We start from the raw sequence: 124,216 nt of genomic DNA, 5'->3' as shown, positions 1-124,216 counted from the left end.
CTGAACCATGACCCCAGCTGACCCCAGCACAGCTCCACAGCTCCCCCAGCACCTCAGCAGCACCCACTCCCTGCAGTGCTCCACTTCCAGGCCGGGATTGCCTCTGCAGCAGCTCCGCAGGCTCCTTGTGCGCTGTCCAGCATCCCGCAGTTCTCCACCACAGCCTCTTTGGCCGCTTCAGAAAGTTCCAAGATCCTCCCACCCCTCACCAAGGCGGGCACCAAGGTGAAGCCCAGGCACGGGGAGATGACTGAACCCCTCAAGCAGAAATATTGACTCCTGTACAGGAAAACCATGGACTTTAGCCCAAGCTGAGCTGTGTCCTGGAAGCCTGTAGATAGCAGCTTCCCTCGGCTGTGACTCACTGAGCGTTGCCCGTGCCCCAGTTTCTCCTCCAGCTCAGAGACCCGGGGACCAACCTCTGCCCGTGCTGCCAGCATCGGTCTGGAGGCAGAGAGCAGCATCACACCAAATGAACAGGTACAGCTGCTGCTGGAGTCCCCAGGTGGGAAGAGAGTTGAGTAAAGGGCTCTTACCAGCCAAAGCATCTCAAAACCTCCCTGATGGCCGAGTCCAGGTGTGAGGAGCAGGAGGTGGGATGCGGGTGCAATCTGCCAGCCCTGAGCAGCAGCGCAGACATGAAGGTGTGCTCCCAGTTTGCTCTACCTGCCCTCTGCTGCTGCAGCGCTGCCAGCACAGGAGATGGCTGGGCGGTCGGGCAATCAGCCCGGGGGCTGCCAGTGGTCCGCCAGGACAGCACTGGGAGATGCAGACCAGCTGGGAGGACAGGGCTCCCCCCAGGACCCCCAAGCCTGTGATGGTGACAGCCTGCAGGGGATGTCAAAAGGGACTCCCCATAGCTAGCCCAGAGGGATATCTCAGGCAGATGAGACAGTTTGCACTGTCTCCATAGGGTCAGAAAGGGAAGTTCCCTCCTGGAAGCAAATCATTGCCCTCTTCCTTTGGGCCCCACAACACACATGGCATCAAATGCAACTTCCATACCCACCCTAGCCTCATGTGCAGGGCTTTCTACATTGCTATAAATAGTTTCTAGCACTGCTGAGCAAGGATTAATGACTTTTCTAATTATACCACCATTAGTTGGTGACAGGGGAATGATACTGTGCAGATGTCTGAGCCCACTCACCCAGCACGGCTGGATTGCTCTGTGCAGAACATACCCGTATGTCACCTGATAATTTCAGAGAATATCAAGTCACAAGTGCAGGAAAAAATTTAAAAAAAAAATTAAAAAATCATAGTAATAATTAAAAAAAAAAAGGGGGTCTTTCTCAATATTAAATAAGAGATGTCTGGAAACCATAAGTGCTCCAAGTTCCTAAAAGGAATCCCATCAGCCTTGGGTGGCATCTCACAGAGCTGCAATTTCTATGTAAACATTACCTGTGATTTGTAGCCTCTCACAGCACCACTCTGGAGTGTACTGACCTGCCTCATATTGGCTTCCCGACTGACCCTTGATTTTAAATTGGATTGCCTTATTTACCAGGCAATTCACTTGCTTTGTCCTACGGAAAAGGGGCGTTTTTCACATGGCCTGCCCTGCCAGGATGCCTGCACCATCACGCTGTCACACGTCATTCAGCCACTTGTGGCAGTCCCGCAGACCCAAGCTGGAACCCAGCTGTCCTTTGTCCAAACAGCTCTTTTCCATACGACTTGCTAATAATGCACTCAAGAATTTCTGTAGAAGGGCTCTTACTTCAGAAAATGCTAATGACAGGAAAGCACCTCTTGCAACACCTTACGGAGGTTTCAGCCCACCTTCTGTGGTTTCAGTTTTACCATTTATGACAGCATGAACAAGGTGCAGTTTTGGAGGGGAGTACAGTATTTCAGTGCCAAAATAATTTCTTTTTCTGAACAGTGGATGGATATGGCAATAAACATTTTCTCCTGAGGCTATGGCAGGTGCATTGTTTGCCTGGGAAAATTACTGGCAAACTTAACAGCCAAGGAGCACTTAGCTCAGCAATGCAGCACTGCGGGTCCCATCTGCAGGACCCCGGCAATGAGGCAGCTCCTCTCTGTTGCCCAGGCTCCAAGATCTGGATTTTCCATCCACTCCAGTACAGAGGCTGAGCCCCTCTCAGCAGACTCTACTGGGCTTCTGACAGAGATGTTCTTTGCAAGAGCCGTCAGAAGGGAAGGGACCAAGCGGGTTCTTTTGCCCAGTCATTTGGAAACAATCAAAGTCGCTCCTTGCAGCAGACATCTGCCTGTGTGGGGTCCCATCCATGACAATAACAATTCTATTTGTTCCACAAGGCAATACCTGTGTTCTGCAGAGCAGGTGAAAGGAACTGTCGTGGGTCTCTGCCATGTCACAGGAAGCAGTCCCTGGGGTGCCTGTGCCCAGCTCCTGCAGGGATTGCCCCCGGCACCCTCAGGGTGACCCAGCAGCCCAGGGTGACACCGGGACAGCGTGACACCGGCGCTGCTCTGCCCTGGAACCAAGCAGGTGCAGGGAGCCATCCCTGCCTGCCTCCCCTGCCCCTCTCCCCGGGAAGCACAGCCCTGGCCCCCATCACCATATGGCAGCTCCTGTCCTCTGGCTCCGGAGCGTCGCTTCCTTTCTGTCCCAGCCTTGTCAGAGTGCTCCAGAAACCACTGCCGCTATTTTTAGAGGGTTAACAAATACCTCTAGGAAAAAATAATCCACTGGTACGTGACTCCCTTTCAGCCCAACATTCAGCAAACGGCCACAGCATCAGTACAGTAGCTGTAAAGATGAAACGAGACTGATGAACTCTGTCTACCCTCACCCACCTGCCCACAGTGAAGGAACATGAGAAAACAGCCAACCTTCTCTTTGGTTGCCAAGGTTTCTCATTTTTATGTATAGTTACATATATTTATAGTGCCCCTTGCTATCAAAAATGAGCAAAGGGAACAGCAGATAAGACAGCCTAGCAGGATTGTTTCTCAACAGAATGTTTTTCACTTTTCCATGAGGCGTCAGCAGCTCTTTAAAGTCTTTTTATTACATTCTGCATTAGATGCAAAACCATATTTCAAAGACATTTTAACTTTGAAAAAGAAAAATGCAGATTCTGTACTGTGCCACCTGCAAACATGGAGGCATGACCCAAATTAGAGGAACTTGGGAGGGAAGAAGGCAGAGAAGGAGAGAGGGAGGGAGCTCTGTGGATGAGACCAGGCCATTTAAAACACTTCAAAAATAAAAACTCATGGGGAAATCACTGCCTTTCTAATTATAGCTTTTAGGGGAGCTACTCACCCTCTCCCTAGTGAGGCTGGGGAGGTCTCAAGCACCCCACATTCTGCATTTAAATCCATGTAGCAAAAATTAACCAGCTTGGATTTTCTGTTAAATAAAATCAGCAAAGCTTCCATTATGTTTTGTTTTTTCTTAATTAGTTAGACCACAAATTACAAATCAGAAGTCTTCTCATCTCCACTCCATCCAGCACAGAGACTGTTATAATTTCCTGAATTTTCTGGGAATTGACTTTCACTTTTTTAAAGCATGAAATGCTTTAACAGCCACAAGCAATTAGTGAAAGGAATAAAGCAGCAGCTCCTATGTCCAGATTAGTTATGCCACAGAGAGGCACCGACCTCATTAGGCCAGACTGGGAACTCTGACAGCTGTGCTCAATCCCAGGAACCAGGACAGGCACAGAATTCAGCAGCGCTTTCTCACTGGCACGATTTGTATTACCTGTTATTAACAGGGCAGAGAAGAAGCAAAGCGCTGCTGCTGCTGCTCTTTAGGCTTATTCTTTAAAAAAAAACCCCAGCATTTAGGGCAAATGGATCTTGCCAAGATTCATTCCAGAGCGGCAATTAAAAATAATGAAATCTATTACATTATTATTTTATATATATATATATGTATGTATATGTATGTATGTATTATTATATACATATATATATTACATGATTACATTATATTTTAAGATACTGCGTATGTGTACAGGTAATACCTGAGCGCGTTATAAATAACAAACCAATAAAGTCTGGCAAGGGCAGGGAGCTGAGGTGAGCAGGTGGGGAGGCAGCCCCGCGCCGCCGTTCCCGGGACAAACGCGCCACCGCGCGGCTTTGGGGACAAATCCCGGGAGCCCGCGGGGGACAGAGACCCCGGCCGGGCCGCCCGCAGCCGAGCGTCCCGCAGCCCGGCAGCAGGAGGCACCACAGCCCAGGGAAGGTGGGAACCGGGAGAATCCCGCTCCTCCTCGGAGCCGCCGCCTCCGGAGGGGGGGACGGGGAGGCCTCGCTCACCCCCACCCTCCCCCCAGAAGCTGCTTCGGGAACATAAAAAGCCTCTGGCACCGGCGCTGGGGCTTCATGACTGCCCGGAACGGCGCGTCCTGCGGTCTCGCAAGACATGGAATCACAGAAACAGCATCGCAGAAGCATTTGGGCTGGAAAAGACCATTAAGACCAGCAAGTCCAAGCATTACCCCAGCACTGCTGAGCTCACCACTGAACCCTGTCCACGGGCACGACAAATGACACGACAAATGACACGACAAATGACATGCTCTGCGATCCATCTCCACAAAGCTCCCAGGGATTTGAGAGCCGGGATGCTGGGCAGGCTGGTGAGCACCAATGTCCCAGCCCTAAAGGGATCAAATTCAAAAGCTGAGGTGTAATCACAGGCAAACCACATCTGACAGCTCATACACTTCCCTGCTGTTAAGACAATTCCTCCTCCTCTACATGCCTTAAACAGGGAAACATGTATTTTGGAGGGTCAAGTGTAAACCAGCAGGCTTGGGGCATTCTGCCTTGGGGCAGTACCAGCTGCATGCTGCCCCTTCCCCTGGCAGCTCACCCGCAGCCCAGCATCTCCTCCTGGCCAGCCAGCCCTCCACCGGGCTGGGAGAGGGATCTCTGCACCCCGGGATTGCTCCTGTTCCCAGCGTGCAGCTCCAGCAGCATTCACAGCTGGCTTTTCCCAGCACAGGTACTGCAGGAGGAGCTCCTCTTATTCATAAAGTAACGTGATCTGCAGGGAATTAACTTTGGACCCCATCCCAAAGCTGAAAGAAAGAGCAGATCAAATTCTGTGCCACTGTGGAAAACACAACAGTGCTTTTCTGAGAGTGAAACGAAGAAATTTCAGTATCTGCAGGCAAACAATGAACGTCTTTCATATTGTACAGGATTATGTCTGTCTTCCTATTAATTCAGTGATCTAATTGCAGATAATCTGGTTTCTATGCTGTAATCTGATATTTGCACAAAAGTGATACAAGTATCTTGCCATTGAAGCCTTTTTACTCGGAGGAAACAGTTCAGGTATTGAGAGATGCTTATCAAAGAGCAGGAGCTCAATGTTCCCAGCTGGAGCTAAGGTGTCCTGCTTCAAGGAGAAGGACCTGGTTGGGGAAAAGCATGTGTGCCCACCTGGAGAAGCTGAGGATGCCCTTCTCCTTCCCAGAAGTATCAACCTGTACCACACAGATGTGGCAGGAGCCAAGTGACCAGTACAAGGGCACTTAGAAGGAGCCCCAGGGAAGACAGGATGACTAAAGACAACAGAAAAGGTGTAATCACAGAAAACAAGGAGCTTCAAGGATCAGATGTGGCTTGTGAAATGAAAAACAGGGTGGAAAAATGAAACTCTGTTTCAGTTCTCCCACTTTACAGACTTCTCCATATCAAAGATTTTCTAAGGCAGAAAGCCCTAGTTTCACAAGAACGGGGAAGTGTTTGGGACACAAAGGTCAGCAGAAACAATGCAAAACGTCAGAGCCATAAACAGAGCAAGAGAGTCCCTGGCTCCACTGTGCTGGGACTCTCTCAGCCACACTGCAAAGACAGAAACAATGGCTTGTGCCTCGCCAGCACAGCACAAATTCCAGACTGCCATCTGGGAATTCCAGACTGCCATTCCCTGTGCCGCCAGCTGCCGAGCAGGGAGCCAGGCTGATCCGCTGGGAGCACACAGCCCGTGCAGGAGAAGGAGCCCGAGCACAGCTCCTGGCTGCGGGGGCCAAGGAGCTCTGCCTCTGCTCCCGTCTGGGTCGTTATTTGGTCCTCTCCAGGCACGTGCTCCTGCAACTGCACCGGGACAAACTGGGAATTCCTCCTCAGCTAAAGCAAGGAGGGAGTGCTTTGCATTGGGATAGCACGTGGTGGACTGATCTCTGCCAGCCTTACCTCGGCAGACACCACATCCAAGCACACGTGGTTTCAAGGTCCTGGCTGAGCACAGAAATACCCTGAGACCTGCATGTTGTCTGGGCAAGCCACAGTGGATTAGGTGCTGGCTCTATGCTGGACGGGAAGGAAACACTCAGCAAGAATGGAGCTGGCACAGCTCCTGCTTGTGTCAGAGATACAGAGCAGAGCCACCACTGAAGGTTTAGAAGAGATGCTGTGCTCTCAGACACGGGGCAGACCTGTCCCAAAAATCTCTGTATTGGTGAACTTAACCAACTCAACTCACAGCATCTCTGCCCTGCTGGTGTGTGGGATGTGCCTGTCAGGGCCCAGCAAACTGCAGGAAGGCTGCAGGCATAAGACCCAGCCATTACTCCTGCCCAGAAAAGCACACTCCCTCCTCCACCAGTCCTTCCTGCTGCCTGACCTGAGTTTGCCACCACCTGGAAGTCAGTCTGTCGTCCAGGACTTGCAGGGTGGGGATTTCATGCCTCAGCCTAAGGATGATAAATAGGATTCCGTGCAGGACACGTTGGGTTTGGTTATTGGTGATGCACATTTCAGCTTTGGCAAGTCCCTGGAAGCCTGGTGTTCATATTTCAGTTGAGATTTATATGCAGGAGAACAATGCTGTGTTATAGGAGGGCTTTACTCTCCGAGCTATGCCAGTAATTCTCAGCAGCTTTTTCCTGAGCTCTTCTCTGGCTTCACACTTTGACTCATTGTCTGTTGTTGCACATCTGTCAGTACACAAAGCTGTGTACTCACCTCATCCATGCAAGAGAGTCTCTCTTGCACTGAAATGTCAGGGCTCTGCTCCTAACCCCCACAGTGCCATACACATGCATAGGAAAAGCTGGAACTCAAGTAGGGCAAGTAGACACCTCTCTTTGTTCTTTCCACAGTCCTTACTTAAAGGTAAAATCCCTTAAAAGGCATTAATGTGCTCACATGCCACAGCAGTACCTGAACCACACCAACGTGCTCCCGTAGTTCCCTCAAATCCGGGACAGAACCACTGTGTTCACTGCAGTGCCAGTGAGGAAGTCCTGGAGTCACTGCTCCAGCTCAGGAAGAGCCAATGGGATCTGTCTCATACTAAGTAGTTTTCAAGCAATGAGACACCATCATTGAGTGAAACCCCAGCAGAAGTTGCCAAGACCCACGACAAGAACCAAGCTGCTGCAAACCCCGCCAACACGGCTCTCCGAAGGGCACGGTCAGCGCCCCTTCTTCCAGCAGGAGCTTTGCCTTCAGACACTTCTAACAGGGAAGTTCAAAGAAATCAGCAGCAGTACTGCAGCAGCCAGGCCCTTCTGCCAGCCCTGTCCCAGCTGCTCCCCACACCCCTGCACTGGTGCCAGTCAAGAGCAGCCCTGGGGAGCGTGCAGGGCTGCTGCATGGTGTTCCTGCACCGTGTCCCTGCACGGTGTTCCTGCACGGTGTTCCTGCACCATGTTCCCTCACTGTGTCCCTGCACGGTGTTCCTGCACCATGTTCCCTCACTGTGTCCCTGCACAGTGTTCCTGCACCATGTTCCCTCACCGTGTCCCCAGCAGCGCTAAGCCCATGCTGCCTTTGTGAACAACGCACTGCCAGAGAGCATTTGGTTATTCCAGCACTGACTGTTTCACAGCAAGCAAAAGGGATCCAGGAAAATGTTTTTCTGTGAGTAAATGACTGCGAGAAGCTGTTGTAAACACTGCACTCAGAGTCCAAGAAACATAGAGCCAAATATTACCTGTCACAACACATTGCCAGCCTTAGCCCGCCCGTTTGCCAAGAGCTGGCTGGGGCAGCAGGCAGCTGGCTGCTGCTGTTTGGGCAACTCCACCACAGTAATGCTCCAAAGGAGGAGAGAGAGCACAGCCCTCTGCTATTTGGAAAAAAAACATCCAGACAAATCGCAGAGCTTTTCTTAATGCTGCCATGATACACAAATAAGAGGCTTAAATATAATTATAGGTTGTTTAATCAGTGAGAATAAAGAAATATGTAGTAATTGATGCCATATTTTATAAATATCCTAACTGTTTAAGAAACGGAAAATGTTTTCAAAAGAAATACTTTAGCATAATGATTATAAAGCTCTTTAATGTGAGAGAGCTGCTTTCTGAAGCCAGTTTTAGATTCAGGCTCATGAACATAAATAGAGTTAATTGCCCTTCTGTGTGAGCTGGATGTTAGCACATTCCAGCAGAGCATGCATTTTCCAAAGTGCCAATTCCAACACATTCCACCCTGTGCAATTTTTGCCTTTCTGTACAGCACAGAGAACAGGCACATCTGGGCAAGGGTAAAGTTAAGTGCTTGTAGCAGTGAGCCTTGGAGATGCATTGAGACATCAACTGCTGGCCCAGATGTTAGCTGGGTATTCAAGTGCAAATGTGTTTTTTTCTGAATTCACCCCATAAGGGAGAGCACATTGATGTGCAAATGGTGATGGGGGAGAAGGGACGCTGGTGGCTCCTTCCCTCTTCCTTCTCAAAAACTGCAGTTGCACCTTGTGGCAGTGCAAAGGGATGATGCTCCTGGTGAAAAGGGGAAATCCCTCTTCAGAGGCAGCTTCTCAGGCAGCCCACAGGTGCAGGATGCTGACACAGGAGACAACGCTCATGGAAAACTGCCGGTGTATGCTCTGCTCTTCCCTGGAGCGTCCCTCCTGCCCTGAGTGGGCAGCAGGACAGGTGCCATTGCATCAGCCACCCCTCAGTCTCCCCCTGCCTTCCCAGCTGTTCACTGAGCTCTCAGTCCCGCTGTGATCCCATTGAGGCCACAGGAACAGTGGAGAGGGATGTTCCTCCCCCAGGCCATGCACGCTCTCAAGCACAAAACTCTATATCAAGTTATATATGAGAAATGCAAATGAAAATACAACACAACTCTACCCAAAGATCTTCTAGAAACAAAACATCTGCATCTCCAAGAATAAACAGCACCTTGGATTTGGTCCTGTGGCATGAAAACAGGGACCACCTTGCACGTAATGCTAAAAATAACAAAACCATCCCCATTTGGACACGGCTTCGGGGCACGGAACCCTGCGCATTCCCAACTGCCAAATCACAGCGTGGAGCAGCCCGTGCCAATGACCCGTGTCAGGGCTGCCTCAGAGCGCCTCATTCCCTGGGGTTTTGGGTTTCTGCCTTTAATGAGCTGGTGATGAGTGACCCTTGCTCAGCCCTTTGTCACTCCTGGGCCTTCTGGGAGTCAGGAAGGACCATTTCAAATCAAATTTCATCCTAGGGATTTTCTGAGGCTGGGGGTAAAGCACTCTGTTGAGACAGCACAAGTCCTAGCTCCCTACTGCAGCCTTGCCACCTTATTCCAAGTGTCTGTCACCACATCAGATGGCCACGCACAAGCATGAGTGGCACATCTGCTGCCACTCCAAATTCCAGCCCCACCACCAGCCCAGGATCTAGCAGAGGTCATGTTTTCTCAGTGCACACAGGGCACTTTGTGACATCAGGCTGCTACCAAGAGCTCACCATCAATAACGCAGCCTTTTTGGGGAAGGGGGCCCGCTGAGGGTAGCAGCCTGCAGAGAGCCACGGTGCCGTGGCTGGGCAGCTAAAAGCTGCCTTTAAGGGCAAGGCCCAGGACTGCAGTGGAAATGCACATCCCAAGTCTGTGCTGTGCAACGACACCGCAGCAGAGCTGAAATGCTGGGATGCAGCACGAGCTCCAGCTAGGCCAACTCTGTTCAGAGCCAGGCTTTTCTGGACCCTTGCAAGGGTCTGTGTTCTTGGTCATCAGCAGACCTACACTTTGGGAAGGACAGCAGTGCATTTGGCTCCACGCCTGAGCTAAGCACGGCCCCATCCATCAGCAGTTTGGCTTCTCATTCATATGATGGGCTTGATCTTGAAACCATCTGTTTTCCCTCAGCTTGCATCCAGCTTTCACTTGGACAGCAGGGCCCTTTTCAGCTACAGCCCCGGGGCATGGGGGTGGGAAGGCTGCTTCACTGGCTGCTCTCCGTGGCCAGAAAAAAGCAACTTGGTTGGAGACACACACCGATGGCCCTTTTCTTGCAGGTAGAGGTAAGACTGGCAGGACTTGCTAGTGAGAACAGCCAGAGCAGTAGCCCTGGGGCAGAGCTCAGAGGCTCCCATTGGGGCTGCTCGTGCGAGATCTGTGCAGTGGGGTAGAGCCCATGCAGTTTGGAAATACTCAAGTGATCAGACCCTGCAGCACACTGAAAAAGTCCTTTTGCCAGTGTAGAACTCCAAGACAGAAAAGTGCTCTCAGCAGTGTAAAGAAACCCTCAGTAGTCTGAGAGTCTGTGATGAGTAGTTTCATTCTGGCAATACTTTTTTTAACCTCCAAAAGAAATGTGATCTGGAGTCTGTCACCAAGAGCCTCTGAGTGCACTGGTTGTGGCTTGGGGCTTTGTTTCTTTTCCAGGGAGTAGAACCTACCTGTTCACTGAATGGGTTCTTCCCTTTTCTCCCTCGGGATGCTTTTGCTTTATCTCAAAAGGCTGTTATTAACTGTCAGGTTGGTGTAAACATACATTTTGAGAAGTGCAAACAGACAGCAGTGCCTGTGTCCTGCACACGCAGCGCCTCCACAGCGATCGCAGCCGTGATTCCTCTCGCATCCCCACAGCAGCTCCAGCATCTGCCTGGGGGGAAAGCAGAGCTCTGGACTGCACCTCTCCTGTGGGCTCACCTGGGAAACAAGTGGCCCCTGGGCCTGCAAAAGGTGCCCGGCCAGTTCTGCCTCCTGCCCGCTGCCCTGCAGGGGCCAAGCTGGGACAGAGGGACGGAGCTGTGTGTGCCCTTCAGGCCTCCTCCCTGCTTCCTGCCCAGCTGACCAGCACAAACAGCTCCAAAATCCACAAGAGTGAACTGCAGAACCCCGTGCACTTCTAGTGCTGCAGAAGGGGAAAAAAAGCATTTTCTGCAAGTGTTTCTTGTTCCCCTGGGCCAAACCTAGACCTGGCACAAGTCAAAGCAATGCACAGAGGAGCTGATGAGAGCGAGCCTGCCATGCTGACACCCTGGGCAGTACCTCCTGTCCAACCCATTGGGGATACCATGGGATACTCTGTCACTCTCCCAGTAGCTGGTGGTGCCAAGTCTGCAGGAGCAGGTGAGGTACCACATAGTGAGGGTAATTAAAACCAACTGCCAAGGAAATGTCTGGAGACAGCAGCAAACTGTCAGGCTCAGGATAAGTACTGTCTCCTGCAGCATGCACACACGATAGCTGTATCTCTGGGAGGGCCCTGCAGAGGTCATTTCCAAGGAATGAATATGGAGGAGATTTTTGTATTAACCCTTTCCTTGTGTTGACATTGCAGTTAAAATCCTAACAGTTGCCGTTGCTGCACCATTTAGGAGATCAGCTGCTAAACAATGCTGTCAGCCAAGCTCTCCCCTCACTCAAAGATTCCCGGGGATTACATCCACAGACATCCCTCCATGTGCTGTAGGGCACATCTCCACCCTCGAGGGACAATTGTGGATGCCCCATCACTGGAAGTGTTCCAGGTAAGGCCACACGGGATTATGAGCAAGCTGACCCAGCGGCAGTGTCCCTGGCCACGCAGGCAGCTGGAACTGGATGGTCTTTGGGGCCCCTTTCAACGCAAACTGCTCTGGGATTCTGTGACCATTTGCTTCTCTTGAGAAGCCACGGAGAGCTCGGATCGGGAGAGGGAGCCGGAGGCGGCTGCAGAGCTGGAGCAGGGCAGCCCCTGGGGGCGAGGGGCAGCGCGGGGCTCCGCCGGAGCTCTCGGTGCGCCCGGGCTCCGTCCCCGCTCCCCTCCGCCACCGTGAGGTGGCACCCGCCGCCCGGGCATCGCCCCCCGCTGCCCCCACACCCAAACTGCTGCTCCACGGCTCGCCGGTGCTGTCGGAGCCGAACCTTCGCTGCCGGCCCCGACAGCCCGCAGGAGCTCCGAGCCTGACGCGCTGTCCCACGCGGAGCCCCCCCGGTGCCTTTGTTCATTGTTCCTCTGGTTACAGCCAGCGGGGAGCTGCGTGTTCTGGCTCCTGGATGTGCTCTTCAGGAGAGGAACCGCATAAAGCTCTGCCCAAAGCTCCTCTCGGCTCTGCTGGAGTCTCCGTCGACACCCCAGCCCTTAAACTGAATCTCTCTCTACATCTTTGTCATAACACAGAAATTCCACGCACGCACAGCCCAGGATCCCATCCTCCTGAAAGGAAGACCTGCCACCTGGCTGACTGTGCAGGGAGCATCCAGCATCTGCAGGGGTGCTGCAGGTGAAAGAGCCATCAGAGGACACCATGGGATGAGACTGGGCCTGGCAGCAACTATCCCTCATCATTCATTGCATCTAATAAGGACAAGCCTTGGTCAGCACAAATTCTTTCATGTTCAGTTACAACATCTATTTATAATATCAACAAAACCACAGGACGTAACAGCCTCAACAAGCTCAAAAGCTTCCAAGAGCTGGAGACAGAAGAGGGTTTCCATCAGCAGCAATTCCCCAGCAAAGGCAAGAGAGCTTTGTGGCTGAGACTGCAGGTGGAGGCACAGGAGACCTGGCTCAGCCCCACCACCATGGTGGCCCCAGCTGTGCTGGGCACAGGGCATGGCCCTGGCACAGGGACGTGGCTCTGCTGTCTGCAGTCAGTGGCCATGCTGGCCAGGAGGGAGGCAGGGTACTGCCCCGGTGAAACACAGCCCAATTCAGTCCTCACCAGGGCCTCCTTGGTCTGTTTCTACTGGATACTGCACCAACAGCTTTTCCCTGAATCCCTCCCCCACCACTTTTCTTCTTTACAAATCAAGTGGAAATAATTTTAAAATATCTCTTTCTCCCTGAAGTCAGAGTTCCCTGCCTGATGTCTGGGTTAGAAGCAGCTCCTGTAACTGCCAGACCCCGTGGAGCACCCAAATCTCTTCAAGAGTCCTACCAAAACCAAGACACATAAAAGCCAGTTTAGTCACAGAAATTAATGTTTCCTTGAGATCCCTGAGCCCAGACACAACCAAGTTCCTTGAGGGCTTTAGGCCTGGCAGGACTCCTTCCTGCAGTTCACATTTTTGAATAATCATATCCCATTGTTTTGATATATCCGCAGATTTTTGGTGTCTGCTGGAGCCATGAGTGTTCACTGCCATTTCTCCTACAGCTTTGAAGCACTCACTGACCTTCCAAGCCCAGCAGCCTGAATCCCCATCACAGCTGGGCTTTGTCTTGTCCAGCAGACGACAAAGCAAGCACAGCCCTCCTGGCTGAGGAGTGAGGGAGCATGACTCCAGGGCTGCCCGTGCTCTGGAGCTGCTGCAAGCCCAACCCTTCTCCTTGTGTCTGGTACACACAGCCCAGCTGCCCTTGACCCCGGGTACATCTCAGTCTGTACTGCAGGGCAGCAGAGCTGAGCTTGCCCAGAAACACACTTCTTAGCCCCCAAATGCATTTGGGATCATCCAGGGGCTGCTGCTGGCACAGAGCTGGGTGGTTTGGCAGACATAGCTCTAAAGAAAAAGAGGGGGGAAAAACTGGAGGAAAAATGTCCCCTCTAGCCCTCTTGTTGAATTAAACCACATGTATATTTTAAAAATACAGCGGAAAGGAACAACTCTCCAGCACATGTTCGAGAGCAGAGTCTTATTTCAGAGATTTCAAAAAATTAGTGGCTGAAAGCTGAAACAATATCGCCCTTAGATGGGGACATTTGGAAGTGATTAACAAGCCTGAACTCATGCGTTCAAAATAAAAAGTTAGTACCTCACGCTGGTAACAACTGTCAGCTACTAAAAAACTGGGGAGAGGGGAAGAAATCAAACTCAGTCCTGCATAGTCTAATGCTCCAAATCAGCAGGAGATGACTAGCAAGCCCACCAGCCTGCATCTTCCCTGGGTGCATCACCTGCAGACCTCAGATGGAGGCTGCCAGCCCAGGGTATAGGGAGTCCAGAGCACCCTGGGGCTCTGGAAGGTTCTCCTGTGCCTCTGTGACCAGCAGCATCCCCAGAACCACAACAAGATGCAAAGTCCAGAGCTCTTGGGACGTTTTCCCACTGTATGACCGAGATGGGAGAATTCCCACCAGAGCAGTGCTGCAGCTGACAGGACACACTTCTGCAGCCACAGGGGCCCCCCACCAGCTCAGGATGTGCCAGTGCACAGCAGCTCCTCTGCGGCCACTTGCCCCATCCAAGAGATTCCAATGCTTTGGGCACTGCACTGGAGACAATTTTCCTGTTTCAGATCATGCTGCAAAGCCAACACCAAATAATTTCCAAAATGATTTGTCTCTGTGGCATGGTGCAGAGGGCAGCCAAGGACCAGCAGCAGAGCCCACTCGCTCCCCAGAGTGGCCCTCGCTGGCTCAGAGGCTTTTGCATGGGAAACCCAGGACTCACTCTTCACGTGCAGAGAGCACATGGATTCTTCCCTTGATATCAATCTCATGTTTTAGCCTATGATTTTGTAAAATAAAAGGTGAAAATTTTAAATGAAACATATTCCTTTCTTTGACACCAGGAATTATGAATTGATAAAGATTTCCTATTACCTTATAAAATCTACCAGACCAATCCTTCAGCAAGGCCATGCCCATAATTGCAAGCAGATGTCTTTCTCTGCTGACACATTAAATGGAAGCAGAAAGACCCGCTGCTATCTCCCATCAACAATTTGCACTTAAGCAGAGAACAGATTTTCACAGAGCGGGGCTGCTGGAGGAGGAGGGGGATTAGGTTCCTGCAGCCCAGGCGTCTCAGCATTACAGCAAAACAAGGCAGCTCGGGAAAACAATGAACTCTAAACAGCCCCTAATTCCAGAGTAACCAAAAGCTTTTGTGCAGGAAAATGAATTTGTGAAACTAATACTGCCAGGGCCCGTGGAGAGCACAGGGGCTGAGGTAATGCAAGGGTGAGATGATCCAGCTGACAAGCACCCACCTCAGCTCCCACGGGCCCTGCCTGGGCTGCACTGGCTTTTGAGGTCTGTGTTAGCACAGAGCTGTCCTGTCCCACAGAGCACAGGGGCTGGAATTATCAATACAAGTGGAAGTGACAGGGTGTTTAGCAAACATTAAACCCAGGAAGCTTAAAAGGTCTTCCAAGATTATTAAATAAACATATAGGACGAATGAAAGACTGAAATGGAGAAGAAATTGCAAACACTCTGGAGCAGGCAGTTGGGGCTGCAGAGATTCAGCTGTGCAGGATAGTGTTTAATCATTTATGTAGTGCCACACATAGTCATGCCTCAACTCTGGGCAAGTGTTAATCCAGGAGCCGGACTTTGATAAAAGTTTAACCTGATACTAACATTTTATTAAAGACTACTTAACATACAAATCTGAACATGCCAGCCAGCACCATCAGTTTTGATGCCACTATCACTGTTCCACAAGCCCTGCAAGAAGACACATGTTAAATTACCTCAGAGCTTCCACAAATAGCTCAATCTTCTCCAAATCCATATTTTCTCTTGCTGTACTGGGGAGGCTGTCTGGGCTGGGTGTGCTCACCCCCACTTGAGGATGACCAATCTGAAGATGTCACATCTGTCTCAAGGGGCTGCAGTTTGATATTTTCAGGATTTAATGTACATCATGCAGGAGAGGCTGCACACATGCTCGTCAGCCTGCCCAAGGCAAATGCCCTGATCTCCTCATTTCTTTCCAAGTAACAGCAGAGATACTCACACTCCACCATCCTCCTGGGGCCATAATGTATTCATATACAATACCACACCTCCCAGCAAATTAGTCCCTCTGCCACATCAGTAACTCATGAGTTTGGAGAAAGATTGAGGCAGTGAAGTGCCAATAGCACAGGCTGCCAGTAGCACAATGGGCTCCAGCCTGAGCTAAAGAAAAAGAACAGTTTTGGTGGCAGCCCCATGGAGCTGTCCCTGCACCTCAGAACAAGAGCAGAGAGCTGGATCCCAAAGAATGCTGTACTGACTGCATCAGGTATGGATCCCTCCAGCCACATCCTGGCTTCCCTCCTCCTCTCCACAGAACGGCCTGGCAAATTTCTCCTGGTTGTCTCTAAAGGAAAAGCGTTTCAGACAGCAGTGAATTCCCCATCCTAGCACACTTCTTCAGAAAAGAAGGACTGTTTGCTGACTGCTTGTGGCTCTTGGGATCTTGGCAGGCTGTGAGAGGAGCCCGCTGTGCTGCAGCGTGCCCGTGCCCTCACACTGGCAAGTGGAGACAGATTCATCACTCTGATGTGCCGGGAAGAGACAGAGCCAGGGCTCCCCTGGCGCTGGCGGGCACTGGCAGACTCTCTGCCAATGGCAGGGGCGCAGCAAACCCTGCTCCCGCCATGCAGGCAACATTCTCGTGGCAGACTGCTGCCCAGAGGAGATTTCAGCCTCTGATGGGAAGTTCTTGAAACAAAGCCCTCATTTGTTTCAAGGCTGTGAGGCCACCCTGACAGGTTGACCCGCACTCCCTCCCTCAAGGCTCTCGAGGATGGGGCTTTGCTCTGGGAAGCCGTGTGCTGCAGAGCTCCTGACCCTGCATCTGGGTCTGTCTGCAGTGAGACCCTCCCAGGAGCAGAGGAGCCGCCAGCTTGCCCCACTCCCCTTCCAAGGAAGACATTCAAGCATGGCTTGGACACCTACAGACTGCCCAAAGGGAGAAGCTTATCCAACAGGCTGCATGCTCAGAGGCTCAGATGGGATTACTGGGGAAGAAACAGTAATAAAAAAATGTCTGTTCCTTTGGAAAACAGGGATTTTAAAAGCACTCACTAAAGACACTGGAAGATGCTTTTCCTCACCAGGTCTGAGGGAGCTCTTTCTCCTTGGCGGTGCCACTGCGGCATGCAGAGCCTGGCTGGGATGGAAAAAAGAGCCTCTGCACCAGGGAACAGTGGTTTCCAAACACAGCTCTGGCCTTGGGGTGGAGGGTGGCTTTAATTACGTGTGTATGTGTGTCCTTTTTAAGGGTCATCCAGCATGACACAGTGAGAAAGCAGGAGCAGCCTCTGAAACACAGTGGAGTATTTTCTCTGCAAGGTTTCTAGTGTTGGGGCAGGGAAAGGAGAGTTTCACTGTGGCTTTAGAGAACGTTTCAGCTGAGACCTTGCACGTTCACCCAGCAGCCCCTCACTGCTGGGCCCATCTATAGCCACAGGGAGCTCAGTCAGGGCTCTGTCCCCTGCTTCCCTGGCCCCGGGCAGAGCGGTGAGCGCAGTCAAGGCAGCTCCATCTGCCTGCAAAGGGAGGAGCTCGTTATTTCCACTCTTACTCAGTTATTTTTCAGTGTGCTATACTCACTGCACACCTGAGTTGCCTGTTTATGGAACAGCTGATTAAAGCAGGACCCAGCTCCAGATGGCAGATGTTTAGCTGATGACCCCAGACCTGCTGGCTGTGAGCCAGCTTCAGGCTGGCACAGCTCCGGTGCATCGCCCCCTCATCCTGCACAGCATTCAGAGAGTTCCACATCAGACACACCAGGCTGGTGTCCTCTCTTCTCCAGAACAAATCCCCCCCACCTGCTCAGCTGTTCTTCCCAACAGCAGTCAAAGCAGAAGACAGACTGCCAGCAATATAAAAAAATCAACTGAGGGATGGAAGATGAGTTTTTGTATAGCATGAAAGAAAGCTGTTATTTAGTTTGTAACTGAACTACAAACTGAAGGCCAGACAGGTGGAACTCAACAGAAGAAATGCTGGAGCAAAGAAGATAAACATTATTGGGAGGATAAAGTGAGTCACAAAAGGATCATATTTTATTTTAGGATTTAAGGTTCATACTTCAAACAAGCCCAGGCTGTAGCAAGCCTGAGTGTCCCAGAGGTGGCACATCACTGTCCCACAGACACCCCACAGCAGGCCAAAACCGAGGGTGTCTCCCAGCACAAAGTATGACTGAGCACTTATACACATGCTTGTAACTTAAACCAGAACTCATCATAACAATCAGCATCTGACATTCTAAAATGTAAAGTGTATCCGTGAACTGCACAAACACCCATCTCTCTGTTCTGGGAACACTACTCCAGACACATGGTGCCTGTTTTAAGGAGACTTTTGTGCTTCCTTGTTTCAGTAAACATCTGTTTGCTCCACATGACTCCACACAGGCACAATCCAGGATCTTGGGTACTTTCTCCATAGTTTACACTTAGCCCACTTCAGGTTTTAGTAAACTTTTCTTGTTGGAGAGCAGTATAGGAAATCTAAAGACAACAAAGGCACCCACATGCAGCAGTCTGACTGCAAGTCTCACTTTTTACATGACCAAAAAATACTTCAGGATTTGCCAGTTACAAGAAGCTAGTAAAGGAATCGATTCTATAAATTTTCAGCAAACACACTGCCTGGCTTCCTGCATCTCTTCAAACCGACCTGATGCTCTCACTTTGTTGAATGACCACAGATGAACCAGCAGTGAAATGCAGGGACACAAAGCAGAGCCAGATTCAGTCCAGGCCCTGAACTGCCCCAGGTCAGCTCTCAGACTGCCCCAGGCACCAGCTCTGAGCTGGGAAAAGCAGACCCCAAGCAGCAGCTCCACAGCACTGACCTTACCTGGTCTTGTGGTGACAACCGCTGCAGCCAATGTCTCAGGCATTGCAGAAAGAACTTGTTGCTTACCCCGAGCTCTTAAACCTTCCCCTGCACTAATGCCCAGCTGGGGCTGCAGCACATTCTCAGCAGCTCCTCACCCAACAGGTGGGTAAAAAATCACTTTGATTAAAACCACCTGTGAGCTGCAGACAGGGCTGGCTGAAGCAGCAGGAGCTTCCCAGGAAGGGCACCTGCTCTCCCTGCAACCTGCTACAGCTGCTGCATGCCAGTGGGCATGCAATCACAGAATCATGGAATCAAAAAGGTTGGAAAAGACCTCCAAGACCATTGAGTCCAACTGTTGGCTGAACACCACCATGTCGACTAAACCAATGTGCCACATCTAATCATTTCTTGAAGCATTCTAGGGCTGGTGACTCCAGCACTTCCCTGGACAGCCTGCTGCAATGCCCTGAGACCATCGACAGCCTCTAGGCCAGGCTCCCCGAGCACACCCACAGCCAGTCATGCTGCAGCAGCCCCAAAAGGGTTAGGAAACAGCCTCTCTTTATAAAAAGGGAGATTGGGGGAATCGTATTTGATGGATTCATTTGGCAATTTTAGCAGCAGCATTCTCTCTGCCACAGGCAACCCTCTGCTGTGCTGCGCTCAGGAAGGTGAGGCAGCGGGGACAGAGGGTCCCTGCCCCGTCCCAGTGGGGCTTTTAGGGGCACTGTGGGCACTCACAGAGAGCCACACTTTCAGCTCATCATGTCCTGACAACATTCCCCACAGGGCTGGATTTGCCAGCCCTCTCCATCATTTCACCTCATCAATCTGTGATGTTAAAGCCCATGGTTTATTTATTTCTTTATGTCGCTAATAAAGCACATTATCTACAATGATTAATTTTGCAATAAAGAAACAACACTACTACAAATGGTGGTCTAAGACAACCTAAGGAGACTCTACAAAGTTCACATCTTAAATCCATCTCTCTGTTAGCTGTGAAACATCATTCCTCAGAGTACTTGGCTTGTTAATAGAATTCTTCTACAATCAAGTCCATGGCTCTGTCCCCATGTGGGAAATAAGCACCACTCCCAAGCTAAGGAACAATTAATTTACCAGTTTTGAGGGGGTTTGGTTCAAACCTCAAAAATGAGGATTTGTTATTTCACTTAACTGTGATACAACAGGATTATCTCAGACATCAGATATTCATTCTCTTAGAGTATTGGTTATGGATGAGAATACTAAATGGAAGGAGGAAGGATAATGAATACAGAGTGGTATGGGTCTGTGAAAAAGAGAACCAGTCCAATTAACAGAATAATGAATTTCAGCTTGGTTGATAAATGTAGTCATTTGGGTAAGATAGTCTTTGTCTTTCATAAGCTATTTGAAATCATACAAACATGACATTTCAATTACGGCAAAAAAGACATAATGATAGAGAGCCAAGTTGTCATAGATCAAACAGAGAAAACCCCAGACTGATGGGTCCCACAGCAAAGAGGGGAAGACAGAGACGATACATTCCCTGCAGTGCTCTTCAGGGAAAAGTTCTTGGCCTTCTGCACTCTGGTACTTTGCCAGCAGCCTAAAGGAACTATAAAAACATCACTGGTAAAGTGAGGAAGTGACACAAGCTGGAGGAGCTGGCCATGAGTTCCCCCCAGCCAAAGCCCCAGGCAGGCCAGCAACCAAACCTTTGCTCGGGCTCAAAATGGAATGACAGGTCTGGGCACGCCAGCTGTGCACGGAAACTGCCACACGCAGGTGGGGGATCTCAGCTGAACGCTGCTGAGACAGGGGCTTGCACAAGGCCAAAGGCACAGGTGAGGCACAGAGCCCCCTCTGCCCCTGCCAGTGCACCAAGACACTGGGCACAGTGCAGACTCAAAGGCTACCTGGGTGCAGCACAGCACTGGGCAAAAGGGGCTCAGCTGGCAGAGCAGATGCCAAGGCAGGCACCCAGGGAGACACTACGAGAGATGCTGGTAAGGGAGGGCTCCAGCCCAACAAGGCACCACAAGGAGTCAGGGTTAAGGCTTAAACTAAGCAGGTTAAGACTATAATGGGATATTTTTTACAGTGAGGGCAATTAGCTATTAGGAATTCTTATCAGAGGTTGTAATGGGTTCTCCACTACTCATTTATTAATTTTGATCATGAAGATAGGATCTCTGTCTAATCAGCCAGCTCTGGTTCATACAGGAATTCAGGGCAATCCTGCAGCCTTGAAGACAGGAGTGACGTGGTCATGAGGGTCCTTTCTGCAAGCATGCAAGCTCTTAACATCACTCACACCCCTCTGCTTGCCCTCTTTACCTGACAGCTGCTATTTCAATGGTTGTACATATCTGTACAATAACAGGTCTTTAGACAATGCAGACGTAAATCGTGTGTGACCTCAGCGACTGCTCGGAGCACAGGCAGCGCGTGCCCAGGCGATCAGGCCAAGGATGTGGGAGGGCTGAGATCAGTGAGGGAGCTCTGAGGAGCAGGATGGAGGAGCAGGAGGGCTGGGCTCCAGCATCCCTGCTGCAGAGCAGCGAGACCAAGCCGCCGTGCCCGACTGCGCAGGTCCCGGTGGCTCTCCCGCCACCCAGCACATCACTTGAACACGGACGGAAACGTCGGGCAGTCGGGTGATTTCATCTTCTTCATAAACTTCTTGAACTCTTTGTTCTTCTTGTCCCACTTGTAGATGGCTGTCAACAGGTACTGGGTCTTCACCTGGCGGCCCATGATGAGGAAGTAGTGGCTGAGGTTGTCCAGCTGATGGCAGGGACAGTCTGCCCCATTTTTTAGGAACAGCACCAGCTTCTTCAGGTTCTTCTTCCGGATGGGCCCCAGCTTCAGTGCCTTCCTCTTCCGTGGAATGATCATCTTGTCCCCATTCTCCTTCTTCACTTCCTTTATGGTCATCTTAAGAGCTGTAAAACAAGATGGGAGAGGGGAAAACCAAAACTCCTAAGCAGCCTTCACCGGCACAAAGCCTCTGCTAAGTGAGGCTGAGGCAGCAGTGCCGTGGCCCCAGGACAGCAGCAATGTCTTGTCCCTCTGCAGACACACAGTGACCTGCTCCACTCCTGCATTCCCCTTCTCCCTAATCTGCTCCTGAATCCTCCTGCCCCATGGCATCACCCTGGCCCCGTATGACACTCGTACCCTTGCACCTGAGGTGGAGCTGCCCCATGCCCAGGAGAGCACCAAGGTAAAACACTGACATCTTTGTTCCCCTTCCTGCAGCAAAGCACCCAGCACTTTCCATTTGAGAGGGGACTTGTTCAGCTGCCAAGCACAAATGTTAACTGAGTAAATTAGGTGACTTCCCTGCTCTAGAGGCATGGAGAGACTCTTGAAAGGATCATTTAAAAGGTCAATTTGGCTTCTCAAGCATTTGTTTGCAGTCACACCGGCCCTCAGGTGCCTGTGAAACAAGTTTCCAAGCACTGGATGTCCCTGCATCAGAGCTATGGAGATCCTGGCATGCACTCATGTGCCTGCATCTTCCCTGGGAGAAGGGAAGTTGGTCTGATACAACTTCCATGAAAAACATTCCAAACCCTCTTTGGTTCAGCATTTTCCTGACTTAATCGCAATACCCCCCACCTTAAAAAAAGAAAAATAAGGTTTTTTGCCATGACCATGAAGAGGAATTTTGTATACATGGGAAAAATGATGAAAATGTGTTGTACATTAAAACATCATTTCAGTGCCATTTGGCTCTGCCTCATTTTTGGGGAAAAGCACATATGGACTAAAATTGCTAACATATTTTCATCATTTGGGAGATTACTTCAGAGCTGCAGATAACAAGTGCTCAGAGAGGTGATTGGTTGGCTGCTGTCCCTCCTCATTAGAGTCTCAGGGCACTTGCAGGCAGTCCACAAGAACCTCTGGCTCTGGCAGGGAGACAGGTCCTCACAGCATCATTCCTTGAAGCCCTGCTCTGCTGGAACATGCAGAGTGAACACGTGCTGCTTCCTGGACAGGAGCACTGCTCACCCTTCCAGACGCAGATGGCAGCAGGACAGCACGATGACAATCCCAAGCAGACAGCAGAGACTCAGTATCACCCTCGTGCTCCCAGCCACTACCCTGGCAACAGGAGCAACGGTGTTTGTCTGCCCCTGTGCCAAAAACATCCCCTAGGTTTGCCAAGAGCCCTGTCACGTTACACTGCTATTGTATAAGAAAGTAATCTAGGACTGGAAACCTAAGAGAAATTTTCATTCCATCTGTTTTCCAAATCCAGGAGCTAAAGAAACTCCAGCTTTAAGGAGCTAAAGATGCTGAACCAGATCAGTTTGCAACAGATCTGGAAAATGAAGTAAGTAGTTTTCAAGCAGCTCTAAGCTGCATGACATCAACTGGGCAGCAGTAGCAGCAACACCCCTCAATGTCAGCCTCACTTCCTTTATTCATGCTGACTGGAGCCCTTGCACTAAGCACAGAGGTGGCCAGGGCAGGAGGAATAGTAAAGCATCATTACAACATTACAATAGGAGACTTTTGCAAAATTGCTTGTTTTCAATGGCTTGTTTGCTTTGCTGAAATCACTGTAAAATTTGATCCTTTTTGCTGGAGGAAGAAAAGGATCTGCCAGCTAGTGGAGGCGCTGACCTACTCCAAGAATCACACACCATGGAAGACAAAGAAGGCCTGGTAATCCTGTGCTGTGGGAGCTCGCAGCTACTCCCTTCCCTGCACACAGCAGTTTGCGAGCCAACGATGCAGGTTCATGGGAGCTGCCCAGGGGAACCATAAATCCAGATGTAAACCAAAACCTCATCCAAACCTTGCTCATGCAGAGCAGCACACAGAGCCAAGATGGGATAACGGCAAGGGGGATGAAGGAGGAGGCTGACCAGGGCTGCAAATAGTTTGTGTCAGGCTCTGTTCTTCCCAGCAGCAATGTCCTCGTAAGCAGCAAGAACCTGCAGTGCTGCCCAGGTAAACACGGCCTGGCTCATGGACCACCAAGCTTCATCTGCCTTTGGTGCTGCAGGCTGAGCAGTCACACAAGCACGATGATCTCTGCTCAGCCCTCATTCCTCTGCAGTGACCTGGCTCTCCAAATTCCCCTTGTTCACTTAATTGGTCCACATTCCCTAAGTTCCAACCCACATTCCAGGTGAGATTCCCAGGTATGAAAGCTGGGTTCCATAGTGGCAGGCCAGACACACAGCTTTGGCATGAACACCAGAAAAGCAGTGCCTGAGGGTACACTCATTCCAATGCTCATCCCACTCGAAGAGCTCACCACCACGCAGTGGGAGGCAGCCTCCAACCTCTGGCTTTCCTAGAACGTGGCATTTGGTGGGGACCGTGGTGCTGCAGCAGCTCGCCTGGCGTCTCCCCAGCGCTGGGAATGCCGCCGCAGCAGGCCGAGGGCTCGAGCAGGATGCTTTGAGTCTTGGCTCCAGGACCCAGCTGAGCTGCCAAAGCAAACAGCTTCCTCACTGGGAACCCTGGCCTTTCCACCCCCCCCCACGCCACACCAAATCTGTCTCAGCACCGAGCGGGAGAAGGGCCAGAATCGCCCCTGAGATCCCAGGACACGTTTGCTCAGACAGACTTAATCCTCAGCTGTGGCTGCCAGGCAGGAGCTGACCCCAGGAGAGTTATCCACAGCAGGAGCATGTGCCACCTTTCCAGTCCAGCAGCTGTATTGTGGCAACTGCTTCAGCATCAGCTGTGGCACTGGTGGCAGCACCGGCCCCTGGCACTCTGCATGCCACAGTAGCCCAAGAGGGCTGCAGGATCAACGTGCCACCCACAAGCCCTTCTTACCAATTACTTTCATGGGACACACACATGTTCCAGCACAACCTTCTCCAAGGACAGCACTGTACCACAATAGCCACCAGCTGAGAGCAGAAGCCCCTGTGCCCTGTTCACAAGCCACTACCATGCACCATTCCTGCTCCCCACCAGCACCTCCACCCCTCTTTTTCAGCACAGGACTGGGATGCTGTCTCTGCTGTTCTCCTGCCTGCACGGGCAGGGGCCCCACTCCAGCACCTCGTGTGCAGGAAAGGGAACATGAGAGAAGGGAAAGCTTCACTGTTCCTTCAGCCTCGTTCTTCCTTCCTTTAGAAATCACTGAGAAGGAAGAAACCTGCCAGAAGACACATTAGGGCTGTAACACGAGAAGGCTGCAGGCAAGGACCTGTCAGTCACAGAGAAAAAATAAACAGCATGTATTGATTGTTCTGCAGTCCTCAGTGCCACAGAGCCCGTTCAGCAGGATCCCCTCAGACCCCAGAGAAAGGGCAGAAACAATAAATAAAATCACTAAGAGAAACAGAGCGTGGAATGAACTCCTGGAGTAAGAAACAAGCACTGGCTGCAGCCCAGGGCAGCTGGGGGAGGTGGCTGTGGGGGCACTGGAGGCTGCTCTCATGCTTCCATCGCTGCCTCAGCACACCAGCCCTACACTAAAATCTACACCGCAGTTACCCCCACGTACCTGATCCAGCCCCCTGTGCTGATCCAGCTCTGTGCCCAGGCCAGGGTTCTGGTACCCCTCACTGACATCCACCCCAAAGCTCTCTTATTCTCAGAGGAACAGCCAAGCTGCCTCAAAGCAGCATCCTAGAGTCCACATTCATCCTTGCTCAAACAAAGGCAAACCCAGAGTTCTGCTGGACCGTGAGGCTGGCAGTCTCCCTCTGACCCCCAGCACCTTGTCCAAGATCCTCCCCTGCCCTGCCTTTACAGTTTGTGTTCACAGCTCACTGCAGTTCTCTTCCTGCACTGCACTCTAGGCCAACACCAGGGCTGCTACACAGCCACAGCCCCACATCTGTGGTGGGCAAAGTGGTCCTCACCTCTTTTCTGTACCAAGCTGCTGGGATGTAAGAGAAAACCTGCAATAATGACACAACAGGAATCAGTGCAAGACCTACCAACAGCTGCCCCATGCAGTACATGTTAGTTTAAACATTTATTGTACATGTCTGGCTTTGATGAGGATCTGTAACCTGTCAGCTGCCGGTGTTTACCTTGGTGGACGTGCATGAGAAAACTCAGTCTGAAGGTTTAGGAGTTTATATAGTGCCAGATAAACAGCTTTCCTTGAGAAATCACCCCATGACAGTAACCCCCCAAGACTAAACAAAGATCCAAGGGCTTTGGGAAAACTTCCTGAAGCCAATGCCTCCTCCACTAGCCACTCCCTCCACTGAGAGTCCTTCTCACCCCTTCACTGCCTTCCCTCACAGGGCACAGGTAGGACCTGCATTGCATCCTGTCCCGTGTTCCTGCTCCCCAGCTGGCTACAGATGGACCACATCTGCCAGGAAATAATTCCATCCTTTGGACACTGTCACCACTGTCTTTCCCAGTAACAACTTAACACTGTGGGCAAGTCACTGTCCCAAGCTGCTCTGCTGAGGCAGGGAATTCCTCTGGTTTGGCCTCTGCTCCCTGTTGTAGAACTGTCCCGGAGCACGGGAGGATATTTAGCAGCAGAAGCTGATGACAAGCATGTGGTTAAGTTTGTATTTCCCTTACCAGCAGGACACCCCCTCGGCTCACTCCTTGCACACCTCTGGCAAGGGGACAGGTAGTGCAGTGACCCACCAGCACCAGATCCCCTGCTGCCACTGGCCAGTGCCTCTTGCTCCTTCTCTGGGATGAAGGTCCCCCAGCCCCTGGACTGGGGCAATGCCTCCGCATCACCGCAAGCCCGGGCAGGGAGCTCCCATCCAAACCAGGTGTGCTGATCCCAGAGGCTGTTTCTCCCTCCCCACCATCTCTCCCTGTATGTGCAATGAGGCAGGGGCAGCTCTGATTCAGCTCCCATGGCCTGCCCAGAACAGAGCTCTGAGCACTCAGCACCTCCCACTCCCCAGCCAGGCCAAGCACTGAATGTCTGCTCCCATTCCCCAGCCAAGCCAGAAGTATGCACATTCCTGAGAAACTATTACATGGGTGTTCCTGTTGATGCTTTTCCCTGTTAGAAAAAGTCTGCGCTGAACTTAAGACTTCTGGCATACCAAATCTGCAGGACAGTTGAGAATTCATTTCCAGCAGAAAGGGTAACACACCAGCATGCAGAGCAGGTTTGGGTTTGCATAAGCACGCTCCAGTACAGGGCACATTCAAGTGCTAATCCCCCAGGAATGCACACCTTGTTCAATATGCCTTTAATAATCTTCCGGGAAAGTTACATACACCAGCAAGGATGTCAAAACCAGTTAATTCTGGGTTTGATCTGAGAAAACTAATATATTTCCTTGTGATAATCTTTTTTTCTAAATGAAGTTCAGTTTACTATTGATTGTCTCACTCACTCACTCACTTAGGACAAAGCCTTCAAGTAGCTTTGCGTTTTTTAACAACATCCACCTCTGCATACCCACACTGACATCTAGAGGCACACGTGCCTGGCCTTGGGGACAGATCGCAGGACACACCAGCACCACCGCGGGCAGGGAAACGTGGCAGTTCCAGTCTAGCCACACAGGAGTCATGCTGCCCATGACCAACCGGGAAGCCTCCCCATGCCTAGAGTGCTCCTTCTTACCAAACTCGCTGGCACACAGGTGCTCCACAATGGCCTCTGACTTCATCTCATTGTCACAAGGGGGACACACAGTCGTTCCTGGCAAGAGAAAAGAAGTGAAGACAGTTGAGAGGTGGCAAGAAGCCAGCAGAAGTAGCACCGCAGAGCCACACTGCCCATGCTGTCAGCCCATCGAGGGGGATCCATGTCCATGCACCCTGCCACAGGCTCCCAGCTCCCACAGGTGTGGGACAGCACTCTACTGGGTGTAAGGAACCATCCACCGGCTTACAGGGTAGCACTGGCCATAGGCAGCCTGCTGCCAGCCCCACTCCAATGCTGTCAGTGGCCCCAAGGCCAGGCACAGGCAGCTGCTAAGAGCAAAAGGACAGCACTGGCAAAGAAAGGAGTTCTCAGGGCCAGGCACTCAGCTGAGAGAAGATGCTTGCCAAGGGGCATGGCCCATAACCTGCTGACATTCCCTCCCCACTGCATGCCAAGGCAGGCACACAATGCCAGAACCCCAGCACAGCAGGAGGATGCTGCCAGAGATGGCTCAAGTGCTACCCTGGTGCCAGGCAAAGGGCTTCAGGACTGGGACAGCCCAGTTCAGTTGAGTGTTCCCCTCAGTACTGGGGACCATGCCACAGACTGCCCAGGCAGTGCTGAGGAAGCCCCTCACTACCCTCACTCCTGCCCTGTCCCAGAGCAGCACTGGTTGGGGTGGACCAGCAGAGCTCTTGTGGATGCTGCCACCACCAAGAGTGGTCATCCTCTCTTTTGTTTTGAGCCCAGGGCAGCCTCATGGCTCCAGCAGAGCAAAGCCACCTCCGCTTGTCAGTTGCTGGCAGTGGCCAACATCTGCCTCTTGGGAAATGCCAGCCCAGGGGATTTCACTGGGATCTATCCTGGGAGGAAATCTCACTTCACCCAGAGAATAAGAAACTGTTTCCAGGTCCCCATCTGCAGTTGGAGCAGACCACCCAGCAGCACAGACGTAGACTTGAGCTACTGGCAGATGAATTTATTGAGCTGGGAGATGCTGCTTGTTCCTGGTCCAGCAAGACGAAGGGCTCTTCCCACACAAGGGAGTTATTCTCAGGGACAACTCTGCAGCAAAACATCTGCCAGTCCCTGCCTGTAAACTCATGGCCTTCCAGCCCTCAGCCAGGCCAGCAAACCCACAGCATTGCTGGGCCGAAAAAGCAGAGAGGTGTCTCAGAAAGAGGGGTGCAGAGCCAGCACAGCTGGCAAGGGAGGCACAGCCATGAGCATAGTGTCGTGTCTCCTCAGCCTCACATGCCCCACGGGGATTCAGGCCAGACATTTGTTTTCCATGGCTTGTTCTTTCCCTGTCGCCACCCCCCAAATCTCTTCTGTGCCAAATGCTAATTCCTGGGGACATGCACCATGACTTTATTAATCACACATGCAGAGCAACTGGCCTTCCACTCGCTCCTATGTGCGAGTCACAAGTCACCCTTCAGAGCAGCAACATCCGCTTCTACAGTCCCACACTCTCTGTACCTCTGAGAGCTGTCCATCACCTGGGTAACCTCTTCTTCCAGAACCCTAACATGCAACTGCCACTATCACCATCTCCCTCAGAGAGACACAGGCAGAAGCCAGCCTTTGGAGATATGATGACATCCCCACTCAAATATTTCTTTCCAGGCTGCACATTTAATGTGCTTGTGACAAGGGAGAGAGGGTACTCATAGGAAGGTGACACAGGCCCAGCCCTCCATCTGCTGCACAGCCAGGAGTTCATCACTGTGCTGGGAACCACTGTCAGGAACAAGCAGGGTACCTGCCATGCCAAGCACTTCAATCTGCCTCAGCAGCCGAAGTGCACGTGAGGAGGCTGGCCAAGCCTACACCAGCCACACAAACATGAAAGCCACCGCTGCATCCACTCTATGAGCTACCCAGGCAACCAATTAAAAGAGAAGAAAAAAGCAAACAAAAATGGAAAATAAGACTCATTGTTCCCTGGTGCACATACAGGCTTTGCTCCAGTTATGTTCCAGCAGCCTCTGAACAGGCTGTAACACACCCGAGGTGGCCGAGACCCCTGCCTCGCTGCGCCAGGGCCCAGAGCCAACAGCCACCCTGTGGGCTGGAGCTGGGAGCCCCTGGGTAGCCCCTTCCACAGGCAGCAGCTTCACTTATGCACAATCCCCCTGCCCTAATCAATAACCTTGATCAGGTTGCTCAAGAGTCCCATCAAAGCTGACCATGAATGTTTCCAAGGATGGGGCACCCACCATGTTTCTAGATAATCTGTGCCAGTGTTTTACAACCCTCACTGCAAAAAACTTCCTCCTTATATCCAATCTAAATCAACCCATCCTCCAGTCCTGCCTCCTGCAGCCCTTTCACAGCACAACAGGACTACTGGAGACACTGTCCCATATCAATGGGAAGAAAAAGTGTCCTCTGCTCTGGATCACCACATCACACTACAGTCAGGAACACAAATGCTGGGGGCCCAGCCAGCTCCTGCACAGCTCTGTGCCCCAGGAAAACTGCTGTTCTGTGGAGCCACAGCCACCCCAAAACTGCAAGCCCTCCCATCCCTCCTGAGGCACTACAGCAGACATCTCCAGCCCACCCTCGGGGCCCACTGCAGGTTGGCTGGGGCCCATCTGCTGCAGCTGACGGCTCAACTCCAGGCACAATCTCAGCCTGCCTCCAGCTCACTTGTTCCCTGCTGACCATTTTCCAATGCCTGGCTGTAGAGCCAGCTTACTCCAGGGGCAAGAGAAGGAATGTGTAATGCTGTATTAATCTGCAACTCCCCTGATGCATCCTGTGGGCCTGCAGGCTTTACTGCCTGTGCTTAAGGAGAAAGGAATTCAGCAGGTCAGCTCTTTGAGAGGCAGAAACAAATTCCAATTTCAAGGTGTTAATGGTGAAAAATACTGAAAGGGTTTGCTCTTATTAGTACCAAGAGAAAAGGGGGACACTGCTTGGTTCTGACCCTCTTTGAATCAACAGGAAACACCCCTGTATCCAAGAGCAAAGGGACTCCAGGAGTTGGTGCTGACAGAAAACACAGACAAACCGTGGACAGGGCGCACATAGCAGAACTCAGGCAGACAAGTATCCAGCCAGCACAGGGACAAGGACTGAGCTGCAGGTCACCCAGGATGACTTGACATCTGCAGGAGGTGACAGTTCCAGAGCTGAAGCAATGGGTGCCTTATGGACCACTAATAGAGCCTCTGTGGCATGCAGGACATCCAGTGGTGCTGGTTCACATCACACCAGTGGTTGCAATTAACTTCAAGTTTGCTTTTTTTCACTCCACACTGTTTGAGGCACCACAAGAAAGCAGTAATGTCCCACCCCACTGCTGCCTTCAAGACAGGTCCAAAAGGTGAAGAGAAAGTCATTAAACTACTCAGTGGAAAACCTGGCAGATGCTGCTCATTTACAAGACTGTTCCCAGGTCTTGGCTCATTAGTGTCTGTAAAATGAATGACCTGCACACAGCTCAGACTATTTCAGACCTTGGAAGGGGCAGCTCAGACCCAGCTGTCCCAGGAGCATGCTTGGCTGCAAGTCCCCGGGGAAATAAAAGCAACCTTTGTACCTGCAACACGGAACATGGCTGCGGTCTTGACCAAGGGTCCAGGTTCACATAAGACATATTACTTTAGAGCATTCCTGGAAAACAACGAGGTTTCTCCAGCAGTCACATGAGGAAGGGCAAGCCATGACAAGGAAGCCAGTATGGCTGTGCTGCCACCACTGTGGGGAGAGGCTGGTCCATGGCAAGGAGATCAGCCAGAGCTCACCCCCGAGTTCCCCCCTGGCACTGGAACAAACTTCACATTCTACCTGCCTCTGGATGTCACTGAGCTGTGACATGGGCTCCTGAATACAGCTCCTCTGGGTACTGAGCTTGGGTGTCCCTGCACAGCTCCTAGAGACACCCCAGCGTGTCACCCCTCTGCTGCAGGATGCACTTCCCTCCTGTCCTGTATCAGAAGGGCTTTCTGAAGAATGAGTCCTTTCCAGATGGGCAGGATAACACTGCACAGTCCTCCTCGGCTGGGTTACTTCTCCCAGCCAAGCACCACATACAGCTTTTGTCTGTACAGGTAACTGCAAAGGGCAGACGTCCCTGCAGACGAGCTCTGACACAGCACAGAAGCCACGGAAGCCATTCAGCCCCCTCCCCGGCCGTGGCCGAGCTCCTCCCGAGCGCCGGCACTATGCTCCCCTGGAATCAGGAGTGACAATCCCCTTTAATGACGGTCTGCTGCCCAAAAAGCACTGCACTCTCTTAGAGCCTTCTGCCATCTCCCTCCACAAACATTCCTCCTGCCAGCCTTTCACAGTGCTCCAATAGCAAACGCCAAAGTGACACCGGGATATTTATTTATTTTCAAGTTTCCAGCAACAAGCCAGACTCACTGCAACTTGAACAAGCCAGTCTGGCACCACAGAAACGTGCTGCATGCAATGGAAACAAACACGAACCACGTTCATTTTCCCTAATCGTTTTTGGGCAGGTTCCTTGCTCCCTCTCCAGCCCACAGCCCACCCGAAGGCAGGGCTGGATCTCCACTGCACGCCCAGCCAGCAGCTGCCCAGCCTCTTGCCCTAAGACTGCACTGGACGTGGGGGATCCTGCCAGGACTGCTGTCACTGTTGGCTCCAGTCAGCCAGCACTTTCTGCCGTGGAGACCAGACATCCTCCTGCTGCCCAGAGCAGCCCTGCAGGAGTCTGGCTCGGGAGCAGAACCAGGACAATGCAGTATCTGAGGACGGAGGGTCACACCTTGGTCCAGCCCAGCCCCAGTGCCCGTGCAGGAATCAGAACAGGCACAATCCCACCACGTTCCAAACAGCCTGTCCCACGGCTTCGGGATAGGGATGAGGAGCTGGCAGGGCACGCTACCTTCTTTGCAACAGGACGGCACAGAGAGTGCTCAGAGGCTAGAGGAGGGCTGCTGCCAACAAGAGCTCAGATGAGCCTCCTGCCACGAGAACCCCTTCAGTCCCGTGTGGCCCCTCCTGGGCTAACACCTGCCCTGCCAGCTCAGAGAGGAGCACCAGGAGCAAGGCTGCAGCACGAGCCATGCCTTACCTTTGGGCCTGGAGACCTCGGTGGCATTGGGAGCTGTCATAGCAATGCAGACGTCATCCTGGGGAAACTGGTCACACTTGAGCATCTCTGGCCAGAAGAAGCCAAAGAACTGCATGACAGGCTCACAGGAGTCACGCACGGCCTCGCAGAGCCAGCGGCAGGGGTAGACCGGCCGGTCCAGGCAGACGGGGGCAAAGAGGGAGCAGAGGAAGACCTGGGTACCCATGTGGCAATTCTTGTTGAGCAGTGGCACCCAGCTGCTCGCCTGGTGCTTCACCTCGGCCATGGTCTCGTGGTCCAGCAGGTTGGGCAGCACCATCTTGTCGTAGCCCACGCTGTGGCAAAGCCGCAGGTCGGCAGGGATGGCCACGCACTGGTGGGGTTTGGCGTAGAAGCGCCCGCCGGGGTAAGGGCCCAGGTCTGACTGGTAGCTGACATAGTCGTACTCGCTCGCCACGCCGCAGGCCAGCAGCCCGGCGGCCACCGACACCAAGGCACGCAGGGCGGCCCCACCGGGCCCCCCCGCGCTGCCCATCGCCAAGACCCGCCGACGGTGGCCCCGACGGCACCGCACGCCGCTCCCCGCCGGGCGCCCGCAGCCGGCGGCCGCCCCCGGGGACTCTCCTCGCACCCCCGCCGACGGCCCCGCCGCTGCCCCCAGCCGCTCCCCTCGCTCGCTGCCCACGGAGCCCCGCCGGCCGCCGCGCTCCCGCTGTGCTCCCGCCGCCCCGGCCCCGGCCCCGCTCTGGCCGCGCTCCGGCCGCGCCGCGGGTTTGTGAGCCCGCGGCAGCCAATCAGCGCGGCGCCGCCCGCCGCGCGCTCGCCCGCCGCTGTCAATCAGCGGCCGCGGGAGCCAATCCCGCCCCGCCCCGCCCCGCCCTGCCCAGCGCGGCCCCGACGGCCCCGCGGCTCGGCCGGGCTCGGCTCGGCTCGGCTCGGCTCGGCTCGGCTCGGCTCGGCTCGGCCGGGCTCGGCTCGGCTCGGCTCGGCCGGGCTCGGCTCGGCCCTGCCCGGCCCGGCCCGGCCCGGCTCGGCTCGGCCCGACGGAATGCAGCCGGGGCAGCTCGGGGGTACCCAGAGACCCCTCCCGGGCCGGGGCGTGTGAGCTCCCCCGCAGCACCGCTCGGCTCCATCCCCGGTGAGCGGCCCGAATCCCCCGGAGCCGTTGCCGGTCTCTGAAGCCGGGGCGGCTCTGGGAGGTCCCGGCGCTCCCGAGCGGCTGTTCCAAGGTTGGAGAGATTTCTGTGAACCTGTACTGGACCGTGTAGAACTCATTTCCCAGTTGACAAATTCCAGCAGAAACTACGACATTGAAAGAAAGAAAAAAACAACCAACCGAAACAAAAAACAGGAGAGAGACAGGGGGCCTGTTCTGTAAAGGGTACCGTGTTCCAGATGTGCATTCCCTATTCCTCCAGCAGCGCCAGCCCCTCGCCACCCTTACCTTGCTGTGCTCCTCAGGGCTCGCGGGGACTCGCTGCCCTCCGAAGCCGGGAGGGTACCGGGGGGCCGCGGGGCTGCCCAGCTGCCGGCACAGGCGAGCAGTCCCGCGGGCAGAGCAGGGTGGCCCTTGGGGCAGGCCAGGCAGGAGAAGCTGTCTCGGTCCTTGTGCACAACATCTGGCCATTGAGCAGCTCTGCCCCGTGTGCCTACAGAGCACTGAGCTCTCTCCTCTGGAACGCTCCAAAGCTCCCTTTCCTGCTGCTGCCTTCGGCTCAAACAACTTGTACTACTTAAAACAGGAACTACACCTCATTGAGAGGTAAATCGAAGAGGCTCTGCAGCCTGGAAGCCTGAAAGAGCCACTTTCACCTGAGGGCCAGCAGAACAGAGCAGCCAGTTAGCACCACTAATGAAGTGAAGAATTTAGCGGTAAACAAGGGACCCGGAGCAAAAGAGGCAGTTGGATGGAGCAGGCCCTCTGCTGCTGCTTGGGCTCAGGAAATGATGGCAAAGCACTGATCACTGCTTGTACCAAGAAACAGCTGCAGAATGGACTTCTCATTCCTTGAGAAATTCTGACAGTATAGAGTCTGCTTTTACCAAAACTAGTTTAGAAACACTGAAACATCTCATTTTGAGAATTTAGAAAATAGTGCTGTGTCCCAGGAAACAAGTGCAATGTGGAACAGGGCACTGATCTGCTGAAGGATTTATTCAGGCATCCTGATTTGCACCCAGGTGTTACATCCATGGGCACAAGTCTCTGGTTGGGAACCAAACTGTGCCAGTGCCTCTTCATTTTCCATGGCAGGATCACAGGAAAGTCTCAGAGCCTCTCTATTTGCAGAGCAGCAACAGGTGTGTTTGACTTTGGCAGTGCTATTTCTGTTCCAGGATGAGGCATGCAATAGGAATATCACAGGCAGGTAAGGTGAGGTCTTGGGAAACTCTTGTTCAAAAGTTGGAGAGCTTTCCAAAGGCAACAGCAGTAACGCTGCAACAAAACTACAGTCAGGGTTCCAGTTATCTGCAGGTCAGCAATTACCACATGGCACCAGGTAAATGTCCTGTCAAGGTCACCCCAGGGATATGTACCCTGGAGCATCCCACACTGCTTAGTGGGTTTCACTGCAGCCCTGACACACTGAACAGTAGCTGCTGAGCCTGCCACAGTTCACAGCTCTTGATCCAAGCAGGAAAGCTACAGTTCAGCATGCCTTGGCTGCTAAATCTGACCACATGCATGGTCTGGACAGTTCCTGAACTTGGCTCAGGGAAGGTCTTTGCTGGCTCCCTTCTCTCTTCTGTGGCTGACATCCACATTCATGACAACAGCGCCTGAATGGGAAATCAGGAGTAAATTTTAAACCGAAATACAATTGACCAGCAAATACAATTGCTGGCAAACCACTTTTTATTTAAAAAATATAAGAAACCAGGGAGAAGGAGGAAAAAACCTAAACCAAATGAAAAATGCCAACTCTAGTCTAGGCCACTAAATTGCTTAATACATGATATGAGACCTCTTAGAAAGCAGCTGCCCAAGAAGGGCTGCTCCTCCAACAGACCTCTTCCAGACTGCACATGAACTTTTCTGAGTGAAGCTTGCGCAGCCATTTCCCTTCATAATTATGTAGCCCACTGCTTCTTAAATCTCTGCCTTGTCTCTAATGTCATAGCCATTTATTGCTGTCTTTCCCACAGGGGCTAACATTTTCTTATTGAATAATGAGATGCTTTGCACCACACACCATTCTGGCTGTCCCAAGACCTCTCCTGCCCTGTGAAAAGCCCAGCCCAATTATCCGTGCCTATTTCTGGCTCCATTGTTCATCCCAGCAGCCTGCAGGACCAGGCACTCTGCCCTCATCTGAGCTCGGCATCCCACTCTGCTCCATGTCCCTCTGCGGCGTGTGCTCAGTGGTGACAGGGCAGGTGGCAGGTGACATGTCCCCATGCTGCTGGCAGCGGTGTTCTCCCACCTGTCCCATCCTCCCTGCCCACACTGGGCACGCTCTGCCCTGGCCACCTGGTGCTGGAATGTGCCTTTCCCTGCATGCTGCCCTGGGGAAACAGGCAGGCATGGGATAATAGAATATATTAGCCCTGAGTCCATTCAGGCCCTGGCTCTTTATGAACAAAGCCTGCTAACTGAGCTGATTTTTGCCAAATGACTGGCTTTCGTGCATGAGCAGCAAAGTGGAGCCCCCAAAGACTCCCATGCAACAAGCGCTATTGCCCAGGGCTCATTGTTTTACGCCTGCACTTGAGGGCATGGAGGAGTCACGGCCTTGCCTGCCCTGGCATTTCTTCTCCAGTTTCCCACCGCTGCATTAGCCCCGTCTCAGCCCCAGCAGAAGCAGCAGTGATGGGGGAGATGAGACAAACTCAGGGACAGGGACAGGGATCCCCACAGTCCCTGTCCCAGGGCTCACACTGTCCCTTGGTGCCCATGCCCCCTCTCTGGGGGCAGATGGGATGCACCAGCAGAGGCAGCCCACCTACCATGTCCCTACATGGAGAGCCCACCATGCCACTCCTGCAGCAGGACAGTCCTGGACACCCCCAGGGAATATTTGCTTTAGGTTAGACCCCCCTCAGCCCACGGAGAGCTGATAGCCCCTGGCAGGGTCAGTCCCTGAGGAGGATGTTGGTTTGCCATGTTTGCTTTCTGGTTTTCTCAGCAGATTGCTCCAAGACTCCAATAACACTGATGCAAACAGGAACACTCCCTCGCCCCATGATAAGGGAATCTGCACAGGGAGGTTTGGCAGCTGTGGGGACCCAGTCCGATGCCTCAGTCAGGTGCCCAGTGCCCCTGGGGCTGCAGGAGACACCTTCACCAAAAGCTGGCTGGCAGCAGGGCCAGGATCAAGGCACGCAACAATTCCAGCCAATGTCTCCTGTTTGTGTGAAATTAGCACCAATAAATGCTATAACTATACATGACCAACAACGAATTTACTAGCTAACATATAAAGGACTACAAGAGCTAATGCCTTCAGCACCGGTGAAACTCTTGACCGTCTGCCCCTAGTCCCAGGAGGGAACCGATGGCAAATGTTTACAGGGGCTTATAAATATTTATCCTGTAATAACTTGCTGCATTACAGCACATTCTTCTCCACAAGGCTCAGCTTTGCCGTGGACCAGGTGCAGGCTGCTGAGAGGGTCTGTGGCACATATAAAGTTTGCCTGAATAACATACAGCAAGTGCTGGTGTTCAATAAAACAGCATCAGCCAAGCTGCACGCGTGAAAGACACTGCAAGTCATTCCTTACCCAACAAAAGAAAAATGTGGCTGGGGAGCACAGGTGTGCAGGCATGTTGGTGTGGGTGCAAACCCCTTCTGGGTTGCCAGAGTAACCTGGGGAAGTGCTGCAAGTCACTGGGGAGGTATAAATCACACTGCTGGGCTGGCCTGACCGAAGTCTCGGCCCAAGAGTGGCCCCGTGCTGCCTGAGAACATGGGGACCCTCGGCTGCTTTTGTGAGGACCCCAAAGGAAGGGAACAGGAGACTAGCCCACCATGAGGAAACATCTCCTCATGCTTCTTGCTCTTCAGCAGTCCTGTCTGCACTCTTCCCTCTAAAAATTTTTGAGCCATCTGTCCACTTATTTATTTATGCTTCTCATGCTAAATGATTTGCAAGAGCATAAGATACCTGTGGTTTGGAAACCATGTGATAGTCTCCAAGCTGGACCAGAGATGGAGTTCAGAACTACTTTCTAACAGGAGTAAATGAGCAGATTGGAAAGGCTCCATTGTGTATATTCTGGGTTGCTATTTTCTTAACCCTGTCTCATTAAGATGGATGGAGTTTCTGCTTATTAGTAATTTGGCAAGTTCCTCTTTGTGTACACTCTGCACTTCTCACTAATGACGCTGTGCTTCAGTGATTAACAAAAGAGACTTCCAGCATAGTCAGTGAAAACACAGCCATGCACTTGGGGCACTGGGACAGAAACCCAGCGTTCTGGAGATGCCCTCTATGGAAGACTGTAGGGAACCCAGCAAAGGAGAAGCTGCTGGCCATAAAACCTTTCATGTCACTCAAATAATTTTGACCTAAGGACATTGGTTCTTTGATTTACATATATAATTGCAGAGCTGACAGACCCTGCAACAAAGTGATTCAGAGCCCTTCCTCTGCTGTTCTTAAGACACGTCTGACGGAGATGAAACTGGCACTGCTACTGCCAGTAGATTTACAGCTGGCCATTAAAGTATGTTTACAAGTCTTTAGTACAGTGTACACATCTGGTAAATCATTGATTGAACAAATAGCTCCTCCTGCCATGCTCCCTCTCTCAACTTTTCCTACTACTCTGGTACCCAGCCTGGAGCCTGTGTCCAGTGGTGGTGGCCAGCCAACGGCAGGTGTGCATGTGGTACCCAAGCAGGCAGACACACGTGTCTGCACCTGCACATGTAGCACTGACATCTACATGCTGTTGGACACACACCTACACAAGAAGCCCCACACGGATCCTCAGCATGAAGGTCAGCTGATCTGACCTACATGCAGTGAAAGATATTCTTGCTAGCATTCCTGCTGGCATGTATTCAAATCCCCTAATCTTGGTCACATTGCTCTTGAACCTGGCCAGACCAATCACCTGCACAGGGCAGAGTCCCAGGTGGGTACACAATGAGCAAGAGAGGCAGCTGTTCCTTCCTGGGACTCTCACCAGAGAAGAGAAGGAAGTCGGGGGCCTTTGCCAACCCGCCTTCCAGTGGGCCAGCTGGCTGGCATGGGCCACGCAGAGCTCCTCAGTGCTGACCAGAGCCCTGGCTGCCTGTGGGCTGGGTCCCCCCAGCACCAAGGGGGGAAAGCCAGGCCTGGCAGGGCCTGGGTTTGCTGCACAGGTACAGTGAAAGAAAAGCAGAGTGGAAACAGGGCACAGCTCCAAGTACACAAAAAACAACATCCCTTTTCCCTGGCACCAGGAAGCATTGAATGCAGCCCACACAACGGACTGCACTGGAGCCTTCCCTGCAGCAGGAAAAAAATGCTGGGTTTGGTGTTCTACTGAGCATGGCAGTGGCTGGGGCTGAGGAGCAGCAGGAGCTGCGGGCCCCCACCATGGCTCATTGTGCCAGGCACAATAAGCATCTGGGCAGCTGTGCAGTCATCTGTGGCCAGACCCTTGCTCTTGTGGCCACAGAGCTGGGCAAAGGCCAAAGGGTAAAGGGCAAACCATGGGAGCAGAAACAAAGCTACATCAGCTCATTCATGCAAACCTTTTCAGGAGCTTTTGGTGGCAGGATGACCAGCCATAGGGGTGCAGGACTTGCTGCCTGTGTGTGAATTGCTGTCTGGACACACAGGCTGCCAGGTCCCATGCAGTCACTTGGCAGTGGTTGAAAAAGTGCAGGATCCTGGAGGTTTAATTAGAAGGGACCCACAAGGATCGTCAAAGTCCAACTCCTGGCCCTGCTCACGTGCATGAGAATCCCACCCTGTGCCTGAGAGCGTAGTCCAAACACTTGAGCTCTGGCAGGCTGTGACCACTGCTCTGGGGAGCCTGTTCAGTGCCTGACCAACCTCTGGGGGAAGAACTTGCCCCACTTCTCATTGTCACCCCCTCACCACCAGGTACAGCATCCACCTGTGCTCAAATTCTACTGTAGTATCCTCAAAGTTAAGGTCTCATTTAAGCACTTTTCTGAATAAAAACTTGTTAAGAGAAATGCCTGCAAGGCAAGGCAAGTCCTGCTCTCCCTCCTCTTTTTAACAGTGAGAAAATGGGGTGGCTTTGCCACAAGACAGCTTTGCCTTGGGATGGAAAGAGAGGAGCCTGGGCACTCTCCTTCCATCCCCACATCCAGCTGCCAGCACTGGCTTCTGAGGCAGACTTTGAGATGTTGACTTAAGGCTGATTCCCTGGGGCACAACATGCTGCCTCTCCGTTTCAGGGTTTTAATGGACTGGCAGGGTGTCTGGGAAGGAGGAGAGGGAAACAGAATTTTCCTTTCCCCATAAATAATTTTATGAAAGATTTTAAAAGAGATTTAAAGAAGAATCTCTTTCCTCCCTTCCCCCTTTCTCAACCGTACTGTGCATTTTAAACTGTTTGTGGAAGGGAATTAATTAGCGCAGGCAGCAGAGCCCAAAGCTCTGCAGCAGCCCGTCTTCTGCACAATGGAGATCCAATGCTTTCTCCCCTGCCTGGGAAACACATGCCCAAAATCCAAGTACATACATTTTTTCTAACCTAATTCATTTTGTAGATTGATGGAGAAAATCCATAGCAAATATTTATGACTTTGCAATAAATAACCCTCACAGAAGTTACAAAAGAGTTCTGGCGAGTCTCAAGGTAACTTTCAGCGAATTCCAGGGGTCAGGGCAGACTGGGATACTGAGCCCATAGTGCTCGAGCCTTTGGCTCATCTGTTTTGAATTATTGGTATTACTCAGTGTAGCATTGCTCTCAATGGAGTAGCTGTGCTGTGATTCCATGCCATATTTTATTTCTGTGGCAGGAGAGAAGCTGCAATAACTATTAGTTGTACTCTGTTGTAGCCTGCAAAAAAAGCCAGGCCCCAGCGGGGCGGGGTTGGTGCTGCTGGTGTTTGCAGGCTGGCCAAGGAAGGAGCCTGTGCCCGAGTGCCTGGGACAGGACTCGGGGCCAGACGTGGTGCTTTTCCTGCCAGTTCAGAACGTGGACTGCCGAGGTACTCGCAGGGGCCTGGTGCTGCTCCAAAGGTGGAAGTGTCCCAACATTCTGCTGAAGGCAGCCACCGATGCTCCGGGCCCCTGGAGCCAGAGAGGGGTGGTGGGTGCTGCTGGGGAGCCACACACCCGTCCTGGGAGCCACACTCCTGTCCTGGGAGCCACACTCCTGTCCTGAGAGCCACATACCCATCCTGGGAGCCACACACCCGTCCTGGGAGCCACACTCCTGTCCTGGGAGCCACATACCCATCCTGGGAGCCACATACCCGTCCTGGGAGCCACACACCCGTCCTGGGAGCCACACTCCTGTCCTGGGAGCCACACTCCTGTCCTGGGAGCCACACTCCTGTCCTGAGAGCCACATACCCATCCTGGGAGCCACACTCCTGTCCTGGGAGCCACATACCCGTCCTGGGAGCCACACTCCTGTCCTGGGAGCCACACTCCTGTCCTGGGAGCCACATACCCATCCTGGGAGCCACATACCCGTCCTGGGAGCCACACTCCTGTCCTGGGAGCCACATACCCATCCTGGGAGCCACACACCCGTCCTGGGAGCCACACTCCTGTCCTGGGAGCCACACTCCTGTCCTGGGAGCCACAACCGGGGCGAGAAGGGAGCCAGCTCATCCCCACTCCATCTTCGTTAGCTCTTAATCACCACAGCGGAAGGAAAAGCAGCTAGCAGCATCACGCTGCTCTCCCGGGCATGGGCTCCTTTCAGGGCTTTCAGAAAACAGGGTCAGACGTGTCTTCTGACCTGTGACCTGTCGCTTCCCTCCTCGCCATAATTATCTAATACAGTGCTCTCCCTGCCAAGTACAATGAAACAATTTGTCACTTCAATTGTCTGTCAGTCAACACTGGGGCCTTTTCAACAGGCCAACACATGTTTTTTGAGAGCTTGTCAGCAAGGGCTGTCTGGCCAGGCACATAACCATGGAAAATGGAACCTTTGTTAATTCTGGTTCTTAGAAAAGTAAATCCATTCACTTGTTTTTTTCAGGCCTTCAGTTTGGAATTTGCACAAGAAGCTGAATTGCCCCTGATCCCTAAATGATTGGTCAGAGGATTTGCATGAGGAAGCAGAAATTAATTATTCTTTTCTTTTCTTTTTATTTTCTGTAATTGTGTGTTTAGAAATGAGATTACATTCTACAGCAGCACGAGGGGCTGAGGGGGAATTTGCTTTGCATTTGTTTAGCTCCTTAGAGTTAAGATCACCTAATCGTTTCAAGCATTTCCTAAGATTCCCTCTCTCTTTTTCTGCTTTAATGACCAAACAAAGATTGTGCTACTTCCCGGGGAACTTTTCTGGCAGCTGAGCTCAGCAGTGGGAGCCAGGGGCTTATCCCTCTGCCGAAATAGTCTTAGAATCACACAATCACTAAGGTTGGAAAAGACCTCGAGGATCACCGAGTGCAACCATTAACTAACTCAATGCTGCCAAGGTCTTCTTCCTGCTTTTGGCTTGCAGGGCACAAAAGGCATTGCAGAGCCCACGGGCTTGAGCCTCGGTGGCTCCTTGTGCTGGAGGAAGGGTGTCAGGATTCCAGCCAGCCCAGGAAGGAGCTGCTGGCTGCCTGAGTCACATGTGCAGTCAGCACAAGCTGGGGTGCCTGGGGACTCCCATGCCTGGCAGGGAGCTGGGAACATCCCAGCAGGGTCACCTGAGCTGTCAGGACATGGATCTGCCAGTTCCAAGCCCTGCAGTCATGCTCCTGTTCAGACAGGAACATGAAGGACGGGCCGGAGGATGAGCTCCCAAAGGCCCCTCCGGAAGGACGGGCCGGAGGATGAGCTCCCAAAGGCCCCTCCTGAAGGACGGGACGGAGGATGAGCTCCCAAAGGCCCCTCCGCAAGGACGGGCCGGAGGATGAGCTCCCAAGGCACAGCCCCGCGGCCCCAGGACACGGCGCTCCGGGGTGAGGCCGTCCCCGCGCTCTCTGCTGCTCGCCTGGCAGGCCCAGCTTTGCCCTGGCCCGAGGGGCCGCTGCCCTCGCTGAGCTTGGCGGCCTGCAGCCCTCGGGCAGAGGCTAAGGGGCCGCCAGCGGACGCGGGATGCGGCAGCACTGCCAGCCCCGACAAAGCCGCGGGAGCGCCGCTCTGCTCGCAGCGGCTCCGGTTCCTAAAAAAAGCCATGGAACTGATGCCCGAGCTGGGAGCGGCGGGCCCGGGACAGCGGCAGGCGACGGTGCCCGCAGGCCCCGGGACAGGGCCGGGCACCGGGACAGGGCCGGGTACCGAGACACGGCCGGGTACCGGGACAGGGCCGGACACCGGCACAGGGCCGGGTACCGGGACAGGGCCGGGTACCGAGACACGGCCGGGTACCGGGACAGGGCCGGGTACCGGGACAGGGCCGGGTACCGAGACAGGGCCGGGCACCGGCACAGGGCCGGGTACCGGGACAGGGCCGGGTACCGGGACAGGGCTGGGTACCGAGACACGGCCGGGTACCGGGACAGGGCCGGGTACCGGGACACGGCCGGACACCGGCACAGGGCCGGGTACTGGGACAGGGCTGGGTACCGAGACACGGCCGGGTACCGGGACAGGGCCGGGTACCGGGACAGGGCCGGGTACCGGGACAGGGCTGGGTACCGAGACACGGCCGGGTACCGGGACAGGGCCGGGCCCCGGTGCCTGTGGGCCCGGGCGGTACCAAGTACGGCCTGGGGGGGGCGTCGGGGCAGCGCCAGGCGCCGTTGCCTGTGGGTCGCGGGCGGTACCAAGTACGGCCGTGGGGGGGCTGTCACGTGGGCAGACGCGCTCGAGGTGAGCAGAGCGCCCAATCCGAGATGGGTGCTTTGGCGCATGCGCGCTCGTGCCGTTCTGCGGCCTCCGAGGCTACGCCTGCGCACTGCCGCGCCTCGTGGCGCCTGGCGGCACTTCCGCCCTCAGCCGGAGCCCGGCGTCGCCTCGGCGGTTTTGCGACAGCCGTAAGCGCGCGGGGCGGCCGGCGGAGCGCAGGCACCGGACGGGGCCGGGGCGGCGGCGCGATGAGGCCGCAACAGGCGCCTGTGTCGGGCAAGGTGTTCATCCAGCGCGACTACAGCGGTGGGACGCGCTGCCAGTTCCAGAGCAAGTTCCCGGCCGAGCTGGAGAACCGGGTGAGGCGGGGCGGACTGGGGCCGGCCCGGGGCTCGCGGCGAGCGCGGCGCACGGAGCCTGCACACCGGGCAGGACCGGGCCGGGCCTCACGGGCCTGCGCCCAGGTGGCGTTCGCAGGTGCCCTGCCTCGGTCGGAGCCGGTTCCGCGGGTTCCCCGAGGGCGGGGTAGCATCTCCTGCAGGAATCTCTAACCGGGGCCGTGCCGGTGCAGGGGCGGACGCGGTTCCTCCCCCGTGTCCCCGTCCCGGACTGTGGTCAGTCCTGCGGAAGGCGGCTGCTTGGCAGTAGAGCGGAATGTACTCGTTGCGTCTGTGCGAATAGAGCCGGCTGTGTGCTCTCGGGTGATAGCTTTGTCCTCTCCCTTGAAATCCTACCCGTCCTGCCGAGCCCGCTCAGAGGCCTCACAAATGCTGTCTCAGGTACTTTCGTTTTGGTCAGTGCTATCAGATGCGGGATCTTAAGCTGACAGTCAAACAAACACGCCTTCCTACCCCATTTTCTTTCTCTCACTCGGCTTTTTTCTCTGCCTTGTTCCTTTGTTGTGGGTGCATTTGGTCAGCACTGCAGCAGCACCGAGGCGCTGTGGGTGTGGAGTGTCCATCCACTCTCGCCTGTTCACTCACGCCCAGCACATCCCTGGGTGTGAATTCGGGTTTTCTCGCAGTCGAATTGCACGTTTGCTTAGGCTGAACGGTTTTGTGTCCACGTTGTGTTTGAGTTCAGACTCAGCCTGAGCACGGGGAGGTGTCTGACAAAGAGCTGCGGGGCTGTAACTCTGTGTGCTCCACCTGCACTGAGCGCAGTGCAGGTGATCCCTGAGTGCAGGTGGATGTTCAGGGGTACTGCTGAGTTCTGAAGTGTGCACCTGACAGCCCCACTTGCTTTTCTTGCAGATTGACAGGCAGCAGTTTGAGGAGACAGTCCGGACACTGAACAACCTCTATGCAGAAGCTGAAAAACTTGGGGGCCAATCTTACCTAGAGGGCTGCCTCGCCTGCCTGACTGCCTACACCATCTTCCTGTGCATGGAGACACACTATGAAAAGGTATGTGCTTGCTTCCCCTTCATCCTGCAGGCAAGCACTGGTTCCTGGTGGGTTTCCTGTGGCTTGCAGTGCTTTGGTGCAGATTCTGTACGGATGTACCTCAGATGTGCTGGTACTGGTCAGTGTGGGTCCCATGGGGGGCACCCTGAATCCAGGCAAGTGCCTGCACTGTGGAGCCATCAGAGCACTTGTGTGTCACTTCTCACCTTGCCGTGGCTGTGACACTGTTCCAAAGGAAACAGTTGTGACTTCTGTGCTGTTCCACTGCCAGGTTCTAAAGAAAATTGCTAAGTTCATTCAGGAACAGAATGAGAAGATCTACGCTCCTCAGGGCCTTCTGCTGACAGACCCCATTGAAAGAGGATTAAGAGTTGTATCCTTCTGTGGCTTCTGACATTGTCTCCTGCCTTGTGCTCCTCGTTTGTCTCAGTGAGGCTCCTCTGCTCATGCTCGATCTGTGAAACAGAATCAGTGATCAGTCTTGTTCTCTGTGTTGTGTCCTGGTCCCCAGTCAGGTTTTCCTATGTTGAGCTTTGGTGCCCATGAAGATGTGGAACCCGACCTTTGTGACTGCCTGGAAAGGGCGCTCAGGATCCTTCCTCTATTCCAGTAACCTCCAGAAATGCTGTTTTCTGACTGGGGAAAGAAGTGACCATGTTGGTAGGACAGAAATTGATGTTGTGATAACAAGACCTGGCTGTTAGTTAATGTGCAACCCTCAGCTCAGATTCTGGTGAAGATCTTGACATACAACATCACTGCAAGCCCAGCACTTGCTCTTGCTTCCAGTGTGGCTTATTTCAACCCTTTTTCTTCAGCTGTTGAGCCACTCTGCAGACATTTTATGTGGTTATTACCTGAAGTTGTAAAGACCTCTCATAGCAAATGGGGAAGTAGAATGAGTAACTCGCCTTTCTTTGAAAATCTTGAAACCACAGCAACTTGGAACCCAGTGCCAATTGAATGTACGATGAGGCTAATTCCTTGCAGTTGGGTTTTCTGTGTCCTTGTCCAAATAGCTCAGAGCTGTCACCTACATGACTCCTTTTTTCTCAGTGTGTTTTCCATTGTGCATACACCTTCTGAAAAAAAAAACAAAAAACAACATTCAACTTGAGAAAAGCATTTTCAGTTTGGTAGGTGAATTATTAGCAATATTAACTTTTTTGCTTGGTGCACAAAAGTTCCACTTTTGTGGAAGCCTTCCAAGCCTTCCCCAAAATTTAGCAGGGGGGCAAGGCTCAAACCCACAGAGCACTGAGTTCCTGTGCAGGCCCTGGGCTGGGAGCCAGTGCTCTTACCTGATGAGGCATCTCATATAGGCTGTTCCCTTTGCTTTGGAGCTCTGGGACCTGCCTTTAAACAGCTCAGGTATCAAAAGTCCCATCATCTTAATGTTTTTCTGCCTTTTTCTGGGTATGTTTTCATAGTCTCTTTATAGTGTATTTCCCTAACAGCTTTTCTGTGCAGATTGAAATTACCATTTATGAAGACAGAGGTTTGACCAGTGGAAGATAAAACTGCGGAGTCTCAGGTACGTGTTACCCTTATCTCAGTTCAAGCTCAACATCTTTCTGTGCTCAGAGGATTGGGTGCTGTCATGCTGAGAGTTTATCCCAGCCTTGTACGTCGTCAAAGACTGTTCACATAAATCCTGTGTGGACCAGCTCTTCTTGGAAGTAAAAATATCAGTACTGGGTAGGATGTTGCTGAACATTACCTTGAAGAAATTTGAGTCTCGGTTGTGTAAGTATGCTAACTTGTGCTATATTATGTCCACAATTCTTCTCAGGTCAGTAAACAACGGACTCTGTCCCTGGGTGTACTTTAGCATACAGAGCCTTTTTGCTGCAGTTCTTCAGTTGCTGTTCTGGTTATCGTGCTGATGCTTTTGGGTGAGAGGGCCCAGCAGCCGTGAAAAGCTCTGCTGAGAGCTCTCAGTTCTCTTGGTGCTGTGGGGCGAGTCACAGAGTGAGGAGTGTTCACAGGACTGGGGCTCATGATAATTGTGTCCAGCGTAGACCACCAAAATTGCTCTCTGTGACTTTGCTTTTGGAAAGCTGACATTGGCACTGGCTCCCTTGTGCTCTGCAGGTCCTGACAGCAGTTCAGACTGTTGGCAGTATACACAGAAAAGAATGGGAAACATTTATGCCTGTTTTGTGAAAAGAAACAAATACTAAAGGTCTTTATTTTTTGTTTGGACAAATGAAATTAAGAGTTCTGGGTTCTGCTCGCCACAACACATGGTAACTCTTGCCACACTCTTGCTGCAGGCGTAGAAAGGTTTGTGTAGGGGAGCTTTTGGTTTGACTTAGGGGGAGTTTCTAACCATATGAAACCTCTTTTCTAGATGACAGCTCACCGGTGGACTTGCTGTACCAAGGTTCCCCTACCTCCTACTTTAGAGCATCATTCCTTTCTCTGCTGCCAGATCCACAGTGCCATCTACTACAAGGACTAACTTCCTCAAACTGCTCCCCAGGGGGTGACCTAGCTGGTCAGCATCCACTTTGCAGTAGATTTGGAAGCAACAGGATCACTTTTTAGTTTTTGTTTGGTTTGGGTTTTTTTTTCCTCAAGAAAAGGCAGAAGTGGTAAAGCTGTGTTCTCTCCCGAAAGAAATGGGGCTCTCAGCCCAACAGAGGTTTAGTTTTAGTCCTGTAAGTGCAGTGCTGTTCGTCCCTGGTTCTTAAACCCTTCTGTGTGTCAGTTGGGCTTTGGAAAGCTCCAGCTCAAAGTTGGGAATTTCCCTCCAGGTAAGAGTGCAGAGATACACAGTGCCTCTTCCCAGTGAGGAGTGACTCAAGGCAGCATCTCTTGTGCTGATCCTTGTGGAAAACCAAAAGGCAAAGTGTTCCTTGAGTTAAGGTCTTGGTTATCCCTGGGGGGAGGGGGTTGTAGCCAGACTTTAACCCTGGTGGTTTTTCTGCCCCTGTGTCTGTGCTGTTTTGGCCCCCTCAGTGCTCACCAAGGCGGGCCTGGTCAGTGATGAAACAGTGAGCACAGTAAAGTGGATGCTGAGCCAATAAAAATAATGATTCCCACCCTTCTCTAATTAATATGTGAAGTGTAAAACTGTTTCTTTATGGATTTCTTATATGTAATTTATAGGAAAAGATTGATTTGACGAACTGTAAGATACTGTGTAAGATGGATTTCTTAATTCTGTCTCTGGCACACACTGAGGAGTTGAGCTGTGCATTCCTTAGCATCCCCATGCATTGCTCAGCAGTACCTGCACGAGTGAAGGTACCCCCAATCCAAGCTGGCTGAATCTTTTCTCACATCCTTCTCCCGTGTCAAAGCCCAGGTGTCCCGGTATAGGGGCGAGTGTCAGTGTCCAGTTGTGGAAGGAACTCAGGAGTTCAGGAGAGACGCTTAGCAGGGGTGGAGGGGCTGGGTTGGTTGGTGGTGGTGCTGCAGGTGCTAATACTGGATATGGAACTCCAGGCTCATTCCTCAGCCACTGGGGGGTTGAGATTTGATTAATATTTTCATTGTATAAATTTGTTTTTTCTAAACTGTAACAGTGTTTGCCTTTCACAGCTGTTGCAATATTGGCAGAAGTACTGATGGATCAGTAAACCTTTTCTTAAACTGTGTCCAGGTGTGTTCTGGCAGCGCCGTGGCGTGGGGCACGGGGTGACTGCGGAGCGCGGGGCTGGCAGCGGCCGGAACCGCAGCGCCTCGGGGCCGGGCTGCGACACCAGGGGGCCGTGTCCGGGCCCGGTGGCCACTGGGGGCTGTGCCCGGGCCCGGGGCTCTGCCTGCCGCGGGGCCGGTGGCCACTGGGGGCTGTGCCCGGGCCCGGGGCTCCGCCTGCCGCGGGGCCGGTGGCCACTGGGGGCTGTGCCCGGGCCCGGGGCTCTGCCTGCCGCGGGGCCGGTGGCCACTGGGGGCTGTGCCCGGGCCCGGGGCTCCGCCTGCCGCGGGGCCGGTGGCCACTGGGGGCTGTGCCCGGGCCCGGGGCTCTGCCTGCCGCGGGGCCGGTGGCCACTCGGTGCCCGGGCCTGGGGCCGGGGGTGCCAAATCCGCTGAGCCCTGATTGGCTGGAACAGCTGCGGCTGAGCTCTGATTGGCTGGAACAGCTGCGGCTGAGCCCTGATTGGCTGGAACAGCTGCAGCTTCACTGCAGCTCCTCATTGGCCCAGAAGTTGCAGCTTGGCGCCGCTCTCTGATTGGTGGAAGCGCCTGCAGCCTGATCCACCCCCAGCCTTCCAAAAAAGCCGTATCCGCTTCCTGATTGGCCGGAACAGCGTCGTTTCAAGCCGCCTCCTGGTTGGCCGCGGAAGTGGCATCTTCAGTCTGCATCCTGATTGGCCGGAGATGATGGCTTTTTTCACTCCGCCGCTCCGTTTCCCGCCTGGCCCAGCGGGATTCCCCACCCACGGTCCCGGGCTGCCGCGCATGCGCCGTTGCGGGTGGCGGGCGCCGGGCGGGAGCGATGGCGACCGCGGCCGGCGGCGACTCGGACGGCGACAGCGAGGAGCTGGTGCTCACCCCAGCACAGCTGATCCACAGCCTGGAGCAGGTGTCGTGGGCTAGAGCGACGGGCCTGGGCCGGGGGGGCAGCGGGGCTTGCTGGGCGCACTGGAGCAGATGCCGAGCGGCGGGGCCGTGGCCGTGTTTGCTCCTCTCGCTGGTGAGGGTGTAGCTGAGGTTTTCCTCGCTTTCACTGACAGCGTGCCTTCTTTCAGGCCTGGCTGAATGAGAAATTTGCTCCAGAACTGCTGGAGAGTAAGCCTGAAATCATCGAGTGCGTTGTGGAGCAGCTGGACCATATGGTAGGTTCTGCAGGCTCGGGTGGGGTGCAGGCAGGCCCCGGCTGCCTGGACTGGCACGAACACGCCTGAGTCTCTTTGAGAGTGCCGGGGTTGTCTGCTTCCCTGTCTCTGAGGCAAGGCTTCTCTGAGTTTCTTCTCTGAGCTAAAGAAGGGGGGTAAAGTACGAGGAGGCAGCGTGCTTTGGCTCATCAAAAGCAGCCGTAGTCTGGTTTTGTGGGTTCTGCATACAAAACTTGTCTTCCTCTGTTTCTTCTTGTTTGGTGTTTCAACCATTTAATTTCTCGTTGCTTTTTCTCGCAGGAAGCAAACCTGAAACGGGCGAAGAGAGGAGACCTGAAGGTCAGTGTCCATCACATGGAGATCGAGAGGATCCGGTACGTGCTCAGCAGCTACCTGCGGTGTCGACTGGTCAAGGTAATGCTTGCTGTGCAGCCCAGAGGGTGAAGAAGGGGAATTTCAGGAGGGATTTTTACCTACACAGGGCTTCCTGCCTCAGCACAGCATTTGATTACAGCATGTTCTCTCTCTGTTCTCTGAAATGTAACTCATATTAATTTCTTGGGCAGACTTTCTTATTGTAATGACGAAGATCACAGCAGTGTTGATCACAGTATTGTCAGTGCTGCTTGCTTCATCTAAGCCTGGGGTGGCACAGCTCAATGCTGTCCCCTTCTGCCCGAGCCTTGCTGTGTGCACACATGCTTGTATAGCTTGGTGATCCCCTGTGATGTCCCAGTGACTTCAGGAGCAGGGATTTGGGCAGGCCTGCGGCTGCTCCTGCAGCTTGTAGGGAATCCAGTGGAGAGTGGGGGTTTAGACACTGAACTCCTGGGAGAGATCTGTGTCATTCTTTTGGATTGTGTTCCAATATTAGATAGAGAAGTTTTTTCCCCACATCCTGGAGAAGGAGAAGTCTCGAGCTGAAGGGGAGCCCTCCATTTTATCACCAGAGGAGTTTGCTTTTGCTAAAGAGTGAGTAGGTTTTCAATGTATCTTCCTCCCCTTTTATAGATTATAGAAATTTACCTGTGTGTTTTGCTGAAGTTCTTGAGACTGTGAGCCTTAGATAGTTTTGAAGTAAGAATCAGTGTGTCTTACCAGGAGATTTCTTTGTGGGCAAGAAAGGAACTGAAAATAGCTCTGGTGACTTTGAGTCAGTTGCCAGGGTAGGCCAAGGGCCTTTCTTTGGCTGTGCCCATGGGATGAGGAGCTGTCTCTTACTCTTGTTTTGAGTCAGTACTCTCCCTGCAGATTTGTATTTGCTTAACTAACTCAATGCTTCAATGGTTTGTTTCAGGTATATGGCAAACACAGAGGCTTACCTGAAAAATGTGGCCCTAAAACACATGCCACCTAACCTGCAGAAAGTGTCTCTTCTAAAGTCAGGTGAGTCTATCCAGACTCCAGGGTAATCTGGAAATTGTAGAAGCAGGCAGAAGTGTGGGGAAAGCTCCAGGGAGCCCCAGATGTAAGGACTAGTCCTCCACTTGCTGCTCAGTTGAAGAAAGGTGATGTGATGATAATGTAACGTGGTTCCGTGCTGCTGCCAGGGGATCGTGCTGGCCCCTGCTGTCAAGTCCTGTCTTGCACTGAGGCTGAGCACACGCATCTGCTTAGAAGGGTCTGGTGTTCCCCTTGCTGGCTATAAGTTTCTTACCTGTCAGACCCCTCGGTGTTCTGCAGAGGAACATAAGTGAGGGCTGAGCTTGTGCTCTCAATCTGTTGTCTGCAGTTCCAAAGCCCAACCTGGACTCCTTTGTGTTTCTGAGGGTGCTGGAGCGGCAGGAGAACATCCTAGTGGAGCCAGAGACGGATGAGCAGAGGTAGGTGGGCATTTCTGCACGTGGCACAGGTATCAGTCAGTGTCACTGATGGGCTGCAGCTCATGTCCCCCTGTCTCTGCAGGGAATATGCCATCAACATGGAGGAGGGCTCGCAGCACCTGATCCGCTACAGAACCGTGGCCCCTCTGGTGGCCTCAGGAGCCGTGCAGCTCATCTAGGGGAGAGGTAAGTGCGTGGTGGGAGGAGCAGCTACCACACCATCTCCCCTGCCCACCCCACCACAGTGGGGCTGGCAGGAGCTCCCCGTGGGGCTGCCTGGGCCAGGTCCCCTCTGGGGCTGGGTCCCCTCCCAGGGCCAGGTCCCCACTGCCATGGCAGGCAGAGCACAGTGGCACTGGAGGTGAGTACCACAGTGTTGTACCACAGAGGCATTCATTACCCCCACAGCTCACAAAGCTCCTGATCGCTTGTGACACGGCCAGCATACAGCCATACAGTCCTTTGGCATTCCTGGGTGACAGCAGGCTGTGTCACGGGGCGGTGTCTGGAAAGCTTCAGTGTGTAGCTGCTGGGATGCCTTGTTTAAGAGCAGTGGCCGGTGGCATCACCAAAATGGAACAAGTGTGGTCTTGGCTCAGGAGAAAGCAGTTTCTGCTTTGTGTCATCTGAATACCCTCCCTGCAGAGGGTGAGGGGTTCTGGTACAGCGTCAGGTTGCATTTGTGAGAGTAGACACTGTCAGACTCCCTTCTGCAGGAGCCACTGCTAAGGGAAGTGGGACACGCAGTTCATTTTTGCTGGTCATGCAAAGCAAAAGCTGCCCCATGCAGGCCTCTTCTATTGGAGGAGAAGCCAGGGTGTTGTGTGGTACCTCAGCTCAGGACCTGTCGAGTGCAAGGGCAGACAGGGGCTTGTGTTCATCAGGGCAGGGTTTCTCTTCCCTGCATGAGGGGTGTCTGGGGAGCATCTTCCTCTACAAGGCTGGGGGTGACACAGGGCATCTTGTAGTGTGAGTGGCTTTGCATGTGTGGTTTATAGTCTTCCTAATTAATCCACTTAGGTAAAGAAGATTCTTTCAAGTATAGACATTAAGAGGGGGGCTGGGTTTAATCTGTAGGAATCAGTAGCATGTTCCTCTGGCCAGCCCCCCAGGAAGGGCTTGTGAACTGTGCCCTGCCCGTATTTACAGCCAGACAACTTCACAGAGGTGACTGAAGCTTCCAGACAAAATCCTTGCTAATCTGCTGCTGTGGAAGCGTGCTCCACAGGATCTGCTTGAGGAGTGTGTAGGTGGCACGTCTGCAGGCTTCCTCCTTGGCCCTACTGACTCTGACTGAATGCTTGTCCAGACAGCCTGTACTTGCCACACAGCTGCGTGTCACGTGGCTGCAGCAGTGTGAGCCTGAGGGGCATCTCTCCTTGTCTAGTGGCTGAACTTCAACTGACCTGATGGTCTCCAGAGTGCCTCGCGTGTAGCTCATCTCGAGCTTGCAGCTGGCACATGGCTGTGTCTTCACAGGCTGGGCAGGAGAGTGGAGATGGCTGAGATCAGCCAGGCTCCAGGTGAGAGTCAGTTGTGGCACACCCGAAAATGCTACCTGCTTTTGTGTCCTTCCATGACTAAATACTGGGACATCTGTGTAACTGCTAACACTGCACCTCTGCTCTGTCTGTGCTGGGGGAAGGAGAAGTGTCCACAACTTTATTGAGAAAATTACGGTTTTGGCTTGTCCTTTTAGACGAAGGAGAAGACACAGCAGGTTTATCCACCTTAATCTGTGCTGCTGGGAGAGAATGGGTAGAATGGGGGCAGCTTTTCCAGTGTCCATGGGTTCTGCTGTTAAACTTGATGTCATACATTCCTTGTTCTCTGCTCTCCCCCGGGTGGAAGTAGCTTGGTGATTAGCTCTGAATGCAGAGTAGGTGGATGGTGGAAGAGGTCACAGGGAGGGCACTGATGGTGAGCTGCAATTTCCCTGCCTGAGCAGGAACTGCTCTCCTGGGGGAAAGAGAAAGGTGGGACAACTGGTTTCATTGCTAGGAAGATTCACGTTTGTGTTGGCTACCCCAGGTCGCTGAAGTTGGGGGATCAGCCCGAGATGATGTGTTGAAAGCACATTTTTGCATCATATTTTTGCCAGCTGGGCACTGGGTTCAAGCTGACTTTGGCCGTCCTGTGAGAGGTGTCTTGCATTGTGCTGCAGACATTCAGACATGGTGGTGATGGAGAGCCATGTAGAAATATTGATAGGTCAGTCAGCTGTGTCATGAGCTGATGAAAATCTGTGCTGTCAGCAGGAACAATCAGGGCTGCTTAACATAAATGGCTAGACAGCTCTGGGGAGATTAGCAAGGAGTGCAAGGCAGGGGTGATCTGATTTAAGTGACAGTTTTTACTGTCAAGGAGTCACAGGTGACCTGAACAGTGAGGGTGATTTTGATTATAGATGTTGGGGACACCACAGTGTCTCTTGCGTGCTTGGGTGTGAGCAAATTTCCTTCCCAGTGCACACATCAAGGATAAGAAGCTTCTGAGTTGGTAGAGGATGAGCCGGGGCTCTGGGTTTTTCTCTGCTTAGACACCCTGGAAATAGCTGTCTTTGGAGAAGCATCTGAAAAGGGGTGTATAAAACCAATTCAGACCTCCCCCATTAAAGACTGGGTAAGAGGAACACGCCCCTCTTTCTCCCAGGGCTGATGGTTGCACAGCTGCTGGTCCTCCAAAAGCACTCGTGGTTTTGTGGCACCAGGACCCATTTCTGTGCTGTTCCCCCCTGCTGGCCCCTGCCTGGCGCAGTGGAAGGCCGCGCTGTGCCGGGCCGGTACCGGCGGGTGTCCGGGCCGGTACCGGCGGGTGTCCGGGCCGGTTCCCGCGGCTCTCCGGGCCGATACCGGCGGCTCTCCAGGCCGGTTCCCGCGCCTCTCCGGGCCGGTTCCCGCGGCTCTCCGGGCCGATACCGGCGGCTCTCCAGGCCGGTTCCCGCGCCTCTCCGGGCCGGTACTCGCGCCTCTCCAGGCCGGTTCCCGCGCCTCTCCGAGCCGGTACTCGCGCCTCTCCAGGCCGGTTCCCGCAGCTCTCCGGGCCGGTTCCCGCGCCTCTCCGGGCCGATACCGGCGGCTCTCCGGGCCGGTTCCCGCGGGTGTCCGGGCCGGTTCCCGCGCCTCTCCGGGCCGGTTCCCGCGCCTCTCCGGGCCGCGGTGCCGCCGCCGCCGGGCCCGGTGCGAGCGCGGCCCCGCGAGGGGGCGTGGCGGGGCAGCGCCGGCCCCATTGGCCGGCCGGAGCGCGGCGCCGGCGCTGATTGGCCGGGGCGGGTCGCGCCGGCCGCGGGCGCTCCCGCCGCTCCATTGCCGGAGCCGCCGCGGCGGGAGCGGAGCGGGCGCGATGAGCTGCGGCGAGTGAGCGGGGCCGGGCGCGGGTGGGGCGGGGGGCTCGCCGGGGCCGCGCCGCCTGACCTCCCCCCTTCGTCTCTAGGCTTTTCCAGGTGTGCAGCGGGCGGGCTGTCGCAGCCCCAGCCATGCCCGTGGACCTGGCCGTGCGGCTCTGCCTGAGCCATTCGCCCCCCATCCGCAAGCTGCTGAACTCCTACGAGGAGCTGCGGGGCAACCGAGGCCGCAAACCCCTCCGATCCTGTCTCAACCAGAAGCTGAGCGCAGAACCTGAGCCGGAGCGGCGAGACAAGGGCTCCAAGGGCCAGAAGAAGAAGCAGGTTGTGTTTGCTGATATGAAGGGGCTCTCACTGACAGCTGTCCGCTTCTTCTCAAAGATTGAGGAGGACCTCTGTGATTTGCAGCACGCCCTGTCAGACCTTGCCGGTTCCCGACCTAGCAAAAGCCCCCTGTGGGAAGCGTGCAGGTATGTACTGGACTTCCCACAGCCCTCTGCAAACTATGTGGCTTTCCGCAACAACCTGCACAGCAACTTTGTCTGCCTGGAGAGTTGTCTGATCCAGGGCCGTGCTCTGTCAGGGACAGTGAAGGTTAGAAACATCGAGTACGAGAAGAAAGTGATGGTCCGCATCACCTTTGATGGCTGGAAGAGCTTCCGCGACATCTCTTGCCAGTTCATGCACAGCACGTACGGCTCAGCTGACACGGACATCTTCTCTTTCGAGCTTACCCTGCCCAAGCCGTCCATTTCCCATAGGGGCGCAGAGTTCTGCATCTCCTTCCAGTGTGGACAGAAGACCCACTGGGACAACAACCATGGGAAGAACTACAAGATCTGCCACGTGGGCATGATCCGCCCTGTCTCCTGCGCTGTGAAGAGTGCCAGCAGGGCCTGGGAGCATCTTGGCACCTCTGGGGCTGCTGCTCTAGTCCTTTCTCACCTGCAGACCTGGCAGCATTCAGACCAGGCTCCTTATTGGTAGGAAGGCAGCATGGGGAGACATGTAGGTGCTAGGTGCCCTCCCTGTCCCGACTGGCACAAGGGTCCTTGGGGAGGGGTCAGCTGCAGAAGATGCTGCTCACGGGTTTGTTAGCTCCTTCATGGCCCGCTGCTCTATGAGCAGCTGCCAGTCCCTGCAGAAGCTTCTTCACTTCTTGCTGCTGCTTGAAGTAACTCCTGCGTGTAGGGTCTCAGGGCAACACAAGAGTAGGGGAGTGACAAGGGCGGGGCTGTGCGCTGGGACTCGCGGCCAGGTGTGAGCCACGCCGGGAGCTGCGGTGGCCGGTGCCGCCCAAGTGCCGTGTGTGGAGGGGGCACGGTCCCGGCGCTGCCGCTGCAGGCGCTCTCCAGCCGCGGTCCCGAGAGGGGCTCACGGCGGCGGTACTGGGCCGGGCGCGGCGGGGTGCCCGCGGTCGTTGTTGCTGTGACGGGGAGTTAATAAAGTGACGGCGCTTCGCGACTCCGCCTCCTCGTCCGCCTCCGCGGGGGCGGGGCCTCGGGCGGGCGGCGCGCTCCTGCAGGCGCCCTCTGGCGGCGGCGGCGGACGGGCGGCGCGGCCCTGCGGGCGCGGCCCCGCGGGCGGCGCGCTGACGCCACGCACGCAGCGCGGCGCGGGGGCGCGCACGGCGCGTGGCGGGGCGGAGCGGGGCCCGGCGGCGGCGGCGGCGGCGGCAGCAGGTGAGTGACCGCCCGCACCCGCGGGGCCTCCGCGCCCCCTCCCGCCCCGCACGGGCCCGGCGCCGCCGCCCCGCGCCGCGAGGCCGGGGCGCCCGCAAAGGACCCGTCCCCCCTCGCACGCCGTTATCCCCGGGACCGCGGCCTCCCTGTGGCGGCGCGGCCGCGCCGCGGTGCCCCCCGTGCCGCCCCCGCGCGCCCCCGCCCCTCGCACACCGAGGACGAAGGTCGTCGGGAGGGCCGGGCCCCTGCCCTGCCGTGATCCGCCGCGCTCCCGGGGAACGGAGCTGAGATCGACCCTCGCCGCCGCCCCCGGTCTCGCCGCAGCCGCCCCGGCCTCTACGCTGCTCTGCCGACCGGGCGGACGGCGGTCAGTCGCTGCAGCCCCGAAACAGCGGTGCGGGCTGCGCTCTCTGTGCCCGCCGGGAGCCCGCCCGGCGGTGCCTCAGCCCCGGGGCGGGGCCCGGGCGGGCGGCTGCCGGCGCCGAGCCGCCGGGAGCCCGCGGCAGGGCTGCAGCGCACGTGGGCCCTGCCGCGGCGGAGCTCCCGGCGGAGCGGCTGCCGACCGGGGGGCCCGGCTGACCAGGTTACCGGCACGAGTCCTGGTTCCGATGGGTGGCAGCTGTGGCATAATGGGCAGCTGCACGTGTGGCTGACGAGCTGCCTCTCCCTGTACATCGGTCTGTGTAAATGCCTTTGAAGCACTAACACTCTACTTAACATTACTGGTACAGCAGTGTTTAACCAGCAGCTGGAACATACTGTACAGGGGAGCAGGAGGATCTTTACAGACTCTCCTTTGCCCTGTGTGCTTGTCAGGTACCTGTTAAATCCCATCCTCAGGTTGAGACTCCATAGTCTCCCCTAAGCAGACTCATTTTTTGTCATAAACCACCGTTGGCCCTGTGGGTGCGTGACCTTTGACTGGTCCCTGTGCCCCAGCAAGTTCTTCTTTGACTAATCATCAGCAGTAATTCTCCCCTTAGGCTAACTTCCTGTCCTGAACTGTTTGTAAATCTGCCCTTTGTCATTGGGGATGAGACCTACAGGAGCAGAGGAAGTGATGCCTACCCAGGAATCTGGGTACCTGGCTTCCTCAGTTCTCTCGGATGCCCCTGAAATGAGAGACATGATAAGGTCTTTGTCACGAGGAAGGGTTTTCTGTCACTCCTTTCCTGTACTTGAGACCTGATTGCAGCATCCTGTGCCGTAGGTGTGGTTCTGGATGAGTCTGCTCCATCTGAGGTGTGCATGGTATGAAAATACAGGATGAATGGCAGCAGGAGGTGATTCCCAGGTCTGTGACAGTGACAGGCAGTAGCTGGAGTATCTGTCTCAGTCATGCTGTCTCGGGAGCTGCTCTGAATGGTGTGACCTCAGCCCAAGTACTGCCTTCCAGGTTTCAGAGCCCACTGTCTCTGGCCTCCAGCCACGCTCTCTGTGTTGACATCTCTCCGATCTGCTGACTTCAGTTGCTCTCCTCCACCGCTGCTGGTGGCATGTGAGTGCCACATCTGCCAAGAAGCCGTTTGAAAGCTTTCCAGGAGCACAAGCTTCATTCGTGTCTGTAATGACCCTTCGGCGTGAGTGGATGCCAGGGGCCTCCGGAGCTGAACTCGTTCCAGGCGTCATGCGAGGACCCGTGCTGGTGCGCATGCCCTCGCGGGCAGAACAATAATAGCTCCACACACGGCCGGCTCCTGTGAGTGCCAACTCCCTCGATCTCCTCCAATGCAGGCTCAGGGATGGACTCCACCTTGTCCCTCTGAAGAGACTCTGCATGCTCTCAGCAGCCAGGAGGGGATTCTGCTGCCAGATTCTCCACAAGCTGCCCCGCAGCAGGACTTGCTCAGTGGCAGCCTGGGAGGGGATCCGTTCCTGCAGTCGTGCCGCGCCCACCACCTGCCCATGGACAAAGCAGTGTGTGTGCACCGTCTGCTCTGAGCTCTTTGGCCTGCATCATCTGAACTCAGCTGAGCTCCTGGCAGGCTCTTGGCTTGTTTTCCCAAGTGCTCTCTCTGATCCTGTTGCATTCCCTCTCTCAGAGCCCCAAAAGGATGTGAACTTTGGAATGGGGTCTCTGAGCACGCTGCAGACTCAGTGCATGTGTGAGACTTGCTGAGTAACAGGAGGACTGGTTCATTGCTGCGAGCAGCCCTTCTGTCTGGCTGCAGGGCACCAGCCTTGCCTGGGCCCTTCACCATGTTCCTCCTGCTCCCCTTTGACAGCCTAGTGGTTAATCTCTTGGGGATTTCCATAACTGTTCTCTTCACTCTGCTTCTGGTTTTCATCATCGTGCCAGCAATTTTTGGAGTCTCCTTTGGCATCCGCAAGGTTTACATGAAAACTTTATTAAAGATTTTTCAGGTAAGTCATGCTTTCAGAATGTTCTCTGTGTTTGCAGAGGTCTGTCCAAGCATGGAAGAGAGGCTTTTGCCTCAGATAGGGATTTTGGGTGACTAGAGTGGAAGATAGGGCTTTGGATGTCGTGCTGCTGCCAGTTGACTTCTTTGGCTCATCTCAGCCAAATGCCATTTATGAGACCTCTGTCTGTGGCCTGTTTTTTCCCTGTAATTAATCTAGTAAGTCTTCAAGTAAAGCAATAGTCGAGCAAGGCTCCGCGGTCAGCGGGAGTGCAGCAGGGTCTGAGGGGTAGCTTGGAGGGGTTCAGCACCCAGGCAAGGCAGGGTGCTGCTACAGTGGGGTCAGGTGTGATGGGGAGGGACCAGGCTGCAGCCAGCAGGTTGCTCCTCTCCAGGACACATTTGGAGGAAGCAAGAGCAGAGGAGGTAAGGCAGGACTTTTGTGCTGCAAGCTCTGAGTGGTCTGTGGCCAGAACCCAGAGCTCTCAACATGCTTCTGTCCTGGAGTGTCACCTACTGAGCCATGTCTGGACCTGCTGCCTTGGAGGACAACCAGCAGCCCTTGCCGACCCTCTTGGCACAGAGAGGCCAAGTGGAATTTTCCAGCTTGTTGTCATGCTGTTCCCTTGCCTGCCTTTGGTGGACTAATTTTATGGCTGTCTCTGAGCCAACACCTCTTGAAGCAAGTTCCTGCCCAGACCAGAATTTTTTATCTACTAGGAGTAGCAGGTAAAGCCTATACCACCCTATCCTGGTAGCCCAGGTGAAAGGCAAAGTGTTTGCTAGTGTCTTTACCATGGAGTTCATGCTGCTAAAGGATGTATAGTATAGCTGCTGCTGTTGGAACAGGGCTGATTGTCCCCAGAGTATCCCTGGGGATACTGGCTGGCTTGGGAAGACAGCCCTGGAGCTCACCATGTTCAGCTCTTTAAACTCTTGAGTCCTCCCAAAAGCCTGAGGTATAAATGAGAAGACCCTGGGCTTTGTGAGGGGCTTCATTAACACAGATATTGGAAGACCTGACTACAAATTTACTGACTGAAGTCGGTAGAAAAAAAGTTTTAAATTGAACTTTTCACAATGTTTTCTTTTTTTTTCCTCTCTTTCTTCAATTCAGGAACATTTACTCTCAACACCTATACTGGTGCTTGAAACTATTTTTCTGAAAATACTGGGAAGTCTATTCCAGCTTTTATTAAAGGATCTTAGTGGCAGGATAGAGGAGCACTCATGCACAACTGGTCACTGATTTGGTGCAAAATTCACTCATTAAGTTTGACCATTCAGAATCGTATTTTGGAGGGCTATTATTTACTCAAAATACTTTTCCCAGCACTCAAGGCCAGCGGTGGGAACCCAGAGGGGCAGCACGTGGGAGTGTGGCAGGGTCTGGAAGCCTGTGGGACACAGCCCGAGCTGCAAGGCCTGGCTGGCAGCGGCACACCTGTGTTGGGGGGGAGGGAGGGCACCTGCCTGCTGCCTCCCGGGTGGGAGGCTGGGTTTGCTGCTGCCACAGTCAGGGTGGAGATGTGCTGGGCTTGCAAGCACTGCCTTCTCCATAGGCTGCTTTGCTCCTGCGAGGTCAGAGCTCCTCTCCTGACTTCTGGGATGGCAGCATCTAGGCAATCTTCTGCAATGCTGGAGTTCTGGCTGCTGGCAGAGGCAGCTGCAAGGTGAGCGGGACGCTCCGTATGCAATTACCATTCTCTCATTGCTGCCTCCTGATCTGCTGCTGGTATGGGCTGAGATTGGGATGCCAGAGTTGGCAGCAGCTTCCCCTCTTCACAGATAAGCATGTTGTACACAGGTCCTCCTCCTTCAGAAGCTTGTCCTTCCAGACCTATATGAATTACAGGCTGTGAAGGTTATTTGGAGGGCAGGCAGGAAAACTGCACAGAAATACAGCCTGCAGTTTGTGCTGGTGCCCTTGAAAATTAGCTGATAGAACAAGTAGTCCTGGCACAGGAGTTGGCAACCAGCTGTCTGAGGGTGCTTGCTGCTGCTGTTTTGGGCAGATTGCTGAGCTGAGAAGCAGCAGCAGCCATCAGCTGAATCAGAGGGGAAAGGATCCCATCCCATCATCAGCCTGATGTGTCAGCAGCAACCTGACAACACAGTCTCTGCTTTGAATTTGGAAGGAACAAGGGTTGAAAAGTAGCCCTGGTCCCCTGACCAGCTTCCTACACTGTGGTGCAGTCACCCCAGCAGGTTGCACAGCTCAGCCAGAAGCTGTGCAGTGGCAACCACATGCAAGGTGCAGCAGAGCTGAGAGGTCACAGAAACTGCAGAAAACCTTGCTGTGCCATCTCACCACTGAGCTCTCTTCTTCCCTCTGGCACTCCCTGTTTCTCAGGCCAGTCTCTTCTTCCACCTCAGTTCAGTTGGGTTCATCACTCACTCTTTCAGTTCTGTATGGAAGCCTCCTACTTTAGCCCCATCTTCTCCCCTGCATTATGGTCCCTCCTGGAAGTCAGCTCTAAAATGGGCAGCAGTGTGGAGCTTTAGGCCTTGCCAATCTTGGTTGTCCTGTCTGTCTTGCAGTGGGCAACACTGAGAATAGAGCGTGGTGCCAAGGAGAAGAACCATCCGTTGTACAAGCCCTATGTCAATGGTGAGATCCTGCCCTGCATGGGTATATGGAGTTCAAAATTCTTTTGGGGAGGTGGGGTAAATGTGGTGTCTCTGAGCAGCTGCGGTCTGCTGGGAAGTTTTTTCCATGTAGGAGGGAGTTCTAGAGAGCTCTGTTTAATGAGGGAGTGCAGGGAAGCACCCTGGGAGTGCTTAATTTCTAGATAGTGGGGAGGTTTATGCTTGTCTGGACTGGAGAAAGGAAGGGGACCTGAGGAGGGCGGGTGAGGAAGGGCCTTGGCTTTTGTCTCTCTTTGAGTGGGCAAGTGACAGTTTGCTCAGAGCTGCCTATGGTGTGTTGCAGGTATCATTGCAAAGGACCCAACGTCACTGGAGGAGGAGATCAAGGAGATCCGCCGGAGTGGCAGTGGCAAAGCCCTGGACGCCCCTGAGTTTGAGCTCTCAGATATCTTCTACTTCTGCCGCAAAGGCATCGAGACCATCATGGATGATGAGGTGACCAAGAGATTCTCAGCTGAAGAGCTGGAGTCCTGGAACCTGCTCAGCAGGACCAACTACAACTTCCAGTATATCAGCCTGCGCCTCACGGTGCTCTGGGGACTTGGTGTGCTCATCCGCTACTGCTTCCTTCTGCCCCTCAGGTGAGTCCTGCTGCCGGGACCTGCCTGCCAACAAGGTGCTGCTGGCCTGGCTTTGCTAGCATGTAGTTTCCCTCTTTCTGCAGGATAGCCCTGGCATTTACTGGCATCAGCTTGTTGGTGACTGGTACCACAGTGGTGGGATATTTGCCAAATGGAAGGTGAGTTCATCTTTGAGGGAGAAGCATATGGGGAGCACTCCATGCAGTTTGAGACCTTATAATCCTGAAATTTCCCTACAAAGCTTTCTGTTCTACCACCTGCAGACACAGCAGGTGGTCCTGGCAGCTGTGATCTCTCAGGAATGGACACCCTGTAATTTTCAACAAAGGGCCTAGATGCGAGCACTAAGCCAGTGGCAGAGTGCTCAGCCCTGGCCTCTGAAAGGAATAATAACAGAAAAGAGCAAAGGCCAAAATTTTATTCTCATGAGTTAAGAATCAGTGATCATAAGCTGACAGCAAAGCTCAGGACATGCTGTGTTTCTGTAGGAGAGATGGATTTCACAGCCTGGGGCAGCTGGGCTGAGTGGCACTGTTACAGGGGATATTGTAGGACTGGGGAGTGATGGTCTCTGTCTGGGCTGCAGGTGTAAGGACTTCCTGAGCAAACACGTGCACCTGATGTGTTACCGGATCTGCGTGCGTGCCCTCACAGCCATCATCACCTACCACGACCGGTAAGGCCTGTCTGCTCCAGACTGTCCCTGCCCGGGAGGTGCTCCGTGCCGGGCACGGCGTAGATCTCGTGCTTCCTTCCTCTTTCTTCACCTCTACCTTTGTTTTGCCTAGAGAAAACAGACCCCGAAATGGAGGCATCTGTGTGGCCAATCACACCTCCCCCATTGATGTGATCATCCTGGCCAGTGATGGCTACTATGCCATGGTAATGTACCAGCTCTGCCTGCATGGAGGGAGCAGCAAAGCTTGTTATGGGGCAGGAAGCAGGCAGCAAGAGTCCTTTGAGCATGTACAACTACTTGACCCTGCATGGCACACTGGGGCACTGTCAGACTCTGTTGTCTGTGGTGTGCAAGCTCTGCCTGGAACTCCAAGCACCAGGGGTCTGTGGGCGCAGCTTTGCAAGAAGAGCTCTAGGCTTTGCTGTTGCTGGAAGAGCAAAACGCTTCCCCAGCTGGACCTCCTGCCATGGGGAAAGCACTTGGGGTTTGCTGTATCTGTCTTTCAAATCAGAGCCTGGGACTTTTCCTCTTAGCCTTTCCAGGGTAGGGGCAGGAAGATGAACCTCAGTTTGGCTGTGAAATGGGCGCAACCTTGACTTTCATGTGTGCCCAGGTCTTGTAACTTGTGTCTTCTTGCCCTGTTCAGGTGGGTCAGATCCATGGAGGGCTCATGGGTGTGATACAGAGAGCCATGGTGAAAGCTTGTCCCCATGTCTGGTTCGAACGTTCTGAGGTCAAAGATCGTCACCTCGTCGCCAGAAGGTGTGACACTCGCTGGCTGCAGGGGTGGGTCTGAAGGCTGGGGGAGGTAGAGGGCTGTTCACCTCCCTTGGATGAGGATACTGCATGGCCTCATAAGTGCTGGGAGACTGTGCCCCTGTTGTTGGCACCCTGATAGTCCCTGGTGACTGCAGGGTACGGATTATACGCTGTGTGGATTGCTACTGAAAGCATCTGTCCCTTCTGCTAATTTTTGACATTCTTCTGTTTAGGCTCACAGAACATGTCCAGGACAAAAGCAAACTGCCCATTCTTATTTTTCCAGAAGGTGAGTGCAACAAGGCCAGGGAAACACCAGGTGGAGAAGGCACCTTGAGATAGCACCACATCTCTGTTCCTTTCCTTCTTACATAGGCAAGGGCTTGAGACCCTCCACTGAGACAAAAGGGACATTGTGTCTTTAGAGCTGAGTGAGCCCAGAATGCAGGAGTCACACATGATGTCCCAGTGACCCATTCTGTGCACACAGAGAGCAGGGCTTGGATGGAGAGTTAGGGGAGAGTTGCTGGGTTCCTGTTGCCCTGCCCTTAAGCCTGTAGCTTAGACTTCTGAACTGACTTGCAGAGGAAAGTTAAGATTGTGCTTGCCTCTTACAGGAACATGCATCAACAACACATCTGTGATGATGTTCAAAAAGGGGAGCTTCGAAATTGGAGCTACAGTTTACCCTGTAGCCATCAAGGTATGACAAGGCAACGTTCATAGGGTACAAGTGTGTCTGTCCCTCTGTATCTCTGTCTTGGCAGCCCAGTCCAGCCTGGTCTGAGGGCACAGGAAAGCTGAGGTCACTCCATGTAGTGCTCTGGGAGAGCTGACCTTTAGCTCAGTTTGGGGTGGAAGTTGGAGCCTCAGAGAGGGTGCAGCCCCTGCCTGACTTCCATGAACTCTCCTGCCTTTGTAGTATGACCCACAGTTTGGAGATGCCTTTTGGAACAGCAGCAAATACGGCATGGTGACCTACCTCCTCAGGATGATGACCAGCTGGGCCATCGTGTGCAGTGTCTGGTACTTGCCCCCAATGACCAGGCAGGTAAGGTGAACCCAGCCTCTCTGATCGCTTTCCTTTTTGGCCCTTTGCTCCTGCTGAACAGTCCTACTTTGCCACAGCCTGAAGAGGACGCAGTGCAGTTTGCCAATCGAGTGAAGTCAGCCATTGCCAGGCAGGGGGGCCTTGTGGATCTGCTCTGGTGAGTCCAAGCAGGCTTTTCTCTTCCTGGTGCCAGAGTTCCTTGTTCTGGGTCCTGGGATGTGCTCATGGGCTGTAGAGCTCCATTTGTTTCTTGCTTAGGGTAGAGCAGGCCTCTGGAAGAATGTCCTTCTGTAGCAGGGACCAAAGTCTATCCTTCTTCTGTATGCTGGGCATCAGAGCTTCATTCTGTGATTGTAGCTTGCATTGGGATGCCCTGGGTTTGACTTGTTTCTACTCAGCAAGGTGTGTTCAGCTTGGGAACTTGCTTTCCTAGGCACTGAGGTCTCAGAGCCCAGGAGGCAGGCAGGCAGTCTCCTGTAGCTACTAGAGTAACTCATGTTTCTGGCAGAGTTGCTATTTTGAGCACAGTGCAGAGCCATGGGGCAGCTCCTGGCAGAACCAGGTAAGAAAGTGATGCCCTTTGGGGACAGGTGGTCTTCAGTGTGCCCTGGCAGCAGTGGCAGACCTACCACCAGTGGTACTGGGACAGCTGTCAGCACCCACTGGAATTCTGACTTGCCCTGAACAGTCCCAGACGAAGGTGGTGCCTGCCTGCAGCCTCTCTGATATGACTCTCTCCCCAGGGATGGAGGACTGAAAAGGGAGAAGGTGAAAGATGCGTTCAAGGAGGAGCAACAGAAACTCTACAGCAAAATGATTGTAGGCAGCCATGAAGACCGGAGCCGCTCCTGAGTGCTGCCTCCAGCACTGCCACCGGGGCTCCAGCACCAACCAGGGCTTGTCTGGAGCAACTCTGAATCTTTGGACTTGGGCTACTCCAGAGCTGCTTGGACTCGCTTTTTCATCCTCTGGCTGTTTTGCGGAGTCACTGTTGCTGCCTGGAGTCTTTAGGCCTTTGGCAGCTCATGGCAAAGATGCCTTCTTGTTACTGTTACAGTGAAGCCCCTTGCAGGGGCAGTATTAAATGAAACTCTTACGGTGTCATGTGCTTCCATCTGGTGTGTCCAGCCCCAGGGAAGGACTGGTGTGATGTGCATGTGTGTCAGTCACAAGTCTCCCACAACACAAAAGCTGGTGAGCTGTGCTGAAATTGGCTGCCTTGACAACCAAGGGAATCCTCATGAGCCTGTCCCCCTCATGTATGAGGCATAAACCCCTTAGGAGCAGAATGTGGTCTCTCAGGCCATTTTCAGATCCACTTCCAGGAGAAATCTCTTTTTTTGCCACCTTCCTGTCAGCTTGACCAGACTGTTGCTTCTACAGTGTCTGAGTAGCAGCCTCTTCACTGCTCCTGATGCAGTAAGGATCATACTCCTTGGAAATGTCCCTCTGTCCCCTGGGGCTGTGGGGTGCCAGGTGTCAGTGGAGTGGCAGGTGGGGCTCCTGAGGAATCTGTACGTGCTATGGTGGGAGCCTGGAGTGTGTAGGAGAGCCCAAGACTTCGTGGCTGGGGCAGCAAATCCCTTTTCAAATGTCTTCTGAGGGCAACAGTGGCATCTGACCTTGTCATGCACACACATGGAGAGTATCAACTTGTTGCAAGAAAACTGAAATCTTGTGCTGGAGGTGGTGCCCCTTTCTCCTCTGCAAGTAAAATATTTGGTAAAACAACTTGAATTTGGGCATTTTTCCCATTTTCCCTACATTCCTACAAACTTGAGCACTTACATTGGGTTCTCTGCTCTTACAAGCAAGAGCTGTTTCACTGCTACCTGCAGAAGCCTGCTTGCATTTTCTAGTGCTCTGGAGAAGGCAGTTATCTAAGTGCCTCCTTTGTACCTTGAGTGTTGTTTGTTGGGAAGGGCATCTTCTAGGCCAGGTGAGGACAGCTGCTCTGTGTAAATGGCCTTAAATCTGAATTTTCCTGCTCTTCTTTATTTACCTGATGGAACTTTGCTGCTCTGGCTGCAAGCTCAGGGGCCATTTGGATGAAGACCCCTGCACCGTTCTGTGGTCTGGGGAGCCCTGGAGGGAGCCACAGTGAGTCACTGTTGCCGAGGCAGTGCCGTGCTCGCTGCGTGCTGTGGGTGGCCCTTCCCCGTGTGCTGAGCTGCAGCTGGGGACACGGACATCGCTGCCTGCTGATCCCTGCTGCCCAGGCAGGGTCTCCAGGCTCTCCTTCTCTTCTCCCTGTTCAGCAGCCGCTCCTGAGTCCTATCAAGGGCTGTGTCCCCAGAGCTCTCCTCTCTGGGGGTGGGACGGACATTTCCTTCAGGCACTGCTGAAGGCCACAAGCCTCCTCCACCCCCTTGCCATGTCCTCAGGAACTTGGATCCAGCTGCAGGTGCCCACAAGTCTCCTGCCTGCAGCTGGGTCCCCTGTCCCTGATGCCGTGGTGATCTGTAGAACCTTCCTCAGCTTTGCAGGATGTCCAGCCACCCTGCTCTGCTTGGGGACCATCCCCAGCAGCATTCAGGACGGTCCACAGCAGGCAAGGAGCTGGCTGGACAGGTTAGGAGGCACACATCCATCTTTCCTTGGCTCTCCCACCCCATGCCCCCAGTCAATATGTCTCTCTCCGATGAGAAAGTTAATAAATTTAGCTCTAGATTAAAAGTATCGATCATTTCATTTGTAAGCGATAAATAACTGGGGGGGAGCTCTGGGTGGCCCACGGGGTAGGGGCTGCTGGCTCCGGCTGCAGCAGCCGTGCACCCCACTGGGGCCAGGAGCCCTCATATGCATTCTGCCCGGATGCTGGCATTGATTTGCTATTAGTCTCCACGCACCACCCAGTAGCACATCATTCCCGGAGCTGCTATTAATGGCCTTTTGATAAATAATCACTTGTAAGTCAATAAATTTTTATTAAACAGTGTGGCGCTTTGATTTATGAAAATCCGACGGGGTTTGTCTGGGAGAAAAGGGATGCAGAATTGAAGTGGAGCTGCCATCCATCTGCCTGCCAGGCTGGCCTGCCTTGCTGCACCCCCGGCGCAGCTGGCTCTGCCCACACAGCCTGAGGCTGCCTGGTACCAGGCACAGGGTGGGCAGAGCCAGTGCTCACTGCTGAGTGCTCCTGTCCAGACCCCAGCACTGATGGGCCACCACTCTGCTGCAGCAGCAAGTGGTCAGTGGGAAAGTGGGAGCCATGGTGGGCAGCACAGGGAGGAGAGGGGTCAGTCCTGGCTACTGGGCTGTGGCCCTGCATGGATCAGCACTGTTTGGGGTCCTGTCTCAATGTGGGGATGCACAGGGCAGCCAGGCTGCAGCAGCCATTTGTCACTCTCCCTGCCTACAGCAGGCCCTTTGCCACCTGCTTTATTTGTCTCCCAGCCCTGACGTGGCATCAGACAGGTGTTAAACTACTTAATCACTTTAAAATTGTTTTAATTTTCTGTTTTGTATTGATCTCCACAGCACCAATTAATCAGCTCACTGGACCAGGCAGTTAGTACATTAAAAATTGTCAGCCAAGCTGGGCAGCCTAGAAAATGTTAAAAAAATATCCCACCAGCAGCCTCTCACTTCTCCCAGCATGTGGAACCTGCTCCTGCTGAGCGCTGGCTCTGTCCAAAGACAGTGATGTGTCTCTCTCCGCCCTGCCACCAGCCCCGTGCACCATGCTCCCACGGGACCTGCCATCCCTCGTCCTTGCAAAGGGTCCATCAGCTCTGTCCAGGCCCAGCATCTGTCCCATGGAGGCAGCGGGGGCTGCATGGCTGGAGGGGGAGCATTACAAGCCCCATGCTCACGGCAGGGGCTGGACAGGGGCCTATGCAGGGACTGTAGTCCTCTAAGCTCTGGAAAAGTGGCACCGAGCAGTCAGGTTTCCTTGCAAAGTGCCCACAGCCCAGTTAGAGATTGAAGAGGGCTTTAAGCCAAGTCTGGGCCTTGGCAGGTTGTACAGCGATAATCTGCAGCCCCACACAAGGCTGGTGCTCAGAGCCACTGAAAGGTCCCAGTGGTTCAGGAGCTTCAGCTGTCCCAAGCAGGGACTCGGCCACCAGCCCGCGGCAGGTACTGCCTGCAGCTGCAGGGACGGGCATCCCTTCACCAGCCCCATTCCTACCCCTCCCGTGCCTGTGCCATGCTGCTAATCAGTGCCTGATGGGCCGGCAGCACCTTATCTGCTATCGATTCCTTCCAAGACACAGCCCACATGTTTGCTCACACCTGGCTGGCACTTAGTTGGCTCTTGGCTGAACAACTGCCAAGCTTGTCCAGCCTTCAGCGCTGTGTCTGTGCCAGCTGGAGCTCCTTTGGCGTCCTAAGCAGGTAAGGACAGCTGGCCCTGTGCAGCACCCGCAGCTGGCATGCCACTGGTGAGCCACAGGGAGCCAGAACAGGGGGTGTGCAGACCCATGTGCACACATACGTCTGTTTGTGCAGCCCCCACTGCACGGGGGTGCAGCACAGAGCCGGGGGGGGGACCCAACAGGTTGGCAGGCAAACACGCTGGGGCTATTGATGCCACATCAATCCTGCTGCCCCGACAGGTGAATGGGCTCTCACTCACACTGTTAAGATAAATGATATTTATTTGCTGCTAAGAGCTTCCAATAAGAGGCCCCAGTGAGTGACTTTTGAACCAGCAGCTCTTGCTGCTGCTACACACCCAAACCAGAGAAAACCCTGGGAAAATCTCCAGGGCTTCCCTGCTTCTGTGGGCACATCCTGTCCCACATGCAGCACCCTTCCCCTGCCTGGCATGCAGACCCTGCCCCGTACATCCTATCCCCAACCCTTCTCTAGCCCAGCCTCACACGGCCACCCTGGACCACATGCCCACAAAACAAGTGCTGGGACTTGACTGGGACCTTTATTTCATCAATGCCGACAACACGGCTGCACCTGACACTACCACGTGTGCTGCTCCCAGCCCTGTGAGCCATGCTCCCCATCCAGCTGTCGGCCACCCCATCCCAAGAGCCAGGCACCCGCTGGCGAGGGGAGTCACCCCCGGCAGGGTGCGGTGGCTGGGCCAGCCGCCCCGGCGCAGAGGGGCAGGCCGTGCTGCGCTCAGCCGCTGTGCGTGCCCAAGCCCAGCATTGAGAAGGCCGCACGGTGCTTCCTCAGCAGCAGCCGGATCTTCTCGTCATCTGAGTCTGGGTCCAGGGGCTTGTTGTACTCATCGTCCTCGGTCTCAGAGGCCGCCCGCTCTCCGCCAGAGCCCCCCGCCCGCTGCGAGGATGAGGAGGGCTCCAGGGCACTCTTCTTCCTCCATTTGGTCCGTCGGTTCTGGAACCAGACCTGTTGCCCCATGGGCCCAGCTCAGTTAGCAGCCAACACGCTGCGCACCCCGTGCCACACAGGAACCAATACTCACCTTCACCTGGGACTCAGTCATGCCAAGAGAATAGGCCAGCCGTGCTCTTTCCGGACCCGCCAGGTACTTGGTCTGCTCAAACGTCTTCTCCAGAGCAAAGATCTGGTGTCCTGTGAAGGTTGGGCGCGTGTGCTTCTTCTTGTGGATGCTGTCAGCCAAGTGAGCAGGGGCTACAGGAGAGAAAGAGAGAAGTGGGTGAGCTCTTGGCAGCCCACGACTCTGGACAGCTCCCCCTTTGTCCACACTCACCAGCCCTCGGCAACCAAAGAGTCCCTTCACACCTGCTCCTCTCCAAATTAAAACTGTATTCCTGCTTCATGCTTCAGCCCCACCCCAGGAGGGCTGAGCTGGCCACCGTGGAGGTCCCACAGAGCGAGAGCCGGGATAGGCACCTCCTGATCAAGGACAGTGCTAAGTGGTTGTGCTGAGAGGGTAAGGGTCGCTATCGACAGTGCTTGACCCCAGAGCCATGCAGCACTGGCAGCACTGTGCCCCCATGTCCCACACCTTGTAGGATGCATGACAGAAGACAGGCATAGCTGGTCATTGGCTCGTAGCTGTGTCAGGAGCAGATGGCCAAACTGCCTAACCCATCTGCTCCAAAATCATCACCTGCAAAGGGGTGAAGGGAACCAGAGCTGCAGGTTCTGAACAGCTGCACACAGCCTCCTGGGGCTTCCCATGGGACAGTGGATGCTCCCATCCCACCTACCCTCTGGGACAGCGGCAACATGCTCTGCAATTCCCCTGACAGCTCACCACCAGGAAGGCAGTGCTGCCAGCCTGGGGCTCCGGGGCTGGCTGTCCTCCCTGTCTCTGCCATGAACTAACCAGGCAATGACCCCCAGTGAGGCTGCTTGAGAGACAGGGAGATCTTGTGAATCAGAGGGCTCTGCCTGTCCTTGCCAGCTGTGGCTGCCTGGGGGCAAAGAATTAGCATTTGTCATTAGAGCTGCCCCTGCCCTTGAGCCAGAAAGTTCTGTGACCGTTTGAGGTCCAGCAGCTCCGGCACCGGGGTCCTTCCGACTGTCCCGGGCGAGCCTGCTGGCCCACCAGCTGTGCCTCGTGCAGGGCAAAAAGACACAGCCTGCCCCATGCCCTTGCCCTGGTGCCGATGGGCCAGGACTCCGCAAGGTGCCCGTCACCTGCGGCACCCAACCAGCCGCCCAGCACCCAGCCGCTCCGAGCCCGGTACTTACGGCCGCCGCACTGCCGGCCGCCCCGCCACTCCGGGGCCGCCTCCGCCCAGCAGCTCCGTCCCCGCGGCAGGTACTCGCCACCAGCCTTGGGGAGGGCGCCCACCTGGGGCCCGTAATAGACGCCCGGGGAGCTCAGTCCGTTAAATCCGCCCGCGTGGGGGTAGCCAGGGAGGAGACTGCTGTTCGGTGTCGCCGCGGGCCGGCCAAGGATGTCGGAGATGCCGTGGGGGGTGCCAGCAGCCAGCTGGGCACCCAGTCCGGGGGGTCCCAGCTTGTAGAAGGAGCTCTGCACTGAATACTGGCAAACGGGCGCCTTGGCCTCGGGGAAGGGGCCCAGCGAGGGGCCGTTGAGCAGAAAGGTGCCTGGCAGGTTGGCATCCATGGCTCTAGCACCCAGGCGGCCCTCAGAGCCCTGAACCCCGGAGGTGCGATGGCCGGCCCATTACCGCCGGCCTGAGGGCCACAGAGCCCCAGAGTCCGCCCTGGCCCGTGGGCGCCCGTCCGGCACCGGGATGGCGGCGGGGGCCGGGCCGCGGGCAGCCCGGGGAGCGCCCGGTGACCCCGCGGTGCCGCCGGCCCCGGACCCTCAACTTGGGCTGGGGCCGCGCCAACACTTCTCTGATAAAGACGAGGGCCATTAGAATAGCGCGCAGCCATTGGCCGGGCGGCTGCGGGCGGCGCGCCTATTGGCCAGGCCTCGGCGGCCGCGGCCGCCATTGGCTGCGCCTCAGCGGCAGCGCGCGATTGGTCCGGCCCAGACAAATTGCGCTTTGAACGGCGGCGGCGGCGGCGGCGGGAGCGGCACGGACGGGACGGGACGGGACAGGACAGGACAGGACACGACACGACACGACACGACACGACACGACACGACACGACACGACACGACACGACACGGGTCGGGACGGGTCGGGATGGACGGGATACAGGGCCGGAGCGCGGGGCGGCGCGGACGCTGGACAGCGCCGGTCGGGCCGGTGCTCTCGGGTGGGGACTCGGTAGCGCCGCCGCCCCCGGGACAGCCCCCGCAGTGGTGGAGGTAGCAGTGGCACCCCTGTCGCCCAGCCCGGGAGAGGCCGCCGCAGCCCCTCGGGGGTGCGCACGCTCCGGGAGCGGCAGAGCACACGGCCGCCCCCGCCCTCCCGGCAAGAGGGGACTCGGCCCCGGCGCCTCCGTCTTCCCCGTCTTTGGGAAAGCAGAGACGAGACACTGTTTGTGTTGATTTATTTATTAATTCATAGTCTGATAGCTGGTGTACAGGGAAATGATCTATACATCAGGGCCTAAGACAGGGAGATCCAAAAGGCTTGTTTCCATAACAATTAAAAAAAGAAAATAAAAGTAATTTTTAAAACTTCTAAAAAGCTTCTAGTGTGCAGACTGCAGCATTCTCTAGGCTCAATGTTGGGTGCAGCCTCCTCCTACCAGCCCTACAAGCAATCTGAGCGCGAAGCAATGTCACTGCAGGTGCCTGGCACGGTGGCAGCACAGCACATTCCCTACGGCATACACAAGGCCAAAGCACTGGACCCACACACAACTCTAGGGTGATGCTACGGAGTCAGCTGTTGCAGTGGGTCTAGGGAGGTTATTGTACGCAGCAAGGGTGATGGATGGAGAGTCTGTGCCTATATGGCTCAACTTCGGGGTGGGGAGGGGACTGCTTTGCTCTCCGAGGCTAAGCTGGGTCAGTCGCTTCGCTGCAGCGAGGCTCCTCCTTGGCCGCAGGGCAGCCAGGGGCTCTCCCAGCAGATGTGCAGCCACTGAAAGGCAGGGCTGCCCTGCCAAGGCCACCATCACATAGCCTGAAGCTGGAGGGGCGCTTGTTCTGCACCTGGCCACAGAGAACAAACTCAGACTCTGCAAAGCAGGTCTGTGGCCACTTCCAGGAGAAAGAGCAGGGGGTCCCCACATCACTGTGCTACAAAGGCCAGGTCCCCACATCAGACAGGGTCAGTGACCTGGGACCAAGTGCCACTACCTTCTCCCTGCGCTCCTGGGGTCAAGTATTACACCAGGTTCAATGTCCTGCCCAACTGTGAGCTGCCTGGGCAGCTCTGCCCAGCACGGCTCTCCTGCTAGAGCAGCCAGGCTGAGGCTGCCCCAGCCCCCAGGGCTCAGGCTGTTGCCACAGCAGATTCCACGTAGAGGAAATGCAGCCACCTGGGCAGCAGCTCCCATGTCTCTGGGTTTGGTCCCGGGAGAGTCAGTATCCAGGGATATTAACCCCCCTTGCAGGGAGGCCAGGGTCCCTGCAAAGCCCTTGCCTGGGGTGCGTATTGCACAGCTGCTGGCTATTGCTAGCTCCTGGCTCATCTCCTGAGCAGATATTGTGCTGAGTAGAGCTAGGCACAACCCCATGTGTGGCACAAGCACCTCCTGCTCTCTCTCACTGCACATCCTCCCTGGGCCCCAAGCACCTCAACGCAGGCCTACAGCTTCAACCCAGCTGGAGCCAACACAAACTGGGGTTGGACCATGGGACTGCACTTCTAGCCCCCCCCCCTCTTCAGGCCAGGAAGGGGCCAGGCTCAGGCAGAGGGCACAGGACAGGGGCAGGCTGCTGCCCTCTCACTCCTATAGCCTTCCTGCTCCATTCACCAGAGCTGCTCACATATTCCAAAGGCTTTGCCCATCCTGCAGCCTGAAGAGGTATATGAGAGCAGAGCTGTCAGTGCTTTGTACATACTGCTGGAGTGTCCCTAGGGGTTTGCATAGTATTTATTGGTTCATATACACAAGGCTGATTGCTGTACAGTTTACACTTTCAACATAAGCAACGAGCTCAGTGCTCAGCCCAGAGCTCTGCCCTGATGGGAGACTTTGCACGTGCTGGGGAGAGGAAGGGCAGCCCTGCACCAGTCCCTCTGCCCTGCAGCTGTGCTCCCTGCAGCCTCCCCTTGCACCCTCTGGCCACTGCTGCCCTCCCCAAAACCTAACACTCACAGGGAGGGATGAGAAGCAAGTCCAGCAGAGGCAGCACAGGCATTTGCGGGGGGTGGGGGGGCAAGCACCTCTCCTTCCATGGTGAGCAGTGCCATGCTGTCCCAGCTTTCCTCCTGCAGCTGGAGCACAGATGTGGGGATGCATCTACACACGCAATCACACGGAGGTGGAATCTCTTTCCCTCTCGTTTTCTTCTACTCCAACTCTTGCCTCCCAAAGGAGCTGAGAGCATGCCCCTGGTGTGTAGTGCTGTCTCTGGGCTCCTGGCAGCAGCGGGGCAAGGATGGAGGCCCCTCATCTGTTTTAAGTACTGTAGCTCATGCGTCTTGCAGTCAGTCAGTCATGCGGATAGGACGGTAAGTATATCTCATACAGAAATCATGCCATTAGCCTATAGGAACATGTACAGCCAGCCCTGCTCCCCTCCACTCTCTGCTCTCCTCTCCTCTCCTCTCTTCTCAGGTATGTGTCAGAACGTGTGTGAAGTTCAGTGTTTTGGTGTTGAGGTGTGATCCTGGAGAGACACAGAGAGACACAGAAATGGGGTTACCAGGCATTCATGGTGGCACATCCAGGATAAATGGTGGGGGCAGCCAGGTATATGGCTGGGAAGTCCCTTCTGTACACTGTGCTTGTCCCACATGCACCCATGCTACCAGCAACCATAAAACAAGTTTTGGGGGGTGTCAGAGCACCACTAAATGGCAGGCCTGGAACTAGGAGCAATGACACCGATGGTACTGATGGTGCTGCCCCATCTGCACAGAGCAGCAAGCAGTGGCTGAGCTGCACCAACTGCACCGTGGCACCGGGAAGGAGCTGGGAGGGCTGCTTGAGGATCGAGGCCAGCCTTGAGCCCCCCACCTCAGCTAGAATGACTGACTGCACCCCACTCTCCCGGCAGTGAGGAAGACCTTTCCCAGTGCACACCCAGAGCCACTTTCACACAATGGAAAACTGCAAAAGCAAAGCAACAGGAGCGGTGCCCCAGAGAGAGGCAGAGCCAGGGACTGTCTGGGGAGTGGGGCAACCAGAGGAGGACTGAGTCTGCATGAACACGTGCCCGCAAGCATAAGCCTCTTGACTTTCATACACCCACAGAGAGATCACTAAGAGAGTGGAGAAGAAAAGGGAGAGGGAGGACAGAGCGAGTTATGCACATACAACAGAGGCCAGAGGACCAACTGCCCCTGCTTGGCCGCCTCCTAGCAGGAGGCAGTGCCGGGCAGCTGGGGAGCACACGTGCAACACCTTCCCCCAGTGCTGCACTGTCAGCCCAGCAGTGAGTGTGCAGAGAAAAATGATGCAGCTAGGCTCAAGAGTGCTGTGCCAAGCACCCTGCCTTCAACCTGGCCTAGTCCCACTCTACAGGGAAAACAGAGGGATCAGGGAATGCACAAGACTTAAGGGGTCATTCTGAGCTCAGTGAGGATCAATGGAAGAAAAGTCCTAGGTCAAAGGCGGGTGCCCTGTTATCAGTCCCTACAAGTGTTATGTTCCTGCACCTGCCACTCCTGCATCCCTACTGCCCAGACGTTCCCCAGCAGCACCCTGCCAAGGCCTGCCCCCATCCTGGCTTCAGCAGACCTCAGTGCTTTCCTCTACATGGCTGGCAGAGGCAGCAGCTGCATCTCCCACAACAGTGCTGTGAGCAGAGGCAGTAGGCCACAGCCCCACAGAACTGGACACCCTTCACCTGACCCACAGCTCTGCCATTGCTCAGCTGCACCCCTTGGGAAGAGGGACACCAAGGCACCAGCTCCAAGGGCTGGTCTCATCTGCCACAACGCTGCACAGTTAGTGCTCATGCATGAAGGGGGTAGTTCTGCTCAGACCCCATGCAAATGCAATCTAGTCCCTGGAGTGATTTGGACAAAGACCATCCCTCTGTCTGTAGCCCAACGTGACCAGGAGTAACAACTCTGTGACCCTGCCACTGGGGACCATCACCCTGAGCACCCAGGTGCTGTCCCTGCAGCAGCAGCCCTTGGCACTGTGGCTGCAGTGGGTGCTGTGCACACAGCCGGCTGGAGCATCGCTGCAGACCAGGCACCCTGTGCCCACAGCACCCAGGAGCAGGTTATCAGCAGGGGCACACTGCTGCCCACCCTCAGTCTTTTGCTGCAGCACAGCAAACCCTCTCTGCAGGCCAAGAGCTGGCCACTGCCCCACCGCACTTTTCCCAGGAGAATGTGCATGACCAGCAGCTCAGTGCAGGCAGCAGCATGGAGAGCCAGGACAGAAGGAAGAGCAAAGGTAGGGTTACCTCAAAAGAGGCCATTTGAGGGGTCACTGCTTCCCCCTTTTCAGGCTGGCTCGTTTCACTATCTGAGCCCCCATCCTGCCCCCAGAGACCTCTGGTTTCGGGACACGCACTCGCACCTCCTCCTGAGGAAGCCGAAGGGGCAGGAAGCAGGACATCACCCAGGTGAACAGACAGACATAGAGAAAAGGACAGGAAAGGGAAAGGTAGAGTCAGTTGGCAGGCAGAAAACACCAAGCAAGAAGACTGGTGCATTGGGCAAGATTTGCCTTAGAAGTCTTAGAGAGGAAACAGGAGAGGAGTTCAGGGCAGAAGAAAGGACAGAGGGTGACATTGACCCAAAGCCTGAGAGTCCTGCCGAAGTCCTGAGAGTCCCGGGTGCTGGCCCAGGCAGGCTGCCTGCAAGGCAGGGCTATGAGCCACACCGTACCTTGGCGCCCAGACCATCCCGGTGCAAGATGGAGTATTTCATGAAGTGGTCATCCTCAGCCTCCAGGTCTTGGGGCTCCTGTAGCGAGCCCTCCAGAATCAGCTCCTCCTGTTCCTGCCTGTCACCCATGTCACCAGGGCCCAGCTGACGCACCACCTTCCGGATAATCTGCGGAGACCCACACAGCTGGGCGTCACAGCAAGCCCCAGGGCACCATGACTCCCTCCTCACCCAGTCTGGTCCTAAACTGCACGTGGTGTGCAGCCTCTGTCCCATGAGCTGGAGAAGTGCCGTGACTGTAACCGAAGACAGCGGGACACGAATGCCCTACATGGGCCCCGGGCTACGGGGGTGGAGGAGAGAAGAGAAAGGCTGCGGCATGCCCTTACCCATATCCTGCCGCCGATCACTCACCTTCTTGGTGATGATATTGCCTTGATCATCTGTGAACTGCTCCTCAGTCACCTGCTCTCCAGGGAGATGAAGGGCTTCATTCCCCTGCAGGAACAGGAGGGAGATCAGGGCATGTGAGGGCGGTGAGGGGAGTTGTTTACCAGGTAGAACAAGACATGCACCCCACAGCCTCCGTCTCCCACCCTGCCCTGACCCGTCACTGCTCTCCTCTGCGTCTGCCCTGGGGCCGGTCTCAGCTCGCCCGCTCGTTACCTTCAGGAGGACGCGCCGGCGGACGACTCTGGCGGAGAGAGCCTCCTCGTCATCCGCCAGCCCCGGGCTCTCCCCGAGCTCCTTGTCCAGCTCACGATGGGCGTGTTTGAGCAGGAAGCGGACAGAGCCCCTGACGATGTGCATGACGTTCTGGCAGCTGACCAGGAAGAAGGCCAGAAGCACCAGGGCGATCAGCAGCTGGGCCAGGAAAGCCCACATCCTGCCTCCGCAGCACAGCTGCACGTGTGCGCGGCTCCGAGCCCGCGGTCAGCGCTCAGCCATGCTCAGGGCTCTGCAGCCTGCCCACGCCGTGCCCCGGCTCCGCGGGAGCCGCTGTAACCTCAGCTGCCGCAGCTCTGCTGGCTGTGGGCGGCGAGAAGGGAGCGGGCAGGTGGGGCTTTGCAGTCACAGCTTCGCTCAAAGTCATGTGGCCGGGGCTGCCCCGGCCAGGCAGTAAGCAGGACGGCTCTGTCCCTCTTCTCTGTCAGCTTGCCCAACAGCCTGTCCCCCTGACTACGGTGGGAGGGCAGCGTGCAGTCCTCCGTCACAGGACAAATGAAGCCCTGGGCAAAAGCCAGGGCTTTGGAGTGTCACTGGAATCACACGTGACTCAGGTAACGCACAGGCAGAGCTGAACAGCCACCTCCAAGCACGGCCGTGCTGCCGGGATGGCGGTGCGTGCCCTGGCTGGGGAAACGTGCTTGCCCCTCACCTTGTACCTGCTGGCTCTGTGTGACCGTGGCATCAAGCCCACCACCCAGCCTGGCCCCTAGACCAACTCTATTTCTGGCTCCAGCAGGCTGTTGGGCTGGCAGCCAGGGCAGATACTCAATAAGGAACAAGTCTGGGAGGGTGACTGGGTTATAAATGAGCAAGAGCTCAGGTATCAAGCACAGCAGGCTATTCTGGGCTGAGAGGCACCCCAAGGGGCATGAAGTATGCCAGGAGAGTTGAGGAGCTAGCACCTGGTCTGCCTGACGGGCCTTGCAGCAGGCTCCAGAAAAGGCTGTCCGTAGGGTCACCACTTCCTGCAGGGCTGACTCCCCTGCTCCTACCCTCACCTGCCCAAAGAAGCGGCTGTCGGCCTCCTCCTGCCAGCCGCCAGTGGGGTGCTGAGGCTGCCAGTCGCTGTCCTCTGCAGAGCTGATCCGCATCAGCTCCGTGGCTGGCACCAGGACCTGCTCTTGCTCCTGGCCCTGTGCCCCAGAGGCTGTGGTGTGCGTTGGGAGCAGCCTTCGGGTGACTCCCTCCTGCCAGGAGCCCGCTGTCAGGTCCTGTAGGCAGGAGATAAAGGAGCCTTCTGCATTCCAGTCCCTCAGCCTGGGCACCAGAGAGGGACAGGGATAGGGAGAGAGAGACAGAGAGAGAGAGGCAGTCAGCTTTGCACGGAGTGCCGCACCCTGAGCGCCAGCCGGGCTCCGGCAGGCACAGCGGCGCAGCCTGCACCCCACAGGCGCTGGCTCCACTCCCCAGCTCACGGCGCTGCTGGGCGCCTGGCAGAAGCAGCACAAAACACACAGATGCACAAAAGGCACAGGCCACCTCTATGCCATGCTCCCTGCCCGTCCCACAGCTTCACAGCTTGGCGGCCAGGGTCTGAGGCAAGAGCACGCTATGCTCTCATGGTCTAGTATGGTCTAGCTCTAACTCTAATGTGGTCTAATGCTGTGGAGCATTTCTGGGTGCTGCCAGGGACTTCATGGGTCCAGTGCCACCGGGAATGTGGGAGGAGGCAGCCCAGGTTAGGTTAGCTCTCATAAGTACAACCTACATGCAGGGCCTGGCTGACTGGGGTCTCTTCCAGGTGCTCTGCAAGGAGCCCTCCAGAGCATTGCCAGAAAGGCGTGAGGCGCTCGGCCCAACCATCGTTCTATGTACTGCAGATGCCTGGGCTCCAGAGCTGGAGACCAGCAGGGAAGCAAGCAAAGCAGGAAGATTATTGCAGCTGGCCCAGCCAGGGCAGGAACTGGCAAAGCAGTTGTGCTCCCCTACCACGGTCACCCTGGTGCCCCAGGCTGCAGTACCTGTCTGCACTCTTCTCCACATCGTGGCTAAAGGTAGGTGATGTCATGATCCTGGCTTGCACCTTCTCCTGAACTGAAACAAAAGACACTTCACTCTCCGGGTCCTGCTCCCCAGTCCCTGGTTGATGATCACCAGATGGCATCTTCCCCTCTGGCCTCTGCCCCTCCTCCTGCTCTAGAAGGTCAATCAGGCCATTCATGGCATCTGAGTCCACTGTGTCATCCTCAACCAGGTCCATAGAGCCCATGTGGTCTGGGCCATGAGCATCTGCTAGAAGTTGCCCTGGGAACCGGCCTTCGCTTGTGGCATCCGAGTCCTCAGCCTTGCTGCACTCCAGAGAGGAGTCCTCAGCAGTCACCAGCGAGGGGGTGAGCCCCGAGGACCACACCTGCATGTCGGACATCTCCATCAGGGCATCCTGCTCAGTGGCAGCCATGGGGATAGCATCCATGATGGCCACCTCATTCCAGTACTGGTCGGCACGCAGCGGGGATGGCAGTGTGTAATGCAGGGAGGCAGGGGACAGCAGCTCGTCCTGCAGTGAAGCGTAACCTATATGGGCAGACAGAGGCATCATGTCCAGCAGCCACCTCACGCACGCACAAGCACAGTAGGGCAAAAGGGAAACAGCTTCTGGGAGGATGACAGCCCCAAGGACAGCAATGGTCATGCCACAGCCCCCTGTGGCCAGGCTGAGCAGGGCTGTGCTCACAGCAGCGGCTGCTTTCACATGGTCCCTGCAAATGCTGCCATGCCTCCCTTCAAATCCTGGGGCTGGTTTGGGCAGGTCCTGGGGCTGCCTCCTCCCTGTGAGGAGGACTGGCCTGGTGTGCCTGGTGTTCACACGATTCTCCATCCACACTGCAGGACACAGTGCCCTCTTTGCTACCCTGCTCCATCAGACCCCCTGGTCCCTGCCCACAGCCCCCATCCAGCATCAGCTGGCTGGCCGTTAGCCTGGAGTTCAAGTAGCCAAGTCTGGCAGGCACCAACTCTCAAAGCCAAACACTCTCCACAGCACAGAGGAGCAGGTTGGAAGTACCATGAGCAGAGAAGGATGGCCCCGGAGCATGCCATGCAACCCCAAGGCCCTGCAGAAGGCAGCCAGGGCCTTACAACCCCACTGGTGTCTCCAGGGCTACATGCCGTTGTTATGTCTTATCGCCCAGGGCCATGTGCACAGCTCAGGCACATCCATATGAACTACAACCAAGTCAGGCACTCCCACCCATGCAGATGGCTTTGCTCAGCCTTTTTCAGCTTTGAGCCATTTTTTCACCCCTGGAGATCAGCAGTGAACATGTTCTGCTCCCCTGGCAGCCAGGGAATGCCAGCCATAGCCAAGGCACAGGGTACAGCTGGGACCCTTGGCACAGAAAGGGCACGCAGGTGCCTGGCCAGGGGCATGCAGTGCAGTGCCAGCGAGGGAAGGAGCGTGGGACTGTGCAGGAGAAGAAGGCCTGGGATGGCTGCCTGCAAGCATGACAGCTGTAAGAGGGGTAGTCCCTGATGACATGCAGTCGCTGGAGCAGGATGCGGCTCCCAGAGGGCTTAGCTGAGGTGGAGACAGTGGAGACAGGCAGTGGAAGATGAGAGAAGGAGAGGCCAGGATGAGCTCAGAGGAGAAAGATGAAAAGAAGTGACCCACAGGAGTGCCCGCACCTGGCAGCACTAGGTGGCATGTTTGAGAAAACAGAACAAGGGGAGAGACAGAGAGGGAGAGAGCAATGAGCCAGCACTGCAGGGCCAGAGCCACAGTGCAGGGCTGTAGCAGCACAAAGCCCTGCCCCTGTCTGATGTGCCAGCTCCCAGTAGCTTATGCCACAGCTGACTCTGGCTGTGTCCCCACATCCAGGCCCACTCTGTCTGGGACCCAGCCCAGGCACACCACCACAGCTGTACGGCCAGGACTCAGTGAGCTCCCCGGCCACTGAGCAGCTTGCACAGCCCGAGACACCTCTCACCTCTCACACTGGGATAAGGAACACATGTCAATCCCACCTGGAGAGTTTCTGAGAGTTTCTGAGAAAGCAGTATGGCAGAGCCAAGCTTTCTGTAGCGTAAGCCCCAGTGAAGAGGCCACATCTGTCAGCAAGGCCTTGTGCCCACTCAGTTCTCAGTAGGTACAACCTGGTCAGGCAAGACACCAGCCCCAATCTCTGCACAGATTGTGCCCCCAGGGCCCTCCTGCATTCCCTGCCAGAAGCTGGGGCTCACCATTCATCTGGGATGGTGAGAGGGAGTAGTCTCTGTCTGTGTAGCGCCAGCTTCCCTTCAGGCTGCGGCTCTGCCGACCGGAGCCCTCCAGCATGTTGACAATCTCGCTGCGGTCGATGTTCCTCAGCGCCGTGTACAGGTTCTCAACTGCAGGGGGAAGATGGTGTCAGCTAACTGGTCACTTGGCAAGACACAGCCATGCCCCAGACAACCTCCAGGTGGGCAGGGAAGGCAGATATGCATGAACCACCACTGTAAAGCCAGCCAGTCATCCTTGAAGATGCACACACTGCTCTGCGTAGCTAGCCCTGCCACCTCTGTGCCTGTAAGAGGGCACCACAGCTACTCACTCTTGACAGTCTTGCCCTCGCGGCTGGCCCAGAGGTTGAGTAAGGCTATGCTCTGCTCCAGAAGGGAGTTGGGGTTCTCCACACGTATCCTGTTGATGTCATCCACCCCAAACTGCAGCTCACGTGCCAGCTCTGGGGAAAACACCACGACAGTATCACACCTTCTGGTGCCCCCCACAAGGTTAGGGATGCTGTGAAGGGCTCAGCCAGGACCAGTGCAGAGACCCTCTGTTACATACAACTGAACACAGCAGAACATGCAGGAGCAGGAGCTGGGATGGGGCAGGGGTTGAAGCCCCCCTGCTCAGGCTGGCTATGACTAGCACAGGAGGGTCTCATGCTAAGAAGCGTGGGCTCTGCCATTGGATGTGTGGCTGCAACAAACAGCAGCAATATGAACAACTCATAACAAAGCCCTAGCTTGGTACCCATGCTTGTGAATATGTGCACAGCCACGGGAAGGTTCACTTCAGTGCCCTGGAATGCTCACAGCAGGGCTGCACTGCAAAGCAGTCACTACACATGGCAGCACACTTCCGCCTCCCTATGTGTCAGCTTTCCGAGGAGTGTTGTGCATCCTCAGAACTGTCAGGTGTGGACTCACCGGCCCAGCTGAGGCCCAGCTGTTCTGCTATGTCAACCATCTTCTGGTCTGCCTTGTCTGTGCTGCTCAGAGAGCCTGGAGGAGAAGAGGGAGTCACAGCTCAGCTGCACGGGGCCCTGCACCAGAGTGCTGAGGGGAATGGGTGCTGGCCGTGGGGGTCACACAGACCCGTAGGCACAGCACTGCCCTGCAGGCAGGACCAAGGGAACCTTCAGGGAAAGGGAAGTTGCTGTGAGTGCAACTATGACAGGATCATCCCAGCTTTCCACTGGCTTGGGCACCCCAAGTGCAGGTAGTGAGTGGGCTGGAATGTTCCCAGCAGGCTGCATACCAAAACTGGTCTCACTTAGAATGCTGTATCGCTCCCGCAGAGACAATGGTGTTAGTGTCCTCCTTCGCTCATCACTGCCACTTCCCTGTGAAAGTGGTGACAAACCAGGAGGTCAACAGCTGGAAAAGAGGGCAGCAGCTCTGCCCTGACACGACTGCTTCTCCTTCACCTCCTGAGTGGCATGACATGGCCACGAGGAGCAGGTGAAGAAAGCTGACAGCAAGGGCTGTCCCCTGCACTTGGGGAAGGGATGGGCCCTCACTGCCCCCTACCAGAGTGCCAAAGACCCTACACTGACCTTGGTGCAGGGTGGTATGCTGATGTTCAGGTGGCAGAGCACATGCTGGAGGTCTTCGTATTTCATGGCCTTGCGCAAGAAAGACAGGGAGCCACTGGCTTCCCGGCTGCTGTCCCGGACCTGAGTGCCAGAGCTCAGTTAGGTGGCTTGGCACGAGCCAAGGGCCATAACTGCTTGCTCAGTCTTGTACCCTGACATTACCTTGATGGGAATGACAAGACGATTCTCCCGGAAGGACTGGAAGAGGAAGGTGCGGGGCTGAGCAGCCTTCTTGACAGGCACCAGGTTCCCTGAGAGTTCTACGTGCAAAGGCATTCCCTCTACCACCTGGTCGGGAGCAGAAAATATGCTCAGAGCTGCTTCTCCTGCTGCTGGGCAGGGCAGGAGAAGGCCTCTCCTAGCCAGGCCAGGGCCAGGCCCTTCCACTGGTATCAGTCTCCCATCACTTTGTTATCCCTCTCCCTTCTGCCCTCCACACATGCTGCTGGGGACAAACCTCAATGTCCCTGCTGCGGGCCACCTCAGTGAAGTTCTCATGCTGCTCTAAAGTCTTGTCGACCTTGTCATCAGTCATGCAGTAGCAGCGCAGCCGGCCTTCTCGTGCATCATTCATCTTGGCAAACACCACGAATTTGGCCATGTAGGGCACAGCTGTCAGCTCCTTGTACAGCATGGTGGCAAAGTGCACAGCCTCAGCTGTGCGTGGGCAGTCGGCCAGCCAGAACCTGCAGGAGATCTGGGTCGGGGTGCTGCTGGGCGATGGCACCAGCCAGCTGCCCCCACCCCCTTCAACAGCCAACTGGACTGCAAAGGAAGCCCCAAGAGTTTTGGACACAGGTGCAGCCCCATCTTGGATGGGGACCTAGCCAAGTACAAATAATGGTCTCCTTCCTTCTGCACACCAGCTGTCATGACTGTTTCCTGAAGTGTGCTCAGGCAGCATGGGGGTCTCAAAGCTAGAGGAAACCACCCTGCATGTAGGAATAGGGCAGCACAGCACCAGGGGTAAGGGGCTTCTCCTGGCAAAGGCTGCAGCAAGGCCCAAGGAGCACCAGATATCCCCAGATATCCCCAGATGGGCACACTTTTGCCCAGGACTCACCTGGCAGACACATTGGTGGTAAAGTTAGCACACTCATTTTCATAGACTAGCTTTGTGGTGCCTGTTATGTCTTCCCACTGGGCTTGGGCTGTCCCTCCTGCAGCAGAAAGCAGGGGTAAACATGTTGTCTTTCCATAAGCCTGGGGTCTGCATCCCATAGGCATTTGCTTTGTCCACAGCTGCGCCCTTTACTGAGCTCCCTGGAGCTGCATCCCCCTGAGGCAGCCCAGCCCACCCCCATGGAGAGCATGCCTGCAGCCTCACCGATCACACTGCAGAGCAGACGTAGGCTGGTGGTGTCACCCTCACCACTGTCTCGGGGATTGTCCTTCCAGGATGGTGGCAGTGGGATCCGGAGGCCAATGGGGCGGTGGAACTTCCTCCGTCGTGGCTCCACTGTGACAATGGGGCTGAAGGTCGCTTGGTTCCCCAGCAGCTTAGTCACCAACTCATCAGGCACAGGCTGTGCCTGTGGGTAGCACAAGGATGGGCATCAGGGATGGTTTTTCCCCAGGCTGGGGCACAGCCTGGGCTTGCTGCCCACCCCTGATTGCGGAAGCATGTCTGGGCCTCAGGCCACGTTCTCTGAGGCTCACCTGCAGGGCCAGCCTCACTCTTTTGGTGACAGCAGTGTCTGGGAAGGTGGCCTGTACCATGGGCACCAATGTGCTTTTCAAACACCCTCCCTCAGGGCCAATCATATCGCAGTCTTGGCAAATCCGGGACATGACCACAAAGTAGAGAGGGAAGTCAGTGGTGATGATGCGGCAGACTCTCTTTTTATCCAGCTCCTCCTGGCTCTCCAGCTCTGCAAGGGCAGCACAACCATCAGTGCTCATACACCAAGCCTGTGGCTGTCATGCAACACCCCACCGTGCTACACTGACCACAGCACTCAGCCCCATTCCAGCTCCCAGGCCAGCGCAGCCTTGCCTGCAGGGAGCTGTCAGGGGTGGAGCCCCTGCCCTCCTGGCACACCCACCCTCGTCCATGCCATTGAGCAGCTGGTCCATGTAGCTCTCCTCGTAGCGGTTGCGGTGCTCCTTCCACACAGAGCCGTTCTCGCTGCGCAGCACTACCAGCTCACGGTCTCCACGTCCATACGAGGCAAAGTGCGGAATCTCCACAATGACAGGGCTGCAGAGAGCAGAGGAAGGCCACTGGCACCCACAAGCTGCCACAAGGACACACAGGCAGCAAGATGGCCCTGGGCCCTGAGGAAGATGGACTGCTGACCTCCCTCTCTCTGTGGAAGAGGGCTCTGCACCTGCTGGGACAGGGCTGCTCAGGGCTTTTCTGACACTGTTCTGTTACTCTTGAACGACCCATGCCAGAGACATGCTGCACCCAACAAGAGGTGGGATCTCTCCTCTGGCAACCTCAGGAAGCAGATATAGGCAGAAGTCTTGCCCTGTCTGGTAAAGCCCTCCGGATGAATCCAGATCTGTTCCCAGTCCTGAGGGATGACCCTGGTGTGGGCAGCCCAATCTGCTCTTTTCCCAGCTGTGCTCACCTGAGGAATTGGGCACCAGCAGGCCCCAGAGCAATGATCCGACTGCCCAGACCCTCCTCCTCAGCCAGTGGTGGGGGTGCAGGTAGCTTTTGAGGCTTCACCAGGCGGCAGGTAATGCGGGTCGGAGCAGCACAGGCGCGGGGCGGGATGACCACGCGCAGACCGTGGTGCCGGCTGCCCCGCATGGAGCCACCACGAGCATCCACCATGAAGCTCACCAGGAACCTGGAGTGGAAAGAGGCATGGGCATGTGGGCACCTTGCAGACAGCTCGTGAACAGAGCATGCATGTGCTGCACGGGCTGGGCACTCACCCTGTGTGCACGGGGCTGGCCACTGGGCTGATGTTATCTGAGGTCTCAGTGGCAGGGCTGCTGGGGATCAGAGAGTCCTCGTCGAACTCTTTGGAGGGCTGTGTAAGGCAGGGAACAGACCTTGTGAGCAAAGGATCCTATCTGGGGATGTTGAGCCTGCCCACCCTTGCACAATCCTCACTGGACAGTCCTGTACTGCCGGGTCAATGCCCATTACCCATCACACACTTGAGCTCTGTAGTGATGGAGGAGCTGCCCCAGCAGGGAATGTCTGCGGGAGGCCATGGCAGGCTGTTGTATCTCATGCTCACCTCCTGTGGGGACACTGAGGGTGCATGCAGCAGGCTGACTTGCTCAGCTTCTGTCTCCACAGGTCCTACCTGCTCAGTCTCCTCAGCTCTGGTCACCACAGTTTCAGGTGGGACGCAGGGGACCTGCAGGACAGCTGGAGACTCCACCCTGGCAGGAGAGGGTAGTGACAGCCACGGAAGTGGGAGGGTCCTTCAGCCCCTGCCCATCCCCACAGAGTTCTGGGCCGCCGGACAAAGGCAAACTAAGCAGCAGTCCCATGTCCTGGTGCAGGAACAGCACTGACCAGCTTTGCCTGCTAGGCCAGCTGGTGAGGGCTCAGTGATCTGTTCCTTGCCCAGAGCCTTATGTGCCCCTTGCCCAGCACAAGGCTGGTCCTGTGCCCTGCACCTGCTCCCTCCCCACCATACAGTGTCTCTTACGTTTGCTCCAGTGTCGTTGTGGTCATCAACTCCAGTATCTCCCTTTTGCCTTCCTGGTCTCTGAGATCAGGTGTCTTGGGCTTTGGTGCAATCAGCTCTTCCTCTGAAACCAAGAGTTGGCTCAGCAAGCAGAGGCAGATGGACAAGGGAACACAGATATCCAGCCCTTGCCCCCACTCCTCCTCAGGGCTGGAGCCAGGGCCCATCCCTGCTCCCACTGCTGGACACACACACACTTGCCCCCTGGGTCTCAGCCGGACACAGGGAGGGCTTTGCTGTCTGCCAGAATGGGTCTGCTGGCAGGGCAGGCCAGTGGGACAGGAGCTGTGGGAGCCACTGGGAAATTTGGCTGCTCACTAACCTCTTTCTCACAGCACCAAACACAGTGCAGAGACTACAGGGAATGCCTTACACTTTGATGTCTGGGACAGGGACATAGGCGCAACTGGGGGTGCAGGAGGCTGCCCTAACACCACACCCCACTGGAGGCACAGAGCTCTGCTAATGCTGACCACTGGCCCCATTAATACCTGCTAACTAGCTCATCAGAGTTTGGCTCTGGCCAGTGCCCTGTGGGGAGGGTATCCAGCACTTCCTGCAGCAGACAGAGTGCCCCAGAGATGGGGAGGGGACCACAGCAGCACAGAGACCCTTGAGCTCTCAGGTTAATCCCTGCTCTGGTTAGGATGGCATGGGGCAGCTGTGGGGGGATACCAGGGATTGTTACAGTGCGAGGTTCCTCCACCTGCCATGGACAGGGCCTGGGTCTGACAAGGGAGTCAGGGTCCTCCTGAGTGGGAGGATGCCCATTCATGCAGTCACACCACAGCAAGCAGCACGGACATGGATTGGCAGGGTAGGATGGCAGGGCTGGCACTGGAGAGCACCAGACCAGCAGCAAGGCTCGGCAGATGGACATGGCGTGCGGATGGTTAGTGGCCATGGGGTGAAATGGGCCATTGAGCTGGGGCAGGGGACACATTTCATACCCATTACTGTGACATGAGCAGTGCCTGCAAAGTAAGAAGAGGCAAAAGTGAGGTATTGGTGGGAGGGTGCAGGAGCAAACCAGCTACAGCTGGGCTGGGAGCTGGTACCCTCCTTGCCTGAGCAAGGCACAGAGGGGGCTCTGCATGCCCAAGGGCTCTCTGCACACTCCCTGGGCATGGGATCACGGAGATGTCCAGACATATCCCTCCTGCATAGTGCAGGGAAGCACCCAAGGCAGGAGGTGCCACCTCCTGAAGGGTGGGCTTCCCTCGTCCTCTCTGCAAGACCACCGCAGGGCCCACACAGCTCCCCTGGCCTGGGGGTGTCCCTGTTCCAGCAGGAACACCAGTGCCATGCCCTTGACTGCTGCCTGCCACACTGACCCAGCCAGCAGATCTCTGGGATGGTGTGACCTAACTCCCACCCCTCACCTTCATCCTCTGATACGTCCAGAATCTCATCTACAGTCTCTGGGAAGCTCATGCGGTGCTTGTCGCCAACTGACTGTGGGAGCAGAGCAGAGTCAGAGGAAGCCAGCATTTTGCTGCACAGCTATCTGCAGCTGACTCTTACACTTGCAGACCTTTCCCAGGCTGCTCCCAGTCCCAGCCCTCCTCCACAGCATCCTGGTCCTAGTAGCCAGGGGCTCACCGGGATGTCGGTTTCCTCTGTGACAATCTTGAGCACGTCTGTGACGGAAATGTAGCCAAGTCGCTTTGCGATGGCCAGGGGAGTGGTGCCATTCTGCGCACACAGGAAAGATTGGGTCAGCAGCAGCCACAGGACAGCTCAGGCAGCTGCCTGAGCTCGCCACGGAGTGGAGAGGTGCAGGGAAGCATTGTACGCACCGTGCTGATCTCGTTGGGAGACGCGCCGTGCTTCAGCAGCAGCGTCACCACATCCGTGTGGCCCTGCTGTGCCGCTTGGTGCAGGGGGGTGTAGCCCAGCTGCAGGGGAGGACAGAGGATGCTGCAATCAGTTCTGGAAGTCTACTGTCCCAGAAATGCCCCCAGGCCTCACACGTGGTGCTTCATGCCTGGAGCTTGAGGACAGCTCCACTTCCCCATCAACCTGCATGCCATTGCCCACGCCAGAAGGGTCCTTGGAGCACAGGACACCTCTGTACCTTAGTCTTGGCATTGACGTCCGCTTGGTGTTGCAGCAAAAACTTCACCAACTTGATGTTCCCATAATGGCTGGCCACATGCAGCGGGGTATAGCCCATCTGAAAAACAAGATCAGGTCTCAGTCTGCCCTTACCACTGCTTACTGCTCTTCTGGCTTGGATATGTTCATCCCACAGGCAAGCCCCCATGCATGAAGGACGAGGCATGCATGTGGGGGCTTCCCAAAAGCTCAAGACCAAAGCACAGGGCTTCAAACCATGCTGTACCCGTGGGTACAGAGGTAAGCTACAGGAGCAGGCAAGAATCACCCCTCTAGAAAGGTGGAGGGAAGAGGAGGAAAAGTCCCCAGGACACAGGCAAAATGGTAAGGATGCCTGCCAAAAGGGAGTCTCTTGCACAAAGAAAAAGAAAATAAATGCTCTTCCCTGAGCAGGCCTAGAGGTAATTCCCCCATGTGTTTCACCAAAGCCATGGTCAATGCACTACTTTACCCTGGTCATTGCATCCACTGTGACTCCATGTTTCACTAGAACATCAGCAACCAGCACATGCCCCTCTTGAGCCACAAGATGGAGAGGAGTCAGGCCACTCTGCAAAGAGAGGAGGTCTCAGCACAGTGGCACTGCCATCACTACAGGTCCAGCAGCAGAGACTCTGGCAGCTCTCCAGCCTGGCAAACTGACACAGTGTACTGCTGCCCAAAGGCAGGGAGGCACAGGGGCCTGGACCACCATCCAGACTGCTGTTCTCTGCTGGCTTGTTTGCCTCCAGCCTGGCAGGATGCGCTGGGACAACTTACCTTGTTGCCGAGGTTGCCGTTGGCTTGTTTGGAGAAAAGCAGTGCCACCATGTCTGCATGCCCCTCCTGGGAAGCCAGGTGCAGGGGAGTGACTCCCTGCATAGACTCAGCATTTGCAGAAGCCCCATACTGCAGCAGGCTGCTGGCCACTTCCATCTGGTTCTGCTTGGCAGCGATGTGCAGGGGGGTGTACCCATTCTGTGGGGAGAGAGGCTCATTGCAGTGCTCAGCCCTGCCAAGCAGACCAGAAGGGACAGGAGGTGCCACCCTACCTCTGCAGGCCAGGCCTGTCCTTCCTAGCTGCCTCCAGAGCTCAGGGATGCCCCCCTCCACACCATCTCTCTGACAGCAACCAGCCCTGACACTGATGCCAAATCCCACTCACTCTTCAAGCCAAGTCAGCACGGGGCTTTCAAAGACCACCTGCTTCAGGTTCAACTGGTATGGGCTGTCTTGGAGTTTTCTACACATGAATTTCTGCAGCAGTATGCAGCCCCTGGGAGCTGCAAAAAGCTGGGGCAGACACACCTCCTGGAATGTGCCTGGCTGAGGTGTGGAGCTAAACTCCCAATACACAGCATTAGTATTCAGGCAGAGACTGCAGGGCCTTGAGTCCTGCCTGTGCCGCCACGCTGCAGGAGCAGAGCAGCTGGCAGACACCCGCTGCCCAGGCTGACGTGCAGGCTGTCGGTGACGCAGACCAGCGGGGGCTGGCACTGCTACCGGCTGCTCCCGGTGCCTGCCCAGCATGTCTGCCGGCAGCCTGCACAGGGGAGAGGAAAGTGCCAGATGGGGAGGGCTGGCACCACCAGCCACTTGGCTGTTTGGAGGATGCAGCTTTTGCAAACAACATGGCAAGCAAGGCGCCTGCTGGTGTGCTCTGTGGGGAGATGCTCCCCATGCTCAGGCAGAGCTGGGTGACTCTCACAAGCTTGTGGGTTTTCTGACTCACTGCTTCATAGCTGCATGCAAACATTTGCCTGTGGTTTCCCAAACTGCCAGACCGCAGCGCTGCTCTGCAGGACTTGCCATGGAAACACATTCCCCACGCAGCAACCACCATGCTGCTAGCAGGACCATCCCTGACACAGCCTATCTGCTGGAACAGGACCACTGCCTGGCAACCTGCCTGCTGCACGTGGTGCGAGGACAGGCAGGAATGAGCAGCAGACATGGAGAGAGGCTGGTGGTGATCAGTCCCTTATACATTCACTGAGTGCCAGGCTTGAGGGGCAGAGCTGGCCCCAGGCTGGCAGGCACTGGACACACAGCACATCCCCACACCCCCAGGGAAGCCCAGCCCAGACTTACCCAGGCCGAGTTGTGTGGGGAGCTCCCCTTGGGAAGCAGCAGCTTGACAATCTCCAGGTTGTTGTGGTGCACAGCCACATGCAGTGGAGTCAGGCCATTCTGTATAGGGGGAGAGAGTACAGACAGGTGAGACAGAGCCTCTCCCCATACTAGACCACTCCTCCCACAGAAACAAATCTCACCTTCCCTGCTGCATTGGGGTGAGCGTCATGTGCCAACAGCAACTCTGCCACATCCACTTTTCCATACTTGGCTGCAACGTGGAGAGGGGTAAATCCTTTCTGAGGAGAAAGGCAGCCCATCACAGGGTGGCAGAGATTAAGAGAGTGCTGGCACCTGCTGCAACACAGGAGGAGGCTGCCCCTCCTGCGACAGGGACACTGTGCCACCAGCCTGCCCAGCCTTGCCCCAGCTGGGCGATGCCTTCCGCAGCAGTGGACTCAGGAGCCTACCTTGGTCATGCAGGTCTGTGAGGCTCCCTTCTCCAGCAGGGCCAGGGCTGTGTCCATGTGCCCCTCTCTGGCAGTGATGTGCAGGGGCGTGTGCCCTGCTGTGGTGGCCAGGTTTGGGTTGGCGTTGTTCTCCAAAAGGAGTTTGACCATGCCAGTGTGGCCGATGCGTGCAGCACAGTGCAGAGGAGTCTGGTCATCCTGTGAGGGTGGCAAAGAAGCTGTCTGGGCAGACCTGGACCAGTCCCTTCTTGCAATGCCAAAGGGATCCCAGCCCTGCTCCCACTGTTGCACAGCCCCTGCTAGGCAGCGCTCTGGGCACGTGACAGAAAAGAAACTCAGCACCAGCTGGTCCCAGAGCTGATTATCACACAGGTCCTCTGTACCTACCTTGGCCTTAGCGTTGGCTTTGGCTTTGTTCTGCAGCAGGTACTTTGCCACATCTGTGTGCCCAGCTCTGGCTGCCATGTGTAGAGGAGTCTCTACTTTCTGCACCAAAAGCAGGATAAAGTGGTAAGGCCAAAGGAGGGAAAATGCCTTCCTGCAGTCATTCCTCTGCTCTGAACAGAGGAGAGCAGTGCCTGCAACCCCTACTGGTTCCTCATGCCAGCACAAAGCAGAGGGCACCAGGGACTGCTCAGGCGAACAGAAGGTGCAAGACCTGGATATCCTGCTGAGCCCCAATAAGCTGAGCTCCCAAAGCCCCAGCCAGGGTGGAACTCACCACGTTGGACACATTAGGAGAGGCTCCACGCTGCAGCAGAGTCTTGACGATGGGCAGGTGTCCCATGAAGGCAGCCACATGCAGGGGGGTCAGGCCAGACTGTGAAGAGAAAGGGGCCAGAAACCAAGATAGGACTTATGGCCTTGGCACTATCTCTTACTGTCCCCTCCTCCTTCTCCCCAGGGCAAGTCTCAGCACAGGCAAAATCTGAGTCCCCAGTCTGCTCCAGGAGCCTGGCAGGTGAGTGCAGAGGAAACACAGGGAGCTGCTCTCTCCCCTGCATCTCCTTGCCCTTTAGGAAGACACTGCCAGACTAAATAGGTTCTAAGCTGCAAAGAGCACCAAGAAAGGTCCCAGGGGTATGGCAGAAGCAACAGGGACATTACATCTTGCCATGTTGCCCACAGTGTACATGTAGAAGCAAGAGAGCTGAGGACGGGCTCAGCCCACCTACCTCTGTGACAGCATCAATGGAGGCACCTGTCTTCAACAGCAGCTCCATCACACGGATGTGGTTTTTCTTGCAGGCAATATGGAGGGGCGTGAAGCCATTCTACAGACAGACAGATGGACAGTCATTTGCAGGAACACTCCCTCTCCCCTGGTCCAGCCCACCCACCCTTCCTCACCAGGGCTCGGGAGTTGGGCTTGGCCCCCTTCTCCACCAGCAGCTTGGCCACACGGTGGTGTCCACAGTGTGCAGCCACGTGCAGAGGCGTTAGGTGGTCCAGGGTGATGTCGTCGATCTCGGCGCTGTACTGCAGGAGCAGGCGTACGCAGTCCAGGTGGTCACCCTGGGCTGCCATGTGGATCGGTGACAAGCCGTTCTGCGACCGTGGAGCAGAGCCTCAGGGCTGGGCCAGGAGGGGGTCCAGGCATCCCACCCAGCCCCTGCCTTGCACCTCCAGACACTACTCTAGGGCAGATGAGACAGCTTGTTCCCCGGGGTGCTACCAGAGAGAAGCCTCAAAATCCCCCCTGAGACTTACAGAGGAGCAATGTCGAGTGGAGGGAAGGGCCTGAAGAGCTGCTGCCATGGGGCAGACTGTACCCAGGCCACCCCCTTCTCAGGACTGGTCCCTTTGAAGGATGAAGCCCTCAGGTAAAGGACTCCAGCTAGGGCCAAGTAGGGCAGGAAGCTTCTTACCCCTTGTCAGGCCAAGAAAAGCCCCAAGCCAGTCATGGGTGCCATCCAGCAACTGTGCACAGCTTGTTACCCCACTGTGCTGCCCTGGGACCTGGCATCAATCACAGCCCCACCAAGTCACCTGGGTACCTTGGTTTTGGCTTGAATAGGAGCCCCATGGTCCAGGAGGATCTCTGCAATTCTTACATGTCCATTGCGTGCTGCACAGTGGAGAGGGGTCAGCTCATCCTGGGAAGAAAGGAGGGTTCAAGGGCTCAGTATGGCATGAAGGGCAGGGTTCCCTCAGGTAGAGGACTAACAGGACTTTGGACTTGTCTGCAAAATAAGGCAAAACTGAGCCTGGCCTCAGCTCCCAGGGCACACCTTTGTAGCCATGCAGCCTTCTCTCACTTCTGTATGTGCCAGCAAAAAAAACCTGGTCCATCCCCACCAGAGACCTTCTCTCACATTCCCAGCAAGATGTTCGCAGGGTAGGCACTGGGCACAAGGAGCTCAGGGAGGGAGATGGCCCATGTAAAGATGGGCTGTGTTCAGAAGTGCTCTCACCTTGGTCCTTGTCTCTATCTGGGCCCCGCGGTCCAGCAGCAGCCGCACCATGATGATGTTGCCCCGGCGGGAAGCTATGTGCAGGGGAGTGATCCCATTCTGCCAGGAGCAATGACAGTCTGTCAGAAGGAGCAGCCCCTTCTCTTTCAAGAAGGCAAGGCACAAACAAAGGAGAGAGGGCAGGGAGAGCTACATCTCTGCCCAGGGACAACACTGGGGAGCAGCTTGTCTAACAGGGCAGTGCAGCTACAGGCTGCAGACAGAAGCTACACAGAGCTTGTAGGAAAGCACCAGCTCATGGATTGGGCTTCACCTTTGGGTCTGGAACAGACATCCTAACTGCAGAGCTCTATGAGCTCTGCCCTGCAGCAACAGCACCAGCTTTCCCTCAGCCTGGAGACAAGGTCCCCAAGAGCTTTCAGGGATGCATGGCTGCTTCTAACAGAAGGGAGACATAGCAGAAAAGGCTCATGCTCATTATTAATTGCAACTCCCCATGCATCTGTGCTACTTTCTGCATAGTCCCACCTCACCAGCATGCCCTGGCAGCTGCTGCTGCACCCTACATGGATAGGAGGCACAGCATCCTCCTCTGGTGCTGGGGCAGCACAAGCCCCAGTAGCTTCCCACTCTGCACTCACCTGGGGTGTGAAGTTGACACTGGCTCCACGGTTCAGGAGTAATTGGGCCACACTGAGATTCTCATAGTGGGCTGCAATGTGCAAAGGGGTGAATCCAGTCTAGGGAAAGAAGGAGGGATCAGCCAGCCAGACACATGCTCCTGATGAAACTACGGATAAATACAGCATACCGAGCTGCTGTTCTCCCTGGGGATGTGGGGAAGCTCCCAGAGACAGCACAGGAAAACCACACACCTTGGAGAGGACATCAGCATTGGGGTCATTCTGCAGCAGCACAGCAGCTGTGCGAGTGTCGTCATTGCGGGCTGCAATGTGCAGGGCAGGCAGACGGACCTTACCCTTTGTCCCATAGTTTATAAGGTGAGCAACCACGTTCTCATGTCCTTGCTGGAGAGCCACAGCTAGTGGAGTGAAGCCATCCTGCCAAGGAGAGGGAGAGAATCAAGGAGCCATGGCAGGACCTAGCACATCCCTCAGTAGCCCCCACATGCAGGCTCCTCCCCAAGGATCTTACCTCTGTGGCTACGTTCTGGTTGGCTCCATTTTCCAGCAAGAACTTCACAACTTCCAGGTGGTTCTCCTGTGCTGCCATGTAGAGAGGTGTGAAGCCTTTCTGCAAACACAAGGCCATGAACATCAACACAACTCTTCCTTGTGTTTCTTGAGTTCTTTGAAGACCTATACCCCCATCAACACCCACACTCCCAGGTCAGTGAACAGGGGCAGAGGCATCCATTGTGGGTGTGAAAAAGAAAATAAAAACAAAACCTGGCAACAGTGGAACAATCACAGAGAGATGGAGCCCAAGGCTCCACATATCCAGAAAAAAACACAGTGCTTTGGAAGAGTCAACTTACAGGAGACACTGCTTTCTGCTCACTGCCAATATTGTCCCTAGCTTCAGGGACAATTCTCCCATCAGGCAAAACCTGAAGAGCTTTCAGCCCTACCAGGCCCAAGGAAGAGAGAGCAAAGGAAGCACAGTGTGTTTAACTTCAGGGATTGCTGGAGATCTCAAAGCTTTGCCAGGGAGGCATCAGCCATGAGTCCTCCCAGGATAAGTTCAGCATGCTTGTATGTGTTGAGAGGGACTCCCTCAACAGAGACCACACTGGTATCCCCATGTGCCTCAAGACTCCCTCCACACCATTTGCACACTTGTCTCTTTTCAGGAGTCTGGCAGAGCAGTCCTTACTCCTGGACAAGACTAGAGGGAAATTGCAAAGGGCCGCTGAAATACCCATGCTGGGCACAGTTCCCACCGTGAGGACACCACCATCACACAGGATGGGGGCCTTCCTGTTTCAGACCAGGTCACCCTACCTGGGACTGTGCATTGACGTTGGCCCCATAGTTCACCAGCTCCCGGACCACGTCCTGTTGTCCAGCCAAGGCAGCAATGTGCAGGGCTGTGTTTCCTTTCTGAAAGACACCACAGAACAGTCCTCAGTGGCTGAAGCAACCCAGGATGCCAGGGAAAGATGGGCCTGACACGCTAACAGGCATGCAACCAGAGCAGCTGGCCAGGAAAACCTTTAGAAGGCCATGCAGCTCTCACTCCATGTTCCATCACTGCTGTAAACCAACCAGCCACCCTTCCCATTTCCTGGCCAGGGAACAGAGTGATTTCATCTCTCCCATGAAGTTATTGGCAGCAGAAGCTGTATGCACTGTCAGGTGCTGTGCATCTCCGGCACTGAGAGATGAGGAGAGGGGGGAGGATGGGGGAGCTGAGCTGGCAGTCTTCAGGCAAAACTGCAGTGTGCACCCAGTAGCCAAGGCATCGCAGCAGATATAAGGGATGATGAGCAGGCTGGAAAATGCACACACAGACTCTTCCGACTTGTGCCTTTGGGTGGTGTGGCAGAATGCCAGATTCTGCTCTGTGTCCAGAGCGAGAAGCACCAGGGAGGTGGCAACTGAGACCTCCTCCTGTTCTCGCAGCCCTTCAGCCGGTGCTGAAGGCTGCTCATTTGTCAGCCCTGCTTGCTTGTGCTGTTGTCTTGCTTGTCATCAAGAGAAAACCACACCTGCTGTGGTGATGCATGAGAGAACAATATGTTATTTACAGAGCACCAGAGCTCTCCAGGCTTGTAACAATGGTACTGAGGCATGTGACAATGGTATCGAGGCCATCTCAGCGCTGGAACATGTAGGGGCTGCCCTGGGGCAGCAGCCCGTGCTGGGAGGAGATGCTAGTAAGACAGGACTAGAACATGCTGTGGTTTATGTTACTCCCCTCTGAAGTCCACCATGGCCCCCACAGAGAAGAGGCACCTCCCACCCACCAAGAGATGCCAAGCCTGTGCTAAAACCAGAGCCTGGTCCTAGGGCCCAGCCCAGCAGCACTGCCACTGGCACAGTTTGTCTGGGGGCTGACAGCAAACAGCATGATCACTGCTCAGCTACTGCTGGTGTGTCTGGCAGCAAAGGCAGCGTGCAGAGTTGTGACCAGCGTGGCCAGACTTCCTTGTTCTTACCTTGGTCGTTGTCTCCAAAACGATCTCCTTGTGCAGCAGCTCCACCACCATTTTCACATGGCCCTCCTTGGAGGCCAGGTGCAAGGCATTCAGCCCATTCTGGAGGACGCAAAGGTGGGAAAGGGGAATTAGTCATCATCTGGGGATGGAGCTCTCTGGGGAGCACCCTACTCTGAGCTCCTGTGCAGACATGACTGTGGGCACTTGGCCCATGCGGGAGAAAGTCCAGGCTGGTGGAGGCAGGAGAGATTGCCCTGTCCTTGAGCTCTGCACTGACATCCAGCACACCAGCCATGGTGCCACAAACAGCTCCATGCTGCCAGGAAAACTTCACACAACTGAACGCTGAGTTGCTGACTAATGCTGGAGGTTTCTCCATGAGCAAAACATGCAGCCCACGTAGGCAATTTCGTATGGATGGGTGGTACCACAGCTCAGTGTTTACGTGCTTGAGGCACAGGAACTGCTTCAGTCCTCCCTGCTCGTGGCACATCCCTTATGTTAACTCCTGTCTTTGCTCCAGTGACTTTCCACAGGGTGTCCCTCCTCACAGTCAGGTTTTTCACACCTAAAGCACAGAGCTGAGCTTTGCGCACAATCCAGAGCAAGGATGCACCACAACTGCTGTGTAAGAGCACATACAAACCTTAAACTTTAATATTTACACAAACAGGTGTGCAGTGAGAAGCCCTGCTTTGGACAATGATTTTATGAAGCAGCAGCCAAATTTAAGTCACAGTAGTTTGTGAGCCTCCAGGCCACAAGCTGGCTTCTCCCTGGCTTTCAGACTGCCCCCCAGTACCTTGTCCTGCAGCCCATGGTGGGCTTTGTTCCCCCAGAGTTCAGCTGCAGCAGAGTGTAGAGAAGGTGTTGGGTGTGTCACTGTTAAGCTCTACCAGTTCCAGGAAGCTCCGAAGGAGCTAAAGTGACTTCTCAAGAACATCTCTGCGTATGCCCCAGTTTAGCTTGCCTTCTTCCTACACGTGGAACCTGAAGAGCAGAGCACTGGCCAATTTCCCTTTAGCATCCCCAGGCTGTCAGAAGGAGGGGTGCCAGGTCAGACAGCATCCTCAAGGCTACTAAGACAGCTTCTGCTCTGTTATTTCTCACACCCTCTTCCACTTCCCAGATGTGAACAAAAGGGCTGGGATATTTGCTGGAAAAGAGGTTAAATACCTGCAGGCATTTTCAGATGCCACTTTTTCTCCTTGTCCCTCACTTCTCCCAGGTGGATATGCTAGGTTTACTCACCCCTACAAAGTGTTGTTGCATGGCAGAGGGACACCTGCTTCTGCCCAAGTACTCCACCTTCCAATCATGTGTTTCAACTCCTGACTGGAAGGTCACTTCACAGAAATGTTTCCTCCCCACCTAAATATTACTAGGGGAGCAGAAAATTCCCAGGGAGGCTCAGTTCCAGCCCTCAACACTCCAGTTAAACTCAGAACTGCTTCAAGAGTGTTGTCAGACTGCAAAAAGGTTTTCCACTCTTTCTCACTCAAAGCACCAGTTGCCCAGGATCAAAGCTGAAGAGTCACAGATTATTTTGCTCAACTCTAATTACAGCACAAAGAGCAAAAATCTAAAAACCTACAGGCTTCCTTACCACACCAACTCCAGAGTTCTAATAAGCCTCAAGCACAAAAGGTCTGCTTCCAAGGGGAAATGAAGTGGAAGTGCTGTAACATCCACAGAACAGTGCCACTGAAAGGAAGTGCTCCCCAGCCATGTCCGGCTACACTGAGTCCATCTTCTCTGGCCAAGCCCTGTTTCTTTGACCAAGACACACCTACACAACCCCATACAGATAATCACTGACACCCTTACACAGACATACAAGCTTTTTCTCAGTTACACTCATGTAAGCAACAAATGGAGAGCAAGACCACAGATGCTCAGCTGCTCCCCTCAGACCATAATAAGCCCTTTTATGCAAAGGATTCATAAATAACCTTTTGAATGCTATAAACACATGACAAATCATTAACCTGTAACAAATAGCTGTGCAACAAGCACAGAAGATTGTTTCCATTGATGGTTCATTGGTATTTCTGCTCCAGGAACAATACAGGCTGTTTTGCACATTTGCTTTGGCTTGACAGCTCATCCGACCCAAAACTGCCACAGGATGCGCATAATTTGAAAGGTGCTGTATTTTCCTCACTAAATGTTGCAAATAATTCCCAGAAATCCCAGACACTAGCTATCAATGTGACAAATGCAGCCCTACAGAATAACACAGAGACTTCACACTTAGCCTATCCCAAAGCAGGGACCTGCTCTGGACTGCCCACCAGGACTGGCCACCTCAACAAAGACCATCTCCTGGGCACCCACGTGCCATCACAGTGCTGTTCCCAGCTGGTGAGAGTCCTGGCAGCAATGTGCACTCATCCTCAGTCCTCCAGCTCCTTGTGGATGAGATGGGACCATGCCGGAATTTGAAACACAAAAGGTGCATGATGAAGACACTGATGCAGCAATGAAGGAGGTGAAATCGGCGGGATGAAGATCAGATGGCATGTCAAGGTCTCTGAACTTGAGTAAGAATACAGGACTTGTGGGATAGGTCTGACCACATATATCCCTCTTTATTCTATACAGGACATGTGAGGTTGGACCTTTCCCACAGGTCTGATATTCCTCAGAAGGAAACCCCAAAGTGCCATCTAACCTCAGGGAGATGGCAGGAACCAGTGCAAAGACATCACTGAGAGAAGAGCCTCATACTGCTGTAGCCATTCTTTCCATCAAAGTGTTAAATGCCTTCACCAGCACCAGAAATCTGGTTGGAAACAGGACTTGAAGCTAGTCAGTGGAGATAGCTGGTGACAGAGCATCTCTTTGGTGAAGAAGTAGTTCAAAGCCATCATCTTTAGCTGGTGGATGAGTCACCTTGTTATAATTCTTTACAGAGCCCTCTCCAGAACCCCACACCCCTCTGGGCTAGAGCGTTACAGAACCAGTGGATGTAGAAATCCTCCCTCTCCTCTTAGGCTTGCTTTCGGAAATGACTGAACATCCATGGTGCACTCTGCTCGCCCTGTGGGAACCTGTCCCCAGTAACTGCACTGGCTGTGGCAGTGCACAAATCAGCTCTGAACTTCACTTGGTTTGGGGACTTGATACTGAAACAGATGAGTGTGCCTTTGTGCTACCTGCTGAGTCAGCCTCCCCAGCAACAACACTGCTGCAGAAAGCAGTGACAGCACACAGCCTGTCTGCTCCCCCTGCTCAGCCTAAGCCCCCTGAATCTGTCCCTATAGCATCTGCCCCAATTCAGGCTCAGCCACTTGCATTTGGCAGCTACACAGATACAAAATGTTCTGATGATGATGTGCAAACAATTCCTCAGCGCCTGCAGCTCTTTGCTCCTGTACAAACCTGTTTCTGTGCAGAATGAGGAGGGCTCCTCCTGCCCAACACCTCCCAAACCACCACGACTGTCATTTTGCAAACATTCACTGCTTGTGATAAACCGCAACTTCTAGGAATCCAAAAGTATCAGCACTGCAGGCAAGGGGAATAACCCCCACGAGCCATTTCTGTGATGTTCCAGTCACTGTGCTACTCTTCACAGCTATCTGCTCTGCCCTCCGAGAAGCAGCCGAGCTTCTTCCAATTGTCCCATTTGCTTGTCACACAAAAGGAGCCCTCTCTGCTTACCTGTTAATGTCCTTTGCTATGCTCCAGCCAGTACATCCAGGCTCCCCAGATCTTTGTAGCTATTGCTGCCCTCCTGGCCCCAAAGATAACTGCTCCAGGTTTACCCTCTGGTCAGACACATTTTCAATGAACTAGAGATAGTACCAGAAGCCCTGTGTGTTTCACCTACCTGGTTACAGGTGTTAATATCTACCCCATTCCTGAGGTGATCCAAGGCTTTGTCCAGATTCCCAGATCTTGCAGCTCTCAAGAAACTGGTTGCAGCATCAGCCTTGGGGACAAAAAGAAAAAGCATGAAACTCAGAGCCCCCTTGTTCTCCCCCACCACCAGCACTGGGTCAACTCTTCGCTCAGCTGCAGAGAACATAAATACACACACCAGGCAGAAAAGGCAGAGGCCAGGAAAGTCACAACTGCTGGGACAGGCTGAGGTGCCCCAAATCAGACAGGAAAAAGAAGGGCTGGGACCTGGACTTAAAATGAAGAGCATCCAGATAATGGGGCAGAAAGCCTGTAGCTCGTCCCATCACACTATGGGGACAGTAGGGAGGGAGCTCCTGGCACCATGACAGCCTCCCTTGGCCCAGAAACCCCTCCGTGCCTGGGCTGAGGAGCTACACTGATGGAGCTGTAGTGAGCCCACCCCTACCCTCCTCCAGAAGCCACTGAGTAGCAACAGGGGTGATCTTGGGTACCGGCACCAGGGACAACGGCCCCACCTGAGCACCTCACAGCTGTGAAAGTCACAACTCTCTTTTTTGGCAGTGCTTCCTGCTACACCACAGCCAGCCCAGGCAAGGCACAGCAATACTTTTAGCAACACTACTTAGCAGTGTGAGGCAGCAAATGGAGACAATGGCATGGCTCAGTAGAAGCTGGAGAACAGGGTGGAAATGCAGTGACGTGGGTCTGTGAGTCTGGAAACTTGAACTGGTAACTGGAGGTGGTATGTGCCTGCTTGGGCCAGCCCAAAGGGCTCTCTGCAGCCAAGAGCCACAAGACATCCATGGCATGGGTGCAGGACACACTCCTCTGTCTTCAGCTCCAAGAGAAAATCAGAACCCCTCTTGTACCACTCACATCAGGACTGACCAAGGGACCTCCTGTGCTAGGAGAGCTTCTGTTCTGCCACCCCAAGCCATCCTGTATTGCCCACAGGCTGATTGCAGAGGAGCATCCAGGATTAGGAAGCTCCTGGACAGGAGATGGAAGCAACACAGCCAGAGACAAAAGCACTGGAGGCATATTAGGGAGGATGATGCTCCACACAGGTTCAGGGCTCCTCTCTTTCCCTTCTCTTTGCAGTCTCAGATGTTTGAACTGGGACTTCGGAGCAGCACAACTCAGACGCCTTCTGGTCTCCTCCATCTGCCTCCCCCAGCTCATCCTTTGTGCCTGCCACTCCTACCACAGAGAAAGGCAGGCATGCCCTGGGCCCATTAGGACCCTGTTCCCTGCTGTAGAGGTGAGGCCCACAGACTGGGTGACCTGGCCCCGCTGGGCCAGGCACAGAGCTCAGGCCAGGCTACCACCATGGTGGCAAGGTGCCATGGCCCCTCCGGGGCAGCCCATGGGTCAGAAGGACAGGTGGTGGAGGGCAGCACCACCGTGCCCCTCACGCTGCGCAGCCTCCGCGTGCAGGGGGAACACGTGCTGATCTCATGACCTCCTGCGCCAGCTGGCTCTGCTTGCTTCCAGCTCAGAGGAGAGCCCCATCTCTCAGGAAAGAGCCCCCAGGTTCACAGCGGAGCTGTGGCTTTGGAAGGCTGTGAATGCAGAGGAGACACAGAACCTCAGTGCTCTGCTCACACAGAAGGATCAACTGCAAGAGGCAGAAGGCAACACCAGCGTTGTGCTTAGAAGTGCACATTCACGCTCTGAACTCTGCATGCTGTCTGGGGTCCAGCGAGGAAACACTGACAGCTTCAAGCAACAGGCTGAATGCAAAGAGCTTTTCCAACTCCAGACCCTGCGAGAAGCCTCTGCTTCTCAGGTCAGGATCGACGACAAGGCAGCAAACCCTTGGAAAATCAAAGCACAGCTCAGCCAGGCTCTGTCATCCATGGGACACACATGGAGCTCTGAAGATTAAATGGTAAAACTTGACATGGCCCTGTAGCAAAGGGGCTCTCAAAGCCCCAGCACACCCAGCAGCAGAGACTACAAGCAGAAAGCAAGCACAAAAGCAAAGCAGAGGTCTCGGTGGGCATGAAGGAGAAGTGTGTTGAATACTCACAGCCACGTCTGGACCGGACTTGCCCTTTCGTGCTGCCATAGTCCGGCACTTCGGCTGAAACCTGAGCCTGGTGTCCCCTCTCTCCCTCCTTGGTTATCTACTCCCCAGCTTTGAGAGAGCCAGTAAGTTACATTGCATTCTATCTAAAAATACAGGCTCTGTCCTCTCTCCAATGCAGACCCTGCAGGGATCGCCAACTGCTAATGGAATTTGTTCATTTTCTCTCCATTATTGTGTCAGACAGGATATTTAATACCAAGCCACCTCCAGAAAGCAAATGACTGCTGCCAAGCGCAGGGAGGGGGTCAGAGCTGCAGGTACCACCTCAGGAACAGCAGAGGAAAAGCAGCCCCACGGATATGCCCAGGAGCCTGGCAACTCACAGGTAACTCTGGATGCTGGGGCCCAGGCCTTGGAAAACATGCCAAGGCTGGAGTGTGTCAGAGGTGCTGCCCTTTTGCTCCCCATGCTCAGCATGTACCTTCCAGAGATGCACAGAGAGATGCAGGGCATCAGACACCAGCAATCCGACCACACATTCCACCAGAGAAGATGAAATAGCTTGGCTCAAATGATAAAAGCAGATCCACAGTCATATTTTCCTTCTGATGCCAGGCTGCAAAATGGGACTGCCTACCTGATGCTCAGGGCAATTTGCTCCCCAGGAAATGGAAGCACAGGCTGGGTCACTGCCATCTCCCGAATTTCAGCAAAAGGGAGCACTGACAGCAAGAAGTGCAGAGACCCCGTGAACACAAGTAGATGTGCACATGGAGAAGATACACACACGTATCCCAGTCAGCACCATCCCAGCTCTCCCAGCCACAGACAGACGCGTTGCACAGTTATCAGCACCCACCAACAAGCACAAAGCGCAGCACAGCCGTGCCTCACTGCACACAGCCACTCGCTGTGTGCCCCAGGACACAGAGAACTGCTTCCAGATGCAGAAACTGCCTCTGCTGATTTTCCTTTATTTGGAGTTTGCAGAGTTTCTTTCCATTCTCCTTTGCCTTCCTAGCAATTTTTCAGGAAGGAGATATTCCAGGGGAGAAAATAAGCTGCCTCACTTGCTGTTGTGTACCTCTTGCACTCTTAGGTGGCTGCTAAATCCTATACACAGGCATCATGCTCTACAGACTTGCAGACATCCAATGTCAGGAGGCTGCTGCCAGGAATTCTACAAGAGAGAACCCTCAGATCAGAACTTGGTTAAGTGCTCCAAGACCTTCTAAAGTTGAAAACTTAGCACAGCACATCAGACTGTGCTTCTACTCCCCTTTCTTTTCCTTCAAGAAAAATCTCCCCTTGTCTGCTGACAATCTAAATTTTCCCTTTCCCTCTGTCCTGGTTTCAGAGTAAATTGATTTTCATGACACCCTCTCCTGGCCGTGAGGAGAGGCTTCTTCTGTTCCTTTTCTCAGGTGTCCCCCTTCTCTCACAGCAATAATGTCATTAGCCTGGGACCACATGAGCCCATTGCACTGTAGCCATGGCCAAGGCTACAAAGCAAAGGGAAAGTCGAACCAGAGGCTCAGGCTGGATTTCAAGGGCTGCAGTCAGAGGTTTGTAAGCCTGCTGTGTCTCTGGCCACAGTCAGTGTCCTGCTCTAATCTCTTCTGGCAGTGCCTGCTCTCATTCACACCCAGGGAGGAGCTCCCACAAGCTCCTGCTGCTCATCACTGATAACAAAAGGGAGGGTCTCAGCATTGCCTCCTCCTGTTAAAGGTGGCCACACTTGGCAGGAGCCCACACTGTATGAGCTGCTAAATGCTGTAAGTAGATGATTTCCAAGTACAAATGAGTTCAGGGACTCGTGCTGATCTCACAGTGTTTTCTGGGACACAAAGACATTCAAGAAGCAACTCACCACACTACTCCAGCCTGGTACACACGCATCCTGCTGCATTGCCCTCTTTACCCTGTCTGCCCATTTATCTCTTCAGCAAAGCTGACACAGGCTCATTGAGCAGCAGACAGGAGGTCCAGCAAGGAAACACCAGAGGGCTGGGCAGCACACAGTCACCGCAACAGCCAAAGAACCCCCAGGACTGGCAGTGAGATGCAAACCCTAATCCTGGCACCAAGCCATGTATTGCTATGGGCATCCTGTCTAGATGCTGTGGAAAGGTCCAACTCACATCTCAGAGGTCATCCAGTTACTTTCAGCTTCTAGTGCCAGTGTCCTGGAACCTAAAGTCAGTGCTGCCAGCTGAGGATGTGTGATAAACCCTTGCCAAGGGCAACAGTCCTTGCCATTTGCTTGGACATTTCCTGACTCATGTGGGCTTGTGTCCAACAGTGGGCATGATCCTCACCTTTGAGGCATTATTTCCAGCAGAAACACCAAAACCTCACATCACTGTAGTGGTTTACTTTTAAGTAACTGTCCAACCTAGGAACGTCTCTGGAGCCAATGCTCATTTGGAACTTTCCGCCTTGCAGATATCAACTACACAGTTCTGCAGGTGATAACCTCAATCCTTTCTCATCAAATGAGAATAATTTGTCAGTCCTCTAAACACACTAAAAGAGCTGCTAAGATTAAGAGCAGTTAGGGATAACACCTAGGGACCCCATAAGATAATCAGGGAAGATAGGAGATTCAACTTAAAGCGCTCAGAAACAGAAGCCATACTGTCTCTCTTACAGGAACTTTCTCTCCTATCTGTATTAACAGAAACTGGTCGCTCTCAATGGGCCCTGCAGCAGAAACAAAACCTACTGGCAGTTTTCTCCCTTCTGAGTAGAAGGCAGCATTCAGCAGAATACAGCATCTCCAGAGAGGCCACAGTAGCAAAGCCCCAGGCAGTCAGCCAGCAGAACAGGCTGAGAACAAGAAGAGACTGCAAACCCAGAAGAAAGAGAAAAGCAAAAGCATTGGGAAAATTCATCTGATCAAAGGATAAACCCAGATGCTTAAATTATATTATTTCATCATCTTCACCCCTATGCACATGGTTCATGACAGATAAATCCATATGTCCAAGTTCTATTCTCCCATCATCCTCACCTCTGCCCACATGACTTAGCACAGGTTTGCAGATCTTAATAGGAGCCATTATGAGAGTCAAGGCACAAGAAGTCATCTCTGGAAGGCATCTGCCAAGTGAGTTTGTTCTCATTTCATGCACCAGCCTGAGTAAACCCTTTGTCCATGCTCATTTCTGCTTAGTGTAGATTCCACAACAGCCCCAAAGCATGTACCACAGAGGCTGATGGCTGCTATGCCCAGCAGAGATCCCCAGAGCAGGATGCAAGGGGGAGCTCAACCATCTTGCAGCAGGTGACTCAGAGCATGCAGGAAGTGAAAGATCTGTTTACATTCCCGTGCAAAGGATAGAGCTGGAGAATAACTTGACAAACTGGCGAAGGAGAAATCCCAAAGCAGAAGAAGGAGGGAAGAAAGGCCCCTGGCAGGTCTGTGGGAAGGGAAGCAACCTGTCAATTAGCACTTTTCCAGTGCTGAAGAGAGGGCAAGCTTTCCAGTGCTGGCATCAGACTGGCTTCTCCACCATGCAAAATCCTCCACCATTACATAATCATGAGTAATGGGTTTTTGGAAAGCTCATTTTTGTGCACTCTTAACAGGAGAGGTAGTTCTGGACTGTCACTGGTGGTACAGGTCAGGGTAAAGGTTAACTCAGTCCCTGCTGAGCATTTTCAGATACAGATATCTGCATTGCCATTTGACTCCTTCCTTCCCCGCTCATGGATCCCCTTTGCTGGCTGCTTCAGCTGGAACAGGTTCAGAACTGTGAGGAGGGCAGATATCACAAACAGCTTAATCTGCACAGAGCAAGGCAGCAAGGAGATGCCCCTACCCAGCAGACTGATAAGGATCCCCTGGAGGGCTACAGCCTGCAGCTCTGTGAAAGCCTGCAGTACCTGCCTGCTGCCTAATGGATTTTCTAAGTAACATGTTCAAGATCTTGTTCTGTCATTTACAAACTATCACTTTCTCTTTGAAGTACAATGCTAGGTCTCCAGCAGCAGTGGAGAGTGGAGAGTGAAACAGAGGCTGGTCCAGAGACCTGAACAGGAAAAGGAGACCAGAACATCTTTTCTTTCACACAGAGTGAAAGCGAGGCAAGAATTAACACAGCTACTGCTCCTGCCAGCTGAGGCCATGCACACCCAGGGGAAAGCTGTCACTCTCCTTTGATGTTAGCAGGAGCCTCTGCTCTCTGCATATCCTGAAAAAGAAAAGCTATTTTTACCTCATCAAAAAATATATAGACTGTGACTGAAGACAATACATGAGAGCTCTTTGCTCAGGCACTACACCTCTTCTAATAACATAACAACATTTACAGCTGCCAAGAGAGATGCAGCAGCAGAGCAACGGCTTTCTGTCTCCTGCTTTCCTGATGCACTACCTTTTTTGGGCCATTACATGGTTCAGGCAAGTCTGTGCAATAAACACTGGGGAGCTGAGGGGGTTCTAGCATGCTGACAGTGCCAGGGGGGAATCAGAGACATGCTCTGAGCCTGCTTGATGTCAGCCTGGGACTAAGACACAGCTTCTAGACCAGCCTCTACCTGACCTGGGCTCTGCCAGCGCCCTCATGCTCAGGTGAGGTGCTGGAGTCCAGATCATACCATCAGGATCTGCCCTGGTGCCCTGTGGAGAAGCTTCCTTTTCTGTCCTAGTGACGCTTATAAACTGCTCCTGATTTCTGCAGTCTGTTTTGACTCATTCCCTACCTCTCCTCCAGCAGGACTAGTCCACACCTGCTTTGCCTGCATGAACAAAAGTGCTTAGAAGGGGGCTTTCTGCTGGGATCTGCATGCTGGGTGGTATCACAGTACAGTCCTTGTGCTGTGGCTACCACAGATTTACTGTCTTGAGCCTTAAGCCAGGCTTGCCTGGCCAGCGCTTGGGGTGCAATCTCTGGAAGCCATGCAAGGAAGAAAAGCACCAGAAGCACAGGGCTGGTAATGGATCTCTCCCAGCAGATCCCTGCTGAGGACATGCAAGCAAAGCCACCTGCTCCACACCAGAGCTAGCGCAGCACTGTGCTGAGAGAGAAACATCATCCTGTGCACCTGTCCCAGGGCAGAAAGTGACAACACAGGAATCAACATTTAACATCACAACACTGCAAAAAAAAAAAAAAAAAAAACCAAACCAAAAACCAAAAAAAAAAAAAAAAAAAAAAAAAAAGCAACCCTGGGGCACCTCCCTTCTCCCAGTAAAGCTGTGGTGAGAAGGACAAGGTAAATACAGCACCGAGGGACCTGGTTTCAATGCCAGGCACTGTCACTGGCTCCAAGGATGACCTTAGGCAAGTTACCAATGACCTAAGAAGGGCAGCAAACCCTTCCTGCTAGTCTGAGGTCCACAGCAACTGTATGGGGAGAAGAGGCCTTATCTTTGGACTGAAGTTCATATTACCAGCCAGAATATACCTAAACCCCCTCATGCAAACCAGCTGACCTGATTCCTCTCCTCTTTTGCTGCCCAACAAACCCCTGGCCATGCCCAAGTACTCACCCTCAGGTAATGCATGCATGTCATCGCTGCAGGAGAAGGTCAGCTCACCCTGGACAGCCAGGGTCTGCAGCTCTGATCAACCCACTTCTGCTGAATGCTGCAGCCAAACCAAGCATGAGTGGGCTGGAAGAGGTTTATCAGCAGTCAGACTGCACCCTATCACCACTCACACACCTGACTGCAAGCCAGCACAACAAGGAAGCTCCTGTCTGGAGTCTGGAGATTATGGGTCGTCCTACGTCAGGAACCTGGGGAGAGTTGCCAGGCTGGGCACAGTGTTTAGTGAATGTCATGCCTGAGCCACACTTCATAAACACGTCTGTGAGTTGTTAACAGGGAGGAGCCCATGTGCATGAACCCTGCTCTTCACATAGTTCAAGGGAAGATGAAACTTCAGCAATATAAAGCAAAATGAAACAGCTCTGTGGCCAGAACCACACTGTCTCTTGGTCAGTGCCACACAAAGCAGGCTGGGCTAGAGACAGTGAGCAGAAGACCTGAGGTTTTTCACAGGTCCCTGCAGACCTTGGCTGGGCACAGTCCCAAATGGAGGACACCGAGATGGAACTGAAGTGGCAAATGAGGTCTAGTGACAGCAGCTCCAGGCTCTTTGTAGGGCCTAGAGCCCACTACAATACAATGAACGCGCCCCTTCCCCCCTTCTACCTGCACAGCAGACTCCTGCTCCAGCATCCCTTCAGGAGATCCTTGCTTGCAGCAAGAAGGCAAGGGGTCCACAGTGGCTGGTGCATGCCCTCTCTGAAAGACACGCAAGGGAGTCACACCAATTGTCCAAAGGAAGAGACCTCCTGGAGACCGCTCCCGTCCCACCCTTTCCTCGTGCTCCAGCCTAGGGTGACCCTGCAGGGCAATGATCGCCTGGCTGGCAGGAGTCATTCCTCCTGTGAGTGCTTTGCTCCAGATGCTCCATCTTGGCTGCAGATGCTGAACTGGGGCCAGCCTGGCAAAGGACTTGGGGCGCTGCAGGGCAGCCACACAGCTTGGTTTCTATTTCCAGCTACCATTCACCTGGCCCTTCTGCCAGTTACAGGGTCAAGAAGGCCGAGGTGCTTCCAGCCAGGCACTGGGGGCAAACCAGTGAATGCACAGCCATGAGATGATCACACCTGGAAAGGCCTGGGAAGTATAGGGATAAATACAGCTTGTAACATCTGCAGCCTTGAGAAAGAAACAACTGCTTTGTCAGCTGTATCTCTCTATGGAATTCCTATAAAACAGCCCAGCCCACCACCAGAAAAGCTTGTATGAGCTGAGAGGCAGGAAAAGTAGATCAACAGAACATGTTAGGATGGCAAAATGCTTTGCATTACATAGAAATTGAGATTTTTATACTGAGCAAAGACCAAGTTTAGCATTACAGCAAAGCAGAGTCCTTACCTCAGTCTAGGAAAAACACCTTCCCTTTGTCCAGAGCCATTCAGCACTTCATTGACAGTCTAGATTTTCTCTGATATTTGAAATAGAACAGATTCCACCTTCAGCTCAGGTAGACCTCAAATGTTTGTTGCCAAAAGGATGGACACTGCAACTGCTGGCTGCCTGGCACACTATATTTGCTCTAAAAAGTGCTGCCGCTCTGAACCTACAGAGTCAGTGTCTATCAGTGCCTCAGATCCTGCTTCCACTCCTGCCAGCTCCATAGCTGCATGTCCTGAATGCAAAACCAGGAATATTGTCTAAAAAAGAGCAAATTCACATAGAGAAAAGTGACCAAGAATTACAGTGAAAATACCAAATAACAACCTCTGGGCACCCCAGTGGGCTTTAGGGATTTTTTGCAAGCCAAGGTTCCAGTATTCTCTTAAGTGCTGTTCCCTGGATGCTGTAATATTTATTATATCCACATGAAAACTAAATTCTCCTTCTGCTATCCTGAGACAGCTCCTGGGACAAGGCTCAGCATCCCTGGTGCCTCAGTGCCATTGCATTCTGGGTTCACACCTGAGGTGAAAACCTTGAACTCCAGCGGCAACTGCAGAGTCAGGGGTGAAGAGAAGCTCTGTCAGAAATTTAGAAGGCAGAGGTCTCTGAGAGAACTAGTCCTTCAGCTACAAAAGCCTTTTTTTCAAGATACAAAGTTCTGCCTCTGACCTTTGGAGAAACTCTTCAGCTGTGTAATGATGTAGCTGTGAAGGAATGCAAGGCTCCTTCCTCGGTTTTGGTATCTGCCATGTAACCAGAGAAGTGACTGCCCAGAACCAGGCACTTGCTCGCTGCTGCCAGTCTGTCCTCAGCTGTTCTTCCTTTCATTTAAGGGAATGAGGAGTGTAATGTGTGCAGCAGAGAACCTTAAACACATCACCTTGGAGAAAAGTAAATAACATAAAAATGGGCTTTAATATTTTGAGGAAACTGTACGTGCCTTTGCCCAGGAAAAGAAGCACAACCCCTCCTGAACTGAGAAATGAGGCCAGGATAAGTCCAGAGCTGCAGCCACTGAAGGGAGCTGCTCCCTCCTGAGCACTTGCAGTACTCTCCTGGTGCAAGGTCATGGACACACACAGGTTCACCTTACTCCAGCATGTCCCCTCTCTCCTTAGAGAGGAAAACACTCCCTGTGCTCCTGTCACCTGCTGAGGCTCCCAGGACCAGCCAGGCTCCCAGGTTCCAGTCAGCAAGCTATTATCTCAGGAAACGTCAATGTAGTTTTAAAGCTGAGTCAACAACAGAAGCTGAATAATTTAAATGTTTAGCAATTCTGCTACTGCTGCCCAGCCATGGATAACAGCAGGTACACAGAAAAACAGTGGAGCTGTCAGGCCACTTCTTCCTGTTGGAAGAGAGCAGCAGTGATGCAGGCATAAATAAGTGGATAAGGATGCTCTGCAGAGCTGAGATAGATGCTGCAGCTCAGAGCAGGCAGCCCTCAGAACATCACACAGCTGAGGCTTTGCTTTCCTGTGGTGTTTGTGGCTTCTGGCACGGTGATTCTGACTTCACAGGAAGTCCATAGGTGCCACTGGTGCTCAGCTTCCAAAGTGCTGGGATCATCAGCCATGAGCAACACAGGAAGCACGTGAGGGATCCACACTGACATCTGCTCTTCACCTTTCCATCTGAGGAGGAGTTGTGCAATGTGATGTGGTGGGAGGGAGACAAAGATTTGCTGTACACAAATATTCCAGCCGTTGCTCTCTAGTTGCCTCTCCATCTCCTTTGTTGTTGGGGGGATGATGGGGAAGTCAAATCTCTCCAATCCAGTCTAAAAACTGGCATGCAGAAGCACAGAACAAATGAAAAGAAACCCAGTGGACTGGGTCTGCAAAGCTCAGCACCTATTGGAAATAAGAAATCTCTTCCTGTCATAGTCCTGATCTAAGAAACCATTTAGTGGTCATTTATCAGTTCAGAACTATTTAATCTGAGATTCCCAAAGGAAATTCAGAAATACAAATTGAATAGATCTTCTTAAGGTTGCGTTCCTTGAACTGTGCACTGTTGCCTCCAAAGGCATGACTTTGGAGATGAAGCAGACTGCTCTCTTACTCCAAGAGACAGCTGCCTTGTACTGGCACAACCACAATTTAGTTCTTGGAGAGGAAGCAGTCTGAGCCCCAAACCAAGATGTTTCAGCAGCCTTTTGCCCCTCCCTGCACACATACTGAGCAGACAGACAGCTTCATAGCATGTGACTCTCTGGCATCTTACCATGACTTATCAAGTGCTCTTTTTGCTCATCATTTGAACAAGCCAGGCAACACAACTGAAAATGTCATCACACTGATTTACCTTATTTATACTTATTCAAGCATAAAAACTCAGAAAGTCAGATTCTCAGAGTGAAGACATGAAAGAGCTGCAAAGCTCCCAAAGGAAAGGAATATTTATGTCCCATTGTTTATGCTACAGCTTAGTACTGTGCTATCCTGGCTGCAAAGAAGATAACTGCACAGATAAAGTGTGCATCCAGCAACCTCTGCATCCAGCTCTCTTATCCAGTGGACCAGAACACATCTCACCCACAGGATTAGCACTCACTGTTTGACTCCTCTTAGAGACAAGGCAGTCCTGAGAGCAAAAAGCATCACCAAACTCAGCCTGAATCTGAAAATTCCCAGTTCTGGGAACTCAGAATTTGGCATTATGCCCACAATATGGGCCAAGGGCAAATCACTTCTTAATTACTGCTCAAGGTGCAGATTTCAGCTTTCATTCAGACAGACACAATCTGAAAGATGTAACAAGACTCTTCTCAGGCTGCAGTTAATCCACCCCAGCTATTGATCCTGTTGAATCCACTGGTCCTGCTGTAACTGCAAGTCTACTGATAACTGAGAGATGCCTAAATGTTATGCCTCTTTGGGAATCTCAAGACCAAGAGATTTCCATCACTTGGCTGCAGTGCATGCCCGGAGGCAGCAGAGACTGACCTCCTGTGAGAAAAGATGAATGCACAGTCCCCACCTGGCAGGCTGCACTCTGCTCCTCTTGGAAAGAAATCTGCTCTGCACCTGAGCATCAAGCCAGAGAGCAAGAGCTCAGGTCTTGCCCCACACTTTCAGTGTACCTTTATTCTCAGCCACCCAGTCTCTGAGGTCTGCACTGTACCTAAATACCACAGCCTGTACCCAGATGATCTTGCTCTGTCATGTTCAGGCAGTCTGACAAAATATTTTCTCCTTTAGTATGCAGTGGCCAACAGCACTGAGATCACAAGTCTGAGCGTCATCTATTGCTGTGACAGCACAAGGAATAGGCAGGGTGCTCAGAATTACCTGCTTTCCTGCATCAAACCCATCTGTCTCAAGTGACTCTCTGCACACACACACCACCCCCCCAGCTCCTCCCACCCCCCCGAAGGACATCTGCTACGTGCACCCGAATAAGTCACACATGTGCCTGTCCCCTCAGCAGATATTGGCCGGAGATGCTAGAGTCACCCAAATGAGTAATGTTCACAGAACAGCAATGAATTCCCAGGGGCCATTTTACAGCACACAAGGAGGAGGATGGGGCATTTTGCCGAGGACACACAGCTTGACAGACTCACAGTGAGGATCAACAGCAGCCCCTTGACTGTGCTGCTGTAGCACGTTACCCAGACACATCAATATCATATTTTCACAGTGTTCACCTTTATGTTCACTCCTGAAAATCCACTGTATGCAGCATACCTGGAGCTGCAGCAGGGTAGAAAAGGCACCTGAAGCCAACATCCCAAGGGTAGTCTCACTGAAGCAGTTTTGGGCTCCTACGGAGTCCATGCTTGTAGCAAGGCTCAATGCTTAGTTCCCTTGAGAGCCAACAGAGAGAAATGAGCATATCTAAGGGTATAATTCAGCTGACCTACTTCCACATGTGGCATAGCATGGGAAGGGCTCCCTCCTCCTCTCCCAGACTGGAGGGAGCTGAGGTGAGCAGTTCAGACACAGAGGTCTGCACCACAGTACTCCTGGGCTGGGCCAGACCATCCCCTCACACAGCACGATGCCCACAATGGCACTGATGTGAGAAGAGCAGCCCCACTCTGCCCAACACACCCAGCAGCAAAATCCCATCCCAGAAACATCCAAATCCTCTCAGCTGCTGTTGCCATGGTAACGCCAGAGCCAGGATCCACCAGCCTTTGATGTTCAGATCTGCTCAAAGCATGCAAAATGTTTAAAGTGTGAAAAATGCCATTTGGAAGCTGGGGAGCTGTGTGCAAGAGCACCTGGCTGCCCTGAGGTTGGAAGGCCCTCCAGGGATAAAGTATTAATGCTGTCCAGCACCACTTCATCTTCTGCCACAGCCCATCACTACCAGCACACTGCTGCTTCTGTGCTCCAGCTCACCCACTTAAGGGAGTTTAATATTTAACATCAGACAAGTGCCATTTCACAGGCTAATTTGGGTTATTAATAAAAAAATCCCCCTTCCCCCAAGTGATAAAGAACAGGATGCTGGTACTCCATTTTATCAGTCCTGGGAGCTGAGCCCCATGAGAGTGCTGGCCCCAGAGCCATTAACAGGGAATCCGGGAAGGGATGAACAGCCAGAAGAGCCAGCAGAGCCAAGGAGGATGCAGCACAACGCAGTCCCCATCTTCCATTGCATCACAGCAGAGAGGAGGAAGTAATTCCACATGACACACAAGTTGTGCCAACCACAGGAGGAGCTGGTGGTCTGATCCCCTCTCCAGCAGTGCACAGAGATCCCCTGCATGGCAAGGACACCTCCGAGCTTATGACTGCACAATTGCTTACCTTATAAAATTAACACTCTTGTAGCATTCAGCACTATGATTCCCTGAGGATTTGCAAAAAAACAGTGCCGTCAGTGCCAGTAAATGCTTTACTGACCCTGCAACTCCCTACCTTACTGAGCTGCCAGGTCAGGGTGGTTCAGTACAAGCCAAGAAGCTCTGAAGTGTAGGGGCAGAGATAAAGATTTGAAACATCTGAGGGATTTTTATGCCAGACTTCTGACAGAATTTGCTTTAAAATATGGAACACAGAAAACTGAAGTAGTTTCCTACTTCAGAGAGGAGTCTCTCTTCTACATAGACAACTGCATGTGTCCTGCACTTTGTCGTTCCCCCCACTTTCATTTTAAGATTCAGCCTGTGCCGCAGCTGCAAACTTTCCTTGTATTCTTTTGCCCTCTTGCTAAAGTAGTGATCCCATACGTGGACTACAGCAGCTCTAGGAGCTGGGGAAAGAAGTGACTCAAAAGAAGCAGAATGCAATTACCTAAGAAAGATTTTTGCTGAACAGAAGAGTCAATCCATGCAGGCAAACACTTTATTGTGAAAAGTATAATAGCATCTTTGACAGCAACTATAGAGGATGCTGGATATCAGGCTCACAAAAGCAGTTCAACATAAAACTTTAGAATTCCTCCTCTTAACTTCTTGAGGGAGCCGAAGTATCTGCTTTACAGGGACTACTAAGGCTGTGCTTGTCTATGAATGGAATTAAACAGTAAAGAAATCCTATTATTTCCTCCTTTGACTTCTTCAAGTTCTTTTCAACAGAAAAGACGAGCCATTTTCACCTGCCAGCAGGCAGAGGCTGAGAAACCACTTTGGCCAGGATGCCCACTGTGGCAGATGTGTGAGAGTACCAATTCTATTACAGCTGCTTTGCTGTGTTACCTACTGACCATGGTTTGGAACATGGGCCTGCTGGAAGCCTCCAGCATTTTACTCTGTCCTCCACTTTATTGCAACCCTTAGTGCCTCTTCAGAGGCATAACATCCTCCAAACATGTTTGCATGCATGTTTATTCATGCTGGTCTTTAAAAACAAAATTAGGTTCTTGTTTATATGGTTGGGCACTTAGAGAGATTCCTTGATTCTTTGCTGTTTCTTGGCACCTCCCAGTCAGATCTCTGGCATGTCATATACCTCTTTTAATGTAAATGCAAAAATTATATATATCTGTTTTCCAGGCACTTTTTGTCATTAAAAGAAGCCTAATATTATCCCAGCAACCTGCTGGCAAATCTTGGCAGTAAACCGCAGACAGCTTGAGGGTGGGGAGATGACTGAAGCAGCTGCAGCTCCAGAAAGAGGACAAAAATCATGTTACGTGCTTAATTTGTGGTGTTTGGTTTTTTCCCCAGAAATCTCCAAAGAACAATAAAGGAAACTCTGAAGCTTCTTCCTTTTCTAATCTCTCTTTTTTTTTTTTTTCTCCTCAGTGTTTTACAATAGGTTTTTACTGTCAAGAACAAACTACAGGTTCATATCTTATTACGGTGCACCTTCTCCAGGCAAAATACTGCATTTATTCCTAACAAAACAGACAAAACCCACACCACCTCTGCACAGAAAAAGTCTGTTCAGACTAAAGCTCTCTCAATATACAATGCCCCTTCTCAGTGATAACCTTTATCTCCCAGTTTCATGAGGAAGTTGCATCATCATTGCAGCTGTGAACAGAGCCTCTCAATCAGCTGCTCCAAGTGACTTCACAGCTTTCTTAGCTCTAAGGCATGGCTTTAAAGCAAAGTGAATTAGCGAAAGATGTCAGCTCCTCTTCCCAAATATCTGCAATTTGGGAATTACAGCCACAGTGTCTGGCTATCCAGGAAAGGCAGAATGAATGTCCCTCATTGACCCTGGGCAGAAAATGATGGTGGTGCCACACAACATACTGAGAGGCCCTGCAGGCAAGTGCTGCTGATCCCTGTGAAATGTTGTCAGGAGACAGCAAATGCTGCTGCCTCACCTTCTGAATGGAGAGAAGGTGTTTTCGCTATGCATTTTTGAAATGCTGCTGGCCTTGGAGGACTTCCCTGACAGGTCTGAGAAGCACGTCTCACCACTGGCAGGGATGAGTTTACAAGTTTTGAAAGGCAGTTTTGCTGATACCGTACTGGTGGGCAACAGATATTTTATACTTTTGCCCTGTGATACTGCAGCTCCTCTTACTGCAATCTCAGCTCCACAGCCATCTGACAGCAGGCTGATGGGAAGCATTTTTCCCAGTCCTCACAGAAAGGGGGTCAGCCTGCTGACCATCACGCTGCTCTTTAACAGGAGCACATTGCTATGCATCAGTGCAGTGGCACGTCCAAGCTGCGTGTAAAGAGAGCTGCCATGCCATGCTCCACTGAGCAATTCTTGCTTGGACCAAACCTACTGTCACTGTGAGCTAAGATGATTCTGCCAGGAAAAGAGCTGAAGAATGAAAAATCATAGAAAATTAAAGCCTTCAGGACAAATACTGATCCCATGCAGGCATCTCCTAGCGCCGAACCCCCTCCCCCTCCCCAAGCCAAACCAGTGTTCCACAGACGCAAATTCTCTTTCAGCATTAAAGATGGGAAGAACTGTAACACTCCCCACTGCAGTAAAGGCAACTCTAACATCAAAAGCCAATTCAGTAAGATTTACCTTTCTTAGAACTCTCTAGTACACCACCACATCCCTGTAGTCCACTCCCTCTTCCCACTGTCAGTCTGAGTACTTTCATTCACCACAAGGGAAATGGAGAGGGGAAATAAATAAAAAAATCACTCCAAAATAAGAGAAACTCCATGCAGAGATTCACAAATCAAGAAAACTGGATTATTGAAGTTTAGCATCTTATTTAAGGACACAATTAGTTACTACTATAATCAAATCCAAGGAAAGCACTTACAGTAGATTCTTATTGATTCAAACAGCAGTGTGAGAACCTACAAGATATATGTTTATGGTTATAGCACACGGTAAAAGCTCACACTTCAGTCATCAGCAAGGTACAGCTGATTTCCAGGCAGACCAAAGAAAGACCTTTTACTCTTCCCCTCCACATTCAGATCAATGTAATAAAGAGCTTGGTACACAGGCAAGTATATTGTTAAAGCTGAACCTGTGTTTCACTCACCCCACACCTGTCTATCACACCCACCAAACAGCACTTTCTCATAGTATTTATCTTATTCTTTGGTGTTGTAATCAGCAAGTCCTGGAAAAGACACAATGCTCCTCATTCCAAGCATGGCATCATGAATGGACTCAATACACTGCATTTCCTCCAGAGTATCTAGCCACCTTAGTTTGCTGGAGAAATGACACTGTAAGAAGGTGACAATATTTATTTTTCCTTTGCAGAGACTATCACACTGGTTAAAAATCAAGCATAGTTTATATTCTGCAGAGGGTTTCAGTGTGCTGTTCTCTGCATTTCCCATTTAAAAGTTCCAACATAGGCACATGAATGCACCCTACAAAGTCTGCAAAGTCCTGTCACCACAGTGTGGTGAGTGACCATAGCCTTCACTTCTGCTTGCTGTCTTGCTGGAGTACGTTTTCTCTTAAACAGGAATCTTCCTGGTGGCCTGGCCACACACGCACGAACATGCGCGCGCACACTCTCTCCTTCCTTCCTCATCTCTGTATAAATATAGAAACCTTGTCTGTTTTCTAAATGCTCTCCTGCTGCTGCATTCTCTCCTTCCGCCTCCCAAGACACTTCAGTGAATACCTGCTGCTTTGTCTCTGCTGTAGATTTTTCACTGAGGATGCAATATTTTGAAGCCATAGATTTAGCACAGTCCCCTACACTTGCAGTCCCTACACAGAGATGTATGGCTCTGGCTTAAAGTTTCATCCAGTCAGCAAAATCTGGTTTGCAAATAGGAAGGGAGCTTGAATTTTTGCTGTTGCTTGCTGAGTTGAGGCTCAAAACATGACATAATAATCTGGGAAAGAAAATGTGAATTTTCAGATGGTTCTGTCATGCTGAGAAGTGCCCTTAGAGAGAAGGTGTCAGGAACTTCCCTCCACCTAGGAAGCTGCCCTCTACTCATTGAAAGTTTTAACAAGGCTGGTCTATTCCATCCAGAGCTAAGGCTTTCAGAACCTACTCTCGTGGCGTTTTGAGAGCTGGAGGTGAGGACTGCAAGAAAGTAAGTAGGCCAGGGAACCCAGAAATCTCTATCACCCTCGATCCATCCTACCATCATACCACCAGTGATGATACACCTTTCCAGACCATGACAGAGAGGTTACATTTCTGAACAACCCTGACACACTTAGACAATTAAAACAAATTAGCATAATTCAGACTAAACTTCTAATTTTAACACTCTGTAAATCTGCTTTCCTTTGAGCTCAGATCTAGCTTGCTGTACCTCAGCTTCACCACACTGCAGGTGGCTTCCTATGGTGGATAGACTAAGCCCACAAGGTTGTCACATGCAGGACTTTTATGAAGGCACTGTCTTTTGTGCTCACACTCCTGCAAGCATTTGCTCCAGGCAAGGTTCATCCCTGCATTCAGCCAGTGCTCTCCTGGGGCAGACCTCCTGGTCGAGGTGCAAGGCACAGAGGACAGGGCACAGCTTGAAAGAACTTGCTCCTGAAACAAATTTCTGAATGCTGCAAGGTTTCAGATACTGCTCACCTCATTTCAGCACAGTGGGCTCACCAAGCACATACAGATGCTGTTATTACCTGAATAATTTAAGAGCCTGCAGAGCAGCAGTGCAAAACAGCACCAACATCCCCCCAGTGCTTTCTCCCACCAGCGAATACCTGCAGCAGTGGATTCTGCCCCTACCCAACATCCCTCACATCCAGATGCCCATATTCTGCTCCTGTTCACCCCGCTCCACCCCCCCTCTGCCCATCACGGGGAAGGTGACAAAGCAGCTCTAAGAGCTTGTGCTCTAAGACTCTGCAGGCAGCATGGTCCTTTCTCCTCCTACTGAGCTCCAGCTTGCAGGTAAGATACCAGCATACCTCCCAGCAGCTAGTGAACCCAGACCCAGGTGGCTGACAGCCAGCCATGTCATATCTCTGCCAGGACCTACTGCCACTGAATGCAAGAATCTCAGTAGCCTAATCCAGTGATGGTACAGTGGCCAGATATCCATGGAAGCAGGACACAGTGGAGCTCAGAAGTCCAGTTATCATTGTGATGTTCTGAGCCATCTGCAGCTGTGTCTGCTGAAATCCTTTGCCCTCGTTCTGTCCATCACTCTTTTCTCTGCATCCTCTCTAAACCCAGAGCAAGCTGAAGGCTGCTGCAAAGAAACAGCCATTTGAAAGGATGCAGGCGAGCAGAGAGAACAAACCCAGTGGCTGCTCCTTGGCAGCACTCCAGCAGCGATTTCTCACCCCAGTTTCTCATGTGCTTATTGCATAATTCTGACAGAGGTGTCTTGATTTTCTGTCTCAGAATCCTAAGCTCAGACCACCCTGATACACCCTAAAAGTGAACAGTCATTGAGTGACTGTGACCTCTTTTGCTTGTCACACAACAAGCACAAGCACGGTCACCCTATACAACTGTGTGACTGTCCTTCTAAGGAATCATCTGTAATTGCTCCTCTGTCTGATTGAGTTTGTGGCTGTTGGTCCAAACCCTTCCCGACCTGTTCTAGTTACCACGTTTCCCTAGCTTCCAAAGGATGGAAAAATTAATCCATGTAAAAGAATTCTCATTGGCATCCTCCACGTCGCTGCAATTATCTCAGTGCTGCCTCTACCCAGTCACCTCACACACCTCAGCTCGGAGTCTCTTCTGACAGTCATTATCAGCCTTTTAATTTTACCCCTTATCCATTTACCCCTTATCCATGCCTGAATATAGGAAGGAGGTCACTTGATCCTCTGTCCTCCCTTAGCTCTTTCCCACCATTTCACTCCAGCTGGAGAAAGAGCTCTCTCTCTGCCAAATGGAAGAGCTCCAGCCAAATGGAAACACCTTGCTCTCGCTTTCCCACAAAATTCAAACCCACTCTCACAAATTTCTTGTCTCCCTTCTCCAAAGCACCCTCCCAACCTCTCCTGGCAGGACGTATTTCAGTGTGTAATCTTGAGCACTAAAACATTTCCTGCTGCAGCATGCAGGAGAAAGACAGCACTAAGGATGGGTGCCAGACTGTAATGTGGAGATCCATGAGCCCTCAGGCTGATCTGAATGCTGTTTTCAGGAAACTATCAACTAGAAAAAAGCCAAAGAGTTTTATGCAGGGAGTTTCTTATTAGGAATCACTTACTATTCAAGAACGTATTGTGGGAGATGCTCTACAAATCCATAACAAGAGGCTGTCTTACCCTTGAACACTTCCAAGACAAAAAAAGTAGACAGAAGCAGAAAGAGAAAAGAGGTTTGTTCCTCATTGTACCTTCCATACCCCCCACGCCAGGAAAAAAAAAAAAAAAAAAAAAAAAAAAAAAAAAAAAAAAAAAAAAAAAAGTGGTAAATTCAGGCAGCCTTGTTCCCAAGCAAAGTTTGCTCTGAATGTACTGAGAGGATGAATCACAACTTTCATACTAATCATTTAAATGCTGATAGGAATCACCACAAGAATTTCCCTTCAAGCTTTTGGTTAGAATGTTATTTAATACTGTAGCCCCTGTTATGCTGCACACAGGCTGAGTATGCTCTTACATGTCACTTGACGAGTTCTTTGGACAGTATTGGCACTGCTGCTGCTACTGAAGTCCTCCTGCTATTTGCTGCACAGCACTCTTGTCATAGACATTTTAGAGGTTCCAGCCTCCTGCTCCATGAATCCTGTATGTCCACTGAGAAGTGCAGCTGGAAACTGCATCTTTGTAGAGAGGCAGATGAAGGTGTCTGCCCCTGTTTATGCTTGACTAAATATTGGGCTGAATTTAGTACCAGGATAAGTACACTTCAATAGGAAGAAAGATTTTCATAGAAGTACTAACTTTTATTTATTAGTCTCAGTCAAAGCATGTCAGGTTACAATGCCACCAGCCATTGATTGTGGACCACCTGGTACAGCTGCAAGTCGCTATGCATGTTTGAGACAAAGGGCAAGCCAAGTGCTCTGGGGGTTGGACAGTTTGGGCCCTTTCTAACAACCCATTTGGTGAGCTCTGCCAATGCTTCCAGAATTCCTGGCAAGGGATTTGGTCAGTTTTCTATCTTTAACACATAGCCACAATAGTCACATGCAACTCAAAAAGGACTCAATAACTGTGTTCACATAACAAGCTACAGAGCTGCCTCATAAACAGTGTCAGAACACCACTTTTCCAATGTGTTCTGCTGCTGCCCACTGACCCTGACAAACACAGGACTGTCTTTGAAGTGATCTGCATGACTTCCCAGTGAGGGCTTCCTGCTGAGGTAGCCTTACCACATCTGCAGGGAAAGGAAGGAAGTGTTCTTGTCTATGACTACCTCTCAAAACCACAAAAAGGAGACATATAGCTGCATCCAAAGCACAGATATCGTTCCTGTCAATCTCTACTTCCCTGTCAATGCAGATAGTCACATCAGAAACTCCACATGCAGCCCTGCAGCAATGACAGAATGGCTCTGGTCCCCTATAAACTGCCCCTCTAAGGAAAACACACAGAGATTTGAAGCTACGATCCTGCAGCAGGAACAGCAAGAAGCCAACCCAGATAATGCTTGGCACATTCTCTAATAGCAGTGCACTTCTGTTAATTCACACTCTCTTTTGCTCACGTCTGCTCTCTATCACACCTTCCTGTCTGCAGGGCATCATCAGAAGTCACTAACCCATCATGCCATGGCCCTGGTAAGTCCTCACAGTTCAGCAGTTGCATTAAATGTGGGAACACACAAGACTATTGAACACTTGGTCTCTGGGGTCATCCTAAGATTGAGACAACCTCCAGCCACTCTTCAGTGCACACAGAACAGAGTAGGAACACTTCAGGACATGCCTGGCTGTTTCATGTTGCAGCTCTGCCCAAAGCAGAAGTATGCCTGGGCTGGACAGGGAGCATGGATGAGTGACAAGGTACTGTTCCTTAAATCCTTGATGCAGCCCCTGTCAAATGAAAGCTCAACTGTCATCATCTTGAGTTACAAAGGTTGGGTGCAGGGAATATTGGAGGAGTGACAAGGTTATACATCTGGACTGTCCTTGTGCCAAGAGACAAACAAGAGGTAGAGAACACAAAAATGGACAGTACAAGGTCAATCAGGTTATTGTTACATGCACTTAATACAAAACCCAAGAAATTGCTACGGAAACTGGAACGCAACAAATACAATCATGGTCCAAGAAGAAGGTTATTGGGCAACACAGCATTAAATAACAGAACTCACTGCCTCCAAGTATCACAGAATACAAGGTTCTTGCAGGATACAACCGTGCAGTTCATGGGACACATACAACCACACAAAAATTCCAGGAAATGCTAATGGATACTAAACTGAAGACATAACAGCTCATAACAGCAGCTCACATGGAATGGGATGACAAGATATTTCTGCTGAGGCCATCATCTCCTTCCCTCTGCCCATCTTCTCTGCTTTGTGTCATTCTAAGACTTCCCTGGATCATAGGTCATGCCTCTACTAACTTTCATTGCAGCTATGCTTGGTGGGCTCAACTAGATATCAAACCACTGATACCCTGCACTGTACAAACACCAAGTGAATGAACAGCCTCTGCCCCAAAGAGCCTGGGTCTGTGTACAAAGCAAGATACAGCTGGCAGGCACTGGCAGAGGAACAGGAGTCAGTGACACCACAGTGGTTTCAGTACATTCCAACAGACAGTGCAAGGGCCTTTGGCATGGACACGACATGAGTCCCATGCAGGCTCACAGGGCACTAACAGACACTGACCTAACCCAAATCAAATCCCCACAACTGCTGCAGCAAAACAGGATGAGAGATTCCAATACATCCTGGTAGGCATCCAAGGTCCCAAGGAGACTTGCACGGGAAAAACAGTATCACTAGAGACACTGAGGCTTTGGGGCAGGGGCTAACAGGAGACAGCTGGCCCAATAGAAGAATGTCCTGATGTGGTGGTTCTTCACATCATATCCCCTTTAATACCCTCTGCCAATGTGAGAGGCAAGCTGCTCCATCATCTTGCAGTACAAGAGGTTCTGCAGGGAACAGCCATGGTCCTGCAAGCACCGAGCACTTATTATCAGTGGAGAAGGAGGCATCTGACATGACAGTGTGGCAGCTGAATTACCCCCACATTCAACTCCCCATCTGCTGCCTGCAGACCCTGCATCTGTCCTGATGTGTCCACTCATCTCCCCCCGATGACCTCTGTGGACACAGACCTCTCCAGGCTGTCCTGGCCCAGCTTTAAGAAAAGCAAGACTCTCCTCAGTACTCTCAGGGCCCAGCTACCAAGATGTTCCAAGAGCAGAGCTCTGCTGTGAGGCTCCTGCTCACAGGGGCACATGAAACTCTCCAACACTTTGAGTAAAGGCAGAGGAGAAGCCCACCTAAGAATTCCTGTATCATAACCTCCTATTGGATATATCCTTGATTATCCTTGGTTTCACCTCTCTCCTCGCTGCCTTTCTGCACTGGTGCATAGCACGTATACCCTCAGACCATGTTGTGATAAGAATATTCAGATTCAAGAGGTCTTCAAGGGGCAGCAAAGCTATCTTAGCAACATGCCCACTCGTGCAGGAAGCTGGCAGCAAGAAAAAACTGCCAGTGACTTTTCAGAGAGGAGCTAGAGCTCAAAACAGCTGGCAGACCCCAGGCACCAGCATGCTGGTATTAGCAGAAGGGACAGACATCTCTTAGTTGTCCCT

General features: G+C 53.6%; 5 protein-coding genes across 17 annotated transcripts; 3 read left to right on the top strand and 2 right to left on the bottom strand.

The window, feature by feature from the left end:
* Positions 1-17,832: 17,832 nt before the first annotated feature.
* Positions 17,833-32,831, bottom strand: SFRP1 (secreted frizzled related protein 1). Its single transcript, XM_054000871.1, has 3 exons — positions 32,261-32,831; positions 27,181-27,258; positions 17,833-21,577 (listed from the first exon to the last, which is right to left on the bottom strand). Exons 1-3 carry the CDS (start codon positions 32,793-32,795, stop codon positions 21,255-21,257), a joined length of 936 nt encoding a protein of 311 aa, XP_053856846.1. The 5' UTR covers positions 32,796-32,831; the 3' UTR covers positions 17,833-21,254.
* Positions 32,832-43,276: 10,445 nt separating this feature from the next.
* On the top strand, positions 43,277-48,152 carry GOLGA7 (golgin A7). Its single transcript, XM_054000881.1, has 5 exons — positions 43,277-43,500; positions 44,395-44,547; positions 44,819-44,920; positions 46,018-46,081; positions 46,901-48,152. Exons 1-4 carry the CDS (start codon positions 43,390-43,392, stop codon positions 46,063-46,065), a joined length of 414 nt encoding a protein of 137 aa, XP_053856856.1. The 5' UTR covers positions 43,277-43,389; the 3' UTR covers positions 46,066-46,081; positions 46,901-48,152.
* A 779-nt stretch (positions 48,153-48,931) lies between these two features.
* GINS4 (GINS complex subunit 4) lies at positions 48,932-55,964 on the top strand. 2 transcript variants are annotated; one of them, XM_054000875.1, is made up of 8 exons: positions 48,932-49,081; positions 49,248-49,334; positions 49,635-49,748; positions 50,209-50,306; positions 50,632-50,720; positions 51,067-51,157; positions 51,240-51,343; positions 54,590-54,678. In XM_054000875.1, exons 1-7 carry the CDS (start codon positions 48,995-48,997, stop codon positions 51,334-51,336), a joined length of 663 nt encoding a protein of 220 aa, XP_053856850.1. In that variant the 5' UTR covers positions 48,932-48,994; the 3' UTR covers positions 51,337-51,343; positions 54,590-54,678. The 2 variants fall into 2 exon arrangements, with proteins under 2 accessions (XP_053856850.1, XP_053856849.1); XM_054000874.1 differs by lacking the exons at positions 48,932-49,081; positions 49,248-49,334; positions 49,635-49,748; ... (1 more) ...; positions 50,632-50,720; positions 51,067-51,157 and having other exon boundaries at positions 51,262-51,343; positions 54,590-55,964.
* Positions 55,965-56,164: 200 nt separating this feature from the next.
* GPAT4 (glycerol-3-phosphate acyltransferase 4) lies at positions 56,165-66,940 on the top strand. 3 transcript variants are annotated; one of them, XM_054000856.1, is made up of 13 exons: positions 56,165-56,182; positions 57,393-58,546; positions 61,084-61,153; positions 61,475-61,772; positions 61,856-61,930; positions 62,359-62,448; positions 62,561-62,654; positions 63,098-63,213; positions 63,444-63,499; positions 63,828-63,913; positions 64,133-64,261; positions 64,339-64,418; positions 65,005-66,940. In XM_054000856.1, the coding sequence occupies exons 2-13, from the start codon at positions 58,382-58,384 to the stop codon at positions 65,111-65,113; spliced, it is 1,368 nt and encodes a 455-aa protein (XP_053856831.1). In that variant the 5' UTR covers positions 56,165-56,182; positions 57,393-58,381; the 3' UTR covers positions 65,114-66,940. The 3 variants fall into 3 exon arrangements, with proteins under 3 accessions (XP_053856831.1, XP_053856832.1, XP_053856830.1); XM_054000857.1 differs by lacking the exon at positions 56,165-56,182 and adding an exon at positions 56,784-56,998; XM_054000855.1 differs by lacking the exon at positions 56,165-56,182 and having other exon boundaries at positions 56,784-58,546.
* A 2,547-nt stretch (positions 66,941-69,487) lies between these two features.
* Positions 69,488-108,424, bottom strand: ANK1 (ankyrin 1). 10 transcript variants are annotated; one of them, XM_054000819.1, is made up of 44 exons: positions 108,252-108,424; positions 100,688-100,789; positions 96,853-96,951; positions 95,696-95,794; positions 94,887-94,985; positions 94,607-94,792; positions 94,373-94,471; positions 93,732-93,830; positions 93,315-93,413; positions 92,668-92,865; positions 92,493-92,591; positions 92,039-92,137; positions 91,705-91,803; positions 91,318-91,515; positions 91,048-91,146; positions 90,866-90,964; positions 89,555-89,752; positions 89,247-89,345; positions 88,755-88,853; positions 88,477-88,575; positions 88,280-88,372; positions 88,060-88,132; positions 87,628-87,651; positions 86,639-86,741; positions 86,219-86,366; positions 85,908-86,005; positions 85,595-85,819; positions 85,064-85,218; positions 84,678-84,889; positions 84,346-84,550; positions 84,082-84,178; positions 83,476-83,704; positions 83,181-83,306; positions 82,980-83,099; positions 82,682-82,766; positions 82,351-82,425; positions 81,747-81,878; positions 81,397-81,543; positions 79,179-79,731; positions 78,216-78,474; positions 76,903-76,986; positions 76,489-76,656; positions 69,651-69,820; positions 69,488-69,574 (listed from the first exon to the last, which is right to left on the bottom strand). In XM_054000819.1, the coding sequence occupies exons 1-43, from the start codon at positions 108,273-108,275 to the stop codon at positions 69,668-69,670; spliced, it is 5,856 nt and encodes a 1,951-aa protein (XP_053856794.1). In that variant the 5' UTR covers positions 108,276-108,424; the 3' UTR covers positions 69,488-69,574; positions 69,651-69,667. The 10 variants fall into 10 exon arrangements, with proteins under 10 accessions (XP_053856794.1, XP_053856795.1, XP_053856796.1 ...); XM_054000824.1 differs by lacking the exons at positions 69,488-69,574; positions 69,651-69,820 and adding exons at positions 73,950-74,309; positions 76,062-76,183; XM_054000820.1 differs by lacking the exon at positions 69,488-69,574 and having other exon boundaries at positions 92,042-92,137.
* Positions 108,425-124,216: the final 15,792 nt, after the last annotated feature.

Source organism: Vidua macroura, chromosome 28 (genome assembly GCF_024509145.1).
Source record: "Vidua macroura isolate BioBank_ID:100142 chromosome 28, ASM2450914v1, whole genome shotgun sequence".
Taxonomy (NCBI): domain Eukaryota; kingdom Metazoa; phylum Chordata; class Aves; order Passeriformes; family Viduidae; genus Vidua; species Vidua macroura.
The sequence above is the reverse complement of the archived record's forward strand: the minus strand, read 5'-3'. Positions and strand labels throughout refer to the sequence as shown.

Bases quoted from the DNA above. Each gene is read 5' to 3' on its own strand.
- GOLGA7 (XM_054000881.1), top strand. From the start codon at position 43,390: ATGAGGCCGCAACAGGCGCCTGTGTCGGGCAAGGTGTTCATCCAGCGC. The intron at 43,501-44,394 runs GTGAGGCGGGGC...CTTTTCTTGCAG, and splicing joins CGGCCGAGCTGGAGAACCGG to ATTGACAGGCAGCAGTTTGA. The intron at 44,548-44,818 runs GTATGTGCTTGC...TTCCACTGCCAG, and splicing joins TGGAGACACACTATGAAAAG to GTTCTAAAGAAAATTGCTAA.
- GPAT4 (XM_054000856.1), top strand. From the start codon at position 58,382: ATGTTCCTCCTGCTCCCCTTTGACAGCCTAGTGGTTAATCTCTTGGGG. The intron at 61,931-62,358 runs GTGAGTTCATCT...TCTGGGCTGCAG, and splicing joins GGATATTTGCCAAATGGAAG to GTGTAAGGACTTCCTGAGCA. The intron at 63,914-64,132 runs GTATGACAAGGC...CTGCCTTTGTAG, and splicing joins TTTACCCTGTAGCCATCAAG to TATGACCCACAGTTTGGAGA.
- SFRP1 (XM_054000871.1), bottom strand. From the start codon at position 32,795: ATGGGCAGCGCGGGGGGGCCCGGTGGGGCCGCCCTGCGTGCCTTGGTG. The intron at 27,259-32,260 runs GTAAGGCATGGC...TTCTCTTGCCAG, and splicing joins CGAGGTCTCCAGGCCCAAAG to GAACGACTGTGTGTCCCCCT. The intron at 21,578-27,180 runs GTAAGAAGGAGC...CTTGTTTTACAG, and splicing joins CCTGTGTGCCAGCGAGTTTG to CTCTTAAGATGACCATAAAG.
- ANK1 (XM_054000819.1), bottom strand. From the start codon at position 108,275: ATGACATGCATGCATTACCTGAGG. The intron at 81,879-82,350 runs GTGAGTCCACAC...TGTTTTCCCCAG, and splicing joins GCTGGGCCTCAGCTGGGCCG to AGCTGGCACGTGAGCTGCAG. The intron at 76,987-78,215 runs GTGAGGGTAGGA...CTGTTCCTGCAG, and splicing joins ACAGCCGCTTCTTTGGGCAG to GGGAATGAAGCCCTTCATCT.
- GINS4 (XM_054000874.1), top strand. From the start codon at position 54,633: ATGCCCGTGGACCTGGCCGTGCGGCTCTGCCTGAGCCATTCGCCCCCC.